This window comes from Salvelinus namaycush, chromosome 22 (assembly GCF_016432855.1).
Source record: "Salvelinus namaycush isolate Seneca chromosome 22, SaNama_1.0, whole genome shotgun sequence".
Taxonomy (NCBI): Eukaryota; Metazoa; Chordata; class Actinopteri; order Salmoniformes; family Salmonidae; genus Salvelinus; species Salvelinus namaycush.
Genome location: NC_052328.1, coordinates 23,837,072 through 23,958,967, shown reverse-complemented (window position 1 = coordinate 23,958,967; position 121,896 = coordinate 23,837,072). Strand labels below are relative to the sequence as shown.

The 121,896-nt window shown below is 42.4% G+C and overlaps 1 protein-coding gene across 1 annotated transcript; it reads left to right on the top strand.

Moving 5' to 3' along the window:
* The first annotated feature begins 2,871 nt into the window (after positions 1–2,871).
* On the top strand, positions 2,872–70,481 carry ccser2a (coiled-coil serine-rich protein 2a). Its single transcript, XM_038960770.1, has 12 exons — positions 2,872–2,965; positions 3,350–3,489; positions 37,502–38,828; positions 39,004–39,209; positions 50,271–50,388; positions 55,246–55,357; positions 55,662–55,851; positions 57,425–57,496; positions 57,578–57,670; positions 58,592–58,720; positions 65,380–65,464; positions 70,370–70,481. The coding sequence occupies exons 3-12, from the start codon at positions 37,505–37,507 to the stop codon at positions 70,459–70,461; spliced, it is 2,421 nt and encodes an 806-aa protein (XP_038816698.1). The 5' UTR covers positions 2,872–2,965; positions 3,350–3,489; positions 37,502–37,504; the 3' UTR covers positions 70,462–70,481.
* Positions 70,482–121,896: the final 51,415 nt, after the last annotated feature.

The window sequence follows — 121,896 nt, the reverse complement described above, 5'->3', positions numbered from 1 at the left end:
AATACATCCACAGGTACACCTCCAATTGACTCAAATAATGTCAATTAGCTTATCAAAAGCTTCTAAACTGTGATATCATTTTCTGGAATTTTCCAAGATGTTTATTAAAGACACAGTCAACTTAGTGTATGTAAACTTCTGACCCACTGGAATTGTGATACAGTGAATTATAAATTAAATAATCTGTCTGTAAACAATTGTTGGAAAAATACTTGTGTCATGCACAAAGTAGATGTCCTAACCGACTTTCCAAAACTATAGTTTATTAACAAGAAATTTGTGGAGTGGTTGAAAAACGAGTTTTAATGACTCCAACCTAAGTGTATGTAAACTCCCGACTTCAACTGTACATACAACTAGGAATAGAATGACTAGGCAACAGGATAGATAATAAACAGTAGCAGCAGCATATGTGAGGAGTCAAAAAAGTTAGTGCAAATAGGGTCAATGCAGATACTCCAAGAAGCTATTAAGTTAACTATTTAACTAACTATTTAGCAGTCTTATGGCTTGAGGGTAGAAGCTGTTCAGGGTCCTGTTGGTTCCAGACTTGGTGCATCGGTACAGCTTGCTGTGCGGCAGCAGAGAGTACAGTCTATGATTTGGGTGGCTGGAGTCTTAGACACATTTTAGGGCCTTCCTCTGACAGCTCCTGGTATAGAGGTCCTGGGAGTGTTGTAATCACAATGGACAAACATATGATGCCCCTAGCAATTGCTTTTCTCAGTTTTCAGAGAAACTTCTAGGTATGAACATCCAATATTTTCCCCAGTCCTTATAAAGGGACACACTTTACACAGTTTGTTGGGGGCTGAAGATAGTGAGATGGGGAGATGACTGACTGACTAGGGGGCGATGTCAGGAGAAGCTTAACACTGTCACCTAGTGGTCATTGTGATGCATGACCACTATACAGATTTTATTAGACATATCATGACATGAATAACTTGGTTTATTGTACTGTACATGATCCCACAACAGAACCTCCATTTTTATGATTGTATTTTCTATTCGAATGTAAGTTCTTCCCTTCGTTTATTGGTTGTAAACGTTTAGACCAGAGAGCTCTCAGGTTTCTCACTAGATTAAAATGTCATGAAGAGAAGCTTCCCTTCACATGGATGATCATCAAAGGGGATTTGAGAGGTAACTGCTAAGAGTGGAACGAAAACATGCACTTTTATCCCTCTGAAAATTGTTCAGTGTACGTGTATTGATGTGAGAAGAGAAGGAGTCATATACTGTGTATGTGTGTGTGTGTGTGTATGCGTGTGCAAGTGAGAGAGAGCGAGCTAGAGAGAAAGAGAGAAGGTGGGGGGTAGGGACCATGGTAGGGACGTATACAGGAACGTTTGAGATTATTTATGTGCAGAAATGATCCAACTCCCTATTTTCATTATGTTTTTTATGCAAATGTTTTACATACCTTACTCTCTGATAACACATGTGCCTGCCTTACTGTATATCCCATACGTGCGCAAAAACTCATACTAGTGAGCGTGCACATTTACACTGAGGGCAGGATGAAAATATGACAGCTGACGTCAGTGTCAACAGCGCTAATGAGAATGACTGAGGTCGAAGCTTGGGAAGGCAGAAAAACATGAATCATGACTCCTGTCGATCATGTGGACTAGTTATTCAAATTGGGAAAGATATGCAACATTTCTAACGGCTTTTACTTTTGTTATCGAACCGTCCAAATGGGGGTTCTACTAAAATGAAATTATTTGCATCACTTGTTATCTCACACGTTGAGATTAGAGATGTTGCCAAGCCATAGAGTACCACAACATGAGTCATAATTTTTTAAATATTTTTTAAATTTAACTAGGCAAGTCAGTTAAGAACAAATTCTTAATTACAATGACAGCCTACCAGGGAACACTGCCTTGTTCAGGGGCAAAATTACACATTTTTACCCTGTCAGCTTGGGGATTTGATCCAGATACCTTTTGGTTACTGGCCCAACACTCTAACCACTAGGCTACCTGCCACCCAAAATATTGCCCATGAATAATATTACTCTGAGTATTTTGGTAATAATATTTTGGTAATAATACTCGTAATACTCATAAAACCTAGTGGTCAAACAGGGAAATGGTTCCAATCATTTTACCACACTCATTTTTCCCATAGGGGATTTTAGAAACACTAAAATAAGGGCTGTGTTTTGTGTAGACTTACCCTGGCGTGATGTTTTGATAACCGTGTGAATCTCTCTATGACAAGGTGACTTTTATCAATATATTCACCTGTATTTACCCCCCAAAAATGAAAAGCTGATTAGCTGCTAATGTGGCTATCATAAAGAACTACAAATGCCATGATGATCGGTTTGAGACTGCTAAATCAAGGCAAAGGTTAGAATCTCTGGATTAATTATCTAATGTTAGCTAAATGTAGTAATGAATAAATTGGCAACATTTCTTCAAATGGACAATTCTGTAAACTGTTTTGTTCAAATTTTACATTCACACAATACCTGTTAGCAAAGGTGTCAGCTAGAGATCATGTGCAGGAGCTTGCAGGGATTTGTAGTTTTGCATGTCTACTTTGATATCAATTAGCATTTTCAAATCTGAGAGTAAATAGAGCTGAGTATATTGATAAAAGTAATCTTGTCCAAGAGAGAAGTACATGGTTATCAAAACGTCATGCCATGGTAAGCCTACACGAAACACAGACATTATTTTAAGTGTTTCTGAAATATCTTATGGGAAAAATTAAAGATGGAAAAACGATTGGAACCATTTCCCTGTTTGACTGCTAGGTTTTATGGGTATTATGACACCTCCGCCGCGGGACTCTATTGAGGTCCAGGTGACGTCTGAACGCTCCGCCCATCGAGTAGAAGAGGATGCTGGAATGATAAAGCATCATGCATCTAATCTCCTTTGAGAATTCCGCTGAACTGTTTTCTGATGGACGTTTGAATTATTTGACGGCACGGACACGTGGATATGTATGATTGTTGCTTCTGAACATCATTCGACGTTATCATTACATTGTATCGGTGTTGACAAGATAATGCTGTAGTTTGCGTTTGTCATGACTAAAGTGCAACTAACCTCGTCCCCAGGCTATTGCGCCAAAAAGCGGAAGTGTCTGGGGACGAGATTATAGCGAAACCTGGGGTTATTTCCAAGGTTCTTTACATTAGGCATATTTCAATAATTGAATTGTAACCACATTTCAACGTCAAGACTCAAGATAATGTTTTCTTGAACAACAAGAATAGTTTAGAAGGCTTTAGTGAGAAAATGCGGTTTAATTCTCTTTCTGCCATTTTTTGTTGTTGCGTTTTCCACTTATTGTTCAAATTCTAAAGAAAACTGTTCTTACATAGAGAAACAAACTTGGCGATGGTGATACCAAGAGGATAACTTCAACTTCAGGACAGCCACTGCCTTCATCTGACACTTGCCTTCCTTGGACCGTGGACCCTAGTAAACCTGACTGAATAACTTCATAATTCTGTTCTTCCAGGTAGGAGTCCATTTTACTTAAAAAAAAAGTTTATCACTATACTAATTCAAAATGTACCATTTGTCTACTACTCTGTAGTACTTTTCTGATAACCACAATAACATGTAAATAACAGAAGTCATTACTCAGGGTAATCATTTGAGTCCTTCTGTAGAAGAGTAAGGAATATAAAGTACAATACATGGATTACTTGTAAATTAATTTATGTAATATTTTCTAGAATGGGCATAGAATCAGAACTTGACTCATTGCAATGGCTCAAATGGTTGTTCTCTGTCTCATCACTGTTGTGTTTAGTCACTGGTATATTTAAGCAATAAGCATGAGGGGGTACAGGTATATGGCCAATATACCATGGCTAAGGGCTGTTCTTATGCACGCAACACAAAGTGCCTGGATACAGCCCTTAGCCGTGGTATATTGGCCGTATACCATAAACCCCATAGGTGCCTTATTGCTCTTATAAACTGGTTGCTAATGTAATTAGAACAGTACAAATATGTTTTGTCATACTTGTGGTATATACCACGACTTTCAGCTAATTAGCATTCATTGCTCAAACCACCCAGTTTATTATTAGGCAATAAGGCCAGAGGAGGTGTGGTATATGGCCAGTATACCACGGCTAAGGGCTGTTCTTAAGTATGACGCAACGTGGAGTGCCTGGATACAGCCCTTAGCCATGCATGGTATATTAGCCATATATCACAAACCCCCAAGGTGCCTTATTGCTATTATAAACTGGTTAACAACATAATTAGAGTAGTAAAAATAAATGTTTGGTCATACTCGTGGTATACAGTCTGATATACCACAGCTGTCAGCCAATCAGCATTCAGGGCTCGAACCACCCAGTATATAATTAGAGGTAGTCTTCTGGGTCGTGCCATGATTCATAACTCATGTCAACCTAGTGTGCTCTCTCATCCATCCAGAGGTGGGCCATTCTAAATTAAAAATAATTCCACCTATAGGCTAAATGTAAAGACCAGATTAAATTAAGAATAGTCCGATGGGTGAGAATATTATCAAGTGCTTGTCAAATTGTGAATGAGAGACTGATAAAATTGCGCCGTAGAAGAAGGCAGATGTTTTACGTGTCCCCAACCGATTGTGTTTTTTTATTCGTTTATTTGGGATGTTTGTAACTTATTTTTTTACTTATTTTGTACATAATGTTGCCGCTACTGTCTCTTATGACCGAAAATAACTAATGGACATCAGGACTGCGATTACTCACCATGGACTGGCAGAATCCTTTTTTTCCTTTAACGAGTCTGACGAGCCCGACGCGAATGATATACTACTTTCTCGGCAACAGGCCCAGAGGGCAGGCTGCCTTCTGAGAATTCGTAGGCGATCGAATAAACCCCCACTTCCTTCCATTCTGCTGGCAAACGTGCAATCTTTGGAGAATAAAATCGATGACCTATGCGGAAGATTAAACTACCAACGGGACATTCAAAACTGTAATATCTTATGCTTCACAGAGTCATGGCTGAACAGCTACACTATCAACATACAGCTGGCTGGTTGTACGCTGTACCTGCAGGATAGAACAGCGGCGTCTGATAAGACAAGAGGCGGCGGACTATGTATTTTTGTAAATAACAACTGGTGCACAATATCTAAGGAAGTCTCGAGCTATTGCTCGCCTGAGGTAGAGTATCTCATGATAAACTGTAGACCACACTATCTACCTAGAGAGTTTTCATCTGTATTTTTCGTAGCTGTTTACATACCACCACAGTCAGAGGCTGGCACTAACACAGCACTGAATGAGCTGTATTCCGCCATAAGCAAACAAGATGACGCTCACCCAGAGGCGGCGCTCCCTCCAGTTGGCAAATCTGACCATAATTCTATCCTCCTGATTCCTGCTTACAAGCAAAAATTTAAGCAGGAAGCACCAGTGACTAGATCAATAAAAAAGTGGTCGGATGAAGCAGATGCTAAGCTACAGGACGGTTTTGCTTGCACAGACTGGAATATGTTCTGGGATTCCTCCGATGGCATTGAGGGGTACACCACATCAGTCATTGGCTTCATCAATAAGTGCATTGATGATGTTGTCGCCACAGCGACCATACGTACATACCCCAACCAGAAGCCATGGATTACAGGCAACATCCACACTGAGCTAAAGGCTAAAGCTGCAGCTTTCAAGGAGCAGGACTCGTACCCGGAATCTTATAAGAAATCCCACTATGCCCTCCGACGAACCATCAAACAGGCAAAGTGTCAATAAAGGACTAAGATCGAATCGTACTACACCGACTCTGATGCTCGTCGGATGTGGCAGGGCTTGCAAACCATGACAGACTATGAGGGGAAGCACAGCCGAGAGCTGCCCAGTGACACAAGCCTACCAGACGAGCTAAACTACTATGCTCGCTTCGAGGCAAATGGCACTGACACATGCATGAGAGCACCAGCTGTTCCGGAAGACTGTGTGATCATGCTCTCCGCAGCCAATGTGAGTAAGACCTTTAAAGAGGTCAGCATTCACAAGGATTACCAGGACGTGTACTGCGAGCATGAGCTGACCAACTGGCAAGTGACACTGACATTTTCAACCTCTCCCTGTCCTGTAATACCAACGTTTTAATCAGACCACCATAGTGCCTGTGCCCAAGAACACTAAGGTAACCTGCCTAATTGACTACTGACCCATAGCACTCACATCTGTAGCCATGAAGTGCTTTGAAAGGCTGGTCATGGCTCACATCACACCATTATCCCAGTAACCCTAGACCCACTCCAATTTGCATACCGCCCCAACAGATCCACAGATGCAATCTCTATTGCATTCCACACTGCCCTTTCCCACCTGGACTAAAGGAACACCTATGTGAGAATGTTATTCATTGACTACAGCTCAGCGTTAAACACCATAGTGCCCTCAAGCTCATCACTAAGCTAAGGACCCTGGGACTAAACACCTCCCTCTGCAACTGGATTCAGGACTTCCTGACGGGCTGCCCCCAGGTGGTAAGGGTAGGTAACAACACATCCGCCACACTGATCCTCAACACTGGAGCTCCTCAGGGGTGCGTGCTCAGTCCCGTCCTGTGCTCCCTGTTCACTCATGACTGCATGGCCAGGCACGAATCCAATACCATCATTAAGTTTGCCGATGACACAACAGTGGTAGTCCTGATCACAGACAACGATGAGACAGGCTATAGGCAGGAGGTCAGAGACTTGACCGTGTGGTGCCAGGACAACAACCTCTCCCACAATGTGATCAAGACAAAGGAAATGATTGTGGACTACAGGACGGTGCTGCATTGGAGCAGGTTGAGAGCTTCAAGTTCCTTGGTGTCCACATCACCAACAAACTAACATGGTCCAAGTACACCAAGACAGTCATGAAGAGGGCACGACAAAACCTATTCCCCCTCAGGAGACTGAAAAGATTTGGCATGGGTCCTCAGAAACTTTTGAGGATCTATAGCTGCACCATCGAGAGCATCCTGACTGGTTGCATCACTGCCTGGTATGGCAACTGCTCGGCCTCCGACCGCAAGGTGCTACAGAGGGTAGTGCGAACGGCTCAGTACATCACTGGGGCCAATCTTTCTGCCATCCAGGACCTCTATACCAGGCGGTGTCAGAGGAAGGCCCCTGAAAAATGTCAAAGCCTCCAGCCACCCTAGTCATAGACTGTTCTCTCTGTTACCGCACGGCAAGCGGTACCGGAGCATCAAGTCTAGGTCAAGAGGCTTCTAAACAGCTTCTATCCCCCCAAGTCATAAGACTCCTGAACACCTAATCAAATGGCTACCCAGACTATTTGCATTGCCCCCCCCCCCCCCCCCCCCCCCTCTTTTACACCGCTGCTACGCTCTGTTGTTATCATCAATGCATAGTCACTTTAATAACTCTACCTACGTGTACATATTACCTCAACTAACCGGTGCCCCCGCACATTGACTCTGTACCGGTACCCCCCTGTATATAGTCTCGCTATTGTTATTTTACTGCTGTACTTTAATTACTTGTTACTTTTATTTTTTATACTTATCTGTATTTTTTTAAACTGCACTGTTGTTTATGGGCTCGTAAGTAAGCATTTCACTGTAAAGTCTACACCTGTTGTATTCGGCGCATGTGACTAATACAATTTGATTTGATGAAGTCTGTGCAGCGGTGGTGGTCGGTGCCTTTTAAGATTATTTTCTTTATGAGCATGGCCTTATTTCTATCACAGCGTATTGGATGACTGTCATTCATATTCCATTCACCCCTCTCAATGTAACATCAATAGGTTTAGGCTCTTACATGCTCCTCAAATTTTCCCTGTACCCATCATGAGGTTGCTACAACCTAGCCTATTAATGAAAGTTTACAATGTAGGTGCAAAGGTCAAGAGAATTTTGAGTTATCAAGGTGACAGACAGTGACATGTTCAATACTGCCTTGCACACGCTTGCCTGCATCTAGCTAATCTAGGACGTAATCATTAGTCCAACAGTTGCAAATGAGAGTTTCTATTAGACAAATTCAGGTATGTTTATCCCTTTTTCACTCCGGTTGCTTCCGTTTAAGAAATGTTTTTCGTTGATCACACATAAACAGTTCACTTTCATAGCAGCCACATAAAAACAGCACAATCACTTTCCTCATTGTTTATATAATTCCTTCTCACAACTATCTACACATTCTCCTCCTTTCACCTTTTCCCTTCGCATGTGGACTTCAGTGCACAACAAATCCGCTATCTTTGACCAGGCGAAAAAACAACTTTCCAAGCCAAACCTTCATATCATGACCGCTAAGAGCTACACACAGCCTACATAGTTGTCACATCATAGTCAACTAGAACTACTAGAACTAATGTGTTAGTAAACCCGCTACAATCATGCAGTACAGTGTACAGTAAGAAACAGTTTTTCAGTTACACCTGCGGGCCCCTTGGCAATACATTTATAAAACCAAAAGCTTACCTTGACTTGGAAGAGTTCCAGTGTTGGATAGCCATAGCCAGCTAGCTAACATAGCATTACTCTCTGTTTGAGTTGGGTGTTTGAGTAGGCTAAACTTGCTAGCTGCCAAAGAAATTTAGCAGTTACACTGGTGGGACCCAGTGGCAATACATTTATAAAACCAAAAGCTTACCTTGACTTGGAAGAGTTCCAGTGTTGGATAGCCACAGCCAGCTAGCTAACATAGTATCCCTCTCTGTTTGAGCTGGGTGTTTGAGTAGACTAAACTAGCTAGCTGAATTGGCTAGCTAAGTGAAAGTACAAATAAATAAAAATAATACATCCAAATATAGCTCTTTCTCTCTTGCTTCTCCTTAATTTAGGAAGAAGTCAATTTGTTCAAACTTATTATTATTATTTTTTATATATTTTTTACATTTTACCCCCTTTTCTCCCCAATTTTCGTGGTATCCAATCGCTAGTAATTACTATCTTGTCTCATCGCTACAACTCCCGTACGGGCTCGGGAGAGACGAAGGTCGAAAGCCATGCGTCCTCTGAAGCACAACCCAACCAAGCCGCACTGCTTCTTAACACAGCGCGCCTCCAACCCGGAAGCCAGCCGCACCAATGTGTCGGAGGTAACACCGTGCACCTGGCCCCCTTGGTTAGCGCGCACTGCGCCCGGCCCGCCACAGGAGTCGCTGGAGCGCGATGAGACAAGGATATCCCTACCGGCCAAACCCTCCCTAACCCGGACGACGCTGGGCCAATTGTGCGTCGCCCCACGGACCTCCCGGTCGCGGCCGGCTGCGACAGAGCCTGGGCGCGAACCCAGAGACTCTGGTGGCGCAGCTAGCGCTGCGATGCAGTGCCCTAGACCACTGCGCCACCCGGGAGGCCCTTGTTCAAACTTTTTAACTACTGTATTTCTCTCTTTTTAAATCAACAACTCACCACAGTTTATGCACTGCAGTGCTAGCCAGCTGTAGCTTATGGTTTAAGACCTAGATTAATTTTCTGATCCTTTGATTGGATGGACGACATGTCAATTCATGCTGCAAGAGCTCTGATAGGTTGAAGTCCTCCAGAAGTTGACATAATTACTGTGTAAGTCTATGGAAGGGGTTGAGAACCATGAGTCTCCTAGATTTTGTATAGAAGTCAATGTACCCAGAGGAGGACAGAAGCTAGCTGTCATCCGACTACACCATGGTGCTACCCTACAGAGTGCTACTGAGGCTACTTGTAATGAGGTGCGTACTGGCGGCAGAGAAGTCAGGCGCAAGAGAGCGAAAACTGATTTACAACAGTGTTGTTTAATAAACGTAAACCACCGTCAACAGAACAATACATGAAATGGGTCAAACAAAACCCGGTAATCACCAGCATACTGTGCACAAGCACTACAAGAAACAATTACGGACAACGACATGGGGGGGGAACAGAGGGTTAAATACACAACATGTAATTGATGGAATTGGAACCAGGTGTGATGGAAGACAAGACAAAACCAATGGAAAATGAAAAGTGGATCGAACAAGGAGAGGGACCAACTTCGGCGGAAGTCGTGACGCTACTGTAGACCTTCATTGCAAAACAGTGTGTTGTAAAAAATGATTTGATTACTTGAATATATTTAGTATAGTTTTATCTAAAAATAATAACTTTTTTAATGTTTAACTTTTTATTTTTATGAATTTCACTAAGAAGTCCTCCCCTTACTCCTCCGAGGAGCCTCCACTGGTGTTCAGGCTGCACAAGAAACAGAGCAGAGCTCATGTCTTTCATGCAACTTTTTTCAAATCATCACTCGTCGCATTATGCAGCCAGTGGGTTAACTGCCTTGTTCAGGGGCGGAACAACAGATTTTTACCTTGTCAGCTCGGGGATTCGATCTAGCAACCTTTTTGTTACTGGCCCAACGCCGCCCCAAGTTGCATAAATAACTTGTTGTGGTAATTTCCTGTATTACTATGTGATGAGAGAGCAAACCACACACAAGTCAGAGTTATATTATAACGTCCATCTTTAAGTATATGAGCTTCACCATAGCCCTTTTGACCCTCAGATTAATTCTCTGAGAGTCCCTACAAAACAATTCTTAGTATCATTTATAGCCAAGACACACCCCTCTCAACTCACATGACGAAACACAGATCTTAGGAACAGTTCACAAAGAACCTTTTACTTGAAAGAGGAGTATCCCATAATTTATAGCATTAGCTATAAATTATTGTTCAGTTTGGTCTCTTTAACCGAGGTTCTAATCTCGTTCTTGGTACCACTTAGGACCAAAACATTACCTCATCCAATGGCATATATCAATTGTCAATTCTAGATACACCCATCTCAAATACACCCCCTCCTGGACAAGCTCAGAAAGGGGAGTGATTCTCTAGGTCATATACCATGAAAGATAAGTTCAACAGTATGAGAGGGGTAATACAATGATTCCAGACACTTCCATACTCCTCCCCCCAATGGGAAAAGAAGGGAGTGACTAGCGTACAGACATAGTGGAGCCCTTCTCCCTTTCTGATATTCTGCATAGTATGAAAGTAAATAAAATATCTTATTTATCTATGTTACCTAACTAATTCTGATTCAGCTACGACAAACTCTAAATTAAGCATATAGCAGCATCTGTTTCTCTGTTAACTGCTCAACACAGAATAGCCTCATGTGCGCATTCCCTCAAATCATTTGTGGAAAATATACTTTCTATTTTATTTGGCTATGTTCAATTCTATTATTCATACTATAAAATAATATAAAATAATGCCACAGAATTCTAAGCAAATCTTGTCAGCTAAATTAAATAGTGTAGCCCACAGCCATATGGCGTAGCCAGATCAGGGCCTAACATAAGGACAACTCAAAATATGCTATTCTGTTCTTCTGAAATAGGCTACATTTTCTTCATATCATGTTTCTTTAGACCTAAAATAAATCATGGATTTATTGTGATGGTGTAGGCTTTTTAAAAAACGTTTTAAAATGTAGATGTTCCAACGGTGTGCTTCTGTGGCTTGTAGGCTATGTGTGGAAGCCAGGAGATGCTAAACGTGTTTATGTTAATTAACGATCAATTACCGTGAGACCGGTAGTTATTTGCATGGCAATCACCGGCTGACAAAATGTCATGACCGCTACAGCCTTAGTGGCGGAAAAACTATTCTGGGTCCAATAGATTTTCCTGATCTGGTAACCTACCCAGGTAAAACCCTGGATCTTATATGGTATGACATGATTAATCTGTTGTAAAAAGGTTTAATATGGGCTATGATGGGACCAAAGTTTTTAGAATCAGGTCACATGGTTTAGAAAAACTCCACACCTTGGGGAATATAAAAAAACCTGTCAAACTGCAGCAGCCTTGTACTTGTACATATGAATTATATTTTAAAGAACAGGGTTTTCTATACACAGAGAAAGCATCATGATTGGACAATAAAACTCACAGGGCTGAGCTTGCTTCATCCAGGTTGACATTGTGTAGTTCTGCCCTGTGCAACTGTAGGCCTAATAAAACATTTACTCAATCTATGTCAGCTATTGTGATTATTGATTAATTCCAGGTAAGCATTTTGGATTGAAAAAGTCTAGGTTGCCTAGTCAGCCCATGTTTGAATATAAACCAAATTTGATCCCATTCACATTTTCTCACAATCAAATGGACTATAAATACACAGCGTTACCGCTTCGTTTACCCTGGCTAGAGGGACAGGGCGCATACTGTAGTAGGCTAGACTATGCAGCTGATGTTGATAGTAGCCTACAGTTGATCAGACTGAAAAATAGTCTCATTTCCATGCCATACTTCAGATCTCTAGTGTTAGATGTATGAAGTTTTTGCTTGTGTCTGTCGGGAGTGATGTGTTATCACGCTTGCTAAATAAATACTGGAGGATAGTGAAGAGCACGCCTTGAGCTTTGTGCTTTGTGCCCGGCCTGCACAACCGATTTCTGTGAATCTGATTGGCCACGACTTGCAAAGAACCTCAAGCAACACTCTGATGTGAAGGACAGATGAAATTGTGTCTGAGTTGACAAATCATGAGGCAAATCAGTCTAAAAAAACAACTATTTTAATGTTTGCGTCAATATATTTTGTTAAACTAAATCAATAGTGGTGTGGCGCTGCCACACATAATTGAAAAATGCTGTGGTAAATGCCGCCTCCCCACACGTTTTCCGACGGCTCTGCATCTGTCAACCGATCATCCTAACTAAGGCCAATAGTACAAACGCTCTCTTTCCCTACTGCTCTCCAGCCATGCAGAAGACAAACTGTTATAACCCTGGGGATGTTACTGTACCGTGAATGTTTATGTTATGCTTAGACATTTATGTAATCGTGGTATAAAATAACCATGGGAATTATGTAACTGTTCATTGACGTATTATTATTCATATTTTTTGTTCACATTTGTACTAGAGGGCACTTAATGTGACGCTCCAGATCTTTTGTATAATTTCAGCCAGTAGTTATGGAAGTTGTGCTCACAAGCCAAAACGGGTCCCAGTTTGTGTACTATGTCATCCATTTCATATGATCTCATACGTCCTCAAAAAAACAACTATACATACAGTTCCTTCGGAGAGTATTCAGACCCTTTGACTTTTCCCACATTTTGTTATGTTACAGCCTTATTCTAAAATTGATTAATAAAAACAATTCCTCAGCAATCTACACACAAATACCCCCATCCTCTGAGACAGGATTATGTCGAGGCACAGATCTGGGGAAGGGTATAAAAACATTTTTGCAGCATTGAAGGTCCCCATGAACACAGTGGCCTCCATCATTCTTAAATGGAAGAAGTTTGGAACTGCCAAGACTCTTCCTAGAGCTGGCCACTTGGCCAAACTGAGCAATCGGGGGAGAAGGGCCTTGGTCAGGGAGGTGACCAAGAACCCGATGGTCACTCTGACAGAGCTCTAGAGTTCCTCTGTGGAGATGGGAGAACCTTGCAGAAGGATAACCATCTCTGCAGCACTCCACCAATCAGGCCTTTATGGTAGTGGCCATAAAGGTACCTAAAGACTCTCAGACCATGAGAAACCAGATTCTCTGGTCTGATGAAACAAAGGTTGAACTCTTTGACCTGAATGCCAAGTGTCACGTCTGGAGGAAACCTGGCACCATCCCTACGGTAAAGCATGGTGGTGGCAGCTTCATGCTGTGGGGATGTTTTTCAGCCGCAGGGACTGGGAGACTAGTCAGGATCGAGGGAAAGATGAATGGAGCAAAGTACAGAGAGATCCTTTATGAAAACCTGTTCCAGAGCACTCAGGACCTCAGACTGGGGTGAAGGTTCACCTTCCCAAAGGACAACGACCCTAACCACACTGCCAAGACAACGCAGGAGTGGCTTCGGGACAAGTCTCTGAATGTCCTTGAGTGGCCCAGCCAGAACCCGGACTTGAACCCGATCAAACATCTCTGGAGGAACCTGAAATTAGCTGTGCAGCAACGCTCCCCATCCAACCTGACAGAGATTGAGAGGATCTGCAGAGAAGAATGGGAGAAACTCCCCAAATACAGGTGTGCCAAGCTTGTAGCGTCATACCAAAGAAGACTCGATGTTTTAAACGCTGCCTAAAGTGCTTCAACAAAGTACTGAGTATAGGGGTCTGAATACTTATGTAAATGTTATATTTCCGTTTTTTATTTATAATATATTAGCGGACATTTTTAAAAACCAGTTTTTGCTTTGTCATAATGGGGTATTGTGTGTAGATCGAGGGAACATTTTTAAAATTTAATCAACGTTAGAATAAGGCTGTAACGTAACAAAATGTCAAGTGGTCTGAATACTTTCCGAAGGCACGGCAAATATATAACTTTCCGAAGGCACTGCATAACCTATGTTATGAATCTAATTCGTACAATATGTTACACATTTGTTATGCTTAAGTTCCCTGACTGCATCTTTTAATACACATGATTTCGATACATAATCCACCAAGACCAGTTATTGTCAATCAATGACATCTGATACTGTCTGCCAAGTGAAATAGATAACCCAGACAGCGCTAAGCTCTCTGTACCATCACCCCAAATGTACAAAACAAGTGGAATTCCTCTGACTGGGATTGTATTCATTGCCAGTTTTGACACTCCATAGTGTAAGTGAGCTGGACATTCCTTGGTGCTCTGATGGAGGCGTTCTCCTCCACTTCCACATATCTCTGTGTGTGTTCCCCTGGCACCTGTCTGTGTAGGTCCCAGCCTGCTGCGTTGGCTAGTTTGTGTTTACGACCACACTACCCCACAACAGCTGAATGTCTCCACAGAGGTTCTGCCCACGGAGGACCTCCACAACTCGTAGTATCAGGGTATACTCGGGTCGTGTGTATGTCTGTATATATGTGCGTGTATTTCTAATACACACAATCTGTCATGGCCGGTGTGTGAAAGCAGCACAAACCAGTCATACCCAGCAATGGCGGTGGCCCTGAAAAACTGTCTAGTTGAGCAGATAAGATGTCATTACTAGACCACACCAGCATAAAGGTTGCATGTTTAGTCAAGGCACTGTGTCACTGAGAGTCAAGAGTTTACTTGTATCTCAAGGACTTGAATTTACAACTAACCTGCTATTTTTAAGGTGAGTGAGCATTGAACAACTGAGTATTTAACAGCTTGGTTTAAACTCAACACCTTTATTGCCAGAGTGGCCTGGCAGTGTAATCTCATGTCTGTTGTTTTTAATTGTATTGTGGTTTAGCAATGTGTTATAACATTACTATAATAATTGAATGTCTGACCCCAGAGAGGATTTGGGTAGTAGTGCTCAATAGAAGACTGTGTGTCTAACAGTAGAACATGAATGCCAGAGTGGCCCACAAACCCCACTCTGAAAAGTTTCAGTAGAGCTGGTTGTAATGTGGGCTTGATGTGACTTTGACGGTAGTCTGATCTGTTTCTCCGTCTCCACAGTCTCACGATGGGGCCTATCATTACAGCTATATTTAGCCCAGCTTATCGCTGCTATCTGACAGAGCTATGTGTTTCACGGTCCGGTGGAAGGTGTGCGTGGCACTGTTTTTAGTCTCTCATTGTCAATAAAGCAACATCGAATCCCATATCCTTTTCACCTAAATTAGTAATAAACAGACTCTCAGAATGTGATTGGACTTTGCACTAGCCAAAAGCAACACTGTGACATGCATGTGAAGGGACTGTGTGTACACAGGTGTGATGGGTAAGATTATGGATCTTTGTTTGATTGGGAGTGTTTTGAATCATAGGATATTTATGAGCCTCGTTGCACTGAAGTAGATTAATAATGTGCAGGGGTTGCTAATACTGGCAGACAGGTGTGTTGTATCAATGTGTATACTAAGGCTAGACAAGGCATCAGCATGATGTGTCCCACCTCAAGTCTGATTTGTGCTGACTGCCATCTTGGCTCTGTGTTTGGATGACAAGCAGCATATGTGCTGTTTCCAGTGTCTTAGTAATGCCCTCCAGCTCCCAGCAGCAGCTGGCAGCTCCCTTGAGACCTTCCTATACGAGGCCCCAGAGGCCCCCTCCATTAGGCCTCCATGTTGTTTCATTCAATAATACCCCCCCCCCCCTCCTTGTCATGTGATACTAGTTTCAGCATAGGTTCTGCTCTTTGCCCCCAGGGCTAGGGCTCGGACCAATAAGTGCTGCTTATGGACTGCTGCTGCACTCTGAACTGGTGCTTTTATAGAAAGTGTACATGGGTGTTTGCATGTCTGTGTGTGAACAATGCCCTATATGCAAGAGCTTTAGTATGCTGGCTTTGGATTTCTGCACTCTAAACTGCTGAGTTATTCCAATTCCAAGCATCACCATGTCTAATGTAGTCTGTTGCTCTCTTAAAAAAGCTCTTATACATTTAAAATAGCCGTCCAATATGCAGGCTAATGTGACGCTAAACTGCCACGAGGGTGTTTTCCTGAACATATAACCCGCGAGGATGACATTCAGCGTCCTCTCTTTTGAATTGGTTTCTTCTTGTGTCAAATATTGGAGTAAATCCATTCCACTATTTTTCATTTTGTTATTCAACATTGCCATAAACATTCCACCTACTGCAAGCTGTTATTCTTCCCAAAGAGTTTGCTTAGGATATGCCAAGCACTCACTGTCAGATGGGATCTCTCTTCCCACCTACCACTACATAGCCTCTCTAACAACCTGATTGTGGTCTTGGTAACACTTTGATATCACTTATTTATGAGATGGTGACATTTGAAACCAGTGCTCTCCTGTTCAATACACAGCCCAATAGCATGCCCCTCCTACTGGCTAAAGACATGGAAATGAGATGGAGCTAATAAAAGACTACTATTTTAAACACATTGTGGACTAAGAAGCTATAGGGTGTGTATTGAATCCAACTACATTAGCATTGATCTACATCACTCTCATACCCCCCATTATGATTGGCTAGCATCCATCATATGACTCATAAGCAGTCATGGTTGTCTGATCTTGTTACATATGTCAAATGAGATATGAGAGGAGTGTCGTATCACTTTACAGCAAAGGGAGGGTTGTGAGTGATGCCATTGTTGGTATCAGTGGATTGTGGCTGAGGACTGCAATTGAAGTGATTGAACTTGTGGCATGTCTGTTTTGAGCATCTGTTTTGAGTCTGCCAGTCTGTCTGTGTCATGTGAGGAGAACCCTAAACATGTCAATGAAATTACGCTGAGCTTTCACCTCAGTGACTGTCAGTGCAGTGTTATTGGTCTGTTAGTCTGACCTCTACTGAGTTAGCAGGTAGGGAAAGTAGTAAAGTACAATAGTTGGTGCGCTTTAGTGGTTATACAGATGTCACATAGGGTACAGGGCGGGGGCCTATGCATATATGTAAACAACAGCTGGTGCACGATATCTAAGGAAGTCTCAAGGTTTTGCTCGCCTGAGGTAGTGTGGTCTACATCTTATCATGAGATACTCTATCTACCTAGAGAGTTTATCTGTATTTTACTGTAGCTGTTTACATACCACCACAGATTGATGCTGGCACTAAAACCACACTCAATGAGCTGTATACTGCCATAAGCAAACAGGAAAATGCTCATCCAGAGGTGGTGCTCCTAGTGGCCGGGGACTTTAATGCAGGGAAACTTAAATCAGTTTTACCTCCTATCAGCATGTTAAATGTGCAACCAGAGGGAAAGAAACTCTAGACCACCTTTACTCCACACACAGAGATGCGTACAATGCTTTCCATCACCCTCCAATTGGCAAATCTGACCATAATTCTATCCTCCTGATTCTTGCTTACAAGCAAAAATTAAAGCAGGAAGCACCAGTGATTCGGTCTATAAAAAAGTGGTCAGATGAAGCAGATGATAAACTACTGGACTGTTTTACTAGCACAGATTGGAATGTGTTCTGGGATTCCTCTGATGGCATTGAGGAGTACACCACGTCAGTGACTAGTTTTATCAGTGCATCGAGGATGTCATCCCCACAGTGACTGTACGTACATACCCCAACCAGAAGCCATGGATTACAGGCAACATCCGCACTGAGCTAAATGGTAGAGCTGCCGCTTTCAAGGAGTGGGACAATACACACAAATCCCCCAAAATATAAAGAAAGGAATTAAGAAATATAGAAATATTAGAACGAGCAATGTCAGAGTCCGGATTATAAATATATATTTATATAATGGTGTATATTTACATTATAGGCAGTAAATTAATAGAAAGATGTGTACAGCAGTAGTTATTATATAGGATACTCTAAAATACATAAAACATTATGTAAACATTATTAAAGTGATCAGTGTTCAGTGACTATGTACATAGGGCAACATTCTCTAAGGAACAGGGTTGAGTACTGGGTGGTAGCCGGCTAGTAACATTGACTAAAGTTCAGGGCAGGGTACTGGGTGGAGGATGACTAGTGGTGACTGTTTTAACAGTCTGATGGCCAGGAGATAGAAGCTGTCTTATCAGTCTTTCGGTCCCAGCTTTGATGGACCTGTACTGTCTCTGCCTGCTAGATGGTATTGGGGTGAACAGGCCGTGGGTCGGGTGGCTGAGATCCTTCTTCACCACACTGTCTGTGTGGATAACCATTTCAGGTTGTCAGTGATGGGCACGTCGAGAAACTTGAAGCTTTTCACCCGCTCCACTGCGGTCCCTGTCGATGTGGATGGGCGAGTGCTCTCTATGCTGTCTACGATCAGCTCCTTAAGTTTGTTGACACTGAGGGAGAGGTTATTTTCCTGGGATCACTCTGCCAGGGCCCTCACCTCCTCTCTGTAGGCTCTCTCATTGTTGTTGGTAATCAGGCCTACCACAGTTGTGTCATCTGCAAACTTAATGATTGAGTTGGAGATGTGCATGGCCACGCAGTCATGGGTAAACTGCGAGTTTAGGAGGGGGTTGAGCATGCACCCTTGTGTGGCCCCCGTGTTGAGGATCAGTGTAGTGGAGCTGTTGTTGCCTACCTTCACCACCTGGGGACACCCGTCAGAAAGTCCAGGATCCAGTTGCGCAGGGCGGGGTTCAGACCCAGGGCCGCGAGATTAGTGATGAGCTTGGAAGGCACTATGTTGAAGGTTGAGCTGTAGTTGATGAACAACATATATATATATATATATATTTATACACTACTTTGGGGTCACTTGGGGTCACTTACAAATTTCCTTGTTTTTGAAAGAAAAACATTTGGTCCATTAAAATAACATCAAATATATCAGAAATACAGTGTAGATATTGTTAATGTTGTAAATGACTATTGTAGCTGGAAATTGCAGATTTTTTATGGAATATCTACATAGGCGCACAGAGGCCCATTATCAGCAACCATCACTCCTGTGTTCCAATGGCACGTTAGGTAATCTAATCCAAGTTTATCATTTTTAAAGGCTAATTGATCATTAGAAAACCCTTTTGCAATTGTTAGCACAGCTGAAAACTGTTGTCCTGATGTAAAGACGCAATAAAACTGTCCTTTTTAGACTAGTTGAGTATCTGGAGCATCTGCATTTGTGGCTTCGATTACAGGCCTTCACAGAACAGCGCAAACTGGCTCTAACCAGAATAGAAAGAGGATTGGTAGGCCCCCGTGCACAACTGAGCAAGAGGACAAGTACATTAGAGTGTCTAGTTTGAGAAACAGATGCCTCACAAGTCCTCAACTGGCAGCTTCATTAAATAGTACCCGCAAAACACCAGTCTCAACATCAACAGTGAAGAGGCGACTCCGGGATGCTGGCCTTCTAGGCAGAGTTGCAAAGAAAAAGCCATCTCAGACTGGCCAATAAAAAGCAAAGATGAAGATGGGCAAAAGAACACAGACACTGGACAGAGGAACTCGCAAATATCTTTGTTCCAAGAGTTCAGTTTGTGCGCAGAGTATTCTGTTGAGCCAGACTCTAGCATATTGCATAGAGCTGAAATTCTACCCTTACCATTACAATGGGTTGAGATCATATTTTCTAAAGTGGACAGAAGGGGTTCTGTTAGGTTTTGGGCAGCCACGAGGAAGCTCCTTAGCTGTAAATATATATATTTTTTAATTCTAGGAATGTCATATTTTTTTGCTATGTGCTTTACAAAGAACCTTAGTGTCAGAATTCAAAAGTGAAATGGCACGATAGGAATCACATTTGATATGCAGCTTTCCAGGTTTTACCTCTCAAAGAAGGGGGCATTTTCGTAAGATTCCAAAAACATCTCCAGGAGGGGAGTGCATAGTTTGATCTTAAATCTCTTGTAGATGTCAACGGGCAGCCCATCTGGGCCATCAGATGGCCCCCGCCCTCATACTATCAATTGCATTGGACATTTCCTCCACTGTCAGCTCAGCATTAAGAATATCCTTAGATCGGAGTTTCCCAATACTTCAGATTATTCTATCTAAAAAGCTAGCCTGGGTATCAGTTTTAGGAGGATACTCTGATGCATATGCTTTTTCATAAAAGGATTTAAAGGTATTGTTTGTCTCCCGAGGGTCCACCATCACAGCTCCCTCTGCATTCTGAGTTTAATTGATTGCTCTCTCTGCTTGCTGCTGTTTGATTCGCAAGGCCAACAGCTTCCCAGCTTTTTCACCCTGGTCATAATATGATTGGTTTAGTCTCAATAAGCTTGCTGCAGCTCCCGCATACATTCTGTTATATTGAGCCCTGAGCAAGAGCAACTCCTTGTGTGCACCTGTGGCATTAGTGAGGAAAATTTCTCTCTCCTGAGTTTTAATTTTGGTTTCAAGTAATTTCATTTTTTGACAAGTATTTTTTTTATCTTGGAGCTGGTGAAATGTATAATTTGACCCCTTATGAAGCTTTAAAGACTTCCCATCTAGTACAAGCTGAAGTCAGTGTTATATTAATTGAAAAGTATAGGTCAATTTGCTGTCCAATGTATTCTGTAAAACTTGTATCTTGCAGCCATTTAGGTTGGAAGCGCCATTTAGGTGGGTCACATACTAAATTAGAATCGGAATATATAAGAGATGCTGGAGCATGGGCAGAGATGACAATGCTATAATAAAAGCAAAGTTAAATTTTAGAGCGTATTGCTGCTGAGATCAAAAAATAGTTGATTCGGGAATAGGTCTGGTGAGTGATAAAGTAACACGAATATTCCACATCATCTGGTTTCATGTTTCTCCAAATCTCTAAATTGAATCCTTCATAAAATGCTGTATGGTTTTCCTACATTAGGTGTGGGAGTAGTTTGAACCTGAGGTGCGATCTTTAACAAGATCTAAAGTGCAATTAAAGTCTCCTGCAACAATATAATTTACTGTAAGTGTGGAAAGGTTTAGAAACAAATTGTGAAAGAATTTATAGAGTCATCTTTGTTGGGACCATACACATTAATTAAAGTCAACTGCTCGGACAGCAAGGTACCCCGTATAATAATATATCTGCCGGCGGGATCACAAATTGTTTGCAATATCTGATATCTAAAAAGGTATTTGACTTCAATATATGACAGAATGGTGAACACAGTGACCAGGCTAACTCATAGTAGCTTGATGCACCATTTCTCAAGGTAAATGATCTCCATATTTTCTTTGTGCTGTTCACAACCCTCCAGTGTAATTGTGTGTGTCTAAAGTACGTGAAAGCTGGGTCATATGAATGTCACATGACTTCCACACAGTGGTACAGCCACAGAAAGAAAAAGCAAGGCTTATCTCTCTCCAAACAAAATAATTGGTTGGTGGTTCCCTAGGCACATGCCCAGCGTGCCTGTTCAGCTCCTTGTAACATGTCTTTGCTCAGGCATTGCAAGGGACATTCCTCCTCCACCAGCCAGGAATAAAGACGTGATTTCCACATCAGCAAATAAAGAATATGGCTATGTGTTCTAATACGTCAGAAGTACTGAGCACAGATTTGATGCCTACTTTAGAGTTGAAGTCATTATTGGATTAATAAGAGCATCTGATGACGGTGACTAAAATGTAATTACCAATGGATTCTCACCTCTACCCTTTTATCAATGGCAAAAGGCATGTGAGCATAAGTATTATATTATTTTCTATGGGTGAGAGAGTAGAGGTAAGTATGTCCTCCTGTCGCTCGATAAACTCCTTTAATGACTTCACTGACAGTGATTGACACCACCAACGCTGCTGCAGGACACTCATCAGCCTCGCTCTCCCCCGCAGCCAATCAGAGGCCAAGAAGTAAATGGGTTGTCAAACGCACTGCAGTCTTCTAACAGTGTTTGATGTCGAAGGTCATATGAGCATGAACACGCCTGCACACTGCACAGGACACGGCTGAGTGTTAAGAAGATAAGAGATTGCTGTTGTTGCAGGTGTAGACGTGCGTCTACACCTGCATTGCTTGCTGTTTGGGGTTTTAGGCTGGGTTTCTGTACAGCACTTCGAGATATTAGCTGATGTACGAAGGGCTATACAAAATAAACTTGATTTGATTTGTTGGGAAATGTGATTTCAGTGATATAGCTGTTCAAGCCTTTTCAAGTCACATTTCCTATATTAAAATTCTAACCTGACTCGCACTGCAGCAGCGCACAGGGCCATTATCCGGAACCACACATCATATTAGGGAGTCATTATAATGTTTAATGGAGAAATTAGATTCAATGTTTGTGACGGCGGTTCTGAGTTGCTACTGTATCACTATTAGTTATTTTCTCTCGATATTGATTCAGTAATCAATAGACTATTTATTTAAGCTTTATTTAACTAGGCAAGTCAGTTAAGAACAAATTCTTATTTACAATGACGGCCTACCCCGGCCAAACCCACTGCTAACCCGGACGACACTGGGCCAATTGTGCGCCGCCTTTTGGGACTCCCGATAACAGGCGGTTGTGATATAGCCCGGGATTGAACCCAGGTCTGTAGTGATGCCTCTAGCACTGCGATGTAGTGCCTTAGACCGCTGCACCACTCTGGAAGCCTGGAGGGGAGCAGTGATTGATAAGAGACATGTTAAATCCATATGAATTCAAGCACTTTTTAACAGCATCCCTTTTAATTAAACAAAACCTTCCATACATGTTTGTCCACTTTTTGGACCTGAATGCCAAAACATTCAAGAGATGGAGTTCCTCAAAGTTGACCCATTTTGCATACCCCACCATACCATGAGACATCCATGTCTTCATCACTGGTAAAGATAAACAGTTGAGTTTGATATCATTTAAAAGCTTACAAACAGGGTTGTCATGGTATAGTGAATTATCAAAAAATTAGTTTTTTCTTCATATTCACATATGTTGTACTTTATATCATCTGAGGTTTTTGTTTTGTACCTGCCATCGGTTGAGACACGATATGCTCTTGAAGACAGGGTGGGTCAGTGGTGTTGTGGAGGGTATATGCAGGTATATCCCGTATACCCACTTATTTTTCAGTGGAAATTGCGTGTACTCACTTCTTAATCCCCGTGCTGCATATCAAAGTAGTGTAGTGGAGGTATACACAGTATCAATAGGTAAGGCTGATGGAACAGATCACAATGTTTAGCTTAAAATGTTGATGAACTATTTTTTTCCCATTTAAGTGCAGCAATGTGCACACGTCAATAGGCCTATGGGCGAATGTTCCAAAATGTGCAGATAAACACTGTTGTAAAATGCGCACTGCTCATGCAAGTGGTTTTATGGACAGAGATGGAAATTAGAAATATAGAAAGAGGGGAGATTTTAAGATTCATCAACTATCATGGGTTGCTAATATGACTAGGATAATGCCTTTGGCTGCTAGACAATGAAAGAAAGTTTAAAGAAAACCAATAGAACAGGAGAACGCATATGAGGAGGTCTTTCTTTATAAAAGACAGTGCCTTCAGAAAGTATTCATACCCCTTGAATTATTCCACATTTACAGCCTGAATTAAAAATGGATTACAAAAATAATACTTCTCACCCATCTACACACAATACTCTATAAGTGAAAACTTGTTTTTAGAAATGTTAGCAAATATATTGAAAATGAAATACAGAAATATCTCATTTACAAAGGTATTCATACCCCTGAGTCAATACATGTTATTATCACCTTTGGCAGTGATTACAGCTGTGAGTCTTTCTGGGTAAGTCTCTAAGAGCTTTGCACACCTGGATGGTACAATATTTGGACATTATTCTTATTATTCAGGCTTTGTCAACTCTGTTGTTGATCATTACTAGACAGGTATTTTCAAGTCTTGCCATAGATTTTCAAGTGGATTTTAAGTCAAAACTTTAACAAGGCCATTCAGGAAAATTCAATGTCGTCTTGGTAAGCAACTCCAGTGTAGATTTGACCTTGTATTTTAGGTTATTGTCCTGCTGAAAGGTGAATTTGTCTCCTAGTGTCTGTTGGAAAGCAGACTGAACCAGCTTTTCCTCTAGGATTATGCCTCAACTCCCCAGTCCTTGCCGATGACAAGCATACCCATAACATGATGCAGCCACTCCCATGCTTGAAAATATGAAGAGTGGTACTCGGTGATCTGTTGTGTTGGATTTGCCCCAGACATAATGCTTTGTAGTCAGGACATTTCATTGCCACTTTTTGTTTTTGTTTTACTTAAGTGCCTTATTGCAAACAGGATATATGTTCTGGAATATTTTTATTCTGTACGTGCTTCCTTCTTTTCACTCGGTCATTTATGTTAGTATTGTGGAGTAACTACAATGTTGTTGATGCATCCTCAATTTTCTCGAAACAAAGCCATTTAAATCTGTAACGGTCACCATTGGCTTCATGGTGAAATCCCTGAGCGGTTTCCTTCCTCTCCGGCAACTGAGTTAGGAATTATGCCTGTATCTTTGTCGTGACTGGGTGTATTGCTACATCATCCAAAGTGTAATTAATAATTTCACCATGCTCAAAGGGATATTCAATGTCAGCTTTTTTTTTTAACCTCATCTACCAATAAGTGCCCTTATTTGCAAGGCATTGGAAAACCTCCCTGGTCTTTGTGGTTGAATCTGTGTTTGCAATTCAGTGTTCAACTTTGGGACCTTACAGAAAGTTGTGTGTGTGGGGTACAGATATGAGATAGTCATTCAAAAATCATGTTAAACACCATTATTGCACATAGAGAGTCCGTGCAACTTATGTGACTTGTTATGCACAATTTTACTCCTGAACTTATTTAGACTCCCCGTAAAGAGGTTGAATACTTATGGACTCAAGACATTTCAGCTTTTCATTTGTAATTCATTTGTAAAAATGTGTAAAAACAGAATTCCACTTTGACATTTGTATTTAACCTTTATTTGATCAGGGAGTCATACTGAGACCAAGCTCTCTTTTACAGATGAGCTCTGAATTACATACTGTACATTACAGAAAATACACACATCAAAATACAAGCAGAAAGAAGAAAACACTGTCATAAAAAATGAACACATTCATCTCATCAGTAATAAGGTCCTCAATCAACTTTCTGAATTGCCCTAGAGGCACCAGAACATCAAATTTAAGAACATTTTGAAGATTGTTACGCAAATAAGGTGCAAGAAAATAAAACGCTGATTTACCTAACTAAGTAAAGACCAAAGGAATTTCCAGAGTTAGCCATCCCTGAGAGCGGGTGTGGTAAGTTTAGTAATGATGTTAGGGACACTGGATCTTCTTGTGGAAAGGCTTTATCAATAAAAACATAGCAATCTATCAACCTACGTGACATCAGAGAGGGCCAACCAACTTTCTGCTAGGTAATGCAGTGATGAGTACTAAAACTGTCAACCTTAATAAAGCACAGTGCGCTATGATAAACTGCATCTAACTGCTTTAATAAAGTGGCAGCTGCGCTCATATAGATGATGTCATCATAGTCTAGGACCGATAGGAACATTGACTGAATGATCTCTTTTCTACTATTTAGCGAGATTTCTATAGAAGAAGACCATTTTTATTCTCAGCTTCTTAACTAACTCATCAATATGCTTTTTAAAAGACAGGTTTTCATCTATCCATATGCCCAGATATTTGTAAGCAGGGACACGATCAATATGGACACCAACCAAAGTTCATGTGCTTAAATCATCAGTGTTATTTGTATGCACTCTAGAGAACAACATATACTTATTTTTTACCTGTAATCAGCACTAATTTCAGGTCAATAGAGTTGTTCTGTAATCAGGGATGCAAACTAGTCACCTTTTGACGAAGTTTACCGTTTTGAATCCAAAATAGGTGACCTCAGGTGACAGCCTCATTTATCTGTTTCAATAGTAGGCCTACTATTAGCCTACTTGCAGAGTGAAGCTTGGGTTGGCCTGACTGAAAGAACAATATGGGATTTATGATTATAGGTCATTCAGAGTATATGTCACTGTTTCTCATAAAATTTTCACACAGGGCGCCTATTCATAAGTAAGCATTCCACTGTAAGGTCTACACCTGTTGTATTCAGCGCATGTGGCAATGTTCCTCAGGTGGTAAAAAGCTATTTTGGTCACATTAATAATGTGTGATTCGAAATTGAGTTCAGATATATAGAATAACACCTAGGCTTTATAACTGGGGTTTTATCTTTATTGCTGTGAAATAAAATGTGTGGCCAGATTCTCTCTCTGTACTTTGGCTCCAACAATAAGTACCTCGGTCTTGTCTTGATTTAGCTGGAGGAAGTTGTGAGCCATCCAAGTATTTAAATAACTAATACGGTCTAATAATTTATCCACAGAGCTAATATCCTCTGGTGACACAGAAATGTAAAGTTGTGTATCGTCTGCGTAGCAGTGAAATTCAATGCTGTGATTTCTGATAACGCTGCCAAGGGGTAACATATATAAACTGAACAGTACCAGACCCAAAATCGGACCTTGTGAAACACCATGTGATATGTATTCTCTCTGAGTTATGTTTACCAAGGGTGACAAAAAACTCTGACCGGTTAAATACGTCCTAAACCAATTTAGAACTGGACCGGAGAAGCCAACCCATCTCTACATTCTGTCCAGAAGGGCATCATAGTCAACAGTGTCAAATGCAGCACTTAAATCCAAGAATACAAGGACAGAGAGCTGTTTGGCATCTGTATTGGCTTTAAGTTCATTTACCACTTTAACTAAGGGGTCCTCTATGCTGTGGGGGGCCCGGAAACCAGATTGACATTTTTCAAAAATAGAGTTATCATTTAGCCGTTTGAAAACCAATTGCTCCAGAATTTTGCTTAAGAATTTAAGGTTGGAGACTGGCTGAAAATTACTAAAACCTGAAGAATCTAGATTATTTTTCTTCAGACAGAGTTTCACCATAGCAGGTTTTTAGTGCAGTGGGGAAAGTGCCTGTTAACAGGGAGGGATTAACAATAGTTTGCACTTTTTCAGATATGCAGTTAAAAACTGTTTTGAAGAAGGTGGTGGGGATAGGATCGAGAAGGCAGGTAAAGGGCTTAAATTGAGATCACTTTCCTGAACATGTCTGTGTCAACCAGGGAAATGTTATCCATAGTGCCTTTGCGTGATATGCTAGGGCACATGTCATCAAACTTCTCATCAGGTTTTGCTTGACTGATACCCAGCCTAATGGGTGTCATCTTATCTCTGAAATATGCTGCAAACTCATCACATTTAGATGTGGAGGAAAGTTCACATAGGTTTGCAGGGGTAGGATTTATCAGGCCATCAATGGTCGAGAACCATTCTGCAGCTAGAATAAATGTGATGTGAAAATAAGCCAAGGTTGAATGCAAATCAAGATGGTGTATGACATTACAGAAGCTTGTAAAGAGTGGCTATTGAGGAACATTCTCAATAGTTCTTATTTTTTACTGGGCATGTCTGACTGACTGGGGAACAACTTGAAACCAGTGGAAGCTGCTGAGGGGAAGACTGCTCATAATAATGTCTGGAAAGGAGTGCATGGAATTCCATTTACTCAATTACAGCATTATTATGAGCCGTCCTCCCCTCAGCAGCCTTCACTGATTGACACGGTATCTTTAATAGACCGATAACAGATCCTGTTTACAGGCAGATATCCCTCTGAAATGTGTCTGTTGAGCCCTCTAAAATGGGTTCTCATAGCTATTGCCAAGTTGATATTTCTTTTAGTAGTCACAGTTGTGTGCTTGTGACTAGTTTCACACTGAGAAATGCCACTTCAGCTTTTCAGGGTAAATTGTGTGTGAATGATCTCTTGGTGGCATGTACCCTTTCTTTCATGTACAGTACTCTAACTTTGCCACTGTCACTTTCATTGCTCCGAACACTGCCTTGTGTGAGAGACTTGTGTGGAGTATGCTACACATCTCTAACCTGGCTCCTAAAAGACGCCCCATCAAATATTAAAGGACCCTTCAAAGCCCCTTTCAGTTCCCCCTTAGCTCCCCACCCAATCTCACACACATACTGTATACAGTCAGACTGAATACATAGCCAACTGAAAAGGTTATTTCTCTGTCTTTGCGTAGCAATACCTCAACTGGGTGCCAGCTCACTGTCTAAGACACGGGAGAAAATGCATGAGCTATACTGAATGTCTAAACAGTCTCTAACTGTGGTTTCAACATTGATGTCTGGGAACTTGAGTAACTAGAAGACTCTGTGGGGTCAAGCCAGGTGGACTGCAAAGATAATGTATAATTCCCGCGGAAAGCTAAGTGCTGCTTGTAATGTCTACAGGGATGTCCCCTGCTGTCATTGAGTCACTGTGAGAGATGGGTGGTGGCGTAGTGTGGTGTAATGCTTTGCTCTGATAGAGCACCACGTGCAGTGCAGCATGGTAATGGAAGCCTATCCTGCATCACGCTTCCTCATCCATTTGATTTGCTTGTTAGAATATAGCACTAGTATAGCTTTCCATGCTCTCTCAATCGTTGACCATCACTTGGCGTAGCATCAGTATAGCTTTGCTAACTCATTCGATTTTCATTAGTTAGCATAGCCTCAGTGTAGCTTTCCTCGCTGTCTCATTCAATTAGCATCAGCTAATGGCTAGTTTGGGATCCCTTTGGGAATGGTGGAGGGAGGTTACACTACACTGAGGCAGTGTTTCTCAACCCTTTCCCAAGGACTGGCACGCAATTGTTCTCTGAGGCCCACCGATTGTACAACTTGCATTTGAGAACTGTTTAAATTAGTTTCAGCGAACCATCTGGTTCATGTATCGGGGTTTGAGAAACACTAATGGATGTCTCTCTTTTACACAGCCTTCTGTTTGCAGAGCCAGTGGAAGGAGTCCATGTCCAGATTTGGATGAACTACTGCATCTGGGTTAGACTGACAGGGTTGTGTTGCATGGGTGGCTGTGAGTTTACCTCCACTGTGAAAGCTCTAGTTCTAGGCGTATGTCTGAGAATTGGACCAGTTGCCCATCAAACTGATGGTATAGAGTAATTGATCAGACAAATAGATTCACTCTAAGAGTCAGATGACAGTTAGATTTACTGAGGCTGCAGTGCAGAGCCCACTGTGGAGCCTGGCTCAGCTCTGCTCAGTAACAGGACGAAGAGAGAGGATGTGGGAGAGGCCATGGTCTACTGTAACCACCTGGAAACTAAGAGGTTACAGTAGATACCAGTATTTTTTTCCATGGCAAAAATGATAACATGAAGCAGACCAAACTTTGGTAATTTAAAAACCTTTTATACATAAAATATTGTCTGCTATAGCTAGGAAAATAAACACATGTGACTCTGGATGACAACATAATGATGTATGTTTCCAACATTAGGGCTGTTTTCCTGAAGAAGTTATTTCTGCTTTGCGCTTTGTTTCCTTGCTATGATACTAACAAGTATCGTCATACTGGTATCATCCCGGCCCTACTGGAAACCAGTGCAAAGGTCCATTAATGGAAAGAAGATACAGCATGATAATCCAGTTTTCCCCTCGCTTTTCCTATCTCTCCCCTCCTTCATTGCTTACCGCCCTTATGACCTAGCTCTTAGTATCTAGACAGAGGCTCGATGTCGTCTTGGTAAGCAACTCCAGTGTAGATTTGACCTTGTCGATTTGGTAAGCAACTCCAGTGTAGATTTGACCTAGGGTGGTTGGTTGTGTTTGTGTTTGAGATGAAGATAGAAGAGAGACACTTCTACAGAGAGGAAGACCTAGTAGTTATTGGTTGCTCCTGTACTCCGACCTATTGGCAGATAGTGGAGACTGAAGAGCGTGGGGAGGGTTATAGCAGGGCAGCATGGGGTTTTGGAGATGGGGGCTGGGACGGCTGCTGTATGATGCACTCATGCGTAACCCCACTTCCCAGTTGATCACAGCCCAGGAGCTGTCATGTGCTATCTGTGTCTCCTGTTGCTCTTGAATAATGCTAGTCTGTATTTCAAGGGGGCGTGGACTGATTAGAGAGTGTGTGTGTGTGTGTGTGTGAGAGAGAGAGATTTGCTAGAGGAGTAAGTAATAATTATTTACTTACACAATCTCCATTCCTTGACCCTCTCCCATTGTCGGGCCATCATATCACCCAATAATTTAAACCCTAAACATTACAGAAATGCCAAACAAGAAAACTAAATTATCTAACTCAACGTCTATACTGTCTGTATTTTGTCCTGCACAATTCAAACCATTTTCTAGGCTTGCTGTATCTTTGCCAAGTGCTAACTGTAGCCTCTGGGTCGGAAATGCGTTCCGGAAAGCTGCACTGCCAAATCAAAAGCTCTCCAAACGCATAAGGGAGTAAGGAAAGATCCACTCTCTAACACACAGATGATGATGCAGCTGCAGTGCACTCTGATTTAATGGAGGACACATTAAGACATGCCATGTCTGAGCTGTATGTCTAATCTGCTTGATATGGATTATGTAGATTACATTAGACACTATATTAGAGATTTCACTTACAGGTACACCCACCACGTAGTATTACTTTGGCAATTAAATCATACATATTTTATAGAGAGTATATATATTCTACAATGTAAAAAATTAAGAAAAACCCTGGAATGAGTAGGTGTGTCCAAACTTTTGTGTGTGTGTGTGTGTACACACAGTTGAAGTTTACATACACCTTAGCCAAATACATTTAAACTCAGTTTTTCACAATTCCTGGCATTTAATCCTTGTAAAAATTCCCTGTTTTAGGTCAGTTAGGATCACCACTTTATTTTAAGAATGTGAAATCTCAGAATAATAGTAGAGAGAATGATTTATTTCAGCTTTTGTTTCTTTCATCACATTCCCAGTGGGTCAGAAGTTTACATACTCAATTAGTATTTGGTAGCATTGCCTTTAAATTGTTTAACTTGAGTCAAACGTTTCGTGTAGCCTTCCACAAGCTTCGCACAATAAGTTGGGTGAATTTTGGCCCATTCCTCCTGACAGAGCTGGTGTAGCTGAGTCAGGTTTGTAGGCCTCCTTGCTCGCACACGCTTTTTCAGTTCTGCCCACAAATTTTCTATAGGATTGAGGTCAGGGCTTTGTGACGGTCACTCCAATACCTTGACTGTGTTGTCCTTAAGCCATTTTGCCACAACTTTGGAAGTATGCTTGGGGTCATTGTCTTTTTGGAAGACCCATTTGCGACCAATCTTTAACTTCCTGACTGATGTCTTGAGATGTTGCTTCAATATATCCACATAATTTTCCTGCCTCATGATGCCATCTATTTTGTGAAGTGCACCAGTCCCTCCTGCAGCAAAGCACCTCCACAACATGTAGCTGCCACCCCCGTGCTTCACGGTTGGGATGGTGTTCTTCGGCTTGCAAGCCTCCACCTTTTTCCTCCAAACATAATTATGGTCATTATGGCCAAACAGTTCTATTTTTGTTTCATCAGACCAAAGGAAATTTCTCTAAAAAGTACGATCTTTGTCCCCATGTGCAGTTGCAAACCATAGTCTGGCTTTTTTTATGGCTGTTTTGGAGCAGTGGCTTCTTCCTTGCTGAGCAGCCTTTCAGGTTAAGTCGATATAGGACTCGATTTACTGTGGATATAGACACTTTTGTACCTGTTTCCTCCAGCATCTTCACAAGGTCCTTTGCTGTTCTGGGATTGATTTGCACTTTTCGCAGCAAAGTACGTTCATCTCTAGGAGACCGAACGCATCCCATAGTGTTTATACTTGCGTACTATTGTTTGTACAGATGAACGTGGTACCTTCAGGCGTTTTGAAATTGCTCCTGAGGATGAACCAGACTTGTGGAGGTCTACAATATTTTTTCTGAGGTCTTGGCGGATTTCTTTTGATTTTCCCATGATGTCAATCAAAGAGGCAGTGAGTTTGAAGGTAGGCCTTGAAATACATCCACAGGTACACCTCCAATTGACTCAAATGATGTCAATTAGCCTATGAGAAGCTTCTAAAGCAATGACATAATTTTCTGGAATTTCCCAAGCTGTTTAAAGGCACAGTCAACTTAGTGTAGGTAAACCTCTGACCCACTGGAATTGTGATACAGTGAATTATAAGTGAAATAATCTGTCTGTAAACAGATGTTGGAAAAATGATTTGTCATGCACAAAGTAGATGTCCTAACCGACTTGCCAAAACTATAGTTTGTTAACAAGACATTTGTGGAGTGGTTGAAAAACGAGTTTTAATGACTCCAACCTAAGTGTATGTAAACTTCTGAAGGGCAGGTGGTATAGTGTGTTAGTTCAGGGATGTTTATTTATCACAATGCTTTGGGGGAGGGGGCAGTGTAGGAGCTTTGAGTGAGTGACAGATGGTGTGTTGGTAACCCTGACTCTATGAACTTCATATACTGGATGTGTGTCAGTTGCCCTGTTTGCTTACAGTTGCTATTTGTTTCTGTTTAATGAGGCTGTGCTAACATGTTTGTACTGGTCTTAGTGCAGGCCACAAATTAAGCTGTGAGGACAATGAGTTAATGCCTTCAGTACAGCAGCAGTTGTTGGCAATTTTGTTCATGTGAGTTGGTGTATATCGTACATTACAGAGCAGAGAAAATATGTATTTTACATTTACTGGTCTAGTGATTCTGTTTTGGTAATTAAATTATTGGTGTGAATATTCTTGAAATAAATACATTTAAGATACAGTATGTTCTGTGGGGGGGGGGGGTTATAGGATAAGTACGCACATATCAAGCAGCCTTGCTGGCCAGCTGAAGATGGTTGCCGAAGCTGCGTCAGGGTGTAGTCGTGTGTCACTCTGGATATGAATGGAACCTGGGTGAGCTTATTGATCTATGACAGCAGTGTGTCAGTGAGAAACCCCGTATATGCCCGTCCTCCCCCACAACCCTGCCCTACCCCCTCCCTGGGCAAAGAGGCTTTGGCTACGTTGTCTCCTGTGACTGACCTGATTTCTAAGAGTGTGTGCGAGGCAGATTAGTGAGGCTGGCAGCAACTCTATTCTCTATTACATTGCAGTGTCAGTTTGGGCTGGTGATGGCACAGTGTGTGCGTGTTGGAATGTGGGTCAATGTGTAGTGTGAGGTCAGTGTTCCCAGACACACACACACAAACCAGCTCTGTGGATTAATGGCCCAATGTCATCCTTTAGTTTTAAGTACACTTCTGTAGGTTTTTGGTCCAAAACACAAGGATTTACTCAGCAAGATCAGGAAGTGGCACATCAATGTAAAAGGGCAGGGATGGGCAATTTTGATAGGGTTGGCCCCACACCTTGCGACCAACAATTTTAGCTGCCCTCTTCTTGACAGCAGAGAGGAGAAAATGTATGTTAATTTCCTGCAATTGTATACATTTTGCCATGAGAAAATGTTGCAGTTTTAAAGCAAGTTTGCGGCAATTCTAAATCATTTGCCATGGGGCGGAGGGCAGATTTTGGAATTTTATAACACATTTCATGCAATTCTACTCATTTTGTCATGGGGCGGAGAGAAAAATGTGCAGTTTAACAGCTAACTTCCTGCAATTGTACACATTTTGCCATGGGGTAGAGAGGAAAATTTGATTTCTGAGTGAGAGTAACTAACAAAATCAATGAGGGCCCCTCGGTCAGTGATTTGACCATAATTAATACAAGTGTAGATAGCTAGCCGCTACACTAACTTGGCAAAAGTGGGGCCGCCAGTTGCCTATCACTGGTTTAGGGCGATTCCACGGCAACAGCGTGACACTGAGACTCCGATTTTTCTAAATGTATGTCAAACAAAAACCAATTATTGCAATGCAATGCATCCATTTTGTTCTCAATATCAAGTGGTACCGTAGCGCCAAGTCTAGGTCCAAGAGGCTTCTACCCCCAAGCCATAAGACTCCTGAACATCTAATCAAATGGCTACCTAGACTATTTGCACCCCCCCTCCCTTCTACACTGCTGATACTCTCTGTTATTATCTGTGCATAGTCACTTTAATAACTCTACCTACATGTACATATTACCTCAATTACCTCGACTAACCTGTGCCCCCGCACATTGATTGACTCTGTACCGGTACCCCCTGTATATAGCTTCACTATTGTTCTTTTACTGCTGCTCTTGAATTATTTCTTACTTTTATTAATTATTTTTTTTAGGTATTTTCTTAAAACTGCATTGTTGGTTAAGGGCTTGTAAGTAAGTGTTTCACTGTAAGGTCTACCTGTTGTATTTGGCGCATGTGACAAATTAAATGTTATTTCATTAAATCATTTCTGGTTAACAATGAAGTAATTTGTTTTCAATTAAAATGGTTAAAAATAAACAAAAATAGCTTCTAAGCAAAGAGCAAGACTGTCTGAGAGTGGTCTCAGTGGGGAGGGAAAAACTAAAAACTAACTGTTATTGACAGAGAGGTTTGGAACGGTCTTTCTTATTGGCCTATTGACTAATTAACCGCCTGGTGATGTCACAAGGCAGGCCAAAACTCCATCCCTCCAAAGCAGGCAGACATTTCAAGTGGTTCTTTTCAAACAGCTCGTACACTTAAAGGGCTTTATCACAATTTCACAGTATTATTCCAACCTAATAGTGTGGAAATATATATAAAACACCGGAAAATCAAGTTTTTGACTGCCTTGGGTCTTTAAACAAGGACTACTTTAACAAATGTCCACTGATAATTTTATAATCACATTTACTTGAAGAACAGTACAGTTGTAAAGTTTGTTAACAGAATGACAGTTTGTGCTGTTACTGTCATCAATTCTGTTACCAAACTGTGCATCTTTTTTTATTTATTTAATTTATTTCACCTTTATTTAACCAGGTAGGCTAGTTGAGAACAAGTTCTCATTTACAACTGCGAGATAAAGCATAGCAGTGTGAACAGACAACAACACAGAGTTACACATGGAGTAAACAATAAACAAGTCAATAACACAGTAGGGGAAAAAATCTGCACTGTTCTTAAAGTAAATGGGTTTTTGTAAAAATGTCTTTGGAAATTGTTAAAATTAATCCTTGTGCATAGAGTTGCATGGTTTGTTTAACTTTGCAATTATTGGTTTTTGTTTGACCTAAGTCTTTATGTGAAAACTTTGAGTCTCAGTGTCCCTGTTACTGTGGAATTTCCCTTTACCAATAGAGCAGTAGATATCCGTATGTATTAGGTTAACTAGCACCCCGTATTCTGTGGTTGTGTATGAATACTATGGAAACACATATTAGTCATCTAGAATGATTTATTTTTGAAGTACTAGTTATTACAGGCTTATACAATGGTGTCTCTTTGACAGGCTTCTGACTGGAGTCTGACAAGACTGCCCAGACCACCCAGGCTGCATTCATTATTTGAATTGAACGGCTATAACTGAAGGATAATGGAGTTAGGCCTAAACTCACCAACGGCTTACGTCCATCCTCCATTCAGTATTGACTGAGCTGTCCCGAGTCCCAGCCTCAGTGTCCTACTTGGGGTCCTGTCCTGTACTTGGCCAAGCCATCTTGGCATCTTACCCTCAGGTTCTGATGTCTGGATCTCACATGGCTGCACTGTGGGGTTGGGACTCAGGCCAACACATCCCTTCAAATTCTATTTCCTTCTATTAACACATTTCCTCTCTACCCCATTATGTTCTGATAGTCTTAAGTTGACCAACTGAAACTTCCCTGGAGTTTCCTCTTAAGACGCTATAGTTCCCATAACTATCTGGAATTTCCCCTTTTGGAGGGATTTATCTGATGATGGACAATAAAAAAATTAAAAAACAATGATGCCAGTCAGCATGGCCCTTGGATGAGCGACACCGTGTAGCAGTTTATCCATGCTCATGAATTAAATGGACCATACTTGTCCCACTATTCCTGTGTCAGATAAGCCGGACATGCAAATTCCCCTCCTCCACAACCTTCTGACCTTGTTAAGGCGACCGGCACATATTTCAGCATCAACAAGGTCTTTACAACAGCCCTTATTATTGTCATTATGAAGTGACCTGCTTTGTGTGTGTGTGTGTGTGTGTGTGTGTGTGTGTGTGTGTGTGTGTGTGTGTGTGTGTGTGTGTGTGTGTGTGTGCTGCCTCAATGCAGCCTCTGTTCTGGAGCTGATCCAGATTAGTAGTAATGGGTCTGGGAATGGGGAACCGTTGGATAAGGAAGATGAAGGTTCTTTACCAGGTGCTGCAAGAAAAGGAAGCTATACTACATGCGGAACCTAAAACTTCCCCTTCCCTTTGAGCCAAATATGATTCACTATTATGCCCTATGGTTCTGTGATATAATAAAGCCTATGGTGCTCTGGTGTTTTTATGATAAGGTAGCTGTGACTCATCAGCTTCGTTAAGTTGGGGGGGAAACCCAGAGGTCCCATTGAAGCATATCTAAAGTGGTAATGAATAGAGAAGACAATGGGGAAAGTCCGCCAAATATCTTTCAAAGGTCATTCTTCATTGTCTGTGGTTTACAAATCTAACTCTGTAGATTTAGAGGAGAAGACTGATATTGAAATAGTGAAATAACAGATGGTTGTTTCTGGTACTCTACAGTCCAACAAAGGATTCTGTCTATCAGGGATTGACTCCAGAATGTTTACTCTTTTCAACTTGCATATCGTTGCATAGAAAAAAATAACAATGAGTTAGCTATGATCTTGTCCCACGCTCGACACAGAACGCTGTAGGGCCGGAATCCTTGTGTCAATGCCGGTATCCAGTCTAGTCATTGACCCAAATAAATTATTACTAATCTAGGAATCATGACATCATGTCATTGTCTGTCTCACTGCTACAACATACTGTATATATACTGAACAAAAATATAAACGCAACATGTAGAGTGTTGGTCCCATGTTTCATGAGCTGAAATAAAAAATCTCCTACATTTTCCACATGCACAAAAAGCTTATTTCTCCAAAATGTTGTGCACAAATTTGTTTACATCCCTATTAGTGAGCATTTCTCATTTACCAATATAATCTACTAGACAGGTGTGGTATATCAAGTACCTGATTAAATAGCATGATCATTACACAGGTGCACCTTGTGCTAGGGACAATAAAAGGCCACTTTAAAATGTGCAGTTCTGTCATACAACACAATGCCACAGATGTCTCAAGTTTTGAGGGAGAGTGAAATTGGCATGCTGACCACAGGAATGGCCACCAGAGCTGTTGCCTGGGAATTTAATGTTAATTTCTCTACCATAATCTGCCTCCAATGTTGTTTTAGAGAATTTGTCAGTACGTCCAACCGGCCTCACAACTGCAGACTATGTGTAACCACGCCAGCCAAGGACCGCCACATCCACACATGCATGAGAGTATGAATTTGCAACAGAAATGTAATTTTGATCTCTCTCTCTCTCTCTCTCTCACACATACACACACTGTGCTGGCAGCTGATGGAAGAGAAGACACCCATCAAGCTTGCCATGGTGTCCAGACTGCCTAAGTTCGGTGTCCGCCCCACCACGGGGGTCACCAGCCCCCTACCCAATGGAACCACCCCTTCACCCCAAGACAGCAAGACCACCCCCCCAGCAAGACCCAATGGGGTGGTCCGTGCCTCCTCCTTCTCTCTAAAATGGAGGAAAGACGGGGGCAGTACTCCAACCACCCCCACTAGCCTTGAAGATGATGCATGCCCAAAGGAGGGAGAGGACAAGCCCAAGACTCCGCACTCCACATGGGGGAGGGAGATCAAGAAACCCTCCCCATCCACCCCTAAGAGGGTCAGGAGGTCTGGTTCGTCTGAGTCATCTACTTCCAGCCCCAGGGCCATCCCCCGCCAAGCCGCAAAGACCAGCCCCAAGGCAGGGCCCAGACAGGGGCAGAGCAACTCCTTCAGTGGAGGCCCCAAACTAGGCCAAAATGGAGCTACTGATGGCCCAGGACAGTCAGGTTCAGGGCTGGTGAGGCCACGGGCCAGCTCCAGCTCCCCGCGCAGCAGCTCTAGAGATAGCCTGTCCCAGTCCAGTGACAGCCTCAAGTCCCTCACACTGGACAACATGGTGCGCTCGCAGAGTTTCACCCACTTCAAGCAGATCCCGTCCCCGACCAACTTGCCCATGGCACGCTCCTTCTCCTTTAACCGGGCAGTGGAGCTGGCCAAGCCTCTGGCCAACACCCAGCTACAACCACCCAGGACCAACCACATCAGACCCCACCAGCTGTCGAATGGGAGGCAGGGCCTGGGGATGGGCCTCGGCCTGGGGACAGGGCTGGGGGGGCTTCAGTATCCTCGGAGCCTCTCTTCAGCCGGCTCCCCCTCCACAACCCCTAGTGCCCTGAAAAAACCTCTTCTCCCCAACTGTGTTCTGAACAAGCCTTCTGCTCTGGGCTATAGACTGACACGGCCTGGCCAGGTCAAGCAGCAAAAACCCCTGTTTACAGGGAGGGTGAAGGGGGAGGTCAGGGCTGGAGGAGTGGGGGACGGGGTTAGGGCAGAGTCACCCCCCCTCACCCTCACTCCAGACCCCCATAGTGACAGCGACAGGACCTCAGGGGGGCAGCTCAGGGGGACAGGGGAGGGGCTAGAGGACATGTCTCTCTCCTCAGCCTCATCGCTCTCTCGAGGAGACACCAGCGAGGAGTTCTTGGATGACTTTAATAACCTGGCTGATGGGGATGTCCCAGACAACAGGACGAGAGATAGTACTGCCACTCAGACCCGCCTGCGGAGCTTCCTGAATGAGACCATGGACTGGAATGAGATGGGCCTCTCAGGTAAGCGAAAAAAACACCTGCTGAGATCTTATTTTCTGCTGTTGTGATTTGTTACTACTAGTTGCCACGATTAACCACTCTAGAGCTTTGATAACACTGCTTCAGTCCCGGCATTCCTGACAGTCAGTAAAATGTACAGTATGAACTGTTTGGCCTGTTTGTGTCCCCTGTGCAGGGCGGAAGGAGGAAGTTGTGGTGAGGACAGTCCTTGACATCCTGCCCCCAGAGAGGGGAGACTTCCTTCAGGGCTCGTCTCTGGAGCTGTCCCCCTCCAACAGCTCGGGGGGCACTTACATGTGGGACGAGGAGGATCTGGAGCCCCTGGGACCCAGAACACACCCATGTGAGAGCTATGATGACTCAGACCGCCTCAACAGCATGGTGAGTCAACGCTTGGTTTGCCCCAGGGTACCAAATTCATACACACGGAAACACCCATATTTACCTGGCTGGTCAGATACAGTCAGAACATAGAGAGGGTCAGGAGAATATTTAGTCATTGTTTAGAAAAACGGACTGTTTTATTGTCCGCAATTCCCTTGTCTTCCGCTTGTCTTCCGCTTAGCATACACTTGATATAGTATCACAGACTAGTAATGACATACTGTCATTTCTGTATGATGCACAGTACAGTACAAAGTTAATTCATCTGATTGACTAGTGTTGGTATTCACCAGAGGCTTGATAGTGTGTACCTTTGACCCTATTATGTCAGTCCAGTCCTCTCAGCAAGAGCTACCTGCTTTATTCTATCAATTGATCCCGCTGCTAAAAATTCTGTTAAATTAGATCCTTAATTAGGGATTAGGAGAACAAAGACTCAGGTCAGAAAGGGAATGTGAATGCCAAGGCTGCCAGCCACCCACTCCCAACCAAGGTCTCCCTCCTTTGAGGTTCCCAGATTCAGGAATGTCTGCATAGCTCCTTACAAGCCACATATGATCTCCTGGAGATAATCGAACAGTTTCTTTCTGTTTTCCTCTCTGTGTTCCGGTGCCATTGGCTCTGGAATGTTTAACGAGCTTAATGACAGGGATTTAAAACAGTTAATCAGCTTAGTCTTTTCTTCCCTTCCTCTGGGGTTTACCATTACATGAAGACACAGAACTGTTGACCGAACACTGGTGCATAGACAACTGAGACAGTGTGTATTGAGGAGAGAGCTGTCTGGGGATGCCAACTGTTCTGAGTGGGTGTGAGTGACTCTCTCTAATATATAATAATAATATTTAGCAGACGCTTTTATCCAAACGACTTAAAGTCATGCGAACGGCTTCGGGAATCGAACCCACAATCCAACAGCCATAAATCATTGCACTGATACAATGACAAAAGACATTCATGTATCTGGTAAGCCTAGTAGAATAGGGTCCATCTAACATACTGTGTCCTAAATGTTTGGCCTATTGGGTCAAAGCACCCTTGAGATGTGCTGCATTTGTTTGGAACACGTGATGCAGAGCAAACACAGAAAAGTAAAGCATGTATGTAGGGTGACACCATGTGGCCAAAGCCATTTGTTACACTGATAAAGAAGTATAGATTGGAGTAGAACAGGGGACTCTGTAATAACATATTGTACGGAATTCATTTGTACTGTAGTGAAGCCGTCTCTAGAGTAATGCAAGGTCTCTTTCATGATCATGTGACACGTCAATTGCTATGGAAATGCTGGGATGTGTTTTTCAATGATGTTAAAGTTAATTATGATGCAACTATGACGGTGATACGATATGAATTACAATTATCATCATGAATATCAAGGCTATACGCACTACATGTTACACACGCAGACACTCAACCATGCAAATTGGCGGAGTTATTATTTATTTGGACAGCAGACATTATAATCTTACTCTTATACAGACATCGTACACACTCACTAAATCACATCCAATATCATACACATCAACCTACTCAGATTTGCTACACACATAATATCTTGTCTCAATTTTCTAACATCTGTGGCATTGGCTCACAGGCAAACAGGCAAGGGAATAAAACAGATATTGCTAGAACCTTTTTCTTGAATTATAAATATCAGACATTTGAAAGCTCTAGTTTTGACTGTCATAATATCTCTGATGGAAGTAACTTTACAAGCACTAATTATGGTCAATTTAGACTGAGAATAGTATCTAGTTATGGTAAGGGGTGAAATAAGTATAACCAGTTATAATTGTAACAGTTTAGCAGATTATAAATAAAGAAGATCAGTCTTTACTTGGCTAAAAGAAAAGGAATATAACATATACTGTTTACAGGAAACTTACTCTACATCCTTAGATGAAGTTGCGTGGAAAAAGGAATGTGGTGGTGAAATAATTACTGTCATGGACAAAAGAACTCAAAAGGTGTGATGATATTAATTAACAAACATTTTGATCTGAATGTGCAAATAGTCACGAATGATTTGCAAGAAAGGTGGATATTTTTTAATATGAAAGTGGATGAAAAAGAGATTTGGCTCATTAATCTATATGGTCCAAATCAGGATGATCCATACTTTTTCGAAAACATTTATACCAATTTATTGAACTTACAGGCAACAAATTGTCACGCCCTGGGCTTAGTTATCTTTGTTTTCTTTATTATTTTAGTTAGGTCAGGGTGTGACATGGGGGATGTTTGTGTGTTTTTGTCTCGTCTAGGGTGTTTGTATTGTCTAGGGGGTGTTTGTAGAGTTCATGGGGTTGTGTTCATTGTAGGTGTTTATGTAAGTCTATGGTTGCCTAGATTGGTTCTCAATTAGAGACAGCTGTCTATCGTTGTCTCTGACTGGGAGCCATATTTAGGCAGCCATAGTCATTAGGTAGGTTGTGGGTGATTGTCTATGTGTAAGTTGCCAGTGTCTGCACTTATTGTTTGTATAGCTTCACGTTCGTCTGTTTGTTGTTTTATTTAGTTTGTATAGTGTTCGTTTCGTTTTCGTCTTCATTAAAGAAGTATGTATTGTTATCACGCTGCGCCTTGGTCCTCCTCTCTTTCACTTTACGACAATCGTGACACAAATGATCAAATCATTATGGTAGGAGACTATAACACAGTGTTAAGTACCTCAATGGACCGTAAAGGTAATCACTCTACAAACTATCATCACCGTGCCCTTAAGGAATCACAAATATTATGGACACATTAGAAATAGTTAATATTTGGAGACTAAAAAACCCTGACATAGTGAGATTTACATGGAGGAGACTTAATCAAGCTAGTCGTCTTGACTACTTTCTTGTCTCTTTCTCTCTTGCATCAAAGGTTAAAAAAGTTTTAATAGGAGACAGAATGCGATCGGATCATCATTTAATTGGCATTCACATAACTCTTATAGATTTTCCACGTGGACGGTGATATTGGAAATTGTATCGAAGTTTACTGGAGGACAACCTATTTTTAACTAAGACAAAATAATTTAACTGAATTTTTCCAGTATAATATAGGTTCCGCAAATCCCCTTATTGTTTGAGATACCTTCAAATGTACCTTCAGAGGTCATTCAATTCAATATTCATCAATAATAAAAAAGCAGTTTCTGTCTAAAGAGACAAGACAAACTAATAGTACAGGTAGATAGCAATAAAAATGACACTACAGAGATACAAAATATGTATGAGGAAAAACAAAAATAACTTGAGGAATTATTCAAGAACAATCTAATGTAATCTATTACAAAAATAAATCAAACTGGATGGAATATGGATAAAAATGCACAAAATGCTTCCTGAATCTCCAGTACAGGAACGCTAACAAATAAAATTTGGAGAAACTCGTTACTGAAGACGGAGTCATCTATGATTCTCTGAATTATATTTTAAAAGAGGAAGCTAATTATTTTAGGCAGATGTTCTCTTTTCCGTCCCATCCTATCCCACTGAATGAAGATTACGGCAAGGAATTCTTAGTATATCCTTTTTTGATATACTAAAAGCTCCATTGTTAGATTGTTTTAACTACTCCTATAGAAATGGTAGTCTGTCAGGTACTCAGCAGGAAGGTCTGATTTCTCTATTATTAAAACAAGACCCAGATGGCAAATATAAAGACCCAGTCTATCTAAGAAACTGGAGGCCCCTTACACTTCAATGTTGTAATGCAAAAATACTAGCGAAATGCATAGGTTTTACCAGGTATTGTTCATCCTGATCAGACAGGTTTTTTACATGGACGATACATTGAAGATAATATATACGACAACTACTAGAAATAATAGAACGTCATGAAACATCTAAGAGGCCAGGCCTGGTATCTATAGCTGATAAAGTAAAACTGGATTTTAATTATAAATGCCTCTTATAAAATGGGTAAAAATAATGTATAGCAACCCCATGTGTAAAATAGTAAATAACGGCTACTTCTCAGAGAGTTTTGAATTGTCAAGAGGAGTTAAACAAGGGTGGCCGCTGTCACCATATCTATTCGTTATGGCCATCGAAATGCTAGCCATTAAAATCAGATCCAATAACCACATTAGAGGATTAGAAATCCAAGGTTTAAAAACAAAGGTGTCCATGAATGCCGATAACTCAAGTTTTATATTAAGTCCGCAAGCTAGATCCCTGCAATGTCTCATTGAAGATCTAGATACATTTTCTGGACTCTCTGGACTAAAACCTAATTATGATAAGTGTACAATATTACGTATTCGATCTTTAAAAAATTCTAATTTTACATTACCCTGCAGTTTACCTATAAAATGGGCTGACGGTGAAGTAGACATACTTTGTATTCATATCACAAAAGATATAAATGAGCTCTCCACAAGGAATTTCAAAAGAAAACTTGTAAAACTAGACAAGATCCTGCAACCACGGAGAGATAAATACCTGTCTATTTATGGAAAAAAATTGCCCTGATTTAACTCCTTAGTCATATCTCAGTTTACTCACTTATGGCGCTGCCTACTCCTAATGATTCATTTTTAAAATCATATGAGCAAAAAAATGTTCGCTTAACTTGGGACGCTAAACCAGACAAGATAAAATGTGCCTATCTATATAATGAATATGAATTGGGTGGGTTGAGATGATTAAATATAAAAGCACTAAACCTCTCTCTAAAAACTTCAGTTATTCAACCCTAAATGGTTCTCAAGTAGATTACTAAGAAAAGCTCATCCATTGTTTAAAAACTGCCTTTGTGCTGATTGCCATGTCTCACTTTCGATTAATTGAAAAGGATACTTTTTTCAAAGTATCTCTCTTTTTCCAACAAACATTGCAGAGCTAAGCTATAATTTCAATTTCATCCCCCTGAAAAGATGGAACAAATATTACAACACATTTTATGACTGAACTCAAATGTGTTGGTTGATTTAAAAAAAAAAAAGTTTTTATGGGTATTATTTTTTTTTTTTTGTATTTCACCTTTATTTAACCAGGTAGGCCAGTTGAAAACAAGTTCTCATTTACAACTGCGACCTGGCCAGGACAAAAGTACAGTCAACAACAATAGAAACATCTATATACAGTGTGTGCAAATGGAGTAAACAGGTAAGGCAATAAATAGGCAATAGTAGCGAAGTAATTACATTTTAGCAGATTAACACTGGAGTGATAGATGTGCAGATGATGATGTAGGAAGGTGTTCCTAATGTTTTGTACACAGTGTAGACAGACAAGTCTCTTAAGAGGCAACAGCCAACCATGATGATCTGTCGTCTGGTGTTGGATTAACCTGACAAACGTCTTATGATCCTGTGTTGTAAAAGAGCTTCATAACACAGAACCCAGACAAAAAAAATCAGTTATGCTGTGTTGCAATACCTCTGTGACTCCACTTGATGGCAGTGTTAAGTTAAATATGACATAAGTGTGTGTGTGGTAAGAGAAGTACATCACCTGGTTTCCATGTTTTTCACTTGATGATTTCCTATAGCCTGCTGTTGAGTAGTAGACAGCCAGCTTCATAATTAGAAGTACCCCTACCCTCATATTAGAGGTTTTAATGCATTATAATAGCATTTTATTAATCTCTGTTTTGGATATAAATGGCATGATATTTTGTTGAACTCGAGCGATACGTTCACATTCCCATTCTTCCCCCTGCTTGCGCGTGTACAAGCATCCTGCAGATGAAAGTTGATGCTTGTCTGTTTTGTGGATATTGGCAAAGATATGTCCTAAATGGGCTATAATGATATGGCAACAGCTAATATTTATTTGGCTCGATTTGGTTGCTATAGAGACCGTCACTATCATCACAATGGAAACAAGAATGTAAGTGCATGCATATGCATGAAAAAGTAACATTTGAGTCCAACAAAATGAAATATAACAGTCTGGATAAAGTTCGAAATGACACGATATGTACAACATCTAAAGACCTGCCTCACTATATTGGGAGCTTTGCTGTTTCTAAAATGCCGTATTTGGGTGTTTCTGTAGCCGTTGTTCATGTTTTCTGCTTCCCCTCATACTGCCCAATGAGCCCGAGGAGGTCTATCGCTGTTGGGGTAAGTTTCTCAAAACCGAGTGAAATCAAAACGTGTATGAACACTTCTGTAGCCTTTCATTTTTATAAAAACATGTGCTTTGGTTAAAAATAGCCAGTGGAAGACATATTGTAGAGTGGCTGTCTGTATTCATTCTAATGTACCTGAAATGGCTATTTCCACCGAAATGCTGTCACTGATAGACATTGGAATAAACAATGTGAAGCCACTCTCTCTTCTATTCTTTTCACTTACTCTCTCCTTGGCCTGTTTATTCCTTATTTCTGCAGATACCTAGTATTTGCTGTGTTTTTATTTGAACTCGGCTTCTCTCATGTGAGACATATCCTCTCAGTAGCAGAGCAAGCTCCTGACGGCGCTCTGTCTCTAATCCTCGCCTCCTCTCTGACTTCAAAGCCGCAGAGCTGCTGCTTCTTGATTTATTTATTTGGATCTAATGTTAGGCTTTGTAGCGCTGGGTGGTGACAGCCTAATTCATTAGCAGATAAATGAGCTAGGTGTTAAGCCTTTCTCTCTGCAGTACACTGCTGTTATAGTACACACACTCAGCAAGCAGACTGTTGTCATATTAGTTGGCAATTTCTGCGTGGCAAACAAAGCAGCCTAGATATTAGCTAACATGTCCCTACATTGTCTTGTCTGATAATTAATTGATTTCTTATTTCTCTCTCTTGCCTTCTGTCTTCCCTCTTAGTATATGACATATGTCTGCATGCATTTATAGCTGCTATACTGAACCAATGTGTCGTCAGCCAGAACCCGTAGAAACACAGTTGATAGTGGTTACTACTGTTTTTTGAAAGTATTTACAATGATGACGGTGATCTGTGTCAGCCCTAAGATTAGTGGGCTCAATGTAGTCATCATATTTTCCTGTTGGTTGCTGACCACAGTGGAAACTATTAGTAACTCCCTTAGTCTGTTTTAAATGTGATAGTCGAAGGTCTCCATTTAATCTCCATTTAGACTGTCATTTTGTTCCACAACATAACATTCTAAAACTGTCTAGTTTTGCCTCCTCGCGTCTTTCCTTATATAGCCTGCTTGATGTAAACCAGGCTTACTTTTACTTTGCTGCTTTTGGGTTTGTTGAATTGATTATGAAGTTGATAAAAGCAGTCAAGTGTGGGCAGGCAGGCAAGGCAAAGGCAGGCACCTGGTTGAAGGAGGCATAATGAAGGCAGAGGTTTATGAAAAGAGTGGAGGACGAATCTGTCACTCACTTATCCCCGTAGCTCTGTTCTCATCAAATAGAGATGACAGGAGGATGAAAATGGAACGAAGAGGGAGAGATGTATGTAGTGTAATTATGAAAGGCCTAATTCCCTCATGCCAAGTACAAAGAGACACCGTATCAGAACACACACACACCAAATACAAGCACCACTTTAGCACTGTCCTTAAATACCTAACCCTGTAAACAGTGTCGTTTCAAGTCATTTATTATAGTCAGCTAGATGGACAACAGCTTATTGTCTTGTCATTTAGCATAAATCCGACCGCCGCCGCTCTCAAGCCGTATTCACACACTGGCGTCAGAATCCGCTTCTGCTTCCGCAAATGAAAGCGTTCATATAATGTCCCCCATTTTTCCCATTTGAAATCTGGATGAATTTAAACCAATCTACACCGACCACTCTCCCTCCAACACATTCTGGTGGGTTCAGGTTGGCTGAACGAAGGGGCACCTGTCACCAGAAGCAGAGAAAATAGAGCAGTGATCTATTTCTCACCACTTCTGCCGCCCATATGACCGTCGGGTTCCGCTGGGCAAAGCGGAAATAAAACGTTCGTTGACTCTCTATGGTGGTCAATGCGGATTCCGCTTTTTGGAACGTTTCTTTATGCGAGGTCACTGTAGGCAGTCAGAGGGCAAATGATCCTGGCACCGGATTATTTCCTCACTGGAATAGCTGGATCTAATGGAAAATGTGAAAATTCTGCTTGTGTTCCTACCAGTACAAAATCCAGCCTGTGAGCTCATAATTTTTGTGGACAGACACACGTAACATAAATGGTATCGTAGCGTCTGTCAACAGACTGCGGGGTATGACAATTAATGAGAAATGTTATGTTTTACTGGTTTTTAGTCTCTGATTATCTGGACAAGTCACGATTTTGAAGGTCTTTCAAATGTAGCTGTTCTAAAAAAAAGTTTTAAATGTACAGTGAAACCTTTGCCTATCACCTTTAACCATCCCAACTCTGAATGTCCCAACCTAAAGCAGCACAACTGACCTTAGATCAGCGCTATGGGGCCATCTCTCCTTAAATCTCTCTTTTGTGCCCAAGTCAGTATCATCCTAGTGTCCTTGGAAGGGAAGTTCTGCTCTCATCAATCTCTCTAACACTTTCCGTGCTCATAGTGACCCTCTAATTGTCCCTGTAAAAGTCAATAAGCCCTTTGCAGCAACGGACGCCTAGATTACACCACATTACATCCTTTGTAGAACCACAGAGAATGGTCATATGCAGTTGGCTAGAGCCTGAGAATTGAGTTTGGGGGAAATGCATTAGTTCAAGAGCAGTAAATGAGTCGAATAATTGGATTACAAAGAAGTGCTATCATTGTAGAGGTAGAGGGCATATTTTATATTTAAAGGACAAGCTTAGTGCTTTCAACTCAGAACTTCAGTGTAGAATAAGTTCAACATAATGTCATTGTGGAGGCATACTCACACACAGGTTAGTAAAACTTTATTTGGAGATACTGTATTGGTCTTTTATCAAAGAAACAGTTTTGAAATCTTCAGTATGTTACATTGCAGTAAGCCCCACTGTGTTACATTTAGTCTGGGAATGACCTTCAATTAGAGGGAAGATCTACTGAAGGAGCAGCAGTTGATCTGCAGGCAGCTCTGAAGCCTTCATTGAGAGTTATGGGAAGCAGAATGGACATGTAATGAAAATGCCATGATAATTCTAATCTCAGGCAGAGGGGCTGGTGACTACGTCTGAGAATCTGCGACAGCTATTGATTTGAACAGTTTCAGACTAATTTCTTAAGCCCCTCTAGGATGTATTAGACGTTTGGATGTTTATATTTGTACCCATGATTCCTTATACAGTAGAACAATCATTTACCCAGAAGTTAGTCTTTTTCATTTGTTCTAGTTTCATGTTGTATTGATTACGTTTCTGGGTTAGGCAGGCTGAAGTTCTGCAGGGCTTGGGTTGTGGGGGCAAAGCTACATCATATATTAATCACACTAGTGGGTCATATACTAGTGGGTCATATGAGGTCATCTGTGTGTGTTTTGAGCCTCAGCTAACCTCAGATTCATATCTGAACAGAGAGTTGTGTTTGTTTGAAGTTTCAATTCAATATGTGGTTGAATGGGCCAAGGCTTTTCCTTTGGTTTATTATTCTCCATTGATCTCCCCACCGGGTGCAGATTGAGAGGGTAGTAGGGAGAAGATGGGGAATGTGAGGTTAACTGACTGAGGGACACAGAATGGTGCAGGAATTTCCATAGCATGTTACAGTCCCTGTGCACAACCACAGCAAAATGCATCCTGAATTGATGTAATCATAATGTGAATAATGTGTAACCTCAATCGATTAAATATTTGAACAACGTGTAAACTCAATGAATGAAATATCTTTATATGAAAGATGTATGGCGAGAGAGATGGATAATCATGCTAATCCTGAAAATCAGTTGCCCATTAGTCTGCATCTACTGAACAGGCAGGAGGTGTAGCACCACTGAGGGGACCACCACTGGAGCTAGCTTCATTTCAACATGGGGACCTGCTGTGGTACTGTGGTTCTGTTGGACCCCCCAGTTCTCTCTGTTTGGCTGGCGGTTCCAACGTCAGAGCCCCAGGGCAGTCAGCTGGAGTGGGATTTGTGTGAAATATGACCCCAGATTCCCAGTTCATTCAACCAGCCTTTTTCTCCTCCTTGGGGGAGATTATGTGGCCCGCTCAGCTAAGCTGCAGCCTGCCAGTGTGAAATGCCATTTCCTCTCGAGCAACGTGCCGTGACTAAGGCCTGCTCTGCATGAGGAACCTCTAGAGGAGAGAGGGATGGAGTGGGGGTGGGGGAGGAGGTGAGGAGAATGGAAGAGAGCGAGGAGACGAGAGGAAGAGGACAGAGAAAGGGAAAAAGAGAGTGGGAGAAGTAAAGAGGGTGATAATAGAAGTAGTAAAAAAGCAGAGGAGGGTGCAGAGGAGAGCAGGCGTGTGGGAGAAAGACTGAGTACAGTTCAGTTGGGTGCACTGGCAGATATAAGTATGGATCAGAAGATATTGGATTGTTATTTTTCTGTTTTCTATCATGGTTCCCTGCTTCAATGCCAGTTTTTGATTTAGATAACCATTCTCTAACCTTTAATAACACAACATCCATTAAATACCACCAACCCCATCATTTTGTGGGTACATGTTCAAGTAAAGGTATTTTCATTTTCTGCTGAAGCACAACATTGCCTGGGAATTGATGCTTTGGAAAGCAAAAAGGTGAGGAGTACAAATCAACACTTCATACTTTGAAGTAATAATTTGTACTCTTGCCTTTTTTGCTTTTGGGTATGTTATGCTTTGAATTCAACAACAAGCAAAGTGCAGACTATTTTAGCTTTAATAATAAGACATACTTACCGATTTTATATTATTATACTCATTCAAGAGTGATGTTTCTTTTGAGAAATTCATTTCTGCAAATCTTTTGTTGTTCTTGTTGTTTTGAATAACAACCTGTGTTTGTCCGTGAGAATCTGATTCAAAGGGAGAACTGTTAGCATAAAAATGTACTCACTACTTTTGCACCGGCAGACAAAAACAGTGAACTAATCATGCCTTTACAGATGGGAGCGTTGTGAGATGTTTTTTGAAATACCCCGACATTCTGTACAATCTTTTTTTGAGGATCTCTTGTGAACTGACAAAACAAAACAGTTCGCTTACTCGCTTGAGTATTGTCATAATATAAATTGAATCGAAATAACATAACATCAATTGAACCAACTTTTGTCTCTTCCACCATGCAGGACATTCTGAACAACCTGGACCCCCTGGAGCCAGCTGACCTGGAGGACGACGACCTCATGCTGGACGTGGACCTCCCCGAGGACGGATCTCTACGAACACAGACAACAGTGGCTCCAGGTACAGTCACCGCTTCCTTCATCTTTCCCCAGGCTTGGTGCTCAACACTAATGATTGGTTCAGTAGAGCCCTAATCATTCCAATTAAAGCCTAATCACTGTGACCAGACACTCTCACCTTTTGAGTGTAGCTCTTGATTCCATTCTGTAAATGTAATCATGGCACACCTATGGAAATGACAATTTAATCTCTAATCATGACTCATTCCTCTGGTCCTATTTCAACTGCTGATTAGGTAAGGAGATAGTTTTGGTGAATAGGTCTCTATTCTCAGAGACAGCAGGATTGTATTTGTGTGTGTATGTGTGCTGTGGGTGTGTGTGGGCATCTATGTGTGTGTCTGCGTTATACAAGCCATCACAAACTCCCTACGTCAGAGATCATCGGTCATTGATCATGAATCTTAGGTAATGAAGTCTCCACTGTATTGTGAATGCCATACTGACAGTGTCATTCATGGCGAATGCAGTTCTTTCCACTGCTCTGAAAACACTTGGCCCAGTGTGAGACTGCTGACCAGTCTTGCCAAAGGATTGCTAACAAGGGTCCCTTTATGACCATAAAACTCACAGACAACCCAAAGTGCATCTCGTTCTGTCTCTACAGAACATACACACAAACACACACACAGACTGGTTTTTCAGTTCACAGAGCGCTACATTGAGTGTGTTGTGTTTGTGTGTGTGTGTGTGTGTGTGTGTGACAGGAACGTTCACTCTGAAGGATTGTGAATCCAACCGGCATCCTGGAAAGAGACCGTATTTATTTATAGCTCTATGTCATAGCGAGGGGTCGTAGTTGAGGGACAGGGGAGCGGACAGAGGGTCCAGCCATGCTCAGCCCTCCGTGGCAGGCCTAAAGAGAGGGGAGGAAAGGAGAGAGCTTCAATGTAGCATAGCCTTAGGCCCATCCTCCCTCTCCTCCCCTTCCTCCCTCCTTCCCATGGGCACAGGCTCTGCCAGCCAAGCAGGAAGGGGAAGGGAAAAGGAGGCCCTGCTATTTTCTCCTGAAGGCAGGCTCCAGCTCCAATGACAGGAGAGGTCCTGGTGGTCTCTCCCCACCCTGCCCAAGCCGGTGACTCCCAGCCTGGCCACAGACACAGCCACCCCAGCCTCTCCCTCTCTGGCCACTTGGGGAGTTTCTCCGGAAACAGACAGCAGGGTGGAAGAGTTTCTCCAGCCCTTTAAAAAGCTGACTAGGACTTTAGCCCACTCTTTTCCCTCTTCATTTTACTACTTTGGATTTGTAATCTTTGGATTTGAGTTTTGTACATGTTGAGAAGAAGTTCACGGATGTTGCAGAGCATGTTGGAATGTAGCAGGTCACTTCTGGAATTACTGGGCTAACTATTTAGACGGGGTCGTCTTCAGTTGCGGTATGTGGAGAGAGGCTGGGTAAGGTATTTGTCTAGTCCTCAGCTGAAGAACTCTCATGCTACAACCGTAAGATTGAGTTATTTGAAGACTGGCACACAATTTTATGCAGTTTGTCTTTTTTATTTTGTCTCAGTTCATTAATGGCTTGTTTGATTAGAGTGTTGCCAAATATTTATGTTCCTTGGTTGCTCTATTTGGAAGAGTAATTGTGTGTCTGTCTGTGTCTGTAATGTAAGTATTTTGTGGGTGGGTGTTTTGTGGGTGTGTATGAGTTTGTTAATTTTCTCTGTTGATGTTAACCCCTGAGAGTCATACTGTCTGACTGTTGGTCTTAGCTTGAAGCTAGAACTGCCTTCTTCTTGGGTTTGATGTCTTATTCAGTACAAATCAGTGAATGTGTTATGAGATGAAAAACTGCTTGAAGTATCATTATTTCACTATTTGTTGTGTGTGTGTGTGTGTGTGTGTGTGTGTGTGTGCGCCGTGTGTGTGTGTGTGTGCGCCGTGTGTGTGTGCACCGTGTGTGTGTGTGTGCGCCGTGTGTGTGTGTGTGCGCCGTGTGTGTGTGTGTGCGCCGTGTGTGTGTGTGTGCGCCGTGTGTGTGTGTGTGCGCCGTGTGTGTGTGTGTGCGCCGTGTGTGTGTGTGTGTGCGCCGTGTGTGTGTGTGTGCGCGCGTGTGTGTGTGCGTGCGCGCGTGCGTGCGTGCGTGTGTGCGTGTGTGCGTGCGTGCGAACAAATAAAAGTCCCCTAAGTTAATCTTGTCCCATGAGGCAATGTTTGTGTATGCTTGGCAGAGTGTATACAGGACTCTGTTTACCGGAATGGTATTGAACACATCAAACAAATGGAAGCCACGTTTGACTCCATTCTAGGGCTGACCCCACTTAGTCGACTGGTCGATTGTTTGGTCGATAGGCTGTTGGTCGACCGAGATTTCTTTAGTCGAGCAGTAGCAAAAAAACAAACAAAAAAATCATGGTGTACAAGACACCTGTTTATTGTGGAGGCCGTGGGGATGCCATAGTCCATCAGTCTAAGACATGTGCTACTGAAATTGTATATTGTTATATTATGTAAGAACAATGGTGCAACACAAATAAAAAATATCATTATTTTATAACAAATGTGCTTTCTCCCACGTTGGATAACAGCCCTTGCCTTAATTGTCTAAGAAAAGTGAGGACACCCTGACTTAATTAGGTCCATAATCAATAGCCTAACTGTTAAATGTGCCTGGCTTCATAAATCATCCATATACAGAGCCTTCAGAAAGTTTTCAGACCCCTTGACTTTTTCCACATTTTGTTACATTACAGCCTTATTCTAAAATGTATAAAAAATCCTCAGCAAGCTACACACAATACCCCATAATGACAGGTTTTTAGAAATGTTTGCAAAAAACAGAAATACCTTATTTACGTAAGTATTCAGACCCTTTGCTATGAGACTCAAAATTGAGCTCAGGTGCATCCTGTTTCCATTGATCATCCTTGAGATGTTGCTACAACTTGATTGGAGTCCATCTGTGGTAAATTCAATTGCTTGAACATGATTTGGAAAGACACACACCTGTCTATATAAGGTTCCACAGTTGACAGTGCATGTCAGAGCAAAAACCTAGCCCTGAGGTCGAAGGAATTGTCCGTCGAAGGAATTGTCCGTAGAGCTCCGAGACAGGATTGTGTCGAGGCACAGATCTGGGGAAGGTTACCAAAAAATGTCTGCAGTATTGAAGGTCTCCAAGAACACAGTGGCCTCCATCATTCTTAAATGTAAGAAGTTTGGAACCACCAAGACTCTTCCAAGAGCTGCTCCCCCGGCCAAACTGAGAAATCTGAGGAGAAGGGCCGTGGTCAGGGAGGTGACCAAGAATCCGATGGTCAGTCTGACAGAGCTCTAGATTTCCTCTGTGGATGATGGGAGAACCTTCCAGAAAGATAACCATCTCTGCAGCACTCCACTAATCAGGCCTTTATGGTAGAGTGGCCAGACGGAAGCTACTCCTCAGTAAAAGGCACATGACAGCCCACTTGGAGTTTGCCAAAAGACTCTCAGACCATGAGACAAATTATTATCTGGTCTGATGAAACCAAGATTGAACACTTTGGCCTGAATGCCAAGCGTCACGTCTGGAGGAAACCTGGCCCATCACTAAGGTGTATCACAACCGGTCGTGACTGGAAGTCCCATTGGGCGCCGCACAATTGGCCCAGCGTCGCCCGGGTTTGGCCGGTGTAGGCCGTCATTGTAAAGAAGAATTTGTTCTTAATTGACTTGCCTAGTTAAATAAAGGTTAATTAAAAATATATGTCAAAAAATAAATACAAAAAATAAGGTGAAGCATGGTGGTGCCAGCATCATGTTTTTCAGCAGCAGGGACTGGGAGACTAGTCAGGATCGTGGCAAAGATGAACAGAGCAAAGTACAGGGATTCTTGATGAAAACCTGCTTCAGGAGCTCAGACTGGCGAAGGTTCACTTTCCAACAGGATAACAACCCTAAGCACACAGCCTAGACAACGCAGGAGTGGCTTCGGGACAAGTCTCTGAATGTCCTTTAGTGGCCCAGCCAGAACCCGGACTTGAACCCGATCGAACATCTCTGGAGAGACCTGAAAATAGCTGTGCAGCAACTCTCCCCATCCAACCTGACAGAGCTTGAGAGGATCTTCAGAGAAGAATGGGAGAAACTCTCCAAATACAGGTATGCCAAGCTTGCAGCATCATACCCAGGAGGACTTGAGGCTGTAATCGCTGCCAAAAGTGCTTCAATAAAGTACTGGGTAAAGGGTCTGAATACTTATGTAAATGTGATATTTCAGTTCCAAATATGTTATACATTTGCAAACATTTATAAAAAACTGTTTTTGCTTTATCATTATGCGGGTATTGTGTGCAGATTATAAAAACTATTTAATCAGTTTCAGAATAAAGCTGTAACGTAACAAAATGTGGAAAAAGTCAAGGGGTCTGAATACTTTCCGATCTACAGAAAAAAGACTGATCCTACTTGTGTTACCTGTATGAGTGTATGTTTAATAGTCTACTGATTCAGGTGCTAGTCACACAGTCATTCTGTCTTTTTTTAACACAGCGCAGCAAGTCTGAGCCTGGCACAATCAAATCAGTCATTTGTGTGTCTTAATTATTTAATCAAACCGTTTGCTTAAAGCATCAGACAAGCTCAGTGCATAATACAGTTGATTTGATAAAAAAATATTTTGCCGATTGATTCGTCGAAAGAACAGACGACTCTTGGTCGACAAAGATTTGTTTTTGTCGTGGACAGCCCTACTCCATTCCATGTATTCAATTTCAGCCTCCCACAAGCCTCCTCTGCTGTTTACATGCAACATATAGAACCACTACACACACACACACACACACACACACACACACACACACACACACACACACACACACACACACACTTCTAAGCTACCTTGTGGATGACCGATCTATCCATCCATCCATCCATCTAGACGCTGATGAGATGGCCCATTCTGACCGCTCAGAGAGGGGGGGACGAAAGGGTCACTGGAGGAGGAGACAGCCTCGCTGGAATGGACTAGACCACTTCCATAATGACAACAGGTGAGACGCAGTAGCTGTTCTACAGCATGAAAATGGCAAAAAGACCAAACACAACATAGTCTACTAGGTGTGCTGTATTCATGAATATAAAGCTGCTGTGTGAAATATGATTGGCCATTATTGGATATTTTCTGGATAAAGCCAGAGTGCATTTGATAAATGACTTAATTTTCCCATTTAAGCCTAGTCAATGTGGCAAAGGTCATTCTCTTACTGCCTCTCCTCTTTCTATAATATAATAATAACACATGCTCCTCTTTTTCTCTCTTCTCTCTCTGTTCTCTCTCTATCCATCCTCTCCCAGGGGTCCAGTGTTCCAGCAGTATGAGGGTTACACTTGTCATGGAGGGTTCATGGTTGGCCCCCGTCCTCTTCCTCCTGTAGGGAGACACGATGGCTACTTGGGGGCGCTGGATGAGCTCACACTCAAACACATGGCCCAGGACTGCAGCTCTGTGAAAAACAAGCTGCTCAAACTCAATAGTTTATTACAGGTAACACACACACACACACACACCCTCAAAGTCTCGAAGGCAGTCTTTAGGAACTCAATACAATTCCAATCTAATCACTTAGTTGATTTGAGCTATTTACTGACTAAGCAAGTGGAAATCACATCTTGTCACTGGCGTCAGCTCCTTTTAGAATCAAATAGATTTAGCGTCCAATAAAATGTCACTTGATTAGGATAACTATGATGTCAGGTTAGAGTTTTTAATTTGTCAGACGGAGGCTGCACATGTTTTATTAAGCAGTAGCTTTATAGGAGTTTATCACACATCAAAACATCCAGGTGACCGAAAGGTTCTGAAGTTTAAAGGCAGTAGAAATCTACACTGCCACATGCCAGTCACAGTGACCCTTTAGGCCTGTGTAGCAGAGATGCACTGGTTTAATCCATTTTGTGATGTAGAAAATAGCTGCTGGCTTTACTGTGAATGCCATGTCTCATGCCCATGTCTTGAGAGTGAGCAACAGTTAAGCTGTGGCACAGGGTTTTATTCTGTGTGTCAGTCATCTCTTCTTACCTGTTATTACTCCTGGAGCCAATCCTCCTCCCTTGTGGTTACCTATGGTTCCTAATCACTTAATAGATCTGTCAGATGACGCATTCCATTCAACAGAGACACACACACAAACACACAGAGTCAGTGATGTGATGTGTGAGACAGTTAATCAGTAGTGTACAGCTTTTGACGGTACAGTGTCTCTATCTGGCCCTGTAGGACCCCATTATCTATGTTAGTGTCTGGCTGGGTGATATTGGCTTTGCCCTCACAGCCCTCAGCACATTACATTCCTCCAAAACAAGTCAACTGCACCCAAAGAGGGTCTGTGACATGACAAAGCACCACACAGCCACTCTCTGTGATAGTAATTTGATTTGCTTGTCAGAGCGGAGAATATGTTAATTATCTCCAAAAAGGAACATCTTTCATCGGGACCAAAGTGATGTGTATAAATGTGCGTTATTTGTACCCATGTTTGATTCATGTTAATTTGACCTCTGACTGTGCAAAAATGTAGAGATCGTAGCAAACGGCAACAGTGTAACGCCCCTTGCGGGTCTCCCAGCACGTAGACAGACCTGCTAACCACTACTCCAATAAGGGTTAACCTGTTAAGGGGGATCATAAAACAGGCCTACCTAGGCAAGGTTCGTTACACTAAGTAATGCTGTTGCTGTTGATTATAGTCATGTAATTGCTAAATGACAAAAATGTCTAATTGAGAAAGTCTGAAAGTATGTCTGTCTGTTTGTTGTCTGTATTTAGCAGGGTAGTTTGGCCTTGGGCAGCAGCTGTAAAATGACGCTCTACTTTAATCGTAATTGATCTCTCTGAGCTACAAGCAACTGGCTTTATCAGTGTACCCAGCTGGCTATAGGCTAGCTAGAGCAAGGCCTGTCTACAGAAGACATTACAGAAGAGGCTCCAAACTTAGTAGCAATTAGTAGTATCATTATAATCAACTGTCAATATCCATACAGCTAGTCATGCTGTCTGCCCCATGTAGTATAGTTCAGAATACTGAAACCTATGTGTTGTGTGTGCTTTGTGTTTGTAGATGGAGGATGGAGGCCCAGAGGTTGTGAAGGAGGGTGAGGAGGTTGAGGAGGATAACAGCACAACTATACAGGTACAGTCAGCCACATCCAGGAACCAAGACAAGTAGCATTGTTAGCCGTGTTCAGAATGAACCACTGTGTATGTGTTCCAGTTGGAGGAGCTAATGAAGGAGGTGCGGGAGCTCAGGGAGGAGCTGAGGGATAAGGACAGGACAATCACACAGCTCACACGACAGCAACAGGCGGTGAGTCTCCAGGAGGGGTCAGTGAGACAACGGCAGTCATTCTCTGCCAGTGCGTTTGCCTCCATCATAATGCAACACATTACACGTGGGAGTTGTGTTTCTACCAATTCCATAGTCAAGACACCGACATACTAACCTCAGTTATGTTTGCTTTCACATGGATCCATCAGTGTTGTGACGTTCATTAGTGTCCAGGGCCTAGTGTGCTCGTTAGGTAAACAACCAGACCGTCCACTGACATTATTCAAATTCCCCATGTAGAGCAATAGCAAATGTCACAGCAACGTAAGGTACAGTAATAGCAAATGTCACAGCAACATCAGTGTTCCAACCGCTCTAGTTCTCCCAATTAGGGGGGGGGGGGGGGGCGGGGGAGGGAGATATAATAATATATCATTACTATGGAGAGAAATAGTAAGGGAGTTACTGATTGAATAGTAGATGAGAGAAAGAATAATAGAGAGAATGATATAATTAGCCAAATAGGGAGAAAGAAATAGTGAACGCTCTGTGGGTTGAGCTGCCAGGAGTTCATGCAGATGTTCTGTTTCACTCATTAGCAAAGGATGGTTGGTGTTGTTTTTATTGAACTGTGAGGAGAGAGACAGACGTGGGTATGTTGAATTTTAATGTAGCTCAGCTTAATTGATTATATGAAGTTATCAATTGGATTGAGGATTGAATATTAACCTCCCCTCATCTGACCTTGGTGCTCCTGGAACGAATGCATTCTTTAACGACAAACTGTGAATTAGCAGCTGATCCACTGCTATAGTCTAAAGTTGAAAACCCACTGGGAATGACCTCCATAGTATTAGAGTTAATAGGGTCTAGTAGTTTTTGAATACCAATTCACCTTAGTAGATCAGTTGGTATTGTATTTTCCGGATACATTAGTGGTAACTCTCTCTCCTGCCCCAGTCTGCTCATGCTGACCAGCCTGGGAGCTGTCACTGTCACCAGAGGCCACCGTCGCTCGAGGAGGACAGACAGACGCACCAAGACAAGGCCACACAGACCCCCTGGAGAGGACAAGGAAACAGCCACGCCGTGAGTACACCTGTATAATATATACCTGGAGAATGGAGACCCACATCCACTCTCATCTGTCCACTGCTAGTCAGTCATCAAGTCAGTCCATCACCTATAGTCCCCTTCCTCACACCCTATCCTCCCATTCAACTTACTCACTGGTACTACACCTCCAGATCCCCCACCCCATCACCATTGTCCTAAATGGTGGAACCACTTAATGGATAGTGAGACTGTCTGTGTGTTTGAGACAAGCCGTCAGCCCTCAGCCATCTACACACAAGGCAGGTGTAGTGACTACCTCTTTTATCTTTCTACCTCTGTATGTGTCATTCTCGCTTATTCTTTCCCTATTTAATTATTCTTGTTGTCTCTCACTCACTCACTCACTCACTAACTCACACACTCTCTCTCTCCACAGACAGTTCAAAGGGACTGTTGGAGCAGGTGGAACATTGGCCCAATATTTGACCTCTGATTAATTCTTTAATTAATAAGATGAGGTTTAAGGGCGTTCCATAGTGACATGGTGTGAGAAGTCATGCTTCAATAACTGTACCTGCTAGCAACATGTGTCCCACATCCGAAGATACATCCATAATCTGTAGACGGTTCTGATTGGAGAATCACCATTTGTATCGCCGAGCAGTGAACAAGAAACTATTAAACCCAGTTTTTAGATGCACACCCCTCCACAAATCAAAATCTAACATGGATGCCAATGTTTTGTTCTGGTTTTGCATGCACACATTTCCTCTACTGCGAGAATGATTAGCTAGACAAACAGGTGTGAAACACAGACCAGTGTGCACGTAAAGTGAGGATACAACATGGAATGTGATGCCAATGGTGATTCTCCAATCAGAACTGTCTACAGATTAGGGATGTATCTTCGGGTGTGGGACACATGTTGCTAGCAGGTACAGTTATTGAAGCATGACTTATCTCACACCATGTCACTATGGAACGCCCTTAAACCTCATCTTATTAATTCAATAATTAAGGTCGAATATCTTCTCTGATCCTAATTACTACCGATACTGTTGTTGTGTGACATCCTGGTGCTTGCCTACTAGTCTCTTTTTGAGGTTTACCCAATACACTACTCAGAGGGAGGTGTCTGATGATCAGGATGTTGTCAGGGCTTTCTGATCTCTTATGGAACGGGAGTCTTCTACACACCACACTTTGATAGATTTAACGTAGTCCACTTTAACTACAGAAGATATGAATGGTACTCATGTTATCAGATATAACTCCCTATGGCTTAATTGATACACTGTTAATGCAATGCTGTGATTCGAGAGCGATAGAGAGAGATCGAGAGAGTGCGCATGTGTGCCTGGAGGTTCAGGATTGAAAGAGGACAGGAGAAGAGGTCTCTGAACAAAGGGCTTAGACAACAGGGGAATACCAAACGGCCTCATTAATAATGTAGAAAATCAAACAGGCAGGAAGAATAATAGAATGCAAAACCTTGTTTCGTCACACCAAGACAAAAGGCTAATTACTGTCTTCCTGTCTCTCCTCCTCAAACTTTTCTATTTTCTTTTCCTCCTCTCTCCTTTCCCCTCCCTTTCTTTCTATCATTATCGAAGTGGTAATTAGACACAATGCTCTTGTCATCCTGTCAGCAGGAGGGAGAGAGGTAGAGAGAGAGAGACCCCAGAGATTCCACACTCACCGCACTGCCCCCAGCTACCACCCGAACGCTGCTGCTTTGTAAATCAACTTCATATTATCAGACAGGTGCAAATTTAATTGCCAGAACTACCGAAGTAAACATTTGTGTACAGACCTGGGTTGTATCGCTTTTCTTGGTGCTGTCCTCAGTCTAGCGAAATACTTTTTATCTAGTGGATGATACAAGGTACTTCAGGACACTGCTAGCAGAACTGCTAATGGCTTGATCATTTGTAATGAGTAATGACACCATGCTCCACAAATAAGGCCTCAGACCAGTTTGTAAGATGAAAGGGGAAGTGAACACTTTACTAGTATAACTGCTTGTGCTTTGCTTCATCATGAACAAATCAACAGCAGTATGCACACCTTATTAATGCTTCACACTGACATGTTAGGCCAAGACACTGTTAGCATGCTAATGACATCATGATGAAAGACAAATCCATCTAATAACGGGTCCATCTACTTGTGTGCTTGAGGCCCAGACAAAATCAGTGGACATGTGGGGAAGAACATGGCTAATGAACTGAATGTTTTCTTCTCACAATTTGAATCAGACGAGGTGCAACTAATGAAAGTGTCATTACAAATGTGTGAGAGGGTTATTGTTAAATAGGTTGATGATTTGAACTTGTTCAGGGGATGTAATACACACGAAAGCCCATGCCTAGACAAAATAGTGTTAAAGTACTGTGCTGAACAATTATCTGGTGTTTTTACCATTTCCAATCCTCCCTCATCCAGCAACACCTGCCATTGTTGTGGAACAACTCAACAATTATACACATTCCTAAAGAATCTAATCCCTCTGTGCTGAATGACAACTGCCCTGTCGCCTTGACATCCTTAGTAATTAAATGCTTTGCGGAAATTGTGAAAAGCCATATCCTCGACCCTTTTCATTTAGTCTATCAGCCCAGCAGAGGAGTTGATGATGCCGTTCTTACGCTCCTCAACATGGTCTATAGATATCTAGAGGGCGCCAAATCCCATGTCAGAGTTCTGTTAGTTGACATTTCTTCTGCCTTTAACACAATCCAGCCGTACATTCTGACACAGAGACTCACTCGTAAGGGACTTCTCCTTAGATGGGGGTGGGGGGTTGTGGCTGTTGGACTTGCTGAGCCAGAGGTCAAGGTGGGTCCCCGTGTATCAGACCAACGCACCACCAAGACAGGCTCCCCACAGGGATGTGTTTTGTCCCCACTCCTATACATCTTGTACAGCAAGTATTCACTTTTTAAAACTTTTTGTATTGTTTGTTGGTTTGGCAATGTCAGACAGAAAATATGCTGAGAAGGATTATCACCACAGCAAGCAAGGTATTTGGAGTCAAACAGACAGGCCTAGATGAGATCTTTAAGGTCAGGGCCCTCCGCAAGGCTCACAAAATCCTTTTAGACCCAAGCCACCCCGTGTACCTGGACTTTGAACTACTCCCCTCTGGGTGTAGGTATAGGAAAAACACAACTAGACAATCATTTGTGTCAGGTGTGATATACCTTCTAAACAGCTCTGGTTAATGTTCCGATCTTATCCACCCAGTAAGGTCAGCAGGCTGGTCTTCTTTCATCGGTATACACTGTATGTAACTGTTAGGAATTTTTTATTGTCAATTTGTATTTAAACACCACTTTAAGCGTGTACATGATACTGCAACAACATTTCACTGAGACAATAAAGTCAGTAAAGTAAAAGTGTTCCCCCTGAACTGTCAGACATGGGAAGTAGCTACGTCTTCACACCAGAATGTTAGATTAAGATGGGATAGCTCTCCCTGAGCTGCAGACAGCCCAATAAAAATGCCAGTCACTGTCAGCTCTAGGCTAGCCCAGGCCCTCTTTCCCATTTCAAACTTTCCTTTCTGCAAATGAAGCCGTGGCAGGTGGCCATGCAGAAGGGTCCTGCTGTAATTGTGTTGTACAAGACTGACAGGGAGGAGGTTGATCAGAAACCTCATTTCTCATCCACTTCCCTAACCGTGGGGGTCTTTGAAATAGCGCGGGGCCCCCCAGAGAGTCCAATCTCTTTCACCCTAGATGCATATATGTCCCTCTCGGATTGAAGAGATTTGGGCAATTTAAGAGCCGGCCCCAAACAGTCAGGAGAACCTGTTGACTGTCATCTCTGGTTAACGTAGCGCCTGCGGCCGCCCCTCCACTCCTCTTTTACCCAGAATGCTTTTATGTTTATGCCCAGTTTGGGACTCTTCAGGTGGGATTGGGGCGGTTATTGAGGACAGGCATTCGCCCTCACACACAGACAAACATTCTGTCTGATTATTCAATGCTAAACGTAATAGACTGTGGGAAAGAGAGCGAGTGAGAGAGACTGCGATTGAAAATAAAGGAAGTAGCTATTGGAGAGAGGTTCACATAAGTACAACATACATTTTAACTTGTATGCCTTTCAAAAGTGTTATGTTTTTGCATTGACATCCTAGAGCAGGGAAACAGAGAGTGAGGATGTAAGAGGAGACAAATAACAGACAGAGTGAGCGATGTGGTCTTGGTGGGGGTGGGAGGAACAGTGGGGTACAATTGATTTCGGCTACTTGCTGTCTGCTGACTGACATTGATGTCTGTCCCTGGCTGCAGAGTGAAATGGAGAGATTGGGTTGATAACCCTTCCTTCTTCCTCCCTGCATTCCTTCACCTGGAAATGAGAAGTCAAATTAAGCACTAGTTCTGCGACAGGCTGGCTGGCTTTACAATATGTGACTCTACCTTTCTTACTTTTGTAAATGGTCTTTACAAAGTCGAAACGTCATCCCACTAACGTTAGCATGTTAACAGGGTGTGTGTTTTTTCATGCTCGTCGACGTCATGCTTCCTACTCACACAATCGCTCATAACATGGCTGGATGTCTTGTGGAGAAAACAGTGTCTGTCAGTGTGTGTGTCAGTCAGTGTGTGTCAGTTTCAGTCAGTGTGTGTGTGTGTGTGTCAGTTTCAGTCAGTGCGTGTGTGTGTCAGTTTCAGTCAGTTTGTGTGTCAGTTTCAGTCAGGGTGTGTGTGTGTCAGTTTCAGTCAGTGTGTGTGTCAGTTTCAGTCAGTGTGTGTGTCAGTTTCAGTCAGTGTGTGTGTCAGTTTCAGTCAGTGTGTGTCAGTTTCAGTCAGTGTGTGTGTGTCAGTTTCAGTCGGTGTGTGTGTGTCAGTTTCAGTCAGCGTGTGTGTGTCAGTTTCAGTCAGTGTGTGTGTGTGTCAGTTTCAGTCAGTGTGTGTGTGTGTGTGTCAGTTTCAGTCAGTTTCAGTCAGTGTGTGTGTGTGTGTCAGTTTCAGTCAGTTTGTGTGTCAGTTTCAGTCAGTTTGTGTCAGTCAGTGTGTGTGTGTCAGTCAGTGTCAGTGTGAGTGTCATTCAGTGTAAGTGTCAGTGTCAGTGTGTGTGTGTGTGTGTGTGTGTGTGTGTGTGTGTGTGTGTGTGTGTGTGTGTGTGTGTGTGTGTGTGTCAGTCATTGTCAGTTTGTGTGCGTCAGTCAGTGTGTGTGTGTGTGTCAGTCATTGTCAGTGTGTGTGTCAGTCAGTGTATGTCAGTCTGTCAGTGTCAGTGTTTCTGTCAGTGTCTCTGTCAGTGTGTGTCTGTCAGTGTCTCTGTGTGTGTGTGTCTGTCAGTGTCTCTGTGTGTGTGTGTCAGTCAGTGTCAGTCTGTCAGTGTCAGTATGTGTGTCAGTGTCAGTATGTCAGTCTGTCTGTCAGTGTCAGTCTGTCTGTCAGTGTCAGTCTGTCTGTCTGTCAGTGTCAGTCTGTCTGTCAGTGTCAGTCTGTCTGTCAGTGTCAGTATGTCTGTCAGTGTCAGTCTGTCAGTGTCAGTCTGTCAGTATGTCAGTCTGTCTGTCAGTGTCAGTATGTCTGTCAGTGTCAGTCTGTCTGTCAGTGTCAGTCTGTCTGTCAGTGTCAGTCTGTCTGTCAGTGTCAGTATGTCAGTCTGTCTGTCAGTGTCAGTCTGTCTGTCAGTGTCAGTATGTCTCTGTGTCAGTATGTCAGTCTGTCTGTCAGTGTCAGTATGTCTGTCAGTGTCAGTATGTCTGTCAGTGTCAGTCTGTCTGTCAGTGTCAGTCTGTCTGTCAGTGTCAGTCTGTCTGTCAGTGTCAGTCTGTCAGTCTGTCTGTCAGTGTCAGTCTGTCTGTCAGTGTCAGTATGTCTCTCAGTGTCAGTATGTCAGTATGTCTGTCAGTGTCAGTATGTCTGTCAGTGTCAGTATGTCTGTCAGTGTCAGTATGTCAGTATGTCTGTCAGTGTCAGTATGTCTGTCAGTGTCAGTATGTCTGTCAGTGTCAGTATGTCTGTCAGTGTCAGTATGTCTGTCTGTCTGTCTGTCTGTCAGTATGTCAGTCAGTGTCAGTATGTCTGTCAGTGTCAGTATGTCTGTCAGTGTCAGTATGTCAGTCTGTCAGTGTCAGTATGTCAGTCTGTATGTCAGTCTGTATGTCAGTCTGTCAGTCTGTCAGTCTGTCTGTCTGTCTGTGTCTGTCTGTGTCTGTCTGTCTGTCTGTCTGTCTGTCTGTCTGTCTGTCTGTATGTCAGTCAGTGTCTGTATGTCTGTCTGTATGTCTGTCTGTATGTCTGTATGTCTGTCTGTATGTCTGTATGTATGTCTGTATGTCAGTCAGTGTCTGTATGTCAGTCAGTGTCTGTGTGTATGTGTCAGTTTCAGTCGGTGTCAGTCGGTGTCAGTCGGTGTCTTTCAGTGTGTGTGTGTGAGTCGGTGTCAGTCAGTCAGTGTCAGTCAGTCAGTGTCAGTCAGTCAGTGTCAGTCAGTCAGTGTGTGTGTGTCTGTGTGTGTGTGTGTGTGTGTGTGTGTGTGTGTGTCTGTCTGTGTCAGTGTCTGTCTGTGTCAGTGTCTGTCTGTGTCAGTGTGTGTGTGAGTCTGTGTGTGTGTGTGTGTGTGTCTGTCAGTGTCTGTGTGTGTGTCAGTCAGTGTCTGTGTGTGTGTCAGTCAGTGTGTGTGTGTGTCAGTGTATGTCACGCCTCCTTTGTCTTTTCTCTGTGCAGGGTGTGCCGCCCGCCCCCTTCCTCTCCCCCTGGCAGAGCCAGTACCATGGGCCGCCCCGCACCAGCATGCCCCAGCGCAGACAGAGTGAGTCACTAACCCAACCCCCCTCTGATCCTCTCACTTACCCTTCTGTCTCCTTCTCTGCTCCCCTCAATTATCCCGTGTCTCTGCCCCCCTTGACATGTTTCTCTCTGTCATTACTTTCTTCCCTTTAATATGATCTACCCATTAACACTTGAATTCAGTTAGGTGGGTGAGTGGTGTTCAGTTCAGTCACCTGTGTGTTTGGGGAAATCAGTTGGTAGCAAGGTGGAGTGAGCAAATGCAGCGGGTAGTTTTAGTAAATTGACTTGGATCGTTATCAGACACCCTAGTGTAAAGGAACAAGACTAGCTAATGCTTGGATGAGTTGAGTGACAGGGAGTCAAGACTCCGAAGGAGGGTGCGTTTCCACAACCCGGGGCAGTCTATTGGCTGCTCTTGTATTAGGATTGACAAACATAATGTGGCAATCCCGCTGTCAATCAAAGGGGTGCATTGACAGAGTTATGAGTCCACAGACGATATTATCCTGCGTTTAGATGAGGGACGCAAAAACCGTTATACCAGTCGGCATAGCGGGACAAGAAAGCAAGAAAGACTGTGACGGCAAAAGCAAATGAGCACGGTGGAATGCGTTGCTATGGTGATTTCAGTAAACAAACAGTGCAAATCAACATCCGATAGAAAAAACAACGCTACGGCAAAAGTTTTCATATTTGAACTCTGACCCGTCTACCTTGGCAGCTGACGCCATTCACCGCCAACCTCAATGGCATTGACCGTCATGCTCTTATTGAAAACAACGACATCCGGTTTGCCGTCTACCTCGTACCATGTAAACACAGAATGAGAGTGAGAGAGAGGGAGAGAGATGAAAGAGGGAGCTGTTTTAATGTGTTGTAGCCAAATGCACTGGATTGAGCTTGTTTGCAATTAACCATTTAACCCTTGAATTCAGGTGTGATGTGAGTATGTCTGTCTTTTACTGTGCCTGAATGGGACACTGAGTCATTATGATGGAGTGGTCATTGGTCAAGGTATTTGTCTACGAAAATGTGAATGCCAGTGAAGATGTCATCACTCATTGATGCAAGTGCTCCTTTTCAGCTACCTTACTATCTTAATCCTGTGTGTGTGTCTCTCCTCTGTCAGTCTGCCTTCTGCTCGTCTTTCTCATCTGTCTATCGATCTCTCTCTCATCCCATCTTTCTCTCTCTCTCTCTGGGAATACCTTGTCAATGTTCTTTCTCTCCCTCTGCCTCTCCCATAATGCCTTTGGCAAGGAATGGAGCACCTTGTGCATTACATCACTGACAAAGCGTGGTACAGTAACCGTCTAACCATCACCCTGGGCCCTGCACGCTGGCGTAGCATGACGTGGCACAATGAAAGCATGCCAGTGTTGATGTGCATCTGCATGCCTTGGGTTGAGTTTGGAGTCTACCTTGTCTTCCTGCTGGGCCTGCATTGCTCTGTTAAATTATAATGCATGCGTCAATAAACATCTACTGTATTTTTAAATTGGCTTTCCAAAAAAATATATAGCTCCTGAACAATGCCACATGTATTTGAAGCCCCATTATCTCTGTTGTCAGCTTTCGCTGTCCCACTATGTAATCACAAACAGTTTAGCTAAGCCAGCAGTCGACAAATGAAAGCAATCAGGCTTCTCTCCCCCTGTATCATTGGCTCTAATCTGAGCAGTGTAATGTAGACAAAATTGAAATTGCCACTATTTTCGCAGCAACCAATATACGATTGTGCACTAAACTAGAGCTGAAATAGATAATGATCATCATTGGCAATATTCAGAGGGTTATAATAGGGGGATTTCCAGGGAGCTAAATTAGTATAATATTTCAATTCCACAATATCTAGGTCCTTCTGCACTCATTATGCTTAAATCACTGTAGTTTTATTGACACAGTGGGATGGGGTTGTTGAGATTGGTTTGATAGCCTGGGCAGATACTTGTAAATTATGTTATAAAGGGATGTCCTATTGTACTTCATAGACAGTCCACTCAAAATCACAGATGTAGAACCTCTTATTTATACACTGGCCACTCCTGTGGGATAGAAAACTATTCACTCGATTTCTCATTTATTTACACATTTCTGCTTTAGATTTCAATGTGGTGTGCTATTTTTTCATACATACATCACCAAAAGTATGTGGACACCCCTTCAAATGAGTGGATTTGGCTATTTTAGCCACACCCGTTGCTGACAGGTGTATAATATTTGAGCACACAGCCATGCAATCTCCATAGACAAACATTGGCAGTACAATGGCCTTATTGAAGAGCTCAGTGACTTTCAACGTGGCACCGTCATAGGATGCCACCTTTCCAACAAGTCAGTTTGTCAATTTTTTGCCCTGCTAGAGCTGCCCTGGTCAACTGTAAGTGCTGTTATTGTTAATTGGAAACGTCTAGGAGCAACCACGGATCAGCCGCGAAGTGGTAGGCCACACAAGCTCACAGAACGGGACCGCCGAGTTCTGAAGCGCGTAGCGTGTAAAAATCATCTGTCCTCGGTTGCAAAACTCACTACCGAGTTCCAAACTGCCTCAGGAAGCAACGTCAGCACAGGAACTGTTTCGTCGGGAGCTTCATGAGATGGGTTTCCATGGCCGAGCAGCCGCACACAAGCCTAAGATCACTACACGCAATGCCAAGCGTCAGCTGGAGTGGTGTAAAGCCATTGGACTCTGGAGCAATGGAAACGTGCTTTCTGGAGTGATGAATCACACTTCACCTTCTGGCAGTCTGATGGACGAATCTGGGTTTGGTGATGCCAGGAGAACGCTACATTCCCCAATGCATAGTGCCAACTGTAAAGTTTAGTGGAGGAGGAATAATGGTCTGGGGCTGTTTTTCATGGTTCGGGCTTGGCCCCTTAGTTCCAGTGAAGGGAAATCTTAATGCTACAGCATACAATGGCATTCTAGATGATTCTGTGCTTCCAACTTTGTGGCAACAGTTTGGGGAAGGCCCTTTCCTGTTTCAGTATGACAATGCCCCCATGCACAAAGCGAGGTCCATACATTAATGGTTTGTCGACAGTTGGTGTGGAAGAACTTGACTGGCCTGCACAGAGCCCTGACCTCAACCCCATCGAACACCTTTGGGATAAATTGGAACGCCGACTGCGAGCCAGGCCTAATCGCCCAACATAAGTGCCCGACCTCACTAACGCTCTTGTGGCTGAATGGAAGCAAGTCCCCACAGCAATGTTCCAACATCTAGTGGAAAGCCTTCCCAGAAGAGTGGAGGCTGTTATAGCAGCAAAGGGAGACCAACTCCATATTTTAATGCCCAAGATTTTGGAATGAGATGTTTGACGAGAGGTGTCCACATACTTTTGGTGATGTAATGTATTTTGTTACATTCGTTCTTTTTGGTGGTTGTGCTTGTCAATGTCTAGAATGTTATCAAAAAGGAATTGCAGGCAGGAAGCATATAGTGGGTACTCATGGTAATCTAATAAAAAGCATAATCACCATAGACAATCATGATGTTTACCATATCTGATTGGTGTAGTACGGGAGATGACCACCAGGTGGAGCTGTGGGCCTAATCATCCCATTGCCTCTGTCAGGTTACTGCTGGAACAGACGCCTCCCTGGTCTCCTCTTGGATGTTTGAGGCGGACTGCCTTGGCCAGACCAGGGTCATCATAAGTATGTTCCCTTTGGCTTAGGAGGGATTCACACAGAGCAGGGTTGGGCTCAATTCAGTTTGTAGGCAGTCAATTCAGGAAGTAAACCAACAATACAATTCAATAATTGAAATAGGATACTTCTTTTCAATGACTTCTCAATAAACTGAAAAGTAGAAGCACATTTTTTTTCTGATTTTAAATTCAAATCACTTCCTGAATTGACTGCCCAACCCAGCTCCACCCTGACACAGGGCCCTGGAGCACAACTAGAGTACTGACTCATGCTAGATCATAAAGATGGCAGTCTCCTAAGGATTGGTAGGATTTAGGAGGATGATCATCACAAGATATGTCCCTTTTTATTGACTGCAGGTTCACAGACAATAAAGGACTAGAAAGCATGAACTTGTTAAGGACTAGGAGCAGAGGCGGCTGGTGGAAGGAGCTATAGGAGGACTGGCTTATTGTAATGGCTGGAATGGAATACATGGAACGGTATCAAACATATGGAAACCACTTGTTTGGCTCCGTTCCATGTATTCCATTCCAGTCACTACAATGAGCCAGTCCTCCTATAGCTCCTCCCAACAGCCACCTTTGACTAGGATGTATATAAGCCCACAGACCAGTAGTATACCAGTCTGTTTTATGTCTACAGAAGTCTGGTTGATGTATGACCCCCTCAGGCTGTCTGAGAGACACAACGCCAACCACCACAACCTCAAGCCTTCATTCCCCTCTCACTGGATATCACCACAGGGTAAAGAAGAGTGGAGTATGGTTGCCCTCAAAACCCTGCTCTAACCATGGACTTTCCTTGCTCCAGCCTGGTTCTCTCCCGACAGGAGAATAATCTCGTACCACATACTAACTGATAGGTCACCCTGAACTCAGGACCCACAGCTAGCAGCCAGCTGTGCTCTTCCCTGACTCAGTGTTAGATCTGCTGTTTGTCTGATGCACTGGCCTGTGCTAGGTGGGTGGGAGGACCACTGTTTGACTACTACTACTCTCACTGATTGTTAGAGTACAAACAAGTCCTCAGGGCAAAGAATCTTGGCTCGCTGTCCACAGTCTACAGTTTTCACTCATTTTTAATTAAGGGCAAGTTTTTGTTCCAAGAATGAATTGAAAAACTGAATGGGGAAACCTCATCTGGAATTGTAGATAGAAAACATTTACATTGTAAATTAACATCTTCATCAATTATAGACCTTTAAGAAGGATAACTCACTACTGGTGAATTGATAATCATGTGTATGTTTTTGTTTTTCTTCCATAGCTTCAAATACTACAGCCTTCCAGCCCCAGCCACCACGAGCACCTCACCCAGGAAAGACTAGTAAAAACAGCCCTCACCGAGGGCCACAGTGACCCCCAGAGAAGGAGGAGCAGGGGAGATGGGTCCCCTTGCACAGACTCTGACCGCCCTGCTAGAAGCCCGGCCAGGGGTGTCGACACTCCCCCAGCGCCCAACCCAGATGAGTTGAGCGTGCTGCTCAGCACCCAGCTCAACATCAATGACAGAGAAGGGCCTGGGACCACTTCCAGCCCTACCCAGGGGCTCCCTGCAGCCAGCAGCCCAGCAACAGGAGCGCTGTCCAGGCCAGACGGGGGGCAGCGAGCCTCTCCAGAGGGCCCTGGTTGCCCTCGCGTCCTGCAGCGGCCTCGCCTCCACAAACGCGTGTCTGTCCCAGCTCTGCCTCAGAGGTACGCTAATGGCTCTCTTCTCCGATCAGGCTCTGTAGGACTGCTGGCCAACCACAGGACCAAGCAGCTGCCGCCTCCCTCCAGGGGTCTACCCTGCTTCAATTCTGGTCCCCAGGCAGTGGGCCCCTCCTTGGGCCGCAGTGTGCTTGCTCAGCCCTGCACGCTGGAGGTCAGGAGGGACCTCGAGAGCACCAGCCCCCCTAGTCTGGAAATGCTAGACCTGGGACTTCTCAGAGCTAGAGTCCTGGTTCCCCCCATCCTGTCACGCCTCCCCAAGCCAAAGATCCATTGAAGAGTTCACATCATCAAACATATTATATACTGTATAACATCTCTCCTCTTCCACAGCCTCATGGTTATGACTGAGATACATGGAGGGACTGTTTCTAACTGACAAATCTCCTTCATAAATTGTCCAGTTACTTACTTACTTACTTAGCAGCCTTTCATTGCACATACTCATTATTTTTCTGTATATGACAAACATTAATATTTTTTATCTGGTAATCTCACACGTGTGTTTTCTTTAAGAACGCCAAGACTGTACAGAATGCTCCGGTCAACTCTACTCACACTCACATGGGTCCTTCCTCTGGAACAGCAGAACATGGTTTGACCATGGTCTTCCATGACCTCAGCAATGTTACATTTCTCCCAGAGGGTAAAAATAGAATGACAGAAAAAAAGCAGAGGGGTGGGGGGAGAAATAAGGAGTGGAGCTTTCTGCTCAAACAGGGAAATGGGTTGAATGAAGAATCATTCAAAGAAAGAGGCTCAAACATAAACACAATTCTCCTGAATTAACCACAGTTCATCTTGTAGTCCTATTTCACCTCTATGAGTATGTAAGGTGATGTGTGTCTGTGTGGGTGCTCTCCCTTTCATCTGAGATCAACGTCAGTGTTTATTGTATTTTGAGTTTAGGGCTAAGGTCAGTTTGAGGATTTGAGGGTTGTGTTTATCTCCTCTTCAGAATAGTGGTTAACGTTTGGATGCATTCAGACATGTAGAGTGTGTTAAACAGTTTCTGACAGACTATGGCAGCTTCCATGAATGTGGGCTATGGCTGTAAGTTAATGCCTCTGGCACTCTCTGTTTTACAGTACCCATTAATACCATGCACACATGAAAACACACACACACACACACACACACACACACACACACACACACACACACACACACACACACACACACACACACACACACACACACACACACACACACACACACACTCACACACCAAATACTCTCACCACTTTAGTGCTGTCCATAAATTCAAATCACTGTACACAGTAGTGTTGTTTCAAGTAATTTATTATAGTAAGCTAGATGGTCAACAGTGTCTTGTTTTTTTCATTTAGTATAAATCCGACCGACTGAGAGACACACACACTTCTGGAAAATTCTCATATGGACATTGATCCATCTGTCCCCTACAGCAAGACAAGATGGGTGCCAGTGTGGTCCTGGGGGACTGAGCTGAGCCCAGGTGATGACAGGTGTGTGTGTGTGTGTGTGTGTGTGTGTGTGTGTGTGTGTGTGTGTGTGTGTGTGTGTGTGTTTTGTGGGAGAGAGAATATTTGTGTTTGCCATGGTGAGATGTCCCATGCCATCCGGACCTGTCAGTCAATACTGCTTGGTAATTCCAAACAGAGAAATCAATAGGACCTTGGTTTTTAGTGAGAAGGGAGGATGTGTGTGAGTCTCTAGATACACCAATCTGGCAGTGTTTTCATTGGGTGTGTGTGTGTGTCAGGTGTACAGTATGTGCCCACAGGCCACAGAAATAAAGCCAGGGAGAAAGGGTAATGCTGTTCTCTCCATCAGCCAATCAATAGCTTTCATCAATAATTCTAAAGCAGGAGTATAACTATCTCGGGGGTCCAACAGGTCGATCTCGCAGCCCGTACTCTGCCATGATGTGCACTAGGCCTAAACAGATAAATCGCTAGCCAAACACATTCGTCTCTTGCTAGGTGTGTACTTGAATTAAAGGGGAATTACACTCAAACGTATACATTTTGAAAAAAAATTCAAGACCTTAACATTTCTATTTTGATGTGATTTATGCATTCTGAACATCCAATTTTGTTGTTTTTCGATAAGTAATTGTCTGAGTGAAACAACAGAAAAAAGCAAGCAGATAAATGAGTAGATCGCAGCATTTTTTTAAGTAGATCTCATGTTAGAAATTGCCGGAGACACCTGAGTTAGCTAAACCAGAACAAAGAGCCCACACTGCGACAAAACAAGCGGAATGAATTAGCCATTTCTAACACGTTCTCTTTAGTAGCAAAACTAGCAAGCGTTTTTTGTTCATTGTGTTAGTTAATGGAACATAGCTGCCTGCCTATCATCATTAGCATATTATACTTAACTTTTTTGTAGCTGTTGTTAAAGATGACATATTTGATGCAATTGTGCAGGTTCCGTTTAGGATAGGGTTGTCCACTCTGCTGTTTGGTTGTCGGTCAAGGCTTTGGGCGTACTCTGATCACATTTCTAACAACATGGGGGTTAATTAATAATTGTGAATCTACCTACACTGTAAATGCAACAGGACTACAATTCCCTCCTGTTTTTCCACTACTTACACATAAACCACTAGAAGTTTACACACCAGTTAACTAATTTGTTGATTACTTACTTAGTTACTAAAGTGTAATTACAACCGTTGTGAGAGGTATATGTCTATCTTCAATGTTTAACATTTCTTGTTTCTGTATTTCATGTCAAATTACCTATCCACCCATCCTGCTGTAATACATTATCCCATTGCATAACATGCAATATTGTAAGAAACAACAGCTATATTAACCAATATACACACTGATATTGAAGCAACGCTATATGCCTAACAACTGTTGTTTACCTATATGCAAGTGGATTTTTTTTTTTTTTTAAAGCTAATCAGCGATGCACTTTAAATGACAGTTGCGACTGAAGGAACACTAAACTGGAGATTTGACTGGATTCTTTTGTGTTTTCCTTTCTCTGTTTGTACTGTACGTCACGTTCTCTCTCCTGGAGGTTGTGTGAGACAGCAATAAAGACTGTATCAAACTTGCCAGGTCTGTTTTGGAGTCATTTACCTCAGGTCAAGCAGTAAAAGATGTCAAGTTGTTGTTGTGCAGGATTCCGCTTATTCATGCTTTAAAGCAGGCTGCATCAGCCCCTGTTATTGTGGGCCATTGTTGTCTGTTGCTTGTTTTCATCAACTGATTCAGACCTGACATGCCAGATATATGGGTGTCAAGTGGCATTCATTAATGTAATACTAGGAGGAAGAGAGAATGAATGATTCTGCAGCCAACTTCGTCTAGGAGTGACGGCAACCATAGAGAATTATAGGCCATATTAGCATGGGTACTGTAGCGCCATTTTAATGTAGTCAACTGGGTGGGAATTACAACTTCATTGGTTGATCCCTCCTGGTGACCCTGTTGTAGTCCATGTCTAACTGGGTCATCAAGAGGGACCAGCCAATCGTGAAAAAAATGGACTATAGTAAAATGGAGATGGCCTCAATGGCGCTGCTCATGTCACAGATGCTAGTGCTCCCATGTGGCGCAGAGGTCTAAGGCACTGCGTCTCAGTGCTAGAGGTGTCACTACAGACCCTGGTTCGATTCCTGGCTGTATCACAACCGGCCGTGATTGGGAGTTCCATAGGCCGGTGCACAATTGGCCTAGTGTTGTCCGGTTTAGAGTTTGGCTGGGGTAGGCTGTCATTGTAAATAAGAATTTGTTCTTAAACTGACTTGTCTAGTTAAATAAAGGTTAAATAAAAAGATAAAGATGCTAAAATGGCACAGATACAAAGATGAGTCCTCTGTCTCTATGATGGCAACAGATCTATGGTTTTCCTGATGTGTTGTGCCCCTGCTGTATGAGTTTTGTGGATGGAATAAATGGAGGTTGTGCTGAATCAACTGTGTCTTGTTTTCTGAATTGTTCTAGTCCTAACTAAGTTGCTCTGGATAAGATTTAGGATTCTTTAAAATTATTTTATTCGGATCCCCATTAGCTGTAGAAGAAGCAGCAGCTATTCTTCCTGGGGTCCACACAAAACATAGAGCATGACAAAATACAGAACTCTAATGGACAGGAACAGCAACACACATTTTAACTAAGAACACTACGACTAAAGAACACCACGACCAATGATACATTTTAGGTCTTGTGAGCGGAAACTTGAATTTGTGCAATTTCCGGCGCATGTTTATAGTGAACACTAAGGCTGTACCCTTACAGTTTTTGACAGTAGCCAATAGGCTATTTTGACTGTTTGAGCATAGTGTAGGCCTACCAACCAAACCAATGTAGCAAATCCTATAACATTTTCACATGGAAATAGCTTTGATTTCTATGATATAGCCTATAGGTGGTGTTCAATGTAGGCCTACATTGCATGAGACTTTTAAAAACGTTTTTACATTATGAAGGGCTTGACATTAATTCATTATTATTTACTTGGTCTGTAACAGCATGGGCCAAATAGATTACTGTAAATTGCATTGTATTGTGTTGTATGATGCAAGAATCCACTTTACAAAATATAATTAATTATTATTACCATACAGAGAATTAGACAATATAGGCTACCCATCTGCCTATTGGCTTATTTGCATATTCAAGCCTGTCTCAAAATATAATGCCCCTTTAATTAAGACGAAAGCGTTTTACCTGACTGGCTTTTCAAAGACAGCTTTAAATGTAGCTTCCACGTTTTGTGCTCTTGTAGGAAAAGAGACCCTTAAACTCAGACTTGGATCACACACCCACTCCACTAATGCTTGCAGTTAGCCACTGATTCCTTCCTAACTCTTTGTTGAATTTGCGATTTCCAACTTGTTGTATAATGTTTATGTCCAATGGCCAATGAGCCCTGATACGTGTTATCTATAATTTCTCTTCATTTCTTTTCATATTGAAAAGGATTTGCCAGTAGATTGTTAACTTGATTCATGATGATGACTGCTAGCTTGCTAGCTAAGATTTTGAAAGTATGATGTTGACATGATCAGTCCAATCAAAACTATGGTAGATATAATGTGATTTGACGTCATTTTATGTGTGGCCAATGACCTTAAGCCTTTTTGGATGGGCACTTCTAAAATAACTCTATGGCAGCACCAAAGGGACTTGAATTTTCAAGCTCTCCCCATAGATTTTGCGGTGACGTAGTGTCCCCATGAGTGACAGAACACGGAGCCAATCACGGCGCAACTAGAGAACATTACCAACCCCGACACCCTGTGTTTTCCACTGGGTGCCCTACAACCACAAAAAGCACTGAGCTAGGCTGAAACACCTGCATTTTGCTTTCTTACTCAAGAAAGCAAAAAAGAGACCATGTTTGCATGCGCCTTTTATTAACTCAAATATTTTTTTTTATACATTGTTTGGAAACTGATATGTGCCATGTATTAATTCCAAAATAACATGCAAAACAGGCGCCATTTTTTTATTTAAATAAAGTATTTTTTGTGTATATATCTTTTTTTAGCTTAACAGGTGGGGCTCAAATGAACTCTGTGTCGCCACTGAATATGACGTAAAAACACTACGACTAAAGAACACTAGGACTATTTTAAGATGAAAGAGAAAATAAAGAAACATGAATAATAAGAAGAATAATGTACGTGGGTGTGTGTGTCAGAGTCTGTGTTGTTTCTTGAGGTTTTGTTTTATCTATTTTTTTAAACAGATTTTATTGCTTGCCTGAGTTACCTGGAAGAGAATTCCATATAGTCATTGCTCTATATCAGGGGTATTCAACTCTTACCATTTGAGGTTTGGAGTCTGCTGGTTTTCTGTCCTACCTGATAATTAATTGCACACACCTGGTGTCCCGTGTCTAAATCAGTCCCTGATTAGAGGGGAACAATGGAAAAAAAACTGTGAAACTGGCTTCGAGGTCCAGAGTTGAGTTTGAGGTCTCTATACAGTGCTGTGCGTCTTCCAGCCTCTGTTCTGGACTTGGGGACTGTGAAGAGACCCCTGATTGCATGTCTTGTGGGGTATGTATGTTTTTTTTTAGCTGTGTGTTAACTGGTTGAACAGACAATTAGATACTTTCAGCACGTCAATACTTCTTACAAAGACCAGCAGTGATGCAGTTAATTTCTCCTCAACTCTGAACCAGGAGACTGACATGCATGTTATTGACATTGGCCCTCCCTCCATGTACATTTGAGGACCAGACGTGCTGCTAAGAGCATCTGCTAAATGACTAAAATGTAAAAAAAATTGTAATATTTCACTAACAAACTACATAATTTTTCCACAGCTGAAAGCTGAATCCTAATGAGCAGAATGCTGACTTCAACATCCCATGTCAGAAGTTGTAGTGATATTCCCTGTAGGTTTGATAGACGAATGAGAAACCCCACATACTGTAGATAACAGCACAGTTTGTAGAGGTCTTTGGGGTATCATGGGCCTGTATTGCAGCTAGTTGCCTAGCTTTGAAGCTTTGGGAGAGTTATCAGTCAAAGGAGAGTCTGGAGGATCCAGTCATCTAAGGTGCAATAGGGGGAAGGGAGCGAACCAGAGTCTTTGAAGAAACTATCTTTTTGAAGCCTCACTTGGCAGGACAGTGTATGAACCCTGACCCCACTTCCGCACCAATCACTGTCGCTCTATTGAAAGCTTGGCATAGCCGCGGCAAGTAGGGGTGCTGAAGGTGCTATATCACCCCTTGAAAAATCAGAATAAAAAACACAATTCTCAGCTGTGTACATACAGAATGTGCAAGCTTTCATCCTAAAAGTATATATCTGAGTCCACTGAGTTCCAGGTTTTGCAAAAGTCAGGTAAACAAACATCTCCCAGTTGTCTATGGTTGTGTGTTTGAACAAGGAGGATCTTCTTGTTTCATATTTCCTCCTCTATGATAGCTATGTCCAGAAATACAGATTGAGTCCCTGCATCCTTGCTAATCAGCAGTAAATAATCTCTCAGCTACAGAATATCGCCTGTGGAAAATAACATAGTAATTAAAATGAAAGATTTTAGAACAAAATCTCTGTTGATAACATATAAACTATATTTCGTCTTCAATGTTTATTAAAAACATACAGTACCAGTCAAGTTTGGACACATCTACTCATTCAAGGGTTTTTCTCTATTTTTACTATTTTTTACATTTATACCTCCAGGCTGTGTAAGGGCTATTTGACCAAAAGCAGAGTGATGGAGTGCTACATCAGATGACCTGGCCTCCACAATCACACGACCTCAACCCAATTGAGATGGTTTGGGTTGAGTTGGACCGCAGAGTGAAGAAAAAACAGCCAACAAGTGCTCAGCATATGTGGGAACTGCCAACAGTGTGCAAAGCTGTCTTAAAGGTAAAGGGTGGCTACTTTGAAGAATCTCAAATATACCATTTATTTTGATTTGTTTAACACTTTTTTGTTATTTCATAGTTGATGTCTTTACTATTATTCTACAATGTAGAAAAAATCCTGGAATGAGTAGGTGTGCCCAAACTTTTGACTGGTACTGTAAATAAAGTTGCACAATGAGCACATGTCCCTCAAATACATTGTTACAGTTCTTGGTTTGCTAACTAGCAAATGTTAGCCATATTAGCATAGACGTGACTTCAAAACAAGACATGGTATCAAGAACAAGATCAAACAAGCTTTAACAAGCCACTTACGATTCACCAAATGGCAGTTTCTAGTAATTGTTGCTAGCTACAGTATCTGGCCATCCAGAACCATAACAACACACAGCCTTCTGCCCCCTTGAAGCTCAAGCATCGTTTTCATGACATTGTCAGCTAACCCATCTATAAAGCAAGATGCATGTGTGTGTGTGAACTTGTTGATCACATAACTCTCTGAGGAAGTGCGTACTTGAACTTCAGTGTCAATAGAGACAGTGACAAAACAACACTAGTCATGGTTGTCATGAAGTGTCCCTTTGTGATTTTAACGAAGAAATGAGCCACTCTGTCACTCACAACGGCAAACAGAAAATCTATGTTACCCACTGTGTTTGTTTCTAGAGACACCAATATCCCAATGTGTTGTTATTGAATGTGTGTAGTGCGTGTGCCTACAGGGCAGAGGCAAACCATGCCAGGGAGAAAGGGAGTTAAAGGGAGTCACTTCAATTTCCTTCCAGTCTAGTATTCTCTACAGTGCACCATATTCTCTACCATCGATCTCTGCATAGGACACCCTTTAAGAGTGTACTCACTTTAACCTCTCTCCACGTGACAGCTTTTAAGAATATGTGAATATTAATCTAATTCTGCTGAAGCATTCAAGAAACTGTGCACTTGAACTTCACTTTTTTGAAGTTACAGATTAGACTGGTAGGAGGTTGATTAGCTGAGAAGTGAATGAAAACTGGTGGGAAGCACTTAAAGACTCTTGGTGACTGATTGACAAGAAATCTGACAGGTGGTCAAGGTTCTCCCATCCCCACTTATTCTGTATGTCTGACTATTCTGTACAATACTATCAGATTCAATTGATTATCTCTACTTTGAGGCCAGGGTAAAGAAAACATATCCATGCACAGATATAGATTCCAATGTTTAATTAGAGCGACCACACAACTTCAGGGGACTAATAAAATGTAAGGAGAGATCATATGAGTAGAGAGCTGGAACCTTGGATGTAATCATTAGGCAAAACGGGAGTTTCTAGTTCCGTTTGTTTCCGTTTAAGAAACGTTTTGCAACAGAATAGACATAATGAATACACCCATGCCGTGGCACGCAAACCCTGAACTGAAGAGCTACCCCAGCAACCCCTGCTCTTTATGCCCTAGAGCTACAGCTTCCGCTATCAAAATCAAAGTCCCTTAATTACGGTCCCACACTAGCTTTACCAGCTAGAGCTAATTAACATCTAGTGAGTTTTGGAGTTGTGGGTAAGGAAAGGGTTGGCCTTGATTCCGACAGTTAACTTTTCAGCACTAGACCCTGGAGAGTAATGATAATTCTATCTATAGTGCTTGTTTCATCAACTATAAATACATTTTTACTCTGTCTTTATTATGCATTAATTACAGGTCAAGTAAGATCTTACCTTAATGAAACATTTACAGTATTAATAATGTGAATGGCTAGTCTGTGATTTGTCCATTAATGAGTTATCAGTTTTAATCTAAAGGAAATGTATTGAAACATTTTATAATTTTCGGTTTTTATCCCTCTCATCTTTGCTCCATGAAGCAACATTTGGCTACAATGGCTTCTAAATACCTAAACTGTGACACAGCACAAAGGCACAGAGGAACTTTTTACATTTAACTTGCGTTGTTTGAGGAGTTTTCTGCCTCACTTCCACAGTGTAGGCTACCATGCCTCTCTTAAAGGGAGATGCCAACTCTGCTCTCTTCCTCAAGGCGATACTTTCAAATATTCACAAACGCTGCAGGCGAGACGGCGTGTTTTGAAAGTGAAAAAAAGGGACGTGAGAGAGACGATGGCAGCCGAACACGGTCATAATCAGATCCCCAGACGCTAGCCTTCATTTTAAAAATCCCTTATTTTGGACTCCATTTTGCTGATTTATTCAAACACCGCTCATGTGTTTTCATACAAATTTCAATGAGTCAGTGCAAAGGATAGATGTTACCATTCCTTTGCTGCAGGACATGCTGATCATACTTGCTGTGGACTGGCTGGGCATTGAGAAACATGTGCTACTCTATAGAAAAATCTGTATGATTCATGTTCAAAGTGAATGTATAATACAAACTGATGAACACTATAATTGCAATGTGACATCTTCAAAGAGATGTAAATGGCCTGCATCAGCGAACAATTATCAATTATCAGATAGCATATTGAGCAGTAAGACTGGTAGGCTAAGCAGTGGTGTCAATAATGGGATTTTACAGATGGGTTGGGTTAAATGCGGAAGACACATTTCAGTTGAAGGCATTCAGTTGTCTAACTGACTAGGTATCCCCCTTTCCCTTTCCCTTTATATTCTAAAAGCTGATCCAGTGAATGAATGCAATCCAACATTCATTTGTAACAGTGCTGCATTGTTTATAAAAATGTACATTTACTCGATTATTGCTGTGGGAAAAACACGTATGACGGTTTTACAATGTAAAACACAGAAGGGACATGAACCTGGTAATACAATGTAAAACACAGAAGGGACATGAACCTGGTATTACAATGTAAAACACAGAAGGGACATGAACCTGGTATTACAATGTAAAATACAGAAGGGACATGAACCTGGTAATACAATGTAAAACACAGAAGGGACATGAACCTGGTATTACAATGTAAAATACGGAAGGGACATGCACCTGGTATTACAATGTAAAACACGGAAGGGATATGAACCTGGTATTACAATGTAAAACACGGAAGGGACATGAACCTGGTAATACAATGTAAAACACAGAAGGGACATGACCCTGGTATTACAATGTAAAACACAGAAGGGATATGAACCTGGTATTACAATGTAAAACACAGAAGGGACATGAACCTGGTATTACAATGTAAAACACAGAAGGGACATAAACCTGGTATTACAATGTAAAACACGGAAGGGACATGAACCTGGTAATACAATGTAAAACACGGAAGGGACATGAACCTGGTATTACAATGTAAAACACGGAAGGGACATGGACCTGGTATTACAGTGTAAAACACGGAAGGGACATGAACCTGGTATTACAATGTAAAACACGGAAGGGACATGAACCTGGTATTACAATGTAAAACACGGAAGGGACATGAACCTGGTATTACAATGTAAAACACGGAAGGGACATGAACCTGGTATTACAATTTAAAACACAGAAGGGACATGAACCTGTTATTACAATGTTACATTATATAACTGCATGCTGTTACTGTACATCAATATGTTGTTACAATAGTATCTCAAAAAGACTACCCATTTTGATCCAATGTTGATTTGCAGAGAAAAAAGTGTTTGCGAGGTGAGAAAATAATAAAGTCATTATTTCACAGGTGCCTCCAAGGCAACATAATTGAATGTCCTACTCCCAGCAAGCTATTCATTCTAATCAGGTGTTCACACAGGTCTGAGAGAGGTGAGAAGATCTGTGTCATAACCTTGACCTCCGACTGAAGATTGTAAACACACAAGCCTGAGAGAGAGAACGCTTTTGGAAATATAAAGAGAGCTCCTTAACCTCTCTTTCAAGTTTGAGTTTGTTATTATTAATTAATAAACACAATCCATGTTTGAGATGTTAATGTTTGATATAATTCACACTTAGCTTTTCTGGCTAATCTTTTATCTCAAATTTTAATATTCATTATTCGAGAGACTTTGACCTGAGTAGAATAATTCATCCAAGTACAGAATTCAGACATGAAATCAATTGGAGCTGCTTCACTACTGTGTGTGTTGTGTGTGTCTGTCTGTGTGTGTGTGTGTGTGTGTGTGTGTGTGTGTGTGTGTGTGTGTGTGTGTGTGTGTGTGTGTGTGTTTCAGACAGCAATAAAGGGAGAGACAGGTACATACAGAAAATGCCACCAAGCTTTGAAGATATTTCTTATGTGTCCTTTCTCTCCTCCCCAACTAGTGTCTACTGTATGTTCAGACAGAGAGATCACTCGATATTGATGAAATCCTGCTGGTATATAACAAATACATTACAAGAACCAGCCTTTGAGGACAGGCTTATTTGTATGATTTTACTACTTGCATCTTTATGGATGAAAATAGGTAAGAGTCTCATTAATTTGTCTTAGCTGGTCTGTATCCAAATAGACCCATGAAAGAGTTGGGAAATAAAGTCTTTGCAAGCAGTATTACTACTAACTTCATCAGGGTATCCATTGGGCCTTGTCAATGATGATTAAATAGTTTGTATTGGGTAGACTGACGCCATCAATGCAATTAGTTGAACTCCTCTCTGCTTTATTACTCAGTATCAATGCATTGATCATTTGTTGCCTTAGCTTTGAAGTTGTCCATATCACAATTTTCTTCCTAAACTGTACATTTCTCTGTATCTTGCAAATTTCAAAGGGATGTTTTGCAGTGTTTTTATTTACCTCAGGCTTATTGGTCTGTTAAAATGCATCTTCCAGAACAAATTTCGAACACCACCTCACTTGGTCTGTATGTAAGGCTCATGAAGAAAAACTTGCCACAATTACCGGGTGAATCTCAGCCCTGTCAAACGCCGACCGGTGTATGAAATTATTTCTTCCGTCAGACTAAAGACAACAAATAGAGAGAGAGAGACACGAAACCCTGAACACAGGATCACGGCCTAAACTATCAGTCGTTTCTCAGTTGGCCTCAAATTAGGAGGACTGTGTCAGTACTTGAGAGATCAAACAACCTCGCGGATGGTTTGAAGTGTGACTGAGATAGCAAATCATTTCAGGAGCAAAACGAAGAACGCAACATAACCGTGATAGGAGCAAGAGAACGTGTTGCTCCCTCCACGTTTATGGAGATCAATAGCACTTCACTATAAAGCCGTCTTAGGATGCAGCCTGGTTGCTAATGATGGTAGTGGAGGTGATCCTAAGGGGCCCTGTTGCCACTGATTTATCAACACCTACCGCGTCAAAGATTTATCACTCGCTCACCACAGGCCAGACTGTACAGCAGGGAACACCGGCTAATTGCCCAAAGTATACATACGGTGACTAGAGGACCTATGAAAGATTAATGAGAGGTGCTCCAAGAACAAGGGGCTGTTGAGATGACGGAATAAAAATCACAAACACTCCTAAACATACAGTACACTCACCCACACATAGGGCATACTATGCTATCAGGCCAACGAATACAACACACACACACTCATCTTTGAGTATCCATGAGAAGCTTCTTCCATGAGAAGCTTCACCCATACACGAGAAGGGATAATCATGTCAGGAGTATTATGATATTAAAATAACATTACGGCAGTGAGAACCAATGATGTATAAACCCTGGATTGCTGATGCTATGAATTGGCCATTGAGAGGCTTTGAAGCCAACTGTGTGCCATAATGGCACTCCCTAGTAGGAGCAGTCTTCCATAGGAATTAATGGTATTCTACAGTAATTCAATTACATTTCAAGGACAAAGTTCCATGTATTTAAGCATGTTTTTTGTTATATTGGGGACAGTAACATAAGTAATAAAAAATAGATATACTTTAAGGAATAAATACCCGTAAAAAATTTGGACACACCTAATCATTCAAGGGTTTTTCTTTATTTTTACTATTTTCTACATTTGTAGAATAGTAGTGAAGACATCAAAACTATGAAATAACACACATGGAATCATGTAGTAACCAAAACAGTGTTAAACAAATAAAAATATATTTTATATTTGAGATTCTTCAAAGTAGCCACCCTTTGCCTCGATGACAGCTTTGCACACTCTTGGCATTCTCTCAACCAGCTTCACCTCGAATGCTTTTCCAACAGTCTTGAAGGAGTTCCCACATATGCTGAGCACTTGTTGGCTGCTTTTCCTTCACTCTGCAGTCCAACTCATCCCAAACCATCTCAATTGGGTTGAAGTCGGGTGATTGTGGATGCCAGGCAAGTCTCTTCTTCTTATTGGTGTCCTTTAGTAGTGGTTTCTCTGCAGCAATTCGACAATGAAGGCCTGATTCACACAGTCTCCTCTGAACAGTTGATGTTGAGATGTGTCTGTTACTTGAACTCTGAAGCATTTATTTGGGCTGCAATTTCTGAGTCTGGTAACTCTAATGAACGTATCCCCTGCAGCAGAGGTAACTCTGGGTCTTCAATTCCTGTGGCGATCCTCATGAGAGCCAGTTTCATCATTGCGCTTGATGGTTTTTGCGACTGCACTACATTTTCAAAGTAATGATGGTGATGGACTGTCGTTTGTCTTTGCTTATTTGAGCTGTTCTTACCATAATATGGACTTGGTCTTTTACCTAATAGGGCTGTCTTCTGTATACCACTCCTACCTTGTCGCAAGACAATTGATTGGCCCAAACACATTAAGAAGGAAAGAAATTCCACAAATGTACTTTTACAAGGCACACCTGTTAATGGAAATGCATTCCAGGTGACTACCTCATAAAGCTGGTTTAGAGAATTCCAAGAGTGTGCAAAGCTGTCATCAAGGCAAAGGGTGTCACGTGTGCTCCCTCTCCGGCCTCTAGGTCAACAGGCTGCTCGTTAAGGCGCATACCCATAACCATCGTTTTGCACATTAGCGCACAATGAAACTCACCTGGACTCCATCACCTCCTTGATTACCTGCCCTTTATATATCACACTCCTTTTGGTTTCTTCCCCAGTTGTCATTGTTTCTGTTTCAGTTTCAGGTCTGTGCGTTGTTCGGGTTTCGTGGTGTCGGGTCCAGGGGTCAGGACCGAAGCAACCGGGGAGGTCTCAGCTGGCTCATCAGGCTCTCACTCCTCAGCCGGTTCGTCAGATTTCTGCGCCTCAGAGGAGGCGACCGGTCTGCTCCCGAACCCCTGGATCGTCCCTGTGGTTGACGTCCTGTGGCTGGAGCTGAACGCGCCAGGGAGGGGGTACTGTCATGTGTGCTCTCTCTCCGGCGCCCTAGGTCGCCATGCTCCTGCGCCTCAGCTGGATCGACAGGTTCCTGCGCCTTAAACACTCACTTCTTGAACTTGCTTGCCGACTCAGAGCACATCGTTACCAAGGTATTTTGATTTTTTTAATGCTTTTTTGGTTACTACATTATTCCATATGTGTTATTTCATAGTTTTGATGTCATCACTATTATTCTACAATGTAGAAAATAGTAAAATATTAAGAAAAACCCTTGAATGAGTAGGTGTGTCCAAACTCTTGACAGGTACTGTATATATATTTGTTTATGTTTAGCTCACATAATATACTTTAAAAGTATGCATTAAGGTGTCTGTAATTGAATACAATGTGGCAGAAATGAATGAAGACATTAATAAATGCATTTCTATAGTTTTGAAAATATTTTCACAAAGGTGGGGCATTACCAAGATGGATGCAAGGTGGTTTCTACCCCCCCCCCCCCCCCCCATTTAATCCCATCAGTCATCTAGTGTAAATATCAGTCATTGGTGAGAACAGACATAATGAAAACGAAACCTTAATTAAATGAGCTATCAATCCAAAGCACACTATAATATGACACGCCAAATCTTGCCAGAATTACATTAATCTAATATGAGATTTTTTATTTTATTTTAAATCCTCACCTCAGAGATTTCCAACCACTTTAAATCTTAAGTCGGGAACCTGTTTAATGTGTAGCACCTCAAGATTTCAATAATTAGGCTGAGTAGTAGAGGCAAAGCAAGGCAAGGGCCCTCTACTAGAAGGAAGGGCTCAGCACATTTCTTGGGGAGTTCATTGCCAGCTGTTCTGCCACTACATTGATTTTGCTGACATGGAAATGATTCGCCATGTTAGAGAAATCTTCTAGTCTTTTAAGTGGGTCATACTTTACCTGTGTCTGACAGAGGCTACCGGTATGTCCTCCTGTTTCTACTGACTGCCACACAACATTTTTCAAAAGCCTATCTGTTCTCTGTAGAGAGTGATGAAAGGAATAGGGGAATGGCATACTCAGCGATGATTTGAACTGTTTCATTTCTGCAACTTCCTTTGTGCTTTCTCGTCCTTGACTTGTCATGTAACGTCCTGACCAGAGTTCTTATGTGTTTTGCTTGTTTAGTGTTGGTCAGGACGTGAGCTGGGTGGGAATTCTATGTTGTGTGTCTAGTTCGTCTGTTTCTGTGTTCAGCCTAATATGGTTCTCAATCAGAGACAGCTGTCAATCGTTGTCCCTGATTGAGAATCATATATAGGTGGCTTGTTTTGTGTTGGGGATTGTGGGTGGTTGTTTCCTGTCTCTGTGTTTGTATTCTGCACCAGATAGGACTGTTTCGGTTTGCCACATTTTGTTATTTTGTTCGTTGTAAGTGTTCACTGTTTTTGTTTAATTAAACATGTTGAGCACTGGCTACGCTGCGTGTTGGTCCGATCCCTGTTTCACCCTCTCTTATAGTGAAGAGAGGGAAGGCTGCCGTTACAGAACCACCCACCAACAAAGGATCAAGCAGCGGGGTAACGGGCAGCAGCAACAGCAGCAGCGGTACAAGGAGGAATGGACATGGGAGGAAATCCTAGACGGAGAAGGACCCTGGGCAGAGCCAGAGGAGTGTCGCCGCCCCAAAGCGGAGCTGGAGGCAGCGAAAGCGGAGAGGCGGCATTATGAGGTGCTAGCAAGGCAGAGCGGCTGGAAGCCCGAGAGGCTCGCCCAAAAATGTCTTGGGGGGGGGCTAAAAGGGAGTGTAGCTGGGTCAAGTAGTAGACTTGAGCCAACTCCCCTTGCTTACCGTAAGGAGCCGGTCAGGGCGGAATTGGAGGTGAGCGACGCAGAGACAGTGAAGGAGTTAATGGGGAAATTGGAGGAGAGAGTTATGAGGGAGGTGCTGGTTTGGTGCATGAGGCACGACATCCGCCCGACTGAACGTGTCGGGGAATTGATGTCACCGGGAACAGCTCTCCATACTCGTCCTGAGGTGCGTGCTAGCCGTCTGGTTAAGACTGTGCCAGCCTCACGCACCAGGCCTCCTGTGCGCCTTCCTAGCCCTGCACGTCCTCTGCCAGCTCGCCGCTACAGCTCTCCCAGCCGTGCTTCCAGTGGAGAGAGAGGGCGTCGTCCCGGGCAGGCACCGTGTTATGCGGTGGAGCGCACGGTGTCCCCGGTGCGTGTGCTTAGCCCGGTGTGCAACATCTCAGCTCCCCACATCTGCCGGGCTAGGGTGAAGATCCAGCCAGGGCGGATGGTGCCAGCCCTGCTCTCAAGACCTCCAGTACGTCTCCAGAGCCCTGTTCCTGCTCCCCGCACTAGCCTTGTGGTGCGTGTCTCCAGCCCAGTGCCTCCAGTTCCGGCACCACGCACCAAGCCTCCTGTGCGTCTCCAGAGCCCTGTACGCACTGTTCCTTCTCCCCGCACTCGCCCTGAGGTGCGTGCCCTCAGTCCGGTACCACCAGTTCCGGCACCAGGCCTATAGTGCGCTTTGAAAAACCAGTGTGCCCTGTTCCTGCTCCCCGCACTAGCCTTGAGGTGCGTGTCTCCAGTCCGGTACCACCAGTTCCGGCACCACGCACCAGGCCTACTGTGCGCCTCAGCAGATCTGAGCCATCCGTCTGCCCAGCGCCGTCTGAGCCATCCGTCTGCCCAGCGCCGTCTGAGCGATCCGTCTGCCCAGCGCCGTCTGAGCCATCCGTCTGCCCAGCGCCGTCTGAGCCATCCGTCTGCCCAGCGCCGTCTGAGCCATCCGTCTGCCCAGCGCCGTCTGAGCCATCCGTCTGCCCAGCGCCATCTGAGCCATCCGTCTGCCCAGCGCCATCTGAGCCATCCGTCTGCCCAGCGCCATCTGAGCCATCCGTCTGCCCAGCCCCATCTGAGCCATCCGTCTGTCCCGAGCCATTAGAGCCGCCCGTCTGTCCCGAGCCGTCAGAGCCGTTCGTCAGTCAGGAGCCGCTAGAGCCGTCCGTCAGTCAGGAGCCGCCAGAGCCGCCAGCCAGTCAGGAGCCGCCAGAGCCGCCAGCCAGTCAGGAGCCGCCAGAGCCGCCAGCCAGTCAGGAGCCGCCAGAGCCGCCAGCCAGTCAGGAGCCGCCAGAGCCGCCAGCCAGTCAGGAGCCGCCAGAGCCGCCAGCCAGTCAGGAGCCGCCAGAGCCGCCAGCCAGTCAGGAGCCGCCAGAGCCGCCAGCCAGTCAGGAGCCGCCAGAGCCGCCAGCCAGTCATGAGCTGCCCTCCAGTCATGAGCTGCCCTCCAGTCATGAGCTGCACTCCAGTCATGAGCTGCACTCCAGTCATGAGCTGCACTCCAGTCATGAGCTGCCCTCCAGTCATGAGCTGCCCTCCAGTCATGAGCTGCCACTCAGTCATGAGCTGCCACTCAGTCATGAGCTGCCACTCAGTCATGAGCTGCCCTCCAGTCATGAGCTGCCTTCCTTCCAGTCATGAGCTGCCTTCCTTCCAGTCATGAGCTGCCTTCCAGTCATGAGCTGCCTTCCAGTCATGAGCTGCCTTCCAGTCATGAGCTGCCCTACAGTCATGAGCTGCCCTACAGTCATGAGCTGCCCTACAGTCATGAGCTGCCCTACAGTCATGAGCTGCCCTACAGTCATGAGCTGCCACTCAGTCCGGAGCTGCCACTCAGTCCGGAGCTGCCATTAGTCCAGAGCTGCCTCTCTGTCCGGAGTTGCCCCTCTGTCTTGAGCTACCTCTCTGTCCTGAGCTACCTCTCTGTCCTGAGCTACCTCTCTGTCCTGAGCTACCTCTCTGTCCTGAGCTACCTCCTAAATCATGTGGGGGCCTTGGGGAGGATTCTTAGGCCGAGGTCGTGGGCGAGGGTCGCCACTCAAAGGACGCTAAGGAGGGGGACAAAGACAGTGGTGGAGTGGTGTCCTCGTCCACCGCCGGAGCCGCCACCGCGGACAGATGCCCACCCAGGCCCTCTTGAGTTTTAGGGGTGCGTTCGGAGTCCGCACCTCAGGAGGGGGGTACTGTAACGTCCTGACCAGAGTTCTTATGTGTTTTGCTTGTTTAGTGTTGGTCAGGACGTGAGCTGGGTGGGAATTCTATGTTGTGTGTCTAGTTCGTCTGTTTCTGTGTTCAGCCTAATATGGTTCTCAATCAGAGACAGCTGTCAATCGTTGTCCCTGATTGAGAATCATATATAGGTGGCTTGTTTTGTGTTGGGGATTGTGGGTGGTTGTTTCCTGTCTCTGTGTTTGTATTTTGCACCAGATAGGACTGTTTCGGTTTGCCACATTTTGTTATTTTGTTCGTTGTAAGTGTTCACTGTTTTTGTTTAATTAAACATGTTGAGCACTGGCTACGCTGCGTGTTGGTCCGATCCCTGTTTCACCCCCTCTTATAGTGAAGAGAGGGAAGGCTGCCGTTACATGTCATTAGATCATAGACAACATATATTTCAGATATTTGCTCAAAAACTATTTTATTTCAAATAGAACACAACTGCCTTGAGAAGTCATAATATTACTGTTTGCCTGTTTCGTTCCTATTTGTTACCTCATGATTGAGTCTCCAAAGCCCATATTTCCCCAGCTGGCAGTGTTATTGCTGTCATTACAGACTAATGTTTGTTGGTGTAGAGTTGGAGCACTCTCAGTAGACAGCCCTGCGGGGCAGAGGGGGCCAGGTGGGTGTTGAACAAAAAGTGAGGGATAGGGGCATGAAATATACTTCCAACTTATGTCTGTAGCTCTCTTGAGCAGCCAATCATAAAGACGTACACCTCCACTTCAATAGAGGTATTGTGGCTCCAACAACATAATTGCAACCTTTATAGAATGAAAAGGATTAAAGTGGTGTGAAATCAATCTTCATAATAGACTTGAATGACTAACAAAGAAAAATACAGCCAGCCAAAAATGAAAAGAAAGCTAAGGTAACGGGAAGGGGAAAAGAAATCTAAGGTAACGGGAAGGGGAAAAGAATGCTAAGATAACGGGAAGGGAAAAAGAAATCTAAGGTAACGGGAAGGGGAAAAGAAAGCTAAGATAACGGGAAGGGAAAAAGAAATCGAAGGTAACGGGAAGGGGAAAAGAAAGCTAAGGTAACGGGAAGGGGAAAAGAAAGCTAAGGTAACGGGAAGGGGAAAAGAAAGCTAAGGTAACGGGAAGGGGAAAAGAAAGCTAAGGTAACGGGAAGGGGAAAAGAAAGCTAAGGTAACGGGAAGGGGAAAAGAAAGCTAAGGTAACGGGAAGGGGAAAAGAAAGCTAAGGTAACGGGAAGGGAAAAGAAAGCTAAGGTAACGGGAAGGGAAAAGAAAGCTAAGGTAACGGGAAGGGGAAAAGAAAGCTAAGGTAACGGGAAGGGAAAAAGGCAACACATGGAACCTCATTCACTTCAATGGGAAGGTCCTTCATCATGGTCAGAGCAACACAGTTTAATGACTGAGAACCTTCCGTTTAAAGTTCTGCGTCTCATCAAAAAATTGTTCCTTTATTTTAGTGTCAGTTTTTTTAAGTGCCACATATTTATTCATATTTTATTGCCCAATTTCTCAATGAGTAACAAAATATTGTGTTGACGTCAACAAATTAAAAAAAATGACATCAATGATCTTGAGTGTGTCACACAAGATCCTCACCTTATCTCCTGCCTCACCTAGATGCTTTCCCTCTTCTTCATATGACACAACAGAGGGACTCCCCTCCCTGCTCTGATCTACCGTGTCACGGACACCCTTCTGATCGCTCTCCCACCTGTCCCTCAGTTGGTGGGATTAGGCTAGATTGATGTTGCCGGTAGCGTATTTGTCAGAAATTGATAAACGTGGCCAGCCCCACTGACGGCCGCTTTATCATCTCAATGGTAGATTGATTGAATTCCACTTCCTCCCAACAGGAGAACATAGAAGCACAGCTGCAGAAGGTGTGGCATTCTAGCCTCTGGCTCCACTGAGCTCCATACTTAGAGAGCTTTGCCTACACTTAGGGCCCTATAAAAATCCATGATGCGTAGAATGCGGATGGAATCACGGAATCAACAATAAAAACGGAATTCAACAATATTCAAAAATGTACATAGAATTTAGTAGGAAATCAACTAAATGTATTGCATTTATTCGAAAAATAATGAATATGCCCAAGATTATCATAAGACATGAACACAATTCATCAGTGAATCATATTTTCCTTCAACTTTCGGAAGAGGCAAACCCTGACTGAGATATTTGAGATAAAAATGGCTGTATTGGACCTTTAATTACAAAGTTGTAGAATGATATCATGATTATTTGCATCAATCCAGTGACGATTTGTTAAGCAAACTCTGCAATAACATGTGTGCTATAGAAACACCATGACCAAACAAGTCTCTTGCTGTTGTGCACTTGAATTAAAGGGTATCTACACCCAAAAATAAAATAACAAAATGTGATTTTTCCCAGACATCCAAAGTGGTCTCCTGATGTAGTTATAAGCATTGTTGGTCTGTTAAAAAAAAGTGTGATTTTGAAAGCGAAAAATTAAAAAAACAGACAAATCTGATACCTGGAAAAACAAAACTGAGAATTTGTTTTTGGAAAAAACTACAGAAATAGGCAATTTTTTCTATATTTTATAGGGCCCTATACTGTACACTCCAGCACAGAAATGAGCTAAACGTATGGCCCTCACACATGAGGATTTGAGGGGTGCAAAATCACTTAAATCTCACTGGAATAATTGATTGATTTCCTTTTACTCTTGCGACTTTTCCACACCATTGGTGGTGCCATTCGTGTTTTACTATTCATGTTACAACTGTGGAAAAGTTTGTAATGACCTGTCAGTCAAACACACCCCGGTTGAGTCTGAAGTGGGCTCAATGGAATACAATGGTTTTTCGTTGCATCTATAAGAATGGCAACTCTTGGTCTTGGATTTAATGCATCGTCTCAACACTTGTATCACAAAAAAATGAAGAAAGATAACTTGGCTGTTCATTGTTTGTGCAATTGAAAACAGTAATCATTTAATATAGTTGAAAAGCAACTTCCAAAAATGAAAACTTGGATTATAGTGATATGTCTGATCTCACAAACAACAAGTATGTAGAGATGTAAGATCTTAATTTGATCAATATTGTCACAGCAAAATAACCCTGCAGCAACAGGATTTTAACGTTTTGTCCATTCACAATTTTCTGCCGATGTAATGTTGCTTGATCGGTGGTTAGGCTATTAGCTAGCCAAAATTAGGCTACATGAAGTGCAATACTTAATATAATCGTGTGTAAGTGCAGGTTTTCAGTGTATTCATGTAAATTCTGTGATGCAGGAAAATTCTAGAGCAAGGCTTGTTGATTGGGTGGGTATCCTTCTCTTGACACACTTGTTGAATTACGCAAGAGAACGTGAGAACAGTAATTCCTAAATATAGCTGCGAGCAGCAATGAATGATGTTCACAGTATGACAGAAAGGACACAAGATCAGTTGGATAACAAAGTAAGCGCTTTATCATGTAGGAACTATCTTCCTTTATGTGCAATCATGAGTCTAAAAACAACATCTGGAGTGAATCTGACTTAAGGTTCATTAGAGGAAGATGATTTTGTGCATTAACGTTACAAATGCAAAAAATGAGTTGTTAATAGTTTTCTTGTTTTTTGAAATACCAACACCAAATTCAGTGTGGTTCATCTTAGGGATGCCCATGATATGTTTCAAGTTAATACACCACTGTGGAATGATTTATAATAATAAATATATAATTTATGGCTTAAGTGGACACTCTTTTTTTTAACCAATCCCTTAGCTTTTCTCAAACTAAGCTAAGACATGCACTATGGTTCTACATTCCAAATTTGGTGTCATTTGGTCTTATGGTTCATGACAAGAAGATTTCTGAAGTATTGTATTTGAGCATATTAGCATATGTGCTAATGTGCAACTACTGGAATAGTGTAGCCAACTTTGAATGGATCAACGTTATTTTCTCAAACTCATTAGGGACTATTGTGATGAGTCCAAAAATACAAGTTTTATGTGCTATAATTCAGTCGATATCTAATGGATCTTAACTTCAAGTTTGGAGTATCTTCATCCATTGTCACACTGTTGCATCTATCAGAATTGTATTTTTAACCTTTTAACAATTTTGACGACCATTGCTAGGATGGGATGCTGGCTGCTTCAGTGAATGGCCTAGCTATTGATAATGCCTCTCAAGCACAGCGGAGACGGACGGCTCAGCTTAGTTTTAAGAGGAACAGCTGCCTTAAAAGTGTGTGTATTCTTAAAACTGGGTAGGGAGAGATTAGTGCAGTACACACCAATCACTGTATACCTGCCCGGAAAATCTTAGATGTCATATACAGTGCCTTCAGAAAGTATTCATACCACATTACTTATTCCATATTCGTTGTGTTACAGCCTGAATAAAACATTGATTAGATCTATTTCGTCTGACCTATATGCACACAATACCCCATAATGACAAATGGATAACATGTGCTTAGAAATGTTACCAAATGTATTAAATTAATTACAGAAATATGTCATTTACATAATTATTCAGTCTCCTTTTCAATGACACTCTAAATTGAGCTCAGTTGCATCCAATTTCCTTTGATCATCCTTGAGATTGTTTAGATTTAGAGAGAAACACACCTGTCTCTATACTGTATGGTCCCACAGTTGACAGTGCATGTCAGAGCAGAAACTACACCATGAAGTCCAAGGAACTGTCAGTAGATCTCAGAGATAGAATTGTGATGAGGCATACATCTGGGGGAGGGTATAAAACAATTTCTAGATTGTTAAACATTTCCAAGAGCTCAGTGGTCTCCATCATTGGGAAATGGAAAAAATATGGAACTATCCAGATTGCATCTAGAGCTGGCCGTCCAACCAAACTGAGCAACCAGGCAAGAAGGACCTTGGTCATGGAGGTGACCAAGAACCCAATGACCACTCTGACATAACTACAGAGTTCCTTGGCTGAGATGGGAGATCCTGCCAGAAGAACAACAACAATTTAACTCTATGGCCTGAATGCAAAGCATTTTATCTGGAGAAAACCAGGCACAGCTCATTACCCGTCTAACACCATCCCTACCATAAAACATGGTGGTGGCAGCATCATGCTACGGGGATGCTTTTCAGTGGCAGGGACTGGGAGACGTTAAGGATAGCGGGAACAATGAATGGAACCAATTAGAGGCAAATAGTTGAATAGAACGACAGACTGGGGTGAAGATTTACGATCCAACAGGACAATGACCCCATGCATACAGTCAAAGCAACGCTGCAGTGGCTTCAAAACAACAATGTGGAAGTCCTTGAGTGTCCCAGCCAAAGCCCAGACTTGAATCCCATTGAAAATCTGTAGAAAGACTTGAAGATTGCTGTTCACCGCCGCTCCCCATCTAACTTAACAGAGCTTGAGAAAATCTGCAAAGAAGAATGGGAGAAAATACCCAAATCCATATGTGCAAAGCTGATGCAGACATGCCCAAGACAAATCAATGCTGTAATCGCTGCCAAAGGTGGTTCTACAAAGTATTGATTCATGTGTGTGAATACTTTAAATTAGATATTTCTGTATTTAATTTTCAATAAATTTGCTAAAAATTCTAAAAAACATGTTTTCACTTTGTCATTATTGGGTGCTGTGTGTAGATGGGTAAGAGCAAAATCCATTTAATCCCTTTTGAATTCAGGCTGTAACACAACAAAATGTGGAATTAGTCAAGGGGTATGAATACTTTCTGAAGGCACAGTATCACTACTTTCCTCCTCCAAAACCTAATAGTCCTTTATTCAGAGACATGCTCCTGGTCACCTCTCTTTCAGAGCACTTAAACAGACAGACACACACAAAGCTCCCCTCTCTCCCATTCTGTGGTGCTCAACTGAAATGGTTTCTGTTGATAGACAGGCACAATCTTAGAACGTGTTCTTTCCTCTCCACATCTGTCATTGACCTTCCTATTGGACACGTGAAACATAACATTTCACAGCGATGAATGGGAAGTGATGAAACAGAAATGATGGAGCAGTGTTAGGTTGTGTAACACAACAACAACAAATGTTTAAGGTATCTTCATCCATTGTCCAACTGTTGCATTTATCTGTTTTATTTTTTTACCTTTTAACAATTTCAATGATTGTTGCTACAGGAATAGGGATGGGAGGTTAGCTGCTTTAGTGAATGGCCTAGCTATTGATAATGCCTCTCAAGCACGATGGAGATGGAAGGCACAGTTTAGCTTCAAGAGGAACAGCTGCCTTAAAAGTGTGTGTACTCCTAAAACTGGGAAGGGAGAGATTAACTCGGTACACACCAATCACTCAATACCTGCCCAGAAAATCTCTGATGTCATATACTGTAGCACTGCTCTCCTCCTCCAAAACCTAATAGAGTTGTCCTTTATTCAAAGACACGCTCCTGGTCAACACTCTTTCAGAGCACTTAAACAGACACGAACGCACAGGCACAGGCACAGGCACAGGCACAGGCACAGGCACAGGCACAGGCACAGGCACAGGCACAGGCACACACACACACACACACACACACACACACACACACACACACACACACACACACACACACACACACACACACACACACACACACACACACACACACACACACACACACACAGCTCCACTCTCTCATTTTCTGTGGTGCTCCACTGAAAATGGATTCTGTTGATAGACAGGCACAATCTTAGAATGTGTTCTTTCCCCTTCACATCTGTCATTGACCTTCTTATTGGACATTTCATAGCGATGAATGAGAGGCGTTAAAAGAGATATGATGGTGCAGTGTTGGGGAATAGCTGTGATATTCTACATACAGAATCATGATGATGTAACATTATTAGTGTTTTATTTTATTTTATATATTTTATACTTATATGTTCTCATCCCATTCCTTTACTAGATTGTGTGTATTAGGTATTGTTGTGGGATTTGTTAGATATTAGGTTTTGTTGTGGAATTGTTAGATATTACCTGTTAGATACTGCTGCACTGTTGGATCTAGAAGCATAAGCATTTCGCTACACTCGCAATTACATCTGCTAACCACGTGTATGTGACCAATACAATTTGATTTGATCTGATAACCAGACATAATAGAAATATAACTTGTTTTACAATATAGAGATGTGTGTATTCCACAGTAGAGGACGGAAGGGGGGGGGGGGGGAGACAGACAGGGAGCGATGGAAGAGAGAGAATTATGAGGGAGAGGGGAGAGAGTGTTTAGCAGAGCTGCAGTAAAGAAGTTCAAGAGGGGAGAGGGGTGGTCTGAGGAGGAGAGATGAAGATGGGTGAGATGAGCCTTGTTAAATCTGCCCTTATTACTGTGCGTGTGCTAACACTTTCCCCCAGGCTCTCCCTAATGAGAGGGCTATGGGATAGGTCTGGAGAGCCAAACAGATCGATGGGAACTGCTCCGTACATGCTAAACTGGGCCATGTCTATAATGAAGGACTGTCTCCCTTGAGGCCGAGAGAGAGCGGTAGGGGGAGGGAGAGACGGAGACAGGGAGCGAGAGCAAAGCTATGTAGATGGGCAACCCAGAAAATAATATTTAATATCATATTTTCTTGTATAACTAACGCAATGTTTAGACAACCTTGAAATATGTCATTGTTACATTTTCTCAGACGCCAAGATCATCTCCTTTGAAAGACGTCAGGCCTTGCAGGGCTCCATGGCCACAATGCTCCCCAACCACTCAGTGCAGCATAGCAACTAACCCACAAACAACACTGTTCTATTCCCCCAAAAATACCTTGTTCATCATTATGTGGTGGCTAACAATACTCAAACAAAACATCTAAACACTGATTATCTGAGAATTCCAAGCTAAGAGTAAAGTATTGTACATTCAAGTCTAGGGAGCTTGGCTGCCAAAACGCTTAATCTAATGAGCATATGGAATATCAACAATTTCCCTGACAAAGCAAGAGGGCAGCCCTATCAGCCTACCAAAGCCACAAAAAACTCACAATTGGGGAGGCCAATATTGGGGTGACAGTAATTTGATACAGTAAAACACCAAAATTGTATTTTCTGTGGGAGAATATACTATTCTAAATGCATTCAACCATGTTGATTAGCTTTAGAAAGAACACCTATCAGTTTCAGACCTCAGTTATGAAACAGCAGCAAACAGATTTGCTTTCACTCTCATGGCTGCAAATGCCAAGACTGAAATGATGTTGATTTGCAGCAGCCAGGACAGCTGGGTCTTCCTCTGTGCCTTTGCTGGACTCACCCAGATAATCAGACACTCCTGCAATCAGAGCTCATTAGCATCTGTGGCCCCAAAAGACACAGGGAATCTCTGGAGATTGATTGGGCTCTAGTTGAAATTCAATTGGATTCTGACAAATGCAAAACAAACATTGCACCTGGGAGTGTAGTTGCAGTAACCTCAAATTACCTATTCCTTACTTAACTATAAGAAGGTAAAATGGTAATTATGCTGTATAAATTCATTAATTTCCTGTTGGTGATTCTGGTGGGGGTTGAATTAATGCCTATTCTATTTTTCTTTTTGGTTTTCACTTGGGGACATGGTCTTTATCATTTACTACAAAGCAGAATTACTCTGTTACCACAAGCCCAAGACCAAATCTGACACTAATCATACCTCAGTGTGTGGGCACTGATCGAGACTGCCATAAAGTGCCCACGAAGAAAAGGCAAGGAAGGAGAAAAGTGCCAACACCATCAGACAGCAGCGGAAATACCTATCAGTTCTATTTAAGTGGTCTCTAACCTGCATCTTTAGTGACAGAGCGCTCACTCAACCTCACGGCTTCTGTCCTGATCGCTGATAGTCAGGATTAAAATGACTCAGCAACTTTGCTCTCTCTCTCCCTGGTTGAAAACATTGACTGCTGCACTATACATTTCTTAAGGGACACTACACTGCTCTCTTGCCCTCTGGTCTTCCTCTTTCTAACGCCTGTCTGATCCATTTAAAACACTAAACATCCCGGACACACAGCTCAGCAAAGAATTGCTAAGCCATTTGGCCGTGCTGCTGTAACCGGAGTGGACAGTAGTGGAAGGTTACCTGTCGACCGCGGCCCTCTAATGCAGCCTGTCTGGGCGTTCGTGCACTGGAGGAACAAGGACACAGCGGAGAACGGTGACGGTGTATTCCAGAGGCACGGCAGAGCTGCGTCAGGTGTGAACTGATGTAGAGAGACAAGGCGGAGGGCCGACTGTGAAATATTCATCAACCCAGCCTGAGCAACTATCCTCCCCACCCCCACCTCACCCTCCCCTAAAGAAAGGGGCATCTGGATCAGTGACCTAGTATGTATTAAACAATGTTTCCACACTCAACATCTTACTGCTCTGTCCTCTAAAAGTTTATGATGAGAGGGAACTCCTAAGGAAAGTAAGTCACCCAGAAAAAAAATACAATTCTTAAATACTACCAAGTAATACTCTACGGTCTACCAACTGTCTTGTCAAGTTATCAATGTTGACATTTAATTTGCATTGGATTACTGTGTTTTAACTGGGAATTATAGCTGTGAACAGATTTTGCCAAAGCGTTTGACTGGTCAGTTCATATAATGTACTCTCTATGGCAGGCCTTCCTTTCAGGTACTGTCCCAGACCAGAGTCACCTCATCAAGTAGTGTGATTGAGTGATTGGCCAACACTATAGTGGCCCTCTACCCTGTCCTTACTCTACCCTGTCCCAGCTAGAGCACTAATGAAATTCTAAACTTCAAATGGCAGACACCACTTTCAATTACCACACCGTGAAAGGCAGCTAATTCCCATTTGTATGGCTCACCCCATTCATTTAACGCTTTGTCAGTTAACACTGCTTGTGTCGTGTTTTTCCCCCTTTGTTCTTATGAGCAGCAGGAAGCAGAGCTATTGTGATTATATTCCCTGTGGTTAACCTCTAACACCTCCCAAACCCGGATCCGGGAGCACCCCCATCAGTAGAAAAGCTACTAGCATAGCCTAGCATAGCGTCACAAGTAAATACTAGCATCTAAATATCATTAAATCACAAGTCCAAGACACCAGATGAAAGATACACATCTTGTGAATCCAGCCATCATTTCTGATTTTTAAAATGTTTTACAGGGAAGACACAATATGTAAATCTATTAGCTAACCACGTTAGCAAAAGACACCACTTTTTTTACTCCACCAGTTTTTTACTCCATCAGTAGCTATCACAAATTCGACCAAATAAAGATATAAATAGCCACTAACCAAGAAACAACTTCATCAGATGACAGTCTGATAACATATTTATTGTATAGCATATGTTTTGTTAGAAAAATGTGCATATTTCAGGTATAAATCATAGTTTACCATTGCAGCCACCATCACAACTCTCACCAAAGCGACTAGAATAACTACAGAGAGCAACGTGTATTACCTAATTACTCATCATAAAACATTTCTTAAAAATACACAGCGTACAGCAATTGAAAGACACAGATCTTGTGAATCCAGACAATATTTCAGATTTTCTAAGTGTTTTACCGCGAAAACACAATATAGCGTTATATTAGCATACCACAATAGCAAACATCACAACCGCATTGATTCAAGCCAAACATAGCGATTACGTATAAACCACCAAAAGATATACATTTTTTCACTAACCTTCTCAGAATTCTTCAGATGACAGTCCTATAACATCATATTACACAATGCATATAGAGTTTGTTCAAAAATGTGCATATTTAGCGGCACAAATCGTGGTTATACAATGAGAAAAGTAGCAAAGCTGCCCAGAAAATGGCAGGAGAAATCTTTGAAGAGGCACCTATTCTAATCAGTAACTATTCCAAAACTTGACTAAAAAATACAGGTTGGACAGCAATTGAAAGACAAATTAGTTCTTAATGCAATCGCTGGGTTACATTTTTAAAATTAACGTTACTTCAAGCATACAGCGTGTGCTAAAGCGAGACCGCACCATAATTCATGGCGGAATTATTATCTGACATTTGTCAACATAAGTACGAATTAACAGCATAAAGACTGCTTACTATTAGCTGAGCTTCCATCAGAATCTTGGGCAAGGTGTCCTTTCTCCAGAACAATCGTCTTTGGGTTGAAAGATGTCCTCTTGTCCGGTCGAAATAGCCGCTAATGTTAGCCGCCAACTGGAGAGGTGTCCAACTCGTGAAAGCGCATGACAAAGAAATCCCAGAAAATCGCAATAAACTGCTATAAACTGCTAAGTCGGTTTAAATTAACTACCTTATGATGTCTTTAACACCTATAACGAATAAAAACATGACCGGAGATATAGAACTACTAAAACGAAAGCGTTTGCAGGACGCCATTGTGATGTCTTCATGCGTCAGGCGCACCGTTGAAAAGGACGGTACTTCCGTTCCACGGTCTTATAAAGGGCCCCAGATTGTGCAATCCACTCCATTCAAATTCTCCCCGCTTACTGACATCTAGAGGAAGACGTATGCAGTGCATGTAGCCCGATGGCTTACATGGGGACTTATAAACTGGCCTCAGAACAGGGACCTCGATTTCTGAAATCTCACTCCCTGACAGGAAATGTGCTGCAGAATGAGTTCTGTTTCACTCAGAGAAATAATTCAAACGGTTTTAGAAACTAGAGAGTGTTTTCTATCCAATAGTAATAATAATATGCATATTGTACGAGCAAGAATTGAGTACGAGGCAGTTTAATTTGGGAACTCATTTTAACAAAGTCGAAATGGCGCCCCCATAGGCTCTTAATGAGCTCTCTCCTTCCTTGGTGATCTACCTGCTTCACTGAACCCCTAGGAGCCTCTCTGGATAAGAAGCTAGTGGGCCCGGCTCTCACTTCATCCTTAGGGATATCAGGGAGCAGTGTCATGCACTGCAAAAATCTGAGGGGGCACTGAATACGTCAAGACGGCTGCGGGATGGTCTGGAATAGGCAGAGTTGCAAAGAAAAAGCCATATCTCAGACTGGCCAATAAAAAGAAAAGATTAAGATGGGCAAAATAACACAGACACTGGACAAAGGAACTCTGCCTAGAAGGCCAGCATCCCGGAGTCACTTCTTCACTGTAGACATTGAGACTGGAGTTTGAGGGTACTATTTAATGAAGCTGCCAGTTGAAGACTTGTGAGGCGTCTGTTTCTCAAACTAGACACTCTAATGTACTTGTCCTCTTGCTCAGTTGTGCACCGGGGCCTCCCACTCCTCTTTCTATTCTGGTTAGAACCAGTTTGCGCTGTTCTTTGAAGGGAGTACTACACAGCGTTGTACGAGATCTTTAGTGTCTTGGCAATTTCTCACATGGAATAGCCTTCCTTTCTCAGAACAAGAATAGACTGACGAGTTTCAGAAGAAAGTTATTTGTTTCTGGCCATTTTGAGCCTGTAATCGAACCCACAAATGCTGATGCTCCAGTTACTCAACTAGTCTAAAGAAGGCCAGTTTTATTGCTTCTTTAATCAGGGACAACAGTTTTCAGCAGTGCTAACATAATTGCAAAAGCGTTTTCTAATGATCAATTAGTCTTTTAAAACGATAAGCTTGGATTAGCTAACACAAAGTGCCATTGGAACACAGGAGTGATGGTTGCTGATAATGGGCCTCTGTATGCCTATGTACTGTAGACATTCCATAAAGAATCTGCCATTTCCAGCTACAAAAGTAATTTACAACATGTCTATGTACACTGTATTTCTGATCAATTTTACGTTATTTAAATGGATCATATCACCACCACCTTACCTTTCACCCTAGACCCACTTCAATTTGCTTACCACCCCAATCGGTTCACAGATGATGCAATCACCATAACGCTGCACACTGCCCTATCCTATTTGGACAAGAGGAATACCTATGTAAGAATGCAGTTCATTGACAATAGCTCAGGATTCAACACCATAGCACCCTCCAAGCTCATCATTAAGCTTGAGGCCCTGGGTCTCAACCCCACCCTGTGCAATTGTGTCCTGGACTTCCTGACGAGCCGCCCCAGGTGGTGAAGGTAAGAAACAACATCTCCACTTCGCTGATCCTCAACACTGGGGCCCCACAAGGGTGCATGCTCAGTCCCCTCCTGTACTCCCTATTCACCCATGACTGCATGGCTATGCACGCCTCCAACGCAATCATCAAGTTTGCAGACGACACAACAGTAGTAGGCTTGATTACCAACAACGACGAGACAGCCTACAGAGAGGAGTGTGGTGTCAGGAAAACAGCCTCTCACTCAACGTCAACAAAAGGAGATGATCGTGGACTTCAGGAAACAGCAGAGGGAGCACCCCCCCTATCCACATTGACGGGACAGCAGTGGAGAAGGTGGAAAGTTTTAAGTTCCTCGGCGTACACATCATGGACAAACTGAAATGGTCCACCCACACAGACAGTGTTGTGAAGAAGGTGCAACAGCGCCTCTTCAACCTCAGGAGGCTGAAGAAATTTGGCTTGTCACCAAAAACCCTCACTAACTTTTACAGATGCACAAATGAGAGCATCCTGCCGGGCTGTATCACCGTCTGGTACGGCAACTGCACCGCCCACAACCGCAAGGCTCTCCAGAGGGTAGTGAGGTCTGTACAATGCATCACCGGGGGCAAACTAATTGCCCTCCAGGACACTTACAGCACCCGATGTCACAGGAAGGCCAAAAAGAAAATCAAGGACAACAACCACCTGAGCTACTGCCTGTTCACCCCACTATCATCCAGAAGGCGAGGTCAGTACAGGTGCATCAAAGCTGGGACCGAGAGACTGAAAAACAGCTTCTATCTTAAGGCCATCAGAATGTTAAACAGCCATTACTAACACAGAGAGGCTACTGCCTACATACGGACTTGAAATCATTGGCCACTTTAATAAATGGATCACTAGTAACTTTAACAATGCCACTTTAATAATGTTTACATATCCTGCATTACTCATCTCATATGTATATACTGTATTCTATACCATCTATTGCATCTTGCCTATCCCGCTCGGTCATTGCTCATCCATATTTTTATATTCTTATTCCATTCCTTTACTTAGATTTGTGTATATTGCATAGTTGTTGTGGAATTGTTAGATTACATGTTAGATATTGCTGCAGTGTCGTAACTAGAAGCACAAGCATTTCGTTACACTCGCAATAACTTCTGCTAACCATGTGTATGTGACCAATACAATTTGTTTTGATTTAATAGTTGCACTGTATTGTGGGAGTATTGGTTGATAAAAGTAAAAACATTCATTAAGTGAAAACAACCATAACTGAAGCTGCAGACTGTACCGCAATATCAGCAGACGTCAGTAAGTTGTAGCTGAATGCCAGCTGCAGTGCACTCATTGTTAGTGACAATGTTACTGACACCACTGTTCTACCAGGAGCTGCTGGTCTAAGCCAGCATACATAGCCTTGTTGATTGTTTGTGTTTGTCCTTTAAGTCTGAGAACAAAAGGTTGTCAGAATAGTTGTAGGAAAACTAAAACATAAAATCAGAAGAAAGAAATACACAATCATAAACACACACACGCATACAGTTGAAGTCGGAAGTTTACATACACCTTATCCAAATACATTTAAAAACTCAGATTTTCACAATTTGTAAAATTTCCCTGTCTTATGTCAGTTAGGATCACCACTTTATTTTTAGAATGTGAAATGTCAGAATAATAGTAGAGAGAATGATCTATTTCATATTTTATTTCTTTCATCACATTCCCAGTGGGTCAGAAGTTTACATACACTCAATTAGTATTTGGTAGCATTGCCGTTAAATTGTTTAACTTGGGTCAAACGTTTTGGGTAGCCTTCCACAAATATCCCACCATAAGTTGGGTGAATTTTGCCCATTCCTCCTGACAGAGCTGATGTAACTGAGTCAGGTTTGTAGGCCTCTTTGCTCGCACACGCTTTTTCAGTTCTGCCCACAAATTTTCTACAAATTTTCCTTTGCTGTTGTTCTTGGGTTGATTTGCACTTTTCACACCAAAGTACGTTCATCTCTAGGAGACAGAACGCTTCTCCTTCCTGAGCGGTATGACGGCTGCGTGGTCCTATGGTGTTTATATTTGCGTACTATTGTTTGTACAGATGAACGTGGTACCTTCAGGCATTTGGAAATTGCTCCCAAGGATGAACCAGACTTGTGGAGGTCTACAATTGTTTTTCTGAAGTGTTGGCTGATTTCTTTTGATTTTCCCATGATGTCAAGCAAAGAGGCCCTGAGTTTGAAGGTAGGCCTTGAAATACATCCACAGGTACACCTCCAATTGATTCAAATTTTCTTGAATTTTCCAAGCTGTTTAAAGGCACAGTCAACTTAGTGTATGTAAACTTCTGACCCACTGGAATTGTGATACAGTGAATTATAAGTGAAATAATCTGTCTGTAAACAATTGTTGGAAAAATTACTTGTGTCATGCACAAAGTAGATGTCCTAACCGACTTGCCAAAACTATAGTTTGTCATTAACAAGACATTTGTGGAGTGGTTGAAAAATGAGTTTTAATGACTCCAACCTAAGTGTATGTAATCTTCCGACTTCAACTGTACGTGTTTATACTACCTACTGGGGACGCCTGTTCTGGCACCACATTGTCAGAATAGTTGTAGGAATACGAAAACATAAAAACAAGAAAAAACGACACAATCCAAAACACACACACACACACACACACACACACACACACACACACACACACACACACACACACACACACACACACACACACACACACACACACACACACCTATATTGTTGTTACAGCCTTTAAATGCGCTTAACATTTAAAGGTAATTTCCAACTGAGCCGACCGCAGCGTTTATGTAGCGTTTACCGTGAATGCGGTTTCCACGAACGTGGAAAAATTATCTATATAAGGCCTACAGTTCAGAGGTGTTAGACCATTTATCTTCCAAACCATTACTCATTTTGAATTCTCTGATCTTAGCAGCTAATAACATCCTCTAATTGGGGGATACACAAAGTAATTACTCTGACTTCAAATAGGATCTTATTTTTGTGAGCCTGTCAAATCATACAGTGTTGTAATTACTCTCGCAATTCTGTAAATCAACACTATTTCTAAACCAAAAACGACTTGAGTATTCCCAATGATGAGTTGATGTCCTCTTTGCTAGTCACCACATATTCAGCTGCAAAACTAGTAGACATGTTATAACGTTTTTCTGATTTGATACCTGTGGTTATATGCCTGCCTTCATTTAGCAGGACAAGGGGGTATAATTGAATCAATAAAGCTATTTGTTTTCTTTTACTTTTTAAAATGCCAGGCAGGAATTGAAACCAAAGTCATTTGAAACTACAGTATGATTAAACAATATCACTTGTTCTTGTTGCTGTGATTAGAGTGCTGGTGTCCAGTTTCTTGAGCCCTAACAGGTTTCATAATTAGGGAGTTCTCAGGGAGCCATCCTAATCTTGTTTGATATACTTACTGTAGAAGTCTTTTTTCTATGAAAAAATAATACATTTTATGGCAAAGAATGGACTCTGCAGGGCACTTTGATTCATCAAATTGTGATTGAAAGGCTTTTATCATATCTCAGCTAGATAAGTTCCCCTGAGTAGCCAAGTTCCCTATTATCACATTTTCTGAGCAACAAATTTCTCTAGAAAGTGCTGCCATGGACATGGAAAGATGTTTACCAGAATGTTACATTAAGGAGTAACATCCAAGCCAAATATAATCTGTGTGAGTCAAATAATCCAGAATGAAATAATGGCAAACTCTCTGCAGGAAGAACAGACATATTTGCATCAGAGCTTTGTTACGTCAAAGCAAAAGTCTGCGATTTTGGGGAAAGCAACACTGACAAGAGCCAGAACATATGCCAGAACATATACAATCAGGTCCATAATTATTGGCTTCCTTGATAAAGATGAGCAAAAAAGACTAGAAAATAAATAATACAAACACCAAGCTATGTTGTATGCTAAAAGAAAATGGTGAAATTATATAAAATTGTGAAATTTAATTATATGTTAAAATTGTGAAATTTATAGCCCCATTTTATACTAATACAATTTCTCAGAGAAAGAGATGTTATTAAACAAGTGAGAAAATAATCTAAAATAATCTAAAAGATAAAGGTTAACAGTTTTGGCAGCCCGTTTTCAATACTCTAGCACCCTCCCCTTGCGAGGATAACGGCACTGAGCCTTTTTCTTAAATGTTTTATGAATTGTAGAACACATTGGGAGGGATCTTAGACCATCCCTCCATACAGAATCCTTCCAGATCCTTGACATCCTTTGTCTGGTCCTCTGGACTGCCCTCTTCAAATCAAACCACAGGTTTTCAACGGGGTTCAAGTACATGTTCTGGTACTTGGTAAAGTTCATGATGCCGTTCACCTTAACAAGGGCCGTGGGACTAGAAGAAGCAAAATAGCCCCATAACAAAGATCCACCACCATATGTTACTGTAGGTATGAGGTACCTTTCTGCATATGCTTCTGTTTTTCAATGCCAAACCCACCACTGGTTCTTGGCCAAAGAGCTCTATTTTCATCTCATCTAACCGTAGCACCGGTTCCAATCCAAGTGCCAATGGCGTTGAACAAACTCCAGGCGGTGCTATAGTCAGATGACATGAAAATAGAGCTCTTTGGCCATGCACACCGGCGGTGGGTTTGGCGTTGAAAAACAAAACATTCATAGAGCCCCACAGTGGAGGTGTCATAATACCCATAAAACCTAGCGGTCAAACAGGGAAATGGTTACAATTGTTTTTCCAACAATCATCTAAAATAATGTAACTCTCTGTAACTCTCTCTCGGACAAGGTGACTATCAATATATTCGGCTCTATTTACTCTCAGATTCTAAAATGCTAATTAGCATCAAAGTAGACATCATGCAAGACTACAAATCCCTGCAAGTTCCTGCACGTCATATCTAACTGACACCTTTGCTAACAGGTATTGTGTCAATTTAAAACTTGCACAAGAGTTCACAGAATTGTACATTTAAAAAGAATATAGCCAATTTATTCATTACAAAATGTAATGCTAACATTACATATTTAATCCAGAGATTCTTACCTTTGTCTCATCCAGGTCATCATGTCATTCGCAGTTATTTATGATAGCCACATCAGCAGCTAATTAGCATTTCATTTTTGGGGGGTACAATGCATTCGGAAAGTATTCAGACCCTTTGACTTTCTACATTTTGTTACGTTACAGCCATATTCTAAAATTGATGAAACTGTTTTGTTCCCTCATCTGTTAAGCGGAGTGACACAGGGGAACCCAAGAGCAGACTCAGATGAGGAAACAGGGATGATATTTATATTTATTGTTGCATAGAGAGAAATGGAGTGCAGATCCGGGGAAGCTCGGATGAGTTGCAGAAAAACCAGATGTGGAGACTGAGGTTGGAGTTGGCTGAGTAGAACAGGGTAAACAGGTCCTGAGGGGAATTCAAGGTAGTGGTGGTGAGTAAAATCCAGAGCAAGGTAGTTGGGTGGTGAGATGTGGAACAGAAGCCAGAGACAGAGCAGTAACTGCAATGAGAGGATAAACTGTGTCAGGCAGGGAAACAGGCACAGCAGAGTAACAGGAACTTGAGTAATAATACATGGCTAGTATTATGAACTGACTGAGCAGAGATTACGATCTGGCAGAGTGGAAGTGGCAGGACTGAGTATTCGTAGAGGTCTTGATTATGGAACGAGTTGCAGCTGGTAGGGATCTGCTCTGACTCAGCACACCTGTCTCCAACCACACAATCACACAGAGAGGGAGAGAGAGAGCGTGTACAGGGGGAGTTACTGCAGGTCAAGAAGACACCGGATGAACACCAGAAGGCGTAGCAGGAGCAGATGTGACATCATCAATCTCCACACAATAGCTGCATAATGACAAAGCAAAAACAGTTTTTTAGAAATTTTTGCTAATGTATAAAAAATGCAAACTGAAATATCACATTTACATAAGCATTCAGAGCCTTTGTTGAAGCACTTTTGGCAGCGATTACAGCCTCATGTCTTCTTGGGTATGACGCTACAAGCATGGCACACCTGTATTTGGGGAGATTCTCCCATCTTCTCTGCAGAACCTCTCAAGCTCTGGTAGGTTGGTCATCAAGGATCTCTCTGTACTTTGCTCCGTTCATCTTTCCCTCGATCCTGACTAGTTTCCCAGTCCCTGCCGCTGAAAAATATCTCCACAGCATGATGCTGCCACCACCGTGCATCACCGTAGGGATGGGCCAGGTTTCCTCCAGACGTGAAGCTTGGCATTCAGGCCGAAAAGTTACATCTTGGTTTCATAAGACCAGAGAATCTTGTTTCTCATGGTCTTAGAGTCATTTAGTTGCCTTTTGGCAAACTCCAAGTGGGCTGTCATGTACCTTTTACTGAGGATTGGCTTCCATCTGGCCACTCTACCATAAAGGCCTGATTGGTGGAGTGCTGCAGATATGGTTGTCCTTCTGGAAGGTTCTCCCATCTCCACAGAGGAACTCTGGAGCTCTGTCAGAGTGACCATTGGGTTCTTGGTCACCTCCCTGACCAAGGCCCTTCTCCACAGATTTCTCAGTTTGGCCCAGGCGGCCAGCTCTAGGAAGAGTCTATGTGGTTCCAAACTTCTTACATTTAAGAAAGAGGCCACTGTGTGTGTTCTTGGGGACCTTCAATGCTGCAGAAATTGTTTGGTACCCTTCCCCAGATCTGTGCCTCGACACAATCCTGTCTCTGAGCTCTATGGACAATTCCTTTGACCTCATGGCTTGGTTTTTGCTCTGACATGCACTGTCAACTGTGGGACCTTATAAAGACAGGTGTGTGCCTTTCCAAATCATGTCCAATCAATTGAATTTACCACAGGTGGATTCCGATTCCAAGGATGATCAATGGAAACAGAATGCACATGAGATCAATTTTTAGTCTCATGGCAAAGGGTCTGAATACTTATTTAAATAAGGTATTTCTTAAAAAACAATTGTAATACATTTGGGAAAAAAATAAAACTGTTTTTGTTTTGTCATTATGGGGTATTGTGTGTAGATTTTATTTATTTATTTAATTAATTTTAGTATAAGGGTGTAACATAACAAAATGTGGAAAAAGTCAAGGGGTCTGAATACTTTCTGAATGAACTGAAAAAACAGGCGAATATATTGAAAAAAGCCACCTTGTCGTAGAGAGATTTACACGGTTATCAAAACGTCATGCCAGGGTAAGCCTACACAAAACACAGCCCTTATTCTAAGCGTTTCTAAAAAATCCCCTATGGGAAAACTGAATGGTGAAAAAACGATTGGAATCATTTTCTTGTTTGACCGCTAAGTTTTATGTGTATTATGACTCATACTGCGGTAACATTACAGGTAACATTACAAAAATGTTCTTTGTCCCTAGAATTGTTAGAATTTGGGTCCAGGCTAAAGGTTTAGCGACAGGCTAATATCAATAGCACATAATAATTATCAGGGAGTGAGGCTCACTGAAGAGCTACATTTATTCACACTCACACTGTCAAATGTTGAATTGACCATCAAAGGTGACACTTAGCACGAACCTTTCTGTTTTTCTTTTGAAGAGGTACTGATGAGGGGTGAGCCCAGATCCACAAAGTCATCCCACATTGTGATGGAGCAGTTTGAAGGTGAGTGTTATTTATCTGTAAAATGTTTCATTAAAAGGTGTTTTGTTATAAATTACATGGTAATTTACTCCACGTTGTGCACTGATTAGATCAATCCACATGGTGCTTTAGGAGAAAGTGGCTCACCTGTAATTTGATGTATCAATAGCAATGAATTATAGATGGTTTACATCAGTGTTTGTTTACATTTAGTTTACAGTGTTTGTTTACATTTACAGTGTACAACCTTATGGGTTCTGATGGGGTACGACAGTTGAACTAAGCTCATGAGGCATTTATAAGTAATATTCTTCAAGAATCATAAGGTTATTTATAAGTCCAATATGTAGCAACTGCAGATTGCCCATTTAAGCATGAGGCTGACTTTCCCTGTGTGTAATAACTGTAGATTATGTCTAAACTTAGATTTTACACTTCTACATCAGCCTTCACAAATGATTTCCAAACATGTTTACTCTTGAACATGTTTTTAAGAACTTCAAAGTTCCTCATCCACATCAATAAGGCCGGTTATAACAAAAATAACCACAGTCAAAGGAACACTGTGTTGTGGTTGGACAACATCTTCTCTTCCTCTTTATGCATATTTAATGAACTCTGTCCTCGCAAATAACATCAACAAAGAGCCAGGGAACCTTTCCTTAAGTCTTCTGTCCACCTTTGTTAACTGGGTGACAGTCTATTGTGAGTGACTGTGTAAGTGCTGCCACTGAGATAAGAGATCAGAAGAAGGGCTGAAGAATGGCCCTAAACCACATCATTTCATAATGAAAGTTTCAAATGTTTACTGCATTCGATATTACTTGGCAATCCAGTACCTACAGCACCATGTCACTGAGGTCAGAGACAAAATAGTTTTGTTTCTCAATAAATTGTATTCAGACACAGCTCTGTGTAGATATCCCTTGAATATTTTATTTTTTGAAATGGCACTAACTCAAAAAACTAAGGGGTTAAGTAATTAAGTAGTCCCGTGTGGCTCAGTTGGTAGAGCATGGCGCTTGCAACGCCATGGTTGTGGGTTCAATTCCCACGGGGGGACCAGGGTTCAATTCCCACGGGGGGACCAGGGTTCAATTCCCACGGGGGGACCAGGATGAATATGTATGAACTTTCCAATTTGTAAGTCGCTCTGGATAAGAGCGTCTGCTAAATGACGTAAATGTAATTTACTTGATAAATGAGCAGTTTAATATCGAAGTGACTACAGCCATTTGTTCTCACATTTCTATAATTCAGCTTATTTTGTTTCATCACAGAGCCATACCAAACCATCTATTGCTCTCGTGCCCAAAAGGAAGAACAAATAAAGCAGAAATCAATCCTTTAGAGGTCACCTCCACAACAAGTCTATGACACTTAACTCATGTGAATTCAAGGATGACAGACTGCACATGCAAAGGTTATGGCCCTCTTTAAGAATGACAGCTCCTGCTCATCCATGCATCAAACGGTCACTTATGGATATAACGAGGTCATTTACAGTGCCTTGAGAAAGTATTCCAACCCCTTGACTTATTACACATTTTGTTGTGTTACAGTCTGAATTCTATATGGTTACCAAGCATATTTTTCTCACCCAACTACACCCAATACACCATAACATACATAATACACCATAATACACCCCTTTTTGATCTGGTCTCACCTCTGCAACTCCCCAACGTGCTCGGGAGGCGAAGGTCGAGTCATGCGTCCCCCGAAACACGTGTGCCATCACGTTCAAACACGATTAGGACACGCAGGTTTGAAATATCAAAACAAACTCAGAACCGATTATATTAATTTGGGGACAGGTCGAAAAACGTTGAACATTTATGTAAATTTAGCTGGCTAGCTTGCTGTTGCTAGCTCATTTGTCCTGGGATATAAACATTGGGTTGCTATTATCTGAAATGTACAAGGTCCGCTACTCCGACAATTCATCCACAGATAAAACGTTAAACCGAATTTGTTTCTAGTCATCTGTCCTTCTTCCTTCAGTATTCTTATTCTTATTTTGGACTTTATATGGCAGTTGGCAACCAACTTTAGGTGCATTACGGACCTAAATTCATCTTTCAATCACCCACGCGGGTATATGTTCCTAAAAACCAATGAGGAGATGGGAGAGGCCGGACTTGCAGCGTGTTGAGCGTCACAAATAGAACCAATTTCTATTTTAGCATCTGGACACGCAGACGCTCGCTGACGCACGCGAGCAGTTTGGGTTCAATGATTGAATAACATGTATGTGTACATTTATTTTGCAGCGCGACATGTCCGGTCTGGTCAGCATGTAAGAGCTTTCCATACCTGGATTGTGCAACATTTGCCCATTATTCTTTTCAAAATTCTTCAAGCTCTGTCAAATTGGTTGTTGGTCATTGCTAGACAACCATTTTCAGGTCTTGCCATAGATTTTCAAGTAGATTTAAGTCTTAACTGTAACTCAGCCGTTCAGGAACATTCACTGTGTTCTTGTTAAGCAGCTCCAGTGTAGATTTGGGCTTGTGTTTTAGGTTATTGTCCTGCTGAAAGGTAAATTAATCTCCCAGTGTGTTGTGGAAAGCAGACTGAATTAGGATTTTGCCTGTGTTTAGCTACATTATGTTTCTTTTTTAACCTGAAAAACTTCCCAGTCCTTAATGAGGACAAGCATATCAATAACATGTTGCAGCCACCACTATGCTTGAAAAAAGTGGTACTCAGTAAATTGTTTTATTGGATTTGGCCCAAACATAACACCTTGTATTCAGGACAAAAAGTGAATTACTTTGCCACATTTTTTGCACTATTACTTTACTTTCCATGTTTTGGAATATTTGTATTCTGTACAGGCTTCATTCTTTTCACTCTGTCAATTAGTGTCACAATCGTTTGAATGATTGGACCAAGGCGCAGCGTGCATAGAGTTCCACATAATATTTTAATGAATGAAAATCACCAAAACAAAATACAGACAGAAACGAAACGTGACGCAAATGCAGGGCTAACAGGCACTACACAAAAACAAGATCCTACAAATACCAGGTGGGAAAAAAGGCTGCCTAAATATGATCCCCAATCAGAAACAACGATAGACAGCTGCCTCTGATTGGGAACCATACCAGGCCAACATAGAAAATGAAAAACTAGAATGCCCACCCTAATCACACCCTGACCTGACCAAATAGAGAAATATAGAGGCTCTCTACGGTCAGTGCGTGACAATTAGGTTAGTATTGAGGAGTAACTACAATGTTGTTCATCCTCCGTTTTCTCCAATCACAGCCATTAAACTCTGTAACTGTTTTAAAGTCACCATTGTTCTCATGAAATCCCTGAGTTGTTTCTGTCACGTTCCTGACCTGTTTTCTGGTAGTTTTTGTATGTGTTAGTTGGTCAGGACGTGAGTTTGGGTGGGCAGTCTATGTTTTCTGTTTCTATGTTGGTTAATGGGTACCTAATATGGTTCTCAATTAGAGGCAGGTGGTTTTCATCTCCTCTGATTGAGAATCATATTAAGGTAGGTGTTGTCACATTGTTTGTCGTGGGTGGTTGTCTTCCGTGTCTGTGTTTGTTTGCACCATACGGGACTGTTTCGTTCGTTCATCGTTTTATGTAGTCATTTTTCCTGTTCGTGCGTTCTTCGTGTTTTATGTAAGTTCGTATGTTCAGGTTTGTCTACATTCGTTTTGTTATTTTGTAAGTATTCAAGTGAAGTTCGTGTTTTTCGTCTACACTTAAATAAATGCATTATGTCTAAATACAACGCTGCAGTTTGGTTCAATCCCTGCTCCTCCTCTTCGGATGAAGAGGAGGAGGAACGCCGTTACAGAACCACCCACCAATCCAGAACCAAGCAGCGTGAGTTCGAGCAGTGGACATGGGAGGACGTGTTAAATGGAAAAGGTTGCTACACATGGGAGGAGATCCAAGCTGGAAGAGATCGCCTTCCATGGGAACAGCTGGAGGCGATTAGGAGAGCGGAGGCAACGGGAGAGAGAGACCGGATTTATGAAGGTACGCGGCTAGCACGGAAGCCCGTGAAGAAACCCCAAAAATTTCTTGGGGGGGGGCTAAGAGGTAGTGGGCCAAGGGCAGGTAGGAGACCTGCGCCCACTTCCCAGGCTAACCGTGGAGAGCGGGAGTACGGGCAGACGCCGTGTTACGCAGTAGAGCGCACGGTGTCTCCTGTACGTGTGCATAGCCCGGTGCGGGTTATTCCACCTCCCCGCACTGGTAGGGCTAGATTGAGCATTGAGCCAAGTGCCATGAAGCCGGCTCTACATATCTGGCCACCAGTGTGTCTCCTTGGGCCGGCTTACATGGCACCAGCCTTACGCATGGTGTCCCCAGTTCGCCTACATAGCCCGGTGCGGGTTATTCCACCTCCCCGCACTGGGCGGGCGACGGGGAGCATTCAACTAGGTAAGGTTGGGCAGGCTCAATGCTCAAGGGAGCCAGTACGCCTGCACGGTTCGGTATTTCCGGCGCTACCTCCCTGCCCCAGCCCAGTACCACCAGTGCCTACACCACGCACCAGGCTTCCAGTGCGTTTTCAGAGCCCTGTTCCTCCTCCACGCACTCTTCCTATGGTGCGTGTCTCCAGTCCAGTGCCTCCAGTTCCGGCACCACGCATCAGGTCTACAGTGCGCCTTATCCGGCCAGAGCCATCCGTCTCCCCAGCGCCATCTGAGCCATCCGTCTGCCCAGTGCCGTCTGAGCCATCCGTCTGTCCCGAGCCATTAGAGCCGCCCGTCTGTCCCGAGCCGTCAGAGCCGATAGTCAGTCAGGAGCCGCTAGAGCCATTCGTCAGACAGGATCTGCCAGAGCCGCCAACCAGACAGGATCTGCCAGAGCCGCCAACCAGACAGGATCTGCCAGAGCCGCCAACCAGACAGGATCTGCCAGAGTCGCCAACCAGACAGGATCTGCCAGAGCCGCCAACCAGACAGGATCTGCTAGAGCCGCCAGTGAGCCATGAGCGTCCAGAGCCGTCAGCCAGCCATGAGCGTCCAGAGCCGTCAGCGAGCCATGAGCGTCCAGAGCCGTCAGCCAGCCATGAGCGTCCAGAGCCGTCAGCCAGCCATGAACGTCCAGAGCCGTCAGCCAGCCATGAGCGTCCAGAGCCGTCAGCCAGCCATGAGCGTCCAGAGCCGTCAGCTAGTCATGAGCGTCCAGAGCTGCCATGTATCCAGAACTGCCCCTCAGTCCAGAGCTGTCTCTCTGTCCGGAGCTGCCCTTCAGTCCGGAGTTGCCCCTCTATCCTGAGCTACCTCTCTATCCTGAGCTACCTCTCTATCTTGAGCTACCTCTCTATCCTGACCTACCTCTCTGTCCTGAGCTATCTTGTCCCGGAGCTGTCCCTTATTTTTGTGTTGCCTCTTATATTAGGTGGGTGGAATAAGAGGGTGGTCATTCTGAGGGGGAGAAGTAAGCTGGGATTGACTATGGTGGGGTGGGGACCTCGCCCAGAGCCTGAGCCACCACCGTGGTCAGATGCCCACCCTGACCCTCCCCTAGACTTTGTGCTGGTGCGCCCGGAGTTCGCACCTTAAGGGGGGGGTTATGTCACGTTCCTGACCTGTTTTCTGGTAGTTTTTGTATGTGTTAGTTGGTCAGGACGTGAGTTTGGGTGGGCAGTCTATGTTTTCTGTTTCTATGTTGGTTAATGGGTACCTAATATGGTTCTCAATTAGAGGCAGGTGGTTTTCATCTCCTCTGATTGAGAATCATATTAAGGTAGGTGTTGTCACATTGTTTGTCGTGGGTGGTTGTCTTCCGTGTCTGTGTTTGTTTGCACCATACGGGACTGTTTCGTTCGTTCATCGTTTTATGTAGTCATTTTTCCTGTTCGTGCGTTCTTCGTGTTTTATGTAAGTTCGTATGTTCAGGTTTGTCTACATTCGTTTTGTTATTTTGTAAGTATTCAAGTGAAGTTCGTGTTTTTCGTCTACACTTAAATAAATGCATTATGTCTAAATACAACGCTGCAGTTTGGTTCAATCCCTGCTCCTCCTCTTCGGATGAAGAGGAGGAGGAACGCCGTTACAGTTTCCTTCCTCTCCGGCAACTGTGTTAGGAATGACGCCTGTATCTTTGTAGTGACTGGGTGAATTGATACACCATCCAAGTGTAATTAATAAGCTCAAAGGGATATTGTATTTAATGTCATTTTTGTTTAAATTAAAAAAAAAATTTTTTTACATCTACCAATAGGTGCCCTTTTTGCGAGGCATTGGAAAACCTCTCTTGTGGTTGTGTTTGAAATTCACTGCTTGACTGAGGGACTTTACAGATAACTGTATATGTGGGGTACAGAGATGTGGTAGTCATTCAAAAATAATGTTAAACACTATTATTGCACACAGAGTGAGTCTATGCAACTTATTATGTGACTTGTTAAGCAATGTTTTACTCTTGGGCTTATTTAGGCTTGCCATAACAAATGGGTTGAATACTTTTCAGCTTTTCATTTTTAATTAATTAGTAAAAAAATTATCAAAAACATAATTCCACTTTGGGGTATTGTGTTTAAGCCAGTGACACAACATCTCAATTTAATCTATTTTAAATTAATTCTGTATAACAACATTTTGGGGGAAATAGTCAAGAGGTGTGAATACTTTCTGAAGGCACTGTACCTGGTTCCAGTAGTGGTTTAATGTATGCATTATTATGGAACTTTAAAATCCAGCTGTCACTTTCAGTATTACCCCTCCAGAAAGCTAAACCATTATTATTTAATCCTAGGGTTACATAATGGCGAGCCTTTTTACCTCATCATCAGTACTGAATTCATATTCTACAGCATAGAAATCATGTCCCCCTGCCACTACAGCCACTTCTATTCCTTCGGACATATGTGTGTACTGTGTACCGTGGCCCAGGGGGGTAATAGACATGAATGCATAAAGCGAGGGTGACTTTGACAGTGCTGACAGGATATCCAATCCCCAAGGAGGCTTGATTATCATGTATTCAGACAGTCACTGTAGCCAATCAGTTTTCTTTTTATTACGATGTGTACTGTAGAATTCTTCCCCTTATCCTAGGGAGAATTGGCTTGTCTAATTGAATATGCTGCAAATAGGAGGCATCCCCTCGGGACATTGTCTAACACTTTTGAGTAGGGATTGTGACTGTGTGGGTGTTGCATATAAAATGTTGCTTTAAGGCTGTACTAACGTGGCTCTTGGGGAGAGGAGGCACATCTGGGAGATAATGCAAGCTGTCACCCATGTCAGATGGAGACCATTCTCATATAATCTCCTGCCATTTAGCTGCTGGTGAGAGGCTGCATGACCAATGTTGATGAAGGTTAGCCAAACACCTCACAGATAGGGGGCATGAATGCATGCCATGTGAAATTACAGCGCTGGTCAGAGGCAGACAGAGAGAGCTCCACTGTTGCTTAAGTAGGTTTGTTTCTGTGATTCAGTCGTGATTGAAGCTTTCAGACAAATGACTCTATTTTTTGCTTTTGTAATAGATTTTGCATGCCACCCTCTCTATGGAACTAATTTTCCCTACATATGTCCAATAGTGTGACAGAGCCATTTGTGAGTCAAACCACAGGAGAAACTAAACTGTATGCAGTAACATGTTGTACTGTACATATTGTACTGTACAACAGACTTTCACTGAGAAAACAGGGCATATTGAATTTACCCTGTACATCAAATCAGTGTTTAGGGGTGCAGTCTTTATACACCTTCAGACAATTAGACTAAGAACTAGAACTACGGAACATGAAATTCTGTTCTGTACACGATTCACTCAAGAGGTTAGAGAGTGAGAAGCATGGCACGATAGCTCACCCATAACTATACTAGCTACTAATAATTTCTTACCATGCATGCTGTCTAATGGCCAATTTGTTGTCTTCTTTCAGAAGACGGCAGCACAAGAGGTGATGTGACGTGATGGTCCAGTTCAAAATTGATTGTAGGTTACTTCATTTCAGAACAAACATCAAAACGCTCTCATATGCCCTGTGGCCTACTCAGTGCTGTTATTTACACTGCATATCGTTTTTTTGTGACAAGATTATAAGGTGTGGTACAGTGATGTTAAGTATATGTTGCTGATCTTCAACAGATGTGATGTGTGTTTCATCACACTTGACTACTGATCTGTCAACAGGAAATAGGCGTGAGACTAGAGTCTGAGCACTGGGGTTTTCAGTATTGTTCATACCCATATTTACATCCTTGCATAATGTTTGAAATGGTACAACTGTTCTAAAGGCAGGGGGAATTATGTCAACATGGAAACCAATATAAGTTTCTCCCATGTTCAGTATGTACATCCATATCGAACTAAGTTGCATTCATCAAATGCCTCCTGGTTGTAGGCCTACCATTCAGTATTTCCATACAGTATTAAAACAGAGAATATCATTCACTTAACCTGCATCTTTTCATGTTGTGTTGCAATCCGCAGTGTTTTATGGTTTACATACACAATGTCATTACTCTTATCTTAAAAGGAACAAGGAAGCATATCTGGTGGCTAAACTGTCTTCTGCCTTGAAGTTGAGTATGTGTTTAATAAGCATGTGGCATAATTCCTTTCTTGTAAAATAATAAAAAGAACAGAGAGAGAGAAAAATACAATTGCAAACAATGTTGTTTCCATGCATTCAACAGACATCTGTAAAGCCAATCACCCTTTGAAAATGGATTGTGTTGTCCAGTGGAGAACAGAATAATTAGCATGGACAGGCTGTTGTCAGTCTTGTAGTAGGTGAGCTGGAGAACTACGATGGGCAGGCTGGCTGTTGGTTTCCCTGATTACTATACTTTCTTCACATTCTTTCTTGAGTTTTTCCTCATCTATGTTTGATCCCATCCATCTTCTGGTGTCCCTGTACAGTATGTCCCATTGCAGGTGGACTAGTATCACAAAGGACAGGCTTGTGTGTAATCTCTGACTTTTTTGAAGAGGTTTAACTGGAAGAACCCCTGGCCTTTGATAACTGTCGTTCTATCTTTTCTAGTTTGTCCTTTTTCCTCTTCTTAATGGGAATTGCTCATCAGCCAATGGCATCCATCATCTAAGATCTTCCAGTTGAAAAACTTGAATACAAACACATCAACAAAGTTTATTCTTCTGATGTGATTCCTTCACTACATTGATAATCCTGGCATTTTTTTCAGAGTGTCCCGGCAATGAAACATCATAGTTTCAGTTATTTACCCATCAATCATTTTTGACAGAAGCTTGTGCAGCTCTGTTTTCAGGTTGGACCTAGTGAGACTCAGAATGAAACTGTTTCCACTCCTAAACACAACCGTATGTTAACACTAAGTCACACAGCATGCTTGGAGTTAAAGGTCAAACAAAGTACACAGGGCTCACATTTTGCTTGCTTTAGTGTCATATACAGTTTGCCACAAACTACTGAGATTTGCACTTTACCAGGATGGAATGGGTTCAATACAAATCCCTGTAACACCCAGGCATGTTCTTATAGTGGATTCTTGTTAACTTGAGCCTGGCCAACTGTTTCATCACAATAATACATACACAATCAGAATCCATTTAGAGAGACAGGACTGTTGGATGTGTTTAATTAAACAAGACATGCTTCATTGCAGAGTCTAATGTAAAGTTAGCTTATGCTTTCACCCATAATACACTATACAAATTAAAGCATTATCATGTAGTCACAGCCTAACTGTTCAATGGATATTCCAAATTGAATCACAGATAGTACCAAACTTGGGGGGAAATTATGATTTCGATAAGATATATATATTTACCACTGGAAAATATATTTCTCGTGATCGCTCAATCACTTACAGTGTAATACCAAATAGGTAATGCATTACACTTATATGTTGTACAGAATGTGACTTGCATGACTTATGACCATGCTGGGATTCATCAGTCACTGTTCACTCATCCCTATGCCCATAGGGAGAACTCAATGACATCTGACTTAAATAACCAATAGAAACAATCCAACCTGTTAGCACGTGTATTTTCTTACCATCCGACCAATTATTTACCCCATGCAAACATTTACATTGTAATTTTAGCAGACACTCTTAACCAGAGCAATTAGGGTTAAGTGCCTTGCTCAAGGATACATCAACAGATTTTTCACCTAGGCGGCGGCTCTGGGATTTGAACCAGCAAACTTTGGGTTACTGGCCCAACGCTCTTAACTGCTATGCTACCTGCCACCAAACAAATGTAATACATAATGCATCTGACAGTTTCCGTGAATCAATTTTTTTACGCACACATTCACTGTCCAACATTTCTGTTTGTGGTCTGATTTTAATCTACTAAATTATTAATTCCATTTTGCCATGGAAGATTGGAAGTAAATAAAATACGTTATTTGCAAAAATATGGTGTTCAAACATGTCATTAGTGTCACGACTCCCACCGAAGGTGGCTCCCCTGCCTGTTCGGGCGGCGCTCGGCGGTCGTCGTCACCGGTCTACTAGCTGCCACCGATCCCCTTTTCCTTTTCTGTTGGTTTTGTCTTATTGGTTACACCTGTTTCTTGTTTGGGTTTTGGTTAGGGCTATTTAAGCCTGTTATGCCCGCCTACTTTTGTGCGGGCTTGTTTCTCAGTTCGTTTTGTGGATGTGCATTTTTCTTATTTTCTCCGGACTGTTTGGGTCCTGTTTTTGGGCCGGTCATTGTATGTGCCTGGTGTTTTTGGCGTGACCTTTTCTGTCACCGGAATACATACGGTTGTCCTCAACCCTCTGCTCTCTGCGCCTGACTCCGCACCCACTACTCCTAGAAGTCGTAACAATTAGCCTCATCTAACACAATCTGTCTGTCAGTCATTCGAGATGTGGATGAAATTACTCATACATTTTGAGAAAGTAAGACCTGTTGTAGAAAGAATGAAGAACATTGTAATCTAAACCAAACTGCAAGTGCTAGCTGAAGCCTTACATTGTGTAATTAAAAGAAAAGGTTTAAATCTGCTGAAAATCATCTGAGGCTCTCAATGTCTTAAATACAATAAAAAACAATAGAGAATGTCAGTCCTTTTGAACTAATAAGCTTCCTATTTCAAAGCTTCTAATTTAAAACATTTTGTTAATCAAAAAGACAAATCTAACCAAATGAATAGTACTTATTTAAAATTAGCAAGAATGTCATTATTACTAAAGTGGTAGCTTTGGCCAGCTAAATCCTGAAATATTTGCTGCTCAAACTGCCAGACACAATTTCCTGTTGAGTGTGTATCTCCCACTCCCTGTCCAGGAAAAGCATGTGCTGCTTTGTGGTCCTTAATGTACATAGACAGACCAGCCAACTTCTATTGGAGGTCTCATTAGATTTTGAAAGGCCCAGAGAAGAAAATTATGATATTTTACTGTAGAAGCTTCCCATAGTTCCAATTGTAAAGGAAAGGCCCATCAGGAATTGGCCTATTGTCCTTGTATGTGCCTGCCTAAAAACGTCTCACAAAATGTTGTCTTGAAGCTTGTTAGAATACATGGAGGGGACAGTTAGACAGAATGCACAGGATGTTATCACACTGAGATGTCTGCTCCAATCCTTAACATATTTGAAGGGGTGGGGGTTAAGGCTAGGAGTGAGTCTTCATATTTTGACATAACTCGTTACTTATTAGCTGATAGACCATGGGTAGTGAGAGAGCTGAGCTGACTAGTGTTGTCACGATACCAACATTTTACTAACAATACCATACCAGACCAAGTATCACGACACCGCATATTATCACGACACCACAGGGAAAAAAATTCTGAGTGACCTAGCATCCTCTTCATCCATTCTCTCTGATGCTTTTTCTTTTCTAAACATTATGAGCATGTGCTACACAGAAAACATGTCCCTTATATTCACACTTCTACTCAATACAACAGAGATAGAATTTAACTTCACACTGTATAATACAATGCTGCATAGAATGACTGATTTGCTCAAATTTTCAAAGGCCTACCTGTGATTTGGCTGGAGAAATGGGAGAAAGGAATATACATGCATAATGATCTGCATTACATTGTGGCAGTAAGCAGAAAACATGGCATGAAACCTTCTTAATCTT

Bases quoted from the DNA above. Each gene is read 5' to 3' on its own strand.
- ccser2a (XM_038960770.1), top strand. From the start codon at position 37,505: ATGGAAGAGAAGACACCCATCAAGCTTGCCATGGTGTCCAGACTGCCT. The intron at 38,829-39,003 runs GTAAGCGAAAAA...TCCCCTGTGCAG, and splicing joins GAATGAGATGGGCCTCTCAG to GGCGGAAGGAGGAAGTTGTG. The intron at 50,389-55,245 runs GTACAGTCACCG...CCATCCATCTAG, and splicing joins ACAGACAACAGTGGCTCCAG to ACGCTGATGAGATGGCCCAT.